Source organism: Cervus canadensis, chromosome 1, assembly GCF_019320065.1.
Source record: "Cervus canadensis isolate Bull #8, Minnesota chromosome 1, ASM1932006v1, whole genome shotgun sequence".
Taxonomy (NCBI): domain Eukaryota; kingdom Metazoa; phylum Chordata; class Mammalia; order Artiodactyla; family Cervidae; genus Cervus; species Cervus canadensis.
Window position 1 is genome coordinate 51,369,448 of NC_057386.1, and position 140,162 is coordinate 51,509,609.

At 51.3% G+C, this 140,162-nt stretch overlaps 4 protein-coding genes, 1 long non-coding RNA gene and 2 other non-coding genes across 22 annotated transcripts in view; 4 read left to right on the forward strand and 3 right to left on the reverse strand.

The window, feature by feature from the left end:
- Positions 1-4,829, forward strand: part of VEZF1 (vascular endothelial zinc finger 1) — a 16,220-nt gene extending 11,391 nt beyond the window's left edge. For all 13 annotated transcript variants that reach the window (XM_043483181.1, XM_043483199.1, XM_043483189.1 and 10 more), the window contains one exon: positions 1,475-4,829. In XM_043483181.1, coding sequence (XP_043339116.1) covers positions 1,475-1,902 — 428 coding nt within the window. In that variant the 3' untranslated portion in view covers positions 1,903-4,829. The remainder of the gene's footprint in view (positions 1-1,474) is intronic.
- A 14,451-nt stretch (positions 4,830-19,280) lies between these two features.
- On the forward strand, positions 19,281-102,941 carry CUEDC1 (CUE domain containing 1). 3 transcript variants are annotated; one of them, XM_043483304.1, is made up of 11 exons: positions 19,281-19,422; positions 81,120-81,655; positions 85,838-85,965; positions 91,224-91,350; positions 92,027-92,219; positions 93,433-93,516; positions 95,289-95,360; positions 96,069-96,162; positions 97,118-97,176; positions 99,051-99,121; positions 101,465-102,941. In XM_043483304.1, exons 2-10 carry the CDS (start codon positions 81,326-81,328, stop codon positions 99,116-99,118), a joined length of 1,155 nt encoding a protein of 384 aa, XP_043339239.1. In that variant the 5' UTR covers positions 19,281-19,422; positions 81,120-81,325; the 3' UTR covers positions 99,119-99,121; positions 101,465-102,941. The 3 variants fall into 3 exon arrangements, with proteins under 3 accessions (XP_043339239.1, XP_043339248.1, XP_043339252.1); XM_043483313.1 differs by lacking the exon at positions 19,281-19,422 and adding an exon at positions 20,111-20,279; XM_043483317.1 differs by lacking the exon at positions 19,281-19,422 and adding an exon at positions 52,810-52,870.
- On the reverse strand, positions 60,151-75,964 carry LOC122450929. Its single transcript, XR_006272277.1, has 3 exons — positions 75,953-75,964; positions 65,989-65,994; positions 60,151-60,302 (listed from the first exon to the last, which is right to left on the reverse strand). It is a non-coding gene; the product is annotated as an uncharacterized LOC122450929 (long non-coding RNA).
- Positions 64,891-64,963, reverse strand: TRNAE-UUC. Its single transcript has one exon. It is a non-coding gene; the product is annotated as a tRNA-Glu (tRNA).
- A 9,672-nt stretch (positions 102,942-112,613) lies between the features above and the next one.
- MRPS23 (mitochondrial ribosomal protein S23) lies at positions 112,614-117,774 on the forward strand. 2 transcript variants are annotated; one of them, XM_043483324.1, is made up of 5 exons: positions 112,614-112,782; positions 113,602-113,772; positions 116,625-116,702; positions 116,903-117,029; positions 117,391-117,774. In XM_043483324.1, the coding sequence occupies exons 1-5, from the start codon at positions 112,739-112,741 to the stop codon at positions 117,535-117,537; spliced, it is 567 nt and encodes a 188-aa protein (XP_043339259.1). In that variant the 5' UTR covers positions 112,614-112,738; the 3' UTR covers positions 117,538-117,774. The 2 variants fall into 2 exon arrangements, with proteins under 2 accessions (XP_043339259.1, XP_043339256.1); XM_043483321.1 differs by having other exon boundaries at positions 112,620-112,782; positions 117,385-117,774.
- A 4,575-nt stretch (positions 117,775-122,349) lies between these two features.
- Positions 122,350-122,422, forward strand: TRNAW-CCA. The gene has a single exon. It is a non-coding gene; the product is annotated as a tRNA-Trp (tRNA).
- A 5,393-nt stretch (positions 122,423-127,815) lies between these two features.
- LOC122450895 (oligosaccharyltransferase complex subunit OSTC-like) lies at positions 127,816-128,046 on the reverse strand. The gene has a single exon (XM_043483303.1). It carries the CDS (start codon positions 128,044-128,046, stop codon positions 127,816-127,818), a length of 231 nt encoding a protein of 76 aa, XP_043339238.1.
- Between the last annotated feature and the right edge of the window lie 12,116 nt (positions 128,047-140,162).

Below are 140,162 nucleotides of genomic sequence, written 5' to 3' on the forward strand. Positions count from 1 at the left end.
AATGTCACATTTTGGGGAGAAGAGACTCCTGATCTGAAAACCTGAACTTGAATCAGCACGTCACTTTTAAATATTGGGTTTAAACAAGGTAATTAAGTTGCCAAACGTGGATGACAATCAGATCATCATTTCAGGAGCTTCTTAGATGTACAGATTTCCCAGGTTCCGTCTAAATCTCAAGATTGAACTTCTTGGGGAGCAATTCCCCCCCCCCCCGCAAATAAGTGCTCCCTAGATAAATGATTTTGATCATCAGCCAGTTTTGGGAATCCCTGATAAGGAGTATGGAGCAGTGCCAAGGTTACATCATGCTTATCAAGGGAGTGCTGCTCTTTGACTCAGGGGGCCACCTGAGATGATTTGACCACATGTGGCATGCAGGCAGACCTCTATCTTTAGTCTCAAATGCATTTCTCCATTTTGACAACCGAGTCACAGCACCCCATCCGTCTTCTTACTGCTCTTTTCTGACACACCAGCAGATGATGCTGAATTTTGGTTGAGGGGTGGAATAGGGGGGTGTCACCTCAGAGGAAAGTTTTCCTTAAGAAGTGCTCAGGCTTTGCTGATAACAAGGACCATGATACCCCAACTCACTGCAGGGTGTGCTCGCCTCACTAGTCCCCTTTGGTATGGTTGGTGGTTTTGTCATATGTACAGTTAAATGACACTAGGGGTAAAGTAGATGATTATGTCAGTTTCAGAAAAAATGAGAGGGGAGGAGAACATAAACCTACTGAGGGATGCTTGTTCTTAACATCATTAATAAACATAAGCAGAAACAACAGGATTATTTAAAATGATTTGTCTGAGACTGAAATAAACAGATGATTATTAAAATAGCTTGTTTTTCTATCCCTATTTAATGGATTTTTAAAACCTTAACAGAATGTGGCTTCACCTCTGAGAAAGCTTTAGAGTACATAGCATAGAGCACACACATCTCTCTGCTAGTTACAGTGTGCCTTACAAGAAGATTTTTCTGATTATCTGTTGTGTAACCATCAGCCCAGCTCTGTGTAAGCAAGCTCTTCTAGCCTGGCCTGTGGGTGCTTGGCTCTTCCCTGGAATGTCTGTAGAACTCTGAGGAGCCACATGAAGCGTAGTGATAATACTTAGCCCTACTCGATATCTCTGCCCCGCAGAGTGCCTTGCAGAAATTACCTGATCTTCCAGCATCATTGTGAGGTAGGTAAGTAAATCTAAACTTGAAACCAAAAGCACCAAGGCTAAGCCAGTTTCCTCAGTCCTTGTGGAAGGCCCAGTGTCAGAAAAGAGAACTGCTCTCACACCAGGATTCCTGGCCCCCAATTTTGTGCTCAGAAGGAGCCTCCCTTCCAGTTGACCATGGGATAGAAAACTGTAATTTAACTTATTAAATGTTTGTCCTTTTTAATTAAAAGAAGTTGATTCAGAAACTCAATTGTGTTCACTGTTTTTAGAGTCTAAAGGCCCTTTTGTCTTCTTATTTTAGAAGCTGCTAACCTGTGCCAAACCTCCACGGCTGCTACGACACCTGTGACTCTCACTACTCCATTCAATATAACGTCCTCTGTGTCGTCTGGGACTATGTCAAACCCAGTCACAGTGGCAGCTGCAATGAGCATGAGAAGTCCAGTAAATGTTTCAAGTGCAGTTAACATAACCAGCCCAATGAACATAGGGCATCCTGTGACTATAACCAGTCCATTATCCATGACCTCTCCTTTAACACTCACTACCCCCGTCAACCTGCCCACCCCCGTCACTGCCCCAGTGAATATAGCACACCCTGTCACGATCACGTCTCCAATGAACCTGCCCACACCTATGACGTTAGCTGCCCCTCTCAATATAGCAATGAGACCTGTAGAGAGCATGCCTTTCTTACCCCAAGCTTTGCCTACATCACCACCTTGGTAAACAGTGTTATAAAATCAGAATATGGGATAAAGTAAATATTTACCAGCAACTTACTTTTAGTTTATTAAAGCAAAAAGTAAACCATGAGATTGGGAGATTCTATTAGTTAATAATAGTGTAGTAGCATTTTCCTCCAATTTGGCTGGGATTGTTCACAGTAGGGTATGTACGTCACTTATCATTGGACCACTTTAGTTTAATCAGAAATTCCTTTTAGCTGACAGCATTGCTTAAACAGGATAGTAGTTGGCAAGATGAAACATCAGAATTAAAACCAGTCATAAAAAAGCAAAATCCATTTCAAAATAAAACAGCATTACTGTTTCTAATCCCAAGAAATCATTTTATGCTAAACACTAGCAGAGCTCTTCTCCCCATATGAACAAAGTGGATGGCGGATTTTAACCTGAAGTTCTAAATCCACGGATTGTGAGCTAGTGTATTGTCTGTGTTTGTTTTTATGAGTAAATACATGCATTGTCATAATAAAATGCATTTCAGAGAATATGCATTTTACCTTTGGGAATATGTTAATTTCAGGCAGCATTCCCTATGGGAAAGGTGATACCAGCTCTGATATGCAAAGCATATGATAATTTATCATTCTAACTTCAACACATAATAGGGATTGTGACCTGATATTTGGAGATGTAAATATTGCTCAGCATACTAATCCTGATGAAATAAGCATTGTAGTTGACTTTTTTAAAAAATTTAAAAAACAAAACAAAAACAAAATATATACCTTGTGTTTCGGTAAGAAAAGGCCGCAACTGGCAGAGGAGAAGTCAGGTGTGCGGACAAGCAGACTCCTAACAAACGGAGGCCAGCGGGACTCCTGTTCAGGGGTCACAGAGTACTTCGGAACAGTTAAAATGTATTTGCTTTAAATTGGAAGACGCTGGAGGCACTGGGATGTGATATGCCCCTCTCTCTCCCAATCAGAGCCTGTTGATGTTTCAACAGGGAAAGATGTGTTAGTTGCTCACTAGAGTTTATGTCTTATATTAAATTGTATACAGTTTTTATTCTAACCACTAACTAGGTAGTATGCCCCTTCAGAACAAGCAGAGTCTATCTTTTTTTTTTTTTCTCCTTCCGTTTCTTAATCAAGTATTGTGCAGATTTGTTCAACTTTGTAAATACAGACATCACTTTTTTTTTTCTTTGAGAAAACACTTGTATCAACTTTGTGAGGTTTTCAGGGAGACAGCTGACTGCACTCCCTACAGAAACCCAGCAATGATTGTGCACGTTAAGACATGTGCTTTTTATTTCTTAGCAGGATGTTTTTATCTCTGTACATAAAGTAGAAACCAAAAGCTAGGGAAACAGATACTCTCCACCATCATGCCAGACATTAATGTTTTTAAAGCGTTGTGTTTTTTTTTTAAGTTACTAAAACCAAGACGCTGTGATTTTTTTTTTTTTAAGTTGCAATATGTTTTTGGTTTTTTTCCTTTTTTAATCTTGCAGTTAAGAGAAATGGACATTAGTTGTGTTAATCTTGCAAAATGTTTGCAGGACTGACTATCAAACTGGATGACTTCCATTTATGCCCCACTGTGTCAGTTCAAGCATCAAAATACCTTGCGTCTGAGGCAGACTTCCTACATCAGGGACAGGTATCTGTGTGTCATTATACAAAACAGTTCGAGGGGGTTGAACTACGTAGTAAAAAATAAAATAAATAGTACTTAGTGTAAAATAATTTTATAAATGATCTTTTGTACTTTAGGACATTAAATTGTACAACTTTTGTATATATAAAAGCTTAGGAACTTTCTGTTTAGCAGGAAGGCAACACATTCCTACACTTTTAATGTATATGTTTGTTATAATGTCCATGTAAACATGCCCTATGTTTGTGCCTTTTAATTAGTTTGTCTCAATAAACAAAATGTAGAGAAAAATATGTAGCTATGACTTTGTTACAACTGTCCTATCCACAGTACCGAGGTGGTTTGTTTTTAACATGTAGAGCATTGTGTGTGGACTACTGGGAGGACTCGTGTAGGGAAGGCCCACGCGTGGCCCTGCTGAGGCCTGGATTGGGCAGATAGTGGCCACATTTGGAGGAAGCCCATGTTTTCTGGCTCTGCTTAATGGGCCGTGTCGTCTCTCTCTGACTGAGCAGGCAATCCAGTCCTCCAGCATGGACACAGCCCGGCTTCCTCCACAATGGTCCAAGGAGCAGTCCTCAGTGGGGGCAGATGTGGACCCTACCCCCAGGCTAGAGTGTGGTCGTCAGAACCCTGAAAGTATTAGTTCTTTTAAAAAAAAAAAAAGATATATACTAGAAATGATTGCTTTATCAATTCATTGTATAATAAACAGGAGTGAGACTTCATTGTATGACTTCAGTTAAAATGCTATTTTGTATGCATCCTTTATTCACTTAAGCTTGTCTGCAATAATAAAGCCACGTCGTGTCTTCTTTTGGGAGGGAGAGAGTTGGCAGGATGGAGGTGGCAGTGGGCCACTGGAATGGCGGGGGGGGGGGGGGTGCCAAAGTAGGTTGTGGTGAAATTCTCCTGTCTTGGAACTGGAATTGAGTTTTAATGCTGATGAACTGATTCAACCAAGTGTTGAAGGCACGACGGCCATCGCTCACAAAAAAGCAGAGAGTTTGTTTTTCTCTTCTGGTTGTAACCTGGTTAAGAGCGTCCCCTTTATCAGATTGGCAGCTAAAGAGTTGTATTAGATAATCCTCAAATCTGACATCCAGCCTGTTATGCTCTAGGGCTCGCTTCTTGGGCTGCATTTTGCCTTTTATTGTATCCATTTCCCTCCTAAGGTGTGCTCCTAAACAAAGGTTTCTATGTAAGCAGATGGATGATTTTTCCTGTCAATACCAGCACTGTATTACTAACATGCAAAAACTGCAGATTTATTTTGACAAATTAAAGTTAACCAGTCACAAATGTTATGATGGATTGCTTAATACCTCAGAAGCTTCACCAGTTCACCATGATAGAGAAATTTTTGCAGCGCTGCTTCTCCAGGTGTATACATCTTGATACTGGGTGGCAGAGAGAGGGAAGGACTAGTGACCCCTGGCCGAGAGGGTGGGACTACACCAGGCTGGCTGCAGGAAAACTACTTCCCACCTAAAGTAAACCCAGAGAAGATGGTTTTTAAAACTTTTTTTTCTTATGCTCTAAATCCAGCTGCTTTACCTGAAAGGGGTTTTAGGTTGGGTTGCCTAATCATTTGTGTTGCACGAGGTTCATCAGATGTCTCCTGAGTGCCAACAATGTGCCAGGCACTGTTAGGCAGTAAAGGGCATAAAACAAAGATGAAAAACTGGTGGCTGCCTCCAAGGAGGCTGTTAAGAGAGATACACTACGTTCCCAAGTGATAGTATCACCAGACAGCAAATCAAGATGCATCTGACACCATTTAATAAAAAGCTTTGGATGCCTACATCTGTTTTGTATATAGTTGAGGCTTTCCAAACTTCCTCTGATAATTGACCCAGTGAAAACAGCTGGAGGAAGAATTTCTTCTTGCTTTTGTTTGGAATGGGAAGTGTCATTTCAGTGAGTTGCTAGTTAACAGTGCTTACTGTCCAGGTGTTTCTGCTCTTAGGGAGCCCTGCAGTTTGGTCCTTTCTGAAGAGACTTGGATTCAGGAGGTTTTCCCTATAGTATCAAGTAACAAGGACAGTCCAATGTTTTCATGAATTACCATTGAACTTTCCCCTTCCAGCCCTAATAAAATCTGGCCTTCAGCCCTGCACTCTTCCCATTTCCTCCTTAAAGCATCCTGTAGCCTGAAAGAAGGTGATTTGTCCCCCCATCTGGGCCTATAAATCTCCCCAGAGCTGATCTGACCCTGGCAGATTACTGGGTAATCTCCTTCCCCCCCACCTCCCGTCCTGTAAAAAAGGGAGCCAGACCTCAGTGTGTTAACGGTTCAGGGCTGAATGCTGACTGAGCTTCTGCGCTGATCTGGACTATAGCTTCTCTTGGCTGCTCACTTTCAGGCGATCGAAGGTCCATGTAGTTCCGGAGAAAAGAATGGAGGGAGGGTTAGGGCTCTGCTTTGGGTCTCCGTGTGGTGAGCATTCTGCTTGGACCACCCCACCAAGGGGTGGCTCGTCAGCTCTCACCTTCCCAAGACAGGCACTTGACCCATATCTTGGCCCTGGACCCTGAGGCTCAAGTACTCTTCCCTTTACAAAACCTTGCCTGTCATGGTAAGCGAATGGATTTTCACACTTCAGATTCTGTATCACCTCTGACTTGCAACATGGCTTCAGGAGTTTTTTTCATCCCCGATGATCTTTAACTTGATATCCCACCTCCTTCCCAACCCTTAAATACCTCTTTGAAGAGAACAAAGTAGAACTTGAAGTCACTTCCTGGAGTGAATCCTTTCTGCCCACCATGCAGGAACAATTGTGTGGAGTGTCGAATAAGTTTACATTGTTTATGGAATTTTCTAAGTGAGGTCCACTTGCATTTGGCTGTGTCAGCCCTTCCACCTGAATGTCATTTTTTCCCCTCAGTACATCTGTAAAGAGCCTGGGTAAGAATTAGTAGGCTAGTGATTGACATTTGAGGACACCATCCTCTTCTGCCAGTGAGCAACTTGGCACAGCCGCTGGAGAGGATGAGAAGACCAAGGGGAATGGAAGGAACATGTCCTTCTAGTGACTGCGCAGCAAGTCTGTCTGGCAGTCAGCGCCCAGGTCCCAGGCTGGGAGCAGACGTGTCAGTTCCAGAGACTGCTCATGCAGAGGGGAGCCAGCCTCGGAGGCTGGGACAGGAAGCTAAGTGTTGGTCAACCTTGAGGGCCACCAAAGCCACCACAGTTCTTACAGAGTCAGCTTAGATCCACTCAGAGATCAGGTTCCAACGAGCTTGGATCTTCAAGGCCTTTGCTCACGAGCCAAGAAATTCCTAACTTTGTTAATGGTGGCAGCAGAGCCAGAGGGAAATCAGCTTTGCTTATGAGGTGAGGGAGAGAAGGGAAACTGGGAACCTGGAGGTTAGAATGAGGCCCAGGGAGGGAGGAGAGAGAGATTTTGGCGAAAATGTCCTTGTGCTTCCTGTGGTGTACCCCCCACCCTGCCCTTCCTCCTGTCTCCATGCATCTGCCTTGGGCTGGATGTGATTCCTCAGAGGGCCCCGAGACAGGCTGTGAGGCTAAGCCAGCTGTGCTGACCTCAGCTCCAGTCAAGGGGCAGAAAAGAAGACATGCTCTTCTTAGTCAGAAAAAGGACAAAATCAGTAGCTGAAGAGACAGGCAAGATTCAGATGATTTGTAGGGAATTCCTCCTGTGGTGGGCACCCAGGAGCCACTTCCAGCTGAGGAGGTAGGGAGCCCCCTTCCTGGAATCCCAGAGCTTCATCCCAGAAGCGCAGGCCTTGACTCCAGGGTGGCCTGCCCCATGCAAGGGAAGTCCTGCCACTTTGTCAACACCAGAAACTTTGTGGCCGTCAAGGACGTCTGAGGAAGAAAACTGGGGAGAGGGTGGCGCTGTGGAAAGACGAAGCAGGAGAACCTTTGTGTATTCTGTCCCTCAGGCCTAGAAAGTCCTCCCACAAGCAGCCGGCCAATGCCTGTGCTCTGTCGTGACCCCCTGGATATTCTGCAAATCTAATGTTTCTCCCTGGGAAACCTTCCCTGTAACTTTTATTTAGACACTTGATTCATTCCTCCTTAGTATAACCGGAGGAGTTGGGAGATATCCAAATAAAGTGGAGGTAGTCCAGAGTTCCACAGAAGGGAGGCTAGTTCTAAAGTTGGACTATATATTCTAGAAATTTTGCCACATTCTCTAAACCTCTGGTTCCGAATTTGTGGGACCATGGCACCCTGCTGCTGACTTGACCTTGCGTATCAATAAGTCCCAATGTTCAGCAAGCCTGAAACATGAGGCACCGAACACCAAGGCTGGAAACAGCAGCAACAGGTCAGAGAGGCCCCCAGAAGAGTCAGAGCAGGACAAGGCCTGGCATAAGGGACAGCTTGGGAGGTGCTGTAATTCAGGGTTGCAGTGGAGAGCAGGGGCTTGGGGTCTGGCAGGCCTGGGGTGTAAATCCAGGCTATACCAGCTGGAAATGTGTAACCTTGGGCAAGAGATGTAACCTCTGCGGCCCCAGTTTCCTCAGCTGTGAAGGAAAGAGGATAACAGTTGCAATATAGTAAAGATTTTGAAGATCTAATTCGTGTAAAGTGCTTCGTACAAAGCCTGATAGAGAGGAAAAGAGCCTCAAATTCAATATCCCCCACCTGCACCTGGGCGTCCTATATCCTATGTAGTAACAGCACCATCAATTCACTCAGAGGCACCAACTGCGTTCACCCAAAGAGAAAGGAGCCAACTGCCTTCCTGCATGACTTCCCCATCTCAGACGCTGAGATTTTGAGGGTTGGCATCCAGCATGGGAACTGTAGCCTCTTCTCAGGGAATGAGAAAGTTAGATGGGAGACACATCTAAACTGCTGCTAACTGAAGCCTGCTGAATATGTGGCAGGGAGGGCTCCAGTTACACCGAGGAAATAACCAGGCTGGGAGACCTGGAAAAATGTCAGGATGTGTGCCTCTCTGGGGACGGTGCATCGGGAGAAGTCGTTCCATCTCACTGCATTTACCAGCACTCACTATATCCAGAGAAGCTGGCTGTACAGTTTCCCTAGGCAACCGAACCATCCTAACAAAGAGTTAGTTCTTCTTATAGCTTGCTGCGAGCCTGGCACGGGCCTGACCTCCTTCCTTCCCAAGAGGAAAGGGAGGGCCACCACCTACCCAGGCAGGATGTGGGGGAGAAACCTGACATCCTTCGCAGACCTGCTCGCTCGGCCCTGAACCTGTCCTCATCGGCTCCACCTGCTCTCTTGAAGGCATCCTGGACCTAGCGCTCTGAGAGGCGTCCTGCAGAGCGCGCGGAAAATGTGGGTTTTGCAGGGTTGGGTCTGTCCACTACTGCAGTGCCCAAAGTACGATGCCCTCCACAGTTTGGCCAAATCTATTTTGCCGGCCTCGTCTCCGCGATTTCCTCCCGGGGGTAGACTAGGGTTAGAGCGGGACGGTTGGGGAGCGGAGGCAAACAACTCTGGGGCGTGTCAGCCCCGCCCCGACCAGGGCACTGCCGAGTCGGGATTGGCTGACGTCGCCTGTGTTCTGGTTGGTCGGGGGAGGGTGCTCATTCACAGGGAGCCCTGCTCCACTCCGGCTGGAAGTTTCCAAAACGCTGCTTCGCTTTCTGCACTCTGCACAAAAGTTGTACCCCCTTCTATGTAAACACATAAAATCAAGTTCTATGATGTGCCTCCCAATATAACGTTGGCCCCTTGAAGGATGGCCGAATCTGTCAGCTTGCTGTATCCTATTTCTAAATCACACACGTGAGGGTGAGTGGGGAGAGGCTTGCGGGAAGATGCTGGGGGCTGCGGTTTGCTTCCCCCGGGGGAGGCTATGGCTTATCCTGGGGGCCGTTTTGTTGGGTTAGGTTTTCAGAAGGCCCATTTCCCCTTTCTGTCATCTACACTTATACTTCACACTTCCCTGCCTTCTGTCGTGCTGTTCCACATGGTAGGGGTGCTTTTCCTTCTCATTTATTTTTGTTGTTGGTGGTTTTTTTCAACTTTTTACTTTGTATTTGAATACAGCCGATTAACGGGCTTCCCCAGTGGTTCAGCGGTAAAGAAACCGCCTGCAAGGCAGGATGACATAGGAGATGCTAGTTGGATCCCTGGGTTGGGAAGATCCCCTGGAGGAGGGCATAGCAACCCACTCCAGTATTCTTGCCTGAAGAATCCCATGGTCTTGGGAGACCGTGGACTACTGTCCTTAGAGTCGCCGCACGACTTAAAGACGCAGTCGGGCAGGACTAAAGCGATGGACCGCACATGCACACATAGCCCTTTCACAATGCCCTGATGGTTTCAGGTGAAAAGCGAAGGGACTCAGCCGTACATATTCCCCAAGCATCCCTCCCATCCAGACTGGCACAAAACATTAAGTAGAGTTCCATGTGCTATACAACGGGTCCTGATTGGTTATCCATTTTGAATACATAAGCGTGTACATGACCTTCCCAAACTCCCTAACTATCCCTCCCCTCCCCCAAGCATAAGTTCCTTTTTGAAGTCTGTGTCCTTTTCTCTTTCTGTTTTGTAAGTTCATTTGTATAATTTCTTTTTAGATTCCACATATAAGGGGTGTCATACAATATTTCTTCTTCTCTGATTGACTTACTTTACTCAGTATGACATTCTCTAAGTCCAACTGTGTTGCTGCAAATGGTATTATTTCATTCTTTTAATGGCTGAGTAATATTCCAATGTATATATGTACCACATCTTCTTTATTCATCCCTCTGTTGATGGAAATTTAGGTAGCTTTTATGTCTTGGTGTTGTAAACAGTACTGCAATGAACACTGGAGTGCTTGCATCCTTTCAGATCATGTTTTTCCTCCAGATAAATGCCCAGGAGTGGGACTGAAGAGTCATATTTTTAGTTTTAATTTTTCTTAGTTTTTAGTTTACAGCTCTGTTTTTAGTTTTTTAAGGAACCTCCATAGTAGCTGTACCAATTTACATTCCCACCAACAGTGAAAGAAGGTTCCCTTCTCTCCACATCCTCTCCAGAACTTAATGTTTGTGAATTTTTTGATTATAGCCATTCTGACCAGTGTGAGATGATATCTCATTGTAGTTTTCATTTGCATTTCTCTAATAACTAGCGATGTTGAACATCTTTTCATGTGCGTGTTGGCCATTTGGAGAAATGTCTATTCAGGTCTTCTGCCCATTTTTTGAGTGGGCTGTTTGTTCTGATGCTGTTAAGTGTCATAAACTGTCAGTTTTGAAGGCTAATCCCTTATCAGTCATATCATTTGCAAATATTTTCTCCCGATATATGGGTTACTTTTTTAAAAAATGTGCTTAGATATTCTTGATCCCCAGGCTCTACTGGAGAAAAAGTTGATTGCAGGGCCTGGGCAGCAAAAACACAAACAGTTTTGAAAAACTTTTATTTGGAAATAATTTCAAGCTTACAAAAGTTGCAAAGGTGAAAACAGTACAAGAGACACCTGTATACTCTTTAACCAGATTCACCTATTGCTAACATTTTATCCCTTGCTCAATCACAAGTGTGCTCTCTCTCTCTCAATTTTTTTTTTCTGAACCATTCCATGGTTTTATACATCATGAACCTTACCCCAAAGTGCTTCTTTTTTTTTCCCCCACCCCTCCCCCTGCCCTAGGTACTTCTGTGAAATTGTATACATTTACACTTACATAATACATTTATTTAATCTACAATCCATATTTCAGTTATGATCTGATTATGTCCTTGACAGCATCTTCATTCCTAGGACAAGCTCTAGTTTAGGGTCAGGTGTTGCATTTAGTTGCTCTGTCTTTTTAATTTCCTTAATCCTAGGCCATTTTTATAGCTGGCTTTAAAAAAAAAAATTACAGACCCCCGCTTTCTTTTAAAAAATAGAACAGTCTTCATTTTATGTTTGTCTGATGTTCCCCATGATTACACTGATATTATGCATTCTCAGCTGGAATCCTGCCGAGGCAACGTGTCCTTGGGATATCATATCTACAGGCACATGGAAGTCTCTGTCCCTCCAAGGTGATGATCACTTAGTCAAGGCATTGCCTAGTTTCTCCATTGTATAATTATTCTTTTTCCTTTCGCAACTAATAAGAAGTCTGTGGAGAAACACTTTAAGACCTTTCAAATCTCCTCCTCCTCAACACTTCCCCCTAGATTTAGCACCGATGGATGGTCTGATGCAGTCTTTACAGTGACAGTGAAAACATCTCTGTGCAAGAAAGTCAGGATGCGAATGTATCAAAGAAGATGGGATGGATGCAGGAGGGACTTGCCTGGTGGTCCAGTAGCTAAGACTCCACGTTCCCAATGCAGGAGGCCCAGGTTAGACCCCTGGTTAGGGAACTAGATCCCACATGTCAAAACTAAGATTGAAGGTCCCACCTGCCCCAACTAAAACCAAGTACATCCAAATATATAAATTAATAGATATTTTTTGGGGGGGAGGGGCTTCCCTCATAGCTCAGTTGGTAAAGAATCTGCCTGCAATACAGACCCTGCATTCTGGGTTGGGAAGATCCCCTGGGGAAGGGACAGGCTACTCACTATTCTGGCCTGGAGAATTCCATGGACTATAGTCCTTGGGGTCACAAAGAGTCAGACATGACTGAGCAAATTTCACTTTTAAATATTTTTTTAAAAAGAACACAGAAGTCAGCAAATGGCCAAATTCAGAGCAATCTATGCATCAAAATAAATATTAGTAGCAATAATAATAAATTATAAGCTGTTGGGAATTCCCTGGCAGTCCAGTGGTTAGGACTCAGCATTTTCACTGCCGTGGCTGGGGTTCAATCCCTGGTCAAGGAACTATGATCCCACAAGCCATGCAGTGGGGCCCAAAATACATATACATATAATGTATAAATATATGTATGTATTTATATATGTAGATGTGCCTGCATGCTAAGTCGCTTCAGTTGTGTCCGACTCTTTGTGACCCCATGGACTGTAGCCCGCCAGGCTCCTCTGTCTATGGGATTCTCCAGGCAAGAATACTGCAGTGTGTTGCCATTGCCCTTCTCCAGGGGTTCTTCCCAACCCAGGGATTGAACCCGTGTCTCTTATGTCTCCTGCATTGGCAGGTGGGTTCTTTACCACCAGCGCCCCCTGGGAAGCCCATATGTGTGTATATACATATCTATAGGCTCTTGAAAAAAGGAAGGATCCATGACTACATAAGTAAACAAATGAGTGCATCCTGCTGCTCCTTGAACTCTCGGTTCTGCTTTCTGGTGAAGCAGTCCTGCAGTGGTAACTGTGCCCCTCTCGCCAGCTGCGTTGGTCCTCTGACCAGCCACGACCATGTGGCAGTTCCCTGGGGAATGGAGCTGAACTGAGCCCCAGGCTCTACTCCCCCTGCCCCAAAAGGAGCAGGCCTTACAGCCTCAAGCACAGGACCTGGGCAAAAGGTCTGGACCCTAGGAACCCATCTTGCCATAGCCTCAGGGTCCTCTTGCCCCGAGGGGCTCAGCCCTGCTTTGGGAAGGGGGTTCTGTCTTCCTTTTTAAAGAGACACCTGGTGAGTGAAATCTCCTTTAAAGAGTCACTCAGATCCTTAGTGTCCTCCACCCACCACCCTGGTACTAGCTGTGGTATGTATAGCTCTAGGGAGGCTCTTCCAGTGAAGAATAAGACATTTTTGCCATTTCTTCTAGTGCCCAGAGCCCGGTGCAGGGGCTAAAGTGGTAGTGTCTGCTTCCTCTCCTTCCTTTTCCTGGCCATTTACTGGTGCTCCAAAGGGTCCCTTCCCCGAAGCACAAAGGAGCCCTCCCCAGGACAGCAAAGCCCAAAGGCTCCTCTGCCTGTTGCCCTGCTTCCCAAGCCCCCAGGTATACACATCCTGCCCCATCCCCAACATCCTCCATGGAGCTCCATCCCTGGAGAGAATCAGATCTGAACATCTGGATGAAATTGATCACAGGCAGGCCTCCTTGGAATGAAAGTGAAAGTCACTCTGTTTTGTCCGACTCTGCAACCCCATGGACTACACAGTCCACGGAATTCTCCAGGCCAGAATACTGGAGTGGGTAGCCTTTCCCTTCTCCAGGGGATCTTCCCAACCCCAGGATAGAACCCAGGTCTCCTGCACCTCAGGCAGATTCTTTACCAGCTGAGCTACCAGGGAAGCCCCCTTGGAATGAAAAGCATGACAATAAGTGAAATTGTCATCATTCATGAAGTGTATCTGAGTGACAAGGAACAGACTTTGCAGCCAAACAACCTGAGTTCCTCTCCTGGCTCTGTGAAGAAACTGGGGCAAATTACTTAATCTCTCTGTGTCTCGGTTTCCCAGAGTATAAACAGGGTCTCGTGCATTGGAAGGCAGATTCCTAACCACTGGACCATGAGGAAAGTCCCTAGTTTTTGTAATTATCTCCAGGGGTACAGTGAAGTGCATGGGCTCCAGAGACACAGGCTGGGGCCATGTCTTGGCTAATCGTTGATCTACTTATTGTTGGATCCGGGGAATACTTCTGAGCTCCCTGTGTCTCAGTTTCCACATCTGTAAAATAGATATGGTAATAACACCCGCCCCTTGGGGTTTTTCTGAAGACTAAATGACCTAAAATGTGCAAAAGTACTTAAAACAGGACCGGACATTGTAAATGTTCAAGAAAATTTATTATTATTATTTTTAATCTAGTGAGGAGAAAGGTGATATTTTAGAGATGAGGAACTCAGAGAGGTTAAGTAATTCACCCAAGGTCATCCAGTTTGTAAACAGATACAGCAGGAATTTATTAGTACCCTGCTCTGACTGGCATGAAGGTCTGGGCACTTAGTTGCTACACTGTACTTAAGGGGTTTAGAGGGACATCAGGAGGAAGAAGGAATCTGGTACTTCAGGCTGGGATTGAACCTCTAACCTCTGTGAATGCTTTGTAGCAAATGCTTAACTCCAAGCTGGCTTTTCCCAGCAGCTGGTCTGGTGCAGGACTGGTGGACCTCACCGTCTCAAGTCTTGGAATTGTCAAGAAAATAAAAATGAATGTTAATATTCTATTTTTAGGTTCAAGCTTGTGCCTTCTCTGCAGATTGCTTGGTGTGGTGTTCCAAGCCCTCCACTGCACACTCTCCTCACCTTTCCAGCTTCATCTGGCTACACTACCCACCACCTACCGCACACTCTGGCCATCGTGGACATTCACCCACATCCAAATATGCCTCAATGTCCTCACCTCTGTGCCTCTTCTTATGCTCTGCCCCCCAGATGGGAACACCCTTATCCTCAGTTAAAACCTTTTTTAACTCCCAAGGCACAGCACGAAAGCCAGCTCTTCAAATCTGCCTTCTCTGATGGGTCCTCCTTGAGAATTAACCATTTGCTTCCTGGGTAGCCTCAGAGTCCTCTATTTACACCTTAATTTTAGTGTCACACTCTGCCTTGTATTTTGCTAGCTGCTTCAAATCCATCTTACCCTTTGATTTGAGGGAGTGAAAAGGGGCTACATATTGTCCATCTTTGGGATCTCAGTATGGACATATGGGAAGTCAACAAAAATGGTCATGGAACTGGATTGAAATAGCCTAAGTTAGACAAAATTATGAAGGAAAGCTACTTATATTCACTTTCCTCTTTCCAATCATACCTAATGATTTGCAGGGGAGGGTCTGCACCTCTTGGGTTGTAGGGTTTAAGTTCCCTGGCTAGAGTCTTCCAGGGATCAAACCCATGCCCCAGGAATGGAAGTACAGACTCTTAACCACTGGATGACCAGGGAAATCCCCACACGTAATGATCTGGAAGGCTATATATATATATATATATATATATATATATATGATTATAAAGGAATGTATGTTCAATGTAGAAAGTTTGGAAAATCTGGGAAAATATTCATAATGCAGTAAAAGTTATCTATAAACCCTCATCCAATAATTGTTAACATGTTGTCATATAGTTAGACCTATAACTAACTAAAAAAAAAAAACAAAAACGCCTCACATTGCATATACTGTTTGTTTTTTTTTTTTGGCTGCACCACAAGGCATGTGGAACTTCCCCAACCAGGGATTGAACCTGCACCTCCTGCAGTGGAAGCATGGTGTCTTAACCACTGAACCACCACGGATTCAGAATATACTGTTTTGTAGCCTACCTTTCGCATAAAATATTTTGAATGGTTTCATAGACATGTAATATTCTTTTTTTCTCCTTTAAAAAAATTTTAATCAGAGGATAATCGCTTTACAATATTGTGTTGGTTTATGCCATACATCAACATGAAGCAGCCATAGGTATGCATATGTCCCCTCCCTCTTGAACCTCCCTCCCACCTCCCAACCCCACATCTAATAGTCTTTAAAAATCATTTTAATTGTTGCACAGAGTTCCATTTATCTATACCTAATCTCCACCCTGGGGCTTCCCTGGTGGCTGAGTGGTAAAGAACCTGCCGGCCAGTGAGTTATGACCAACCTAGACAGCATATTAAAAAGTAGAGACATTACTTTGCCAACAAAGGCCTGTCTAGTCAAGGCTATGGTTTTTCCAGTGGTCATGTATGGATGTGAGTTGGACTATGAAGAAAGCTGAGCGTTGAAAAATTGATGCTTTTGAACTGTGGTGTTGGAGAAGACTCTTGAGAGTCCCCTGGACTGCAAGGAGATCCAACCAGTCCATCCTAAAGGAGATCAGTCCTGGGTGTTCATTGGAAGGACTGATGCTGAAGCTGAAACTCCAGTACTTTGGCCACCTCATGCAAAGAGTTGACTTGTTGGAAAAGACCCTGATGCTGGGAGGGACTGGGGGCAGGAGGAGAAGGGGACAACAGAGGATGAGATGGCAGGATGGCATCACCGACTCGATGGACATGAATTTGAGTAAACTCCAGGAGTTGGTGGTGGACAGGGAGGCCTGGTGTGCTGCGATTCATGGGGTCGCAAAGAGTCTGACACAACTGAGCGACTGAACTGAACTGAACTGAATCTCCACCCCTGGGGTTTCCCTGATGGCTGAGTGGTAAAGAACCTGCCTGCCAATGCAGGACACGGGGGTTTGATCCCTGGGGCAGGAAGATCCCCTGGAGAAAGACATGGCAACCCACTCCAGTATCCTTGCCTGGAAAATCCCATGGACAGAGGAGCCTGGCGGGCTGCAGTCTATGGGGTCACAGAAGAGTTGGACATGACTGAGGGACTAAACAAGAATAATCTCCACGCCATCACCTTGTAGAGGAGAAGCTGACAGTCTCTGTATAGGAAGGCAGGGCTCCTGGGGCCTTACAAACAGTTACCAGCCAAGGGAAGACCTGGTTTTATTAAGGGCACACCAGGCAGTCTCATGACCCTTCCCAAGTCAGTCTTTTGGCAAATATTTACACACTCACGGGACCAGCCAGGCCTTGGGCTGAAAGGTGTGGGCACTGAGACAGAAGACGCGAATGACCTCCCAGGAGCTCATTCATTGAGCTCAGCCACAATACCATGCGCTCCATGGACAGGAGTCTGTGGGGGCAGCCTGTTATGCAGAGCAAGAGGGTTCAAGGGAAGTGCCAGAGGCACCTGGGGATGTGAAGGTGGTGGGTGAAGTGGTAACTCGGATGGCACAGGGTTAAAGACTCCGCCTGCAATGCAGGAGACCCAGGTTCAATCCCTGGGTCAGGAAGATCCCCTGGAGGAGGGCATGGCCACCCTCTCCAGGATTCTTGCTTGGAGAATCCCCATGGACAGAGAAGCCTGGTGGGTTACAGTCCATAGTGTCACAAAGAGTCGGACACAGCTGAAGCGACAGCACAGCACAGGAGAGTGAGGAGGAAGGAACAGGACTTGATAACCAATACATCACAGGGCAAGGGACACTGTGGACTGAGGTTTCCAGCTGTGAAGCCAGATGGAATGGGGATGGGAAGGAAATGCTCTGGGCCTCTTGCCTCCTTGCATTTGGGGTGTCCGAGGGTTCCAAAGGTGGGGAGCCTCCATAGGCAGCTGGGTGTGTGGGGCTCGAGCCCAGGAGGGTGGTTTGGCCTGGGATCCTGGGGAACATTCAGCTCACAGGCAATGGTGGGAGTGAGGGAGGTTACCCAGTGGGGTGTGAGAGGCAGGGAAGGAGTCTGAGAAAAAGCCTCCTGGAAGAGAGCCGCGAAAGGAAGCATATGTTACTAATGCCTAAGAAGCATTCTTCAAGAAGGAGCGACCATTACAGTGGTCAGTTTTATCTAATGACTATATGAATAATATATGAAAAGATTCCGTGAGCACTCGCCTAACAGCAAAAACTTCAAGCTTGCAAATGCATTTTCCCAGCTCCAAAATGCCAAGGCGACAGGGAGAGGAACTGCAGCGGGATCTCACAAGTAAGCAGAAAAGTGGCAGATGAACTGCGCCCTGGGCAAGTGTAATATAATCTGGTGGGGAGCATTTGGGAAAGGAGACAGGAGTCATGACAGAGGTGTGGGTCATTCCGTCTAGATTAAGGAATCTTTAACCTGGGGTCTAGGGAACAACTCTAGGAGTTTGAGGGGCCCCCAAAACTGAATAAACCACGGAGTGAAAGGGCCTGGGGAGAGGTGGGTGGAAGAGAGGAGGTCCTCAGAGGAGTCTGGGAACCTGGGCCCCAAGCTCAACTCGACAGGCTAGTCAAACCGGGCCTCCCCAGAAGGTGCGGTTCTGAGGTTTCTCCCTCTCCCAGGTCCCCAACCTGCTGAAGAAACACCCCCGACAAGCAAATGATGGAGACACATGGGTGTCTGGTGCACTCTGGTTTGTGGTTTTTACCTTCGGATGTCTCTGTGGCTAGCACCGATTGTCTCAGCAGGCTAGGGGACTGCAAGCCCTGGTTGCGGGGGTGGGGGGTGGTGCCGTTCTCTAAGATCTGTACCCAGACGGGCAAGTGGGTCTCTAAGGCAGGCTTGTCCAGGAGGAGGGTGCGGGTCCTTGGCAAGCTGCCCGGGGGCGGGGGGCGGGCAGAACTGGAACTGGCCCTTCATGGGTTACAGATCCCTTCCTTAGGAAGCGCCTCTTCACAGCAGGATGCTTGGCACTTTACCCGCCCTCCCCCATCCCCTAATTGGGATCTGAAACTAAAAACACGTGGAAAAAGAAAGCCAAAGCTGATTCCCTATTTATTAAAGTTCTTCCCTAGGAGATCTTTTCAAAGTTCAGACGCCCCTGAGGTGACCTGGTATGCTGGGGAGGAGGTGGGGAGATGGCAAGTGGTATCCGATGGTGTGAATGGGTAATAACTTTGATTTCTGGATCTCCTCTGATCTCCACCTTTTGTTTCCTCTCCTGAACCCTAACTCCCCGGGGGTCGCCCTCCTCTCCACTTCAGCTGTCCCAGGCTCCAGAGGCGCGGCCACACCCTCTGGGGCAGCCCTGCTTTTAGGACCCCCCCCCCCCACCCCCAGCTGAGGGCTTGGGTCTCCCGCCCCACCCTCTCTGGGGTGTGCCCTCCCGGTGCCGCTCCCAGAGCAGGGAGGCGCAAGGAGCCCCGCGCGGCCCGGGGGACCGAGGCTCCCCGATCGCGTCCTCCGGCCCTCCAGCCGGGAGTCCTCGTGGCTGCCGCGGGGGTCGGTCCCCCGGGGATCCGCCTCGTCTTTGCCCGGCCCCCACCCTCCAGCCCCCCACCTCCCCACCCCCTGCGATTGGCGTCCTTGGCGGCCCCCGACCCCGCTTCCTTCCCCTCTCTGAGGGGCCGGCCGCGGAGAGGGTCTGGGGGCCGCGGCCCGGCCGGCGCCCCGCCCGCAGGCCCGCTCCTCCCCGCGCGGCCCCACTTGTGGCCTCGCGGCGGCCGCGCAGGGACAGCTGCATTTCGCGCCGCCTGCCGCTAGGAAGCCGGCCGCGCCTCGCTTTCCCCGCCTCCCGCGCCCCGGCCGCGCCGCCGCGCCGAGCCCGCCGCCGCCGCCGCCGCGGGGCCGCGCCCCGCCCCCAGCCCCCGGCCCCTCCGGCCCCTCCGGCCCGCGGGTAGCGGACGCGCGCGGCTGCTCGGTAAGACCCCCTTCGCCCCGCCGGCGCCGCCCGGCCCGCGCGCGCCTCGGCCCCACCTTCCGGGCCCGCTCGCCGAGACGACGCCGCGAGGGTCGGGCGGGCGCGAGTTTGATTCCCGGGGCGGCCGCCGGGAGCCTGCGCCGCCCCAGCCTCGCGCGGCGGGTCTGGCTCCGCGTCCTTCCCGGGCCGCCGCCGCCGCCTCCCGGGCCGCGGGCGCGCGGGGCGCGCGGGGACCCCGGGGGCCGGGAGGGGAGCGCGCGGGGAGGCGGGTGGTCGCCGGCGGGCGGGCGGGCGGCGCGGGCAAGGCGGGCCAGGCCTCGGCGAGCCGGCGCCGCACGGAGCCCCTTCCCCAGTCGCTGCCCCTTTTGTGTGGGCGCCCCTCCCCGCTCGGCCCGGGCTGGGGGGAGCCGGCTGCTTGGCGACGGCTGGCAGGGGGCGGCGGGGCGGTGGCGGGGGGCGCCTGCCGGGGCCTGAGCGCCTTTTAGGAAAAGGGGAGGTGCGCTTCCTGCCCCCGCCGAGGTCGGCTTCGCTTTCTCTGGTCCCACCCGGTCCCCCGGGAGCTGCATCTCCCGCGGCTCGGCCAGGGAAAGTTCACCGGGCGCCGTCCCCGCCCCTCGGCCCCCGCCCCTCCGGCTCCCGGTGCCCCGGGCTCTTAGCTCTAGGGGGGTGGTGTTGGCGCTAATTTATCCTTTCCTCTCCGTTTGCGGCTTGCATTGTTCGTTTTACACCTAGCGCGGGCTTGCCCGTTTCTTTTCCCCTTGAAAGAAGTTTTCGTTCCAAGAAATTTACACTGAAAGGAAATTCCTGGAGAGGAATCTGATGTCAGCGGAGGAAGCTTTTAGATTTTCTTCCTTTCGGTGAGATTGGAGGGTGAGGGGGAACGACTGGGAATTTTTCAGTTGTCCTAGGGGTGACCTAGCAGACAGGACCACCTCCCTCCTCTCCTACCGCTCAGGCAGGAGCTTGCTGAGCACCGGGAGTAAGCCCTCCGGTTGGCTGGGCATCCTGAGCGCCCTGAGCGCTCAGGTCCAGGAGAAAGGACTCGGAGTGGTGCCTGAGCCTCTGGTTCCTTTTCCTTGCCACGCATGCTCGTCTTGCCAGCCTGGGTGGAGCTGGCCAGGTGTGCCTGAAGGAGGTGAGGGCCGCCAGGAGTTCTCAGAGAGGGAGTCCTCTCACCATGAGATTTGGCGGCAAGGAATCAAGTGTGAAATGGGGCCCTCTCTGCTGTTGGCAGATGAGGTCTTTGGGACCTCTGTTTGCATGGAGGATGGTATCGCTGGGATGGAGAGAGAAACCTGGCTCAGGGAAGCTGCAGGGTATGTGGGGGAGGGTTGGCTTTGAACTCACCCCACCCCTGCCCCAGTCCACCTTCTGCAGCTGGAAGGAGCAGGAGGCCAGGGACCAGGAGTGGGGCCTCAGGCCTGGACACATCCTTAGATAGGAGAAAGACCTTGGGCAACTAGCATGACCCAGGGATGATAGTATGGCAGGCAGCAGGGGTGGGGTGGGTGAGTTCTAGGGGGGTGACCCCTAGCCAGAGGTAGGGGTCATGGCCCCTTTGAGGATCTGGTGAAAGCTCTAACTCCCCCCTCCCTCCCTCTGACACAGGCAAGTGTTCAGGGTCACATTTTGTATGCAGGATCAGAGGATCACTGTGCCCCTTGGAACTGGGACCCCTGTTAAGATCGCCAATCTGTGGTTCAGCCTAGGTGGTTCAGAACAGTTCCCTCTTTTGTGTTGAGTCAGTGAATAGTCCCAGGGTGTGAAGAGCAGATAGATCTCTCAAGAGGGCTTTTCTCATGACCTTCCGATGCAACTTTGGGCTTGTGGCCATGGAGACCTGGAAACTCTGAACCGGATCCCAGCTCCGGACAGTGAGCCAGAGAATGGGGGCCAATGGGGTGGCCATTCTCCTGGGGCTGATTTTGTTGCCTTTGTGGTGAGAAGGCTCTGGGCACTAACTAGTCCAATGCCACAGAGCTGTTGAATTAGAGGTAAATATAGGGATTAGGAGCTTCCCTGGTGGCTCAACTGGTAAAGAATCTGCCTGCAATGCGGGAGACCTGCCTTTGATCCCTGGGTTAGGAAGATCCCCTGGAGGAGGAAATGGCAACCCACTCCAGTATTCTGGCTTGGAGAATTCCATGGACTATATCGTCCATGGGGTCGCAGAGTCGGACACGACTGGGCAATTTTCACTTTGACTTCCCTGATGGCTCAGATGGTAAGGAGTCTGCCTGCAATGCAGGAGATCTGGGTTTGATCCCTGGGGTTGGGAAGATCCCCTGGAGGAGGAAATGGCAACCCACGCCAGTACTCTTGCCTGGAGAATCGTTTGGACAGTGAAGCCTGGCAGGCTACAGTCCCTGGGGTCACAAGGAGTCAGACACGACTGGCCGACTAAGCACAGCACCAGGGGGTTAGGATGAGGGATGGTGTCACAAGAAAACAGGAGTCAGGTGCTCTTAAGAGTCCCAGCTCATTCTTGGGGCAGCGGTGTTGAGGTGGTGGAATGTGCTTCAGTGGAGAGGGTGAGTGTGAAATACGCTTCTCCTCCCCCGCCCCCCAACTTTTTGGTTGAGCCGCTCAGCATGTGGGATCCTAGTTCCCTGACCAGGGATCCACCCCATGCCCCATGGTGTCTTAACCACTGGACCTCCAGGGAAGTCCCAGGACATTTCTCCTTTTGAGGAGGTCTTTGCGCAGAGTTGTTTAAGGCTAGAATTGAGGTATTTTAGGTTCCTTGTTGTTCAGTCACCAAGTCAGGTCCAACTCTGTGACCCCATGTACAAAATGTACGCCAGGCTTCCCTGTCCTTCACTATATCCCAGAGTTTGCTCAAACTCATGCCGGGTTCCTTAGATCCTTATGGACTAAAGAAGAGGGAGCAAGCCAGAAGGAATGGCTGTCACCATCGCCAGTGTGTCCACAAGGGGACCAGACTTGCCTTTTCTTTCTTAACCAAAGCTCACTGGGCCCTGGGCTGCTGCCCAAGTGTTGGTGGCATCACCCTTGTTGGGGATCTGGAAGAGCCTTTAGCAGGGTCTGCCATCTGTGACTTCTCTGCTTGGTATTGAGAAGCCCTTCTCAGGTCCCAGTGGCCCCAGACAATGATAGTTCATGGAGATTTTTCTTTGACTAACAGACACAGTGTTGAGCAGATAGTAGCGCTCAGATTTGTTTCTTCCTTCAGGGTTTCCTGTCTATACTTTGCCTTGATAGATTTCCCCCGGTCCTGGCAATAAGCCGGATAGGCTGGAGTGTTTTAGAGCCTTGGGAGCAAGGTGCTATGCTTTGACTATGCAAGGTGCCCTGGAAGGAGGTGAAGTCTCTGTTCTGCTTTCAGGAAGTGAGAACCGCAAAGGACCTGGGTTGCTCTGGTCCAGCGGGCGGTCCCTAATTTGGGACTTGACAGTTGTCTTGTAGGCGGGGTGTAAGGGTCCCGAGGTGGTGACTAGAGGTGCCTGTTCCTCAGGGGCCAGGACTTGTCTGCCTTCTCCATCACGGCATCCATGGATTGGTGAGGATGCTGGTTATGTTGGCTCACTCCGTTCTCTGATGTCCTCTGCTTTCAGCCTCCCAGTAGGCCTCTCTGATGTGTCTGAACAATATAATAGATTCCGAATAATCCAGCTATCGCTCTTATCTTTAAAACAGGTCATAAATGACAAATACGGTAACAATGCCTGTCAACATAAACTCCCTTTTCATAAATTGTGAAATGCACTGAGGAATGATTGGTGGGATTAAAAGGCTCCAAATCTCTCTAACTTCCACTCCCAAAGACAATCTGGCCACTCTGTGTCCATTTCTAGCATGGCTTCATGGTTTAGCGTGTAGGATCTGAAGTTAAGTACATTTTTCCCGTTGCACTCCCAGCTCTCCATCTTACTCTATGACTTTGTAGGTGCTTCAGTTTCTCAGCTTTAGAAAAAAATGAAAGGAGATACTCTGCCAGACAAAGAGCAAGTTCTCTTTTAGAGTGGAAACTATTATTATCATTCTTCTTATTTCTGCACTTGCTAACATTCCGAGGCTTCTTATTATTAAGGAAGATCTTTGGTAAAAACTGTAGAGGCTGAGGCTGGCTTTTGGAGATGTGGGATGGAGTGGGGTGAGGTTTAAATTTTGAGCAGAGGGGAACACACGGTGGGGAGATGAGCCTGAAGCGTCAAGGATGATGACAGAGAAGTATCATTGGGGGCAGAATGACTCAGCATTCGTAGCCCTGCTGTGGAACTAACTCTCCTCCCTTTTCTTTGGAAAATTTGCCTTCTAAACTGGTGAAGGTGGGGTGGGGGGGAGGACCATAATCAGTAAAGAGGGTTGACTGGCTTTTTAGATTACTGTTAACATTGCTTCTGGAGGAAGGGGGTCTAGTGGGGGGTGGGTAGGCTCGATGACAGTCAAGAGTAGAAGCAGGTCGGGATTTCTATGAAGCCATAGGCTTGGGACATAATAATTCCAGCTTCACTGAACACTCACTGTGGGTCAGACCCTTTTCCAAGTGCTTCTCATGCAACATTTAATCCTCACAAGATCCTGTGAAAGGTTAAATCTGTATTTCAGTAAAGAAATGGAGACATAAGGAGGTTAAATACCATGTCCAAGATTGCATGGTTGGAGAGTGGCAGAGCCAGGATTTGAACCTAAGAGGCTTGGTTACAGAGCTTACATCTTTAGAGAAAGTCTGAGAGAGACACCTACTGAGCTGAGGGCTGAGAGGTGGGGATGGTGGGGTGGTGGGATTGGAGGGGTGACGTGCTCCGAGTGAAGGGCTGACGGTGCAACATTCAAGCATCGCTGGGATGTGCTGAGGGTTCAGCCTAGCACCGGCTACTGAGAACCACTGGCTGAGTGCCAGACACCCTCCTGGAACCGGAGCCCGAATACAAAGTTCACTGAGACATGCCCCTGCCTGAGAGATGCCTATAGTCTAGCTGGGAGAACAAATATGTCAGCCTAGAACTTCAGTTGCCATGGCGAACGCTGCACTGAAGTGAGTGCTGAAGAGGCAGATGCTTTGGCAGCCAGAGGAGGAACTGGGCAGGGAGGGCTTCCTGCGGGAGGGGGCACTTGAGCTGAGTGAGGGTTAAAGGGGCTGCTGCCCCTAGCCTTTTGATCTGGCCAGGGTATATATCGCTCTCCCATTCTGTGAACTCCTCAGTAGAATCGAATTTTCTGGATCCTGCAGCACCCTTGCTTTAGTTGGCTCCCTTGGTACCTTTGTGGTTTTTAATAGTCACCTCCTCTATTGCCTGAGCGAACATGCTGAAGAAAAAATAAAAATCTTGTCAGCGCTATTGCTCAGAACACAGTGATTCACTCTTGTCTCTCCATACTTAGAAGCAGGACCAGCGGCGAATGAATGTAAACTGCAGAGGAAGGACTTAAGTAAGATCTGAGGACAGCACTCCAGATAGGATATGAGGACAAGTGACTCACAGGAGCGGAGGGGAATGGCCATCCCCGAAGGTCTTTAGAAATGGGAGCAAGTTCCATTTGTCTTTGTGGTTTAAGAGGTTTCATCTGGAGACAGGAAGATGAAGTAGAGGCCCCTCGAGATCTGTGTCAGCTCAGCAAAGGGAGGGGAAAACGAGCTGGAATTTTTGAGCTAGAATGTTGCTCAGATCTGGCCTAACCCCTCATTTTCCTGTTAAAGTGACTGAAGAATGTCTGTCTCCTTAAGTGGGTCATTCATTCATTAATGAGCCAAGACACAAACCACATCTGCCCACAGCTGGGTGCTGCCCTGTGTTGATCCCTGTCGGGGGGGGGGGTGTGCACTCTGGGGGCACCCCACAGCCCTGCCGGATGGAGTCCATGCCTTGTGAAGAGGGCTGCAGGAAACCCGCAAGTAGTTGACTGTCTGGCTGTTGGCACTAGAGAAAAGCTTCAGCTCCTACTCAAAAAATGTTCTGAAAATGGCCCAGTGGGAGCTAGTGGTCATCTTATTCACTTCAGTATTCTTGCCTGGAGAATCCCATGGATAGAGGAGCCTGGTGGGCTGCAGACTATGGATTCGCACAGAGTCAGACACGACTGAGTGACTGTCACTCTAACTATTCACCCTCCTGGCCCAGCACCTAGAAGAGACCTGGGCATACCTATAGGGCCTTCAGTAAACTTCGTTGAATGAAGAGTAAACAGCAGACAATCCAAAAGTTATTCCTCTTTTACCAAACACTTGTTGGCCAGTGCATTTACCTTTTCAGTTCTGTTTTGCTTAAGCCAGCAACTGAATCATTACACGATGTCCCCAGCAACAGAGAGAGGCGCCCAAAAGTGTGCTGGGGGCAAGCGTGACAAACAAAACAGTTTGGGATTTTTCTCAATGTGCATAATTCTTTTGAAAGGGCGGACATTATGTTCATTGATGTTGACTTGCCTTTTTTGTGTGTTGTAGTTTGTTGTTGTTCCCAGGCTGAAAGTAAAGGCTGCATATTTCAAATTTAGGAAAAGCATGTGGTCTAGTTCTCTAAGCTGCATTCAGCAAGATGGCTACAGAGATCGCCAAAGGAACAAGGCTTGCTCTCAGAAGAGAATCTGATTGAGGAGGAGCCAAACAGGAGCCAGTGCTGGGCAATGAGTTTAGAATACTGAGTGGTGAAGTTTACTTCATGGGGTGAATTTCAATGGACTTGTGCAAATTAAAGAAAAGCAGCAGAAGAAAACACTATGGCGGGTCTCTTGCTTCTTCTTATCTGTTCATTAAGGAAGCATTGAGTTCTAGGAGGCACCTGCCCAGCTCTTTATTTTCCCGCAACCAGCGCGCTAAATCTGGAGCTCTGATGAGGAGAAGATCCTCTGCGGTCATGTAGGGTGATCAGGCTTAGGAAATGATTTCACTTTGTTCAGGTCTGAGATTAGTTTCGGTTTCAGGCTGTACCAGGAGCTGAGAGAGAGAGCGTGAGCTAGAGCCAGCGAGAGGAGGAGGAGGCTGCTGGGAGAGCCTCACCATTGGCTGTCCCGAGTGGCAAGGTGGGCGGGCAGGGAACTCCTGCGCAGAGCAGGGAGCGGAGGAAGATGAATCAGAGATACAGTCAGGGGAGGCAGCCATTGAGCATCTCTGTGTCTATGGACTGGGCAGCAGCCTAGGACGGTATCAGCAGGTGTGTGTAGGGCAAAACCCCGCAGTTACAGGACTTCTGAGCCAGGGCTGCGAGGTCGTAGGGAAGCTGTAAAACACAGATTACCAGGATGAAGTGGGTTTTGCATGAGCAGGTGCCAAGCTAGGAGGAAAGCCAGGAGTCAGGATGCCACAACCCCCGCCACCCCCCACCCACCACATCTTATACCGTATCCTTACAACTTGCGTCCTCTTGCATTTGAGTTTCCTTTAAAAAAAAAAAAAAGACAAATGAAGGTTTGAGAGTATGATAGTTGAGAAACTTGCAGGACTTTTGCGAATTGTTCGCGATCCTCTAAGATTCTGTCTTTCACAGCATGTCGTTTCTCCTTTGAGACGGTATTGCGGCCAGGTCTGGCGGCTTTCACAGGGCCATCATTATCTTCAGAAAATCAGGCTTCCCTCCGCTTGACTGGCTTCTGGGTGGGCAGACACAGATGTTTTCATTCTCACTCCGAAGCAGTGTATACAGCCCATTGCATTTTATTTCCCTCCAAGTTCATTACAATTCCATCTTATTATCTAAAAAGAGAGAAGCATTGAATTTTACAAGGCCAGGAAGGAAGGATTTTGAAGATCATCCAGACTGCTCCTAGAGGAATTTGTAGTCCTGGGTCATTAACCACCTTAAAAAAGAACTATAGTATGTGGTTAAAAACTCTTGAGTCAGACTGCCTGTGTTTGAATCCACCTTTGCTAGTTGCTGCTCTGTTCTTGGGGCAAGTTAACTCAATCTCTCTGAGTCTTAGTTTCCTGAACCATATGATGGGAGTAATAATACCCCCTAATTGTTGCTAGTGAGGATCAAATACTCATTAAGCCTTAGCACAGTGCTTGGCAAATCGTAAGTTCTCAATAAATGTTAGCTACTGCTAACATTTGTTATTATCCTCATTTCATGAAATCATATCATCATCAGTGGCTGGTTGGTTAGAGCCCGGGCTACAGTGCTAAACTCTTTACAATACTAGTTTTCTCCAGCATGGCCATACAATGATTTCATCACAGTCTTGAAACACACAAACAGCATTAGTGAAAGTACTTGTGTAGAAATCTAATGCACAAACATTCATAAAAGAGCTGGAAGAAATGGGCTCAATCCATGTGTTAGATATATTAGACTGTGGGCATGAGGGCATGTGTTTACCAAATAATCTGTGTCCATAAACACCCTTTATAGTGTTTAGAGGTTTCCTAAATGCCAGAATGGTTACCTCTGCTGGAAAGGTCAGGGTGGGTTCTTCGATGTTTTTGTTGAACTCTCCTCAAATTGGAAACATCCATTTCAATGAGTTGTGATGGCAAGCAGGCTTCTGGGTGTAATGGAAATATTTCTGTAGCCTGGCTGCTGTTTATCAAGGGTGAAGACAGTGCGTGTTTTTAAAAACTATGGGCTTGGCAGAAGTCCACATGTCTTAGGCCAGGCCAGCACAATGCCTTCCCAAATGATTTGCACTGACCTTTTTTTTGCAAATTGTTGACAGCCTGGGAGCCTCCCAAGGGAGCCTGAAATATTGTTGAGGAGGGTGTCATCCTTGGCCTTGAGGGGTCTTTTGACACTTTTGATGGGGTGGTATAAGGCCGCTTTGGTATATTTTATTGGAATATGAAAACAAATGGAAATTAATTTTGTTTGGCAAATCCTGCAACATTCCCTTGAGATATTGCCACTCTCTGGGGCTTACAGAATTGAAATCTGTTTTTGATGCTGATCCATGGGACTTCTCAAATTTCCATGCCTGAGGGAGAGAGCCTTGTTAGAGCGTGAAGTCTATGAGTGTCATTCAGGGTCCAAGATGAGAAATCCAGTCTGAGCTCTGCTGTGTATGGACTGTCATTCTGAGCAGATCACTTAATTTCTTAGTTTGTACTTTTCTTCAGTTTAATCTGTTATTGTACTCACAACAACAAGTGGCTTTTGAACACATCTGTTAACTAGAGCTGGTAATAATAGTACCTGTTGCACTAGATTGCACTGGATGGGGCTTCCCAGGTGGCACTAGTGGTAAAGAACCTGCTTGCCAATGACAGGAGACATAAGAGACACAGGTTCGATCCCTGGGTTGGGAAGATCCCCTGGAGAAGGGCATGGCAACCCACACCAGTATTCTTGCCTGGCGAATCCCCAAGGACAGAGGGGCCTGGTGGGCTACAGTCCATAGGGTCGCATAGAGTTGGAATGACTAAAGCAACTGAGCATGCATGCATGCATTGCATTAGTTGGCTGTGATGGTCTAACAATAATTACATTTTGGTTACCTACTTATAGCATGCCAGTCACCTCTCTGTACATTTTAAGAGGATACATTTATTTACTCAGCCCGCTATGTGTATAGTAGTATTTACCACTTTCCAGATGAGGGGCTGGAGACTCAGAGGGCCAAGTCAACATGCCCAAGGGCACACAGTCAGGAAACTGAGGAACTGGGATCTCAACCCTGAAAGCCAGGCTGCTGACTCTGTAGACAGTGTTTCTAAAATGACTTTGTTGTCGTGTAGTACTTCTTACTCTTCCACTGTTCCTCTTGTTATTTGACGAGCCGAGGGAGGGATAAGCTGAGCCTGGAGGTAGATTAAGTGTACAGATCACAGTGTTGGAAAGAATGAGGAGACAGAGCATATGAGAGCTTTTTTTGGAGTTATAGGGAAACAGCTGTTTCTAAGTTTGGGACAGAGCCGGAGAGCGCCGGCAGAGATAGAGAAGGACATTTCTCAGTGGCTTTTTGCTCTCTGCCGTGAAGGGCTGTGCTGTGGATTTAAGGGCCATGTGTGTCTTTGCTCTCCTATCACATTTTATTTGGAAGCCTGTCTCTCCCTTCCAGCCCTCAGCTGTGACAGCTTCAGAAACTTAGAAAACTGCTGTGGATACAGATAGCAAACTCTTTGAGTCATGAAAGGCAAGGTGAAGGATGGACTTGTTAGTGGAAATTCTTCTTTGTTATTGTATTTCTGTGAAACGTCTATGGGGGTGACCCATGGAGTGGCTTGTGCTCAAAGGAGAGAGAATTGAGAGCTTGGGTGACTTTCTTCTCATGAGTTTTCTTAATAAGAATCATCCTATTAGCTTTCATCTTGGAAAAGAGAGAGGGTGCGAGTGAGTGCGATGTTACCTGACGGAAACCAGAGGCCTTCTGTGTGGGTCTCCCAGGGCAGAGCTGGGCCGACACAAGGGTCTTGGTGGCTCGAGCCAAGGGTGGGGGCCCCCAGGGGCTTTGGGAAGGGCTGCCGGCTTTGTGCCACTGCCACCTCCAGCCCTCTCCAGCCCTGAGAGGCTCTGGGGAAGGACTAGGCCTTAAGAGAGAAGTGGACTGGGGGCTGGGTGTGCGTCAGTTTTCAGTGGGGCTTCCCAGGTGGCTTAGTAATAAAGAATCCACCTGCCAATGCGGGAGACTTGGTTTCGATCCCTGGGTCAGGAAAATCCCCGGAGGAGGAAACGGCAACCCACGCCAATATTTTTGCCTGGAGAATTCCCGTGGACAGAGGAGCCTGGCGGGCTACAGTCCATGGGGTTGCAAAGAGTCAGTGACTGAGTGTACACTCACGCATTTTTAAATGGCAAACCACTGGTGAAATTCATACATAGCAGTGATAATTTTGAGGATGTTAATGTAAAAATTCATCCCATACAACTGGACAATGCAAACGTAAGTTTAGATCTGTAGGGATATGAATGGCTACTCCGACTCCACCTGATGAAGGGGGTGGGGCGGGGCCCTCCCCGTGTTAGTACCTGGTTCCCTGGTACATTTTGGGGGACCTCTTGTTTTCTTCTAGAACTAAGAAAGGAACCTTCCAGGTCCTGGAGTCACCCTGTTTGTCTCTGAGTTTGTGAAGGAGCTGGGGGGCACAGCCTTCTCAGACCTCCTCTCCGTGACCTTTCTGTGGACTCTCCTTTGGATTGTGAGCTGAGTCTGGGGTCCCCAGAGGAAGGCGAAGTCCCCTTGGGAGGGAGGGATTGCTGGAAGACTCCCTCAGACCAGCCACCCAGTTTAGGGATGATCCGTGACAGGGTGGTTGTGTTTTCAGACTTCCTTTGACCTCATGGCACACTTTACCCAGAGTGGTTGTGTTTCTCCACAAGACCTCACTGCCCCGGTTTTGCCTCATTTTCCTTCCTGCCCCAGCCATCAGCAGAAGATACTTTAAAAAAAAAAGAAAAGAAAACAGGTATTTGGCTGTGTTGGGTCCTAGCTGTGGCTTGCAGGATCTTTTCTTGCAGTGCACTGACTCTCTAGTTATGGGGCATGGCCTTAGTTCCTCCAAGACATGTGGAATCTTCTTGGACCAGGGATCCAACCCACGTCCCCTGCATTGCAAGGCAGAAGTCCCAGTACCTACTGTTCTTACACTGCTCCCATGTGTAAGAGGATTTACTCATGTCAAGCAATTCACTTCAGTTATTTAATTTAGTCCTGTAGCAAACCTATACGCCAGGGGTTATTGTCTTTTTAGATGGGGGAACTGAAGCTGAGGGCTAACTAACCTGTCCAAGTAATAGCCACTTACTGTGTGGGATGTGTTTTTTTGTTTGTTTTACAGTTTATTATAAAAATTTTCAAATATACCCAAACTTAGAGAAGCTAGTACAATACATTCCCATGGACCCATCACCAAACTTCTTCACTCCTTGTGGAGAAGCCCCTGCTGCAGTGCTTCTGGGGTCGCAGCATACAGCAGATACCTTTGTGTGAATTAGAAGAAAGGACTCTTTCTCTAGGGTTCACAACGTAGTAAGCCAAGCACAGGCTGGATCCAGCCCCATCTGCCCCTACGGGTGGCCCCTCTGTGTAGTGAACAGCCCACAAAACTGTATGTGATGGCTCTCTCTGCCTCACTGCTCTTCTCATCTAGCTTTTGACACAAAGAGTCAGAGTCATTTCTCTGGTTGGCCCTCAATTACAAGGGACGGGGGGAAGAAAGCTCAGGTGTTGGGGACTTCTGGGGCTAGAATAAATTACGCAGGGGGGTAATTCCAGAGGAGATATTCCGGCTGCAGAGGAGGGTGAGGGCAAATGAGCTGTGTCTTTTATTGCTCCTGTTTTTCTACCAGCCACCTGCTCCGTTGATGGCTCCTCCCCGATGCCTTCTCCTGTCTCTTCTGTGCCCAGGGCAAGGGAGGCAGTTGTATGTGTCCATGTGGCTGGCAGGGGGGCAGCTGGTAGAGCCCAGGGTGTGAAAACCTGGTGTGGAATCAGTCTTGGCTGCCACCCTCATGGAGTCGCTGGGACAAACTGTCTTTGCCTTCTGGCTGTTCACCTTTTCTTGGGGCGCAGTTTAGCCAGTGGCCCAGGGGGAGGTCCTGCCTTCATGCCTGCAGAACTGCTCCTTTTAGTCACAAAGTCTGGTCTGTGGGTCACCAGGTAGGGGCCATCTCGAAGAGAGAAATTGGGTCTTTTTTTTTACTGCTGTGCTTTTGGCTGTACAGCGTCTAGTCTTGGGGCTCTAGGAACATTTGTTGAACAAATGAATGTTAGACAATTATAGCATCCTGCAGACCAGAGAAAGGTGCTGAAGAGTCCCAGTTGAATGTTCTGTGTGTTTCATTTGGGAGAGTAGCTGGACTATGCTGCAGTACTAGTCAGACTCTGACATTGTGGTGGCTTGACACAAACTGTGTTTCATTTGCACTCATGGGAAGTCTGACGTCGGTTAGACAGTCCTCCCCTCATCTGGTAGTCACATCATCTGAAATATGGGACCATCACAGTTCCCCAGCCCGACTTTTAACTGCCTTACCAACAAAGGTCCGTCTAGTCAAGGCTATGGTTTTCCCAGTGGTCATGTATGGATGTGAGAGTTGAACTGTGAAGAAGGCTGAGCGCCAAAGAATGGATGCTTTTGAACTGTGGTGTTGGAGAAGACTCTTGAGAGTCCCCTGGACTGCAAGGAGATCCAACCAGTCCATCCTAAAGGAGATCAGTCTTGGGTGTTCATTGGAAGGACTGATGCTGAAGCTGAAACTCCAGTACTTTGGCCACTTCATGCAAAGAGCTGACTCATTGGAAAAGACCCTGATGCTGGGAGTGATTGGGGGCAGAAGGGGATGACAGAGGATGAGATGGCAGGATGGCATCACTGACTCGATGGACATGAGTTTGAGTAAACTCTGGGAGTTGGTGATGGACAGGGAGGCCTGGTGAGCTGCGATTCATGGGGTCACAAAGAGTCGGACACGACTGAGCGGCTGAACTGACTCACTGACCAAGGAACTGACACCTATTACTTCTATGCACATTTAATTGGTCAGAACTTCTCACATGGCTCCAACCTAACTGTAAAGGAGGGTGGGAAGTGTAGAGGGGTAAAGGGTTGTCTTCATGGTTTCAAAGGAGAGGATTTTGTTTTTGATTTTTGTTTTGATAGGTAAGAAGGGAATTTGGAGAAGGCAATGGCATCCCACTCCAGTACTCTTGCCTGGAAAATCCCATGGACGGAGGAGCCTGGTGGGCTGCAGTCCATGGGGTCACTAAGAGTCGGACAGGACTGAGCGACTTCACTTTCACTTTTCACTTTCACTCATTGGAGAAGGAAATGGCAACCCACTCCAGTGGTCTTGCCTGGAGAATCCCAGGGACGGGGGAGCCTGGTGGGCTGACGTCTATGGGGTCACACAGAATCGGACACGATTGAAGTGACGCAGCAGCGGCAGCAGCAGCAAGAAGGGAATTTGTTCAGAGAGACGAGCACTCCACAGACAGAGTGTGGGCCATCACAGAGAGCGAGTGCTGCCTGTATTTCTTATCTCTGGTTTTAATCCATTAGAGTGCCTACAGCCTCATCACTTATCATCAGTTGTCATATTTTTTAAAAAACACTAACAAGAAGGGAACACCTGCCACTTTCTTTAATCCAGGGAAGGAGGCAAGAGATGGCCGAAGGGAGTCACATGGCAGGAATTTTAACCTCTCCTTTATTACATTTAATCTTGTGATAATCATTTAGTCACTCCACCTTTGTGAGCCTCTTTCCTCATCTGCAAAAGGAGGATAATTATCCAACCCATCTGTTAGTTCAGACTCTACTGATTCCAAGTAACAGAAACCAACTTGAGCTATTTGAAGCCAAGGAGAATGTAAGAATCAAGGGCAGGAAATACTGCTGGCCTCCGAAGTGCCTGGAACTGCAGGATGCCGCTGCTTCTGTGGATGTATGCTAGATATCACGGGTTCTCAGCCCCCTGATATATCCATTTTCCTTCTAGAAACATCAGACTGGATTGTATTTTAGACCTTTGATTCAGATTCCTGAGAGAAGAATCTGATTGGTCCCTTACTGTCAGTTGTCTCCTGCTGGTCCAATCAGTGATGGCCAGGAGCACATGGTCATATAGTACCACCTGGCTTGGGCCCTTTCCCCTGTGAATGTGGGTGGAGGCAGTCCTCAAAAAAGGTGCTGATGCTTACCTGGTTCAAGGGTTGTTGAGCTGACTGGATGTCTGTAAGAGAGCTTTGAGAACTATTAATATAAAGTGCTGCATAAATATGAGCTGGCAGGGTGATGGGTTAGAAATCTTGGAGATTGCACTGCCCTGAAGAGGGGTGGGAGAGATTATATTGCTGTGAGAGAGAATTTAAGTTTTGTTGGAGGCAGGGGAGCTGTTTGTTGGAAAGTCATGGAGCAGAGACTGAAGGAAATGGACAGGACTAGCATGGTACATTGCCTGGGTCAAGCTACATTTATAGGCCATTAGACCATAACATTGTAAAAGAAGGAGTACTTTGAGTGTGTTTTCACCTCTGTAGTTGAAACTGCGATTGTGGAAATGATGTTAGTCCAGATTATGGCTTAGTCCTTGTCTGACACGATCCCAGTGGGCTGACTGTGAGCAAGTCATGTCACCTTCCCTGGGCTGAGTTAGTTCTGCTCTTTGAAGATGCTGTATCCATGAAACATGGGGATTAAGGCACGAAGTTTGGAATGAGACGGTTGGGTCTGGATCCTCACCATTCACTTGCTAGCTGTATGAGCCGGGGACATTTCCTAACCTCCTCCAGTCTGTGTCCTTACTTGTGACAGGTACCTACCTCATAGTACCTACCTCATAAGGTTATTGTGCCAGTTATATGAAATGAAAGCTCGGTAAAATATCAGCTAGTATGGTTAAGGGAAGTCAAAGCTGCCGGATGCCAGGGACCCGTGGCCAGTGTGGTAACACTGTGTGCTCAATACTCTTAGAGTGAGCACGAGGCTTTCAGGGGGTGGGTGGGGCGCGGGGAGGGAGGGTGGCACGCTGGAGGGGCCTGGGGACCCACCACTAGAGGCAGTCTACGGGGCTGGCGCTCGGGGCTTTCGGATAATCCAGTTCCTCCCTGGAGACCTGTGCCGGCTCCCGCCCCTCGGAGCCGCTTCTGGACAGGCGGTCGGCTGGGTTCCGAAAGTTCAGCGGCCTCTTCCCTGCAGTCTTGGGAGGTCTTGGGTCTCAAACCAGAGCCAGGTTGAGGATTAAACTGCTTCCCGTGGTGAAACGGCAGTTTCACCTCTTAAAAAAATTTTGAAGGTCTCTTCAAAAAAATAAATGAAGAAACCCCCCCAGACCACAGGACAGTTTGAGGGCTGAATTATTCAGACGCCCGGCTGGCTCCTCGGGACGCGGGGGCCGGGAAACGAGGGCCCAGCCTGCGCCCTCAGGCTGCGTCCCTACGCCGCCCGGCCGCGGCCGCGGGTCCCGGCGCGGCGACTGTGAGGGGCACGCAGCGCGGCCCGCGGCCCGAGAGCGCACGGCTGAGCGAGGAGGCAGGGCCGCAGGGAGGCAGGGGAGGTGTCGCCGCTTTCGCCCCCTCAGGACCGCGTCTTCTGACTGGAGGAGCGTCGCGCTTCCGGCGGCTGAGGGGCGCAGGAGACGGGCGGGGCCGCGGGGAGGGTCGGGGCGGGTGTCCGGGCGCCGTGCCGCCTCCGCCGCCGGGAGGGCCGTGGCCATGGCAACCCGGCAGGCCGCGGCAGCGCGGGCTTTCAAAGGCCGCCTTGTTCTCGGTGGGGGCCCTTCAGCGCCCGCGGCGGGCTCTCCAGGCCCGGGCAGGGAGGGGCCGCGCGGAGGGGCGGCCTGCGGCGGAGGAAGTGCCGTTCTGCGGCCCCCTCCCTCCCCCGCTGGTTTCCTGGAGGCCCCGGTTTCCACAGCTCCTTCTGGAGAATGAAGAGAAACCTCAGCAGGAGGATGTGTTCGGTCTCCAGGCGACAGTGTGTGTGTCTGTGTGTTTGTGTCTGTGTTTCTGTGTGTAACTGAGAGGAGGTAAGGAAGCTTGGCGGGGGGATGGGAATCACTATCTTGCTGGCCTCCTACAATGGAAGAGTCTGGTGCCCTAGACAGATTTTAGCAAGCTAGCCAGTGCCACCTGAAGCAGCTCTTTAAGACTCTCTCATCCTTTTGGCAGTGAATATCAAAGGAGAAAATATCAGAGAAAATACTAAGTCACTCATTAGATGTAACCTAACCACATGGCAATTTACATGCTTATGTATTAGCTAGTGAATTTTAGTGACAAATCTGATCTTGAGAGCTTGAATAGCCTTTGCTGTTTTGGGGGGAAGCTTGGCCCCTGGGATTTCCCACCCTTTGTTTAGTCTTTAGTGTTGAAAGTGAAAGTGTTAGTCCCTTAGCTGTATAGGACTCTTTGTGACCCCCTGGACTGTAGCCCGAAAGGCTCCTCTGTCCATGGAATTCCGCAGGCAAGAATACTGGATGGCTTGCTATTCCCTTCTCCAGGGGATCTTCCCCACCCAGGGATCTAATCCCAGTTGCCTGCATTGCCGGCAGATTCTTTACCAACTGAGCTACCAGGGAAACCCAAGTATAAAAATTGGGAAGGATGGCATGTCTGCTCTCTAAGCACCTTGTGAGTGACGAATGCATTTCCACTTCGGGCTGCTAGGGGTTAAGAACCAGATCTTCCTTGACACCTTATCCCTCTTCGGCTTTCTCTGAAGAGGTGGCCTGCAGGGGTAGCCTCGGGTGTGGGGAGTTTGGGAGGCAGGACATGAACTTGACTGCATCCCGTCAACACTGGTCAGGCCACTGTCAATCAGTTCTCCAGATCCTCCTGGGAAACCCTTGAAGCAAGGTGTGGGGAAAGATTCTTGCCTTTGGGTCTCAGAAAAAAGCTAATTCTGGGCCTGAGTTTAATTCCAAGTCATGATCAGCCCGAGGGAAACAGCGTTGTCAGGTAGACTGGATCTTCTACTGTTGCGGCTGTGCCTTGGCCTCATGCCTTCCATTCTGGCCAAGAAAGGTGGAGAGGGGCCAATAAACTTGAGTACACATAGGCGGGCATCCTGGCTGTTTAGCAAAGGGTCCTCATACCCGAGCGACAGCATGCAGGGGGGCTCCTTCAGAGGTTGGGCACCGAGACCAAAGTCAGGTGGCTGGACTCTCATGGGCCCCTGCCTCCGTCCCCTTCTCCTTGTGAAACCTGGAAGATTGTGTTAATAGATTATTCTTGTCATATACAATTGAATCTGGGGGAGATGGTGTTACCTGCAGTGGCTTCTTCATCTAGTGGGGGTGGAGAGGGCTCAAGAACTTTCCAAACTCTTCTGATTAGCATGAAATAGGTGCTGCACGGAGCATTGTCTGAAGCTTGGTGGAGAGAGGGAAAAAAAAATGTAGTTCATGTTTCTGGAGAAATTCAAGTCTATGGATGAACCAACCAGCACATTAAAGGAGGGCCTGTAAAGTGACAGACATTCTTGTTTACTTGTAGAATCTTAGACCAGAATTAGAATGTGTGTGAGGTGGGCCCAGGCACTGGTGAGTCAGAAGCTCCCTAGGTGTTATGCACAGCCAGGGTTTCAGGCCATTCCCCCAGTGCAGTGTTCACAATCGGGGATGGTTTTGTCCCCCTGGGAGACATTGGCAGTGTCTAGAGATGTTTTTGGCTGTCCCAAGTACTGACAGGAGTGAGAGCACCTTGTAGGGAAGTAGCACACAGCAGGGTTTGGAGGTAGGAGAGTGTGGTTTGGGTTTGCAAAGAAGAAAGCGGTTCGTGGTTTCAGAGAGTCAGCTGAGATCCGGAGTTGGTTTTTCAGCCTGATTCTCCCCAGTGTGGGTTGTGTCTTGTCCAGACACTTTTGGTTCAGACATCGAGCCCCTCTAGCTGTGTTTACTGTGTGTGTCAGTAACCCTCAGGCCCTGTTGTGAGGGAGGTGAAGGAGCTGTTGTCAGGTACATTCAGCCTCAAGGACCCAGCCCCACCCTGGGACTGCATGAGGGAAAGCTACTGCGCAGGAGCTCACCTTCCTTCTGGCTCCAGGAACAGGCAGTGCCCTTTGCCTGAGTTAATGGCTTCGTGGCCTCGTTGGTCATTTATTCCATACCTCTTAGAAAAGGGTGAGGAAGTGGCCCTTGTCGGTCGAGCCCATCATGGGACAAGGCTCGTGGCAGTTGGTCCAAATGTATTTTTGAATGAAAGAGTGAATCCCTAAAGAGTGGGAGCTCTGAACCTTTTATTGTGAATTGCCTCCTTAATAAGTACGCCTTGGGCCATAGTTGAATTAGGAGAGACAGAGTGGTAATAAGGAGGACAGTCTCTACAGTCAGGAATTTCCAGGGAATAGGACAGGTAACCTGAAGCAAGTGGGAACCATTTCCCTTTGGAGTGGCCACTAAAGCATTTCTGCCCTCTGAGGGTGACCCAAAAGTGCATGTGTGGTGATCCTCCCAGGGCCTCACTGTCTGAGATCCAGCCACAGGGTGGAACGAGCAGAGCCAAAGCAGGAAGCACAGTTGTCTCTGTCTCTGTGTGTGTGTGTGAGCTTCTTTTGCTTAACGTGATATCCTTGAAATTCACCCACATTGCTATATGTATAAAGTGTGTGTGTGTTCTCTTGTATTGCTGACCTGTTGTCTTTCATTGAATTGATAATCCACAATTTCTTTTTTTTTTAAAGACAGGAAGAGCACCTCAAAGAGAGATAGACTTCTCTGAAAAAGCCTGAAATGTTCTTTTCCAGAATCTGTGAATTTGTGTGTTTATTTCCGGGCTGTGCTAGGTCTCAGTTGCTGTGTGGGCTCTGCTCTGGTTGCCATACATTGCTGTTCCCGTACATTCCTGTACAGGGAAGCTTCTCACTGTGGTGGCTCCACTTGCTGTGGAGCACCAGCCCTGGCAGAATACAGACTTCAGTACTTGCACGCAGGCTCAGTAGTTGCCGTCTCCAGGCCCTAGAGCACAGGCTCAGTAGGTGTGGCCTTCGTTGCTCCTTGGAATGTGGGATCATCCTGGTCTAGGGATCTAATGCATGCCTCCTACGTCGGCATGAGGATTCTTTACCACTGAGTCACCAGGGAAGCCCCAGGAAGCACAGTTTAATCAGAATACCTCCTCTTCTCTGCTCTGGTTATAGGTAGCAAATGCTTCAGAGCTGCTTTTCTCTGCCTTTGAGGCCTTGTTTCTGCAACTCAGGAGAAAAGGGTCCCTGGTGTCCAGGCTCAGGCTAGGGTGGGGAAAGTGTTGCCTGTGATAGAAGCCCAGTCCCATGCAGGGTGTCCTGCCCTCTCACAGCCAGCCCCAGGAAGTGGGCCTGTTCTTGGGCCCGTTGCTGGGTTCCGGCTGGCTTTGTCCAGCGGAGCTCCCAGTACCGTCTTATCTGCTCCTGAGTGATGTGCGGTTAGAATCTTGTTCCTTGATGTCAGGTCCCCAGACCAGCAGTACCCATGCTGCCTGGTTAGAAATGGAGAGTCTTGGGCCCCACTTGAACTGCCCACGTCAGTCTGCATTTTAACAAGATGCCCGGGTGATTTGTGGGAATGTAAAAGCCTGAGGAGTGCCCTGCGAGAAGACTGTTCTGCTGAGGGGGCATCTGGGGAAGTGGCCTCTTTTGAGCAGCATAGGTGCTGTGTTTGCAGAGGGCTTTAGGACAGTGTTTCTCAAACTCTGAGGTGAAGGACCGGTGGTTTATTTTGTTCATCTGGGGACGGATATGTGGCCCAATGAGCACGGCCATCACAAGTCAGGGCTGGTCTGTATTCAGAGAGACAAGTCTGCCGTCACATGCTTGAGTGTGTAACAATATCAAATTGCTGGAACTTCTCTAAAGCCTTCTTTACTCTCCCTGTACTTACCTCCCCAAGGACCTACAACTAACAGTTTGGTCTGCAGATCTGCTTTCAGTGATCTTGGTCTAGGGTCCCATCTTCAGGGTCAGACAGACTTGAATCCTGGTTCTGTCACTTCCTCGCTGTGTGTTCTTGGGCAGCTGTTTAACCTCTCTGAGTCTTAATTTTGTCATCTGTAAGTGAGAGATAATAATGCCCGTGCCTCATAGGGTTGGAGTTAGGATTAAATAAGAAAGCGTGGGTGAAGCATGGAAGGCATACTTGATAATGTGCTGTGCTGTGCTTAGTCGCTCAGTCGTGTCTGACTCTTTGATCCCATGGACTGTAGCCCGCCAGGCTCCTCTGTTCATGGGGATTCTCCAGGCAAGAATACTGGAGTGGGTTGCCATGCCCTCCTCCAGGGAATCTTCTCAACCCAGGGATCAAACCCAGGTCTCCCGCCCTGCAGGTGGATTCTTTCCGTCTGAGCCACTAGGGAAGTAAAGAATACTGGAGTGGGTTGCCATCTCTTCCTCAAGGGAGTGTTCCCAAACCAGAGATTGAACCCAGGACTCCTGCATTGCAGGCAGATTCTTTACCGACTGAGCCACCAGGGAAGCCCGAGAATACTGGAGTGGGTAGCCTATCCTTTCTCCAGGGAATCTTTCCACCCAGGAATTGAACCGGGGTCTCCTGCATTGCAGGTGGTTTCTTTACCAGCTGAGCTATCAGGGGAGCTTATGCTTGATAATATTGGCTATCAAATGTGGGCAACAGCACCATTGTTAGTGATTGCTGTCTTGGAGCATCTGAAAATGAAGACAGTGGCCCCAGTTAAGGGGTAACATTGGTTTTTAAAATATTTATTTTATTTGGCTGTGCTGGGCCATTAGTTGTGGTATGCAGAATCTTTTTTAGTTGTGGCATGTGGGATCTAGTTCCCAGACCAAGAATGGAACCTGGGGCCTCTGCATTGGGAGTGTGGAGTCTTAGCCACAGGACCACCAGGAAAGCCCTTGGGTACCATTGTTTTTATGACTAGACAGACAATGGTCTTTACATGTGTAGCAAGTTCGTTTGGAACAGAAACTTTCTTCCCCCTGTGAATTTCTGATAGTCTGGGACTGCTGGTAATGTATTTTCTGCTATGTGAATTCAAGCAAGAATTGGGACAATGCTGAAACTTGTTTTTCAGTGACTGAAAGAAGTAAAAAAAATGCTAGGTAGGAAATCCCTTTCATCCGCAGGGCCATCTGCTCACCTTTCCCTCTCCTCCCCACAGTGTGTCTCTTGGATACTGTCTCCCAAGCAGGCCAAGGGGATTTTCAGTGCTAAGTTGCCTAATTCTAAACTGCCAGTGCATCCTCTGTTTCTGGAGAAATGCAGCTTCCCTCTTGGCTGTTTCATTAGCATGTAAGGAAGTGAAGTGAAAAAGCAGAGGACTCACCTTAAAAGATCTGTGTCTTGGAGTCAACTTAGCAAATCATTGATTGGGGTATCACCTCATTGGCCCACATTTGTTAGCCTCTTTTTGGGTTCCAGACCCCTTTTATAATCTAAAGAGAAGTTTGACACCCACCTTTACCCTGAAAAGTGCACTCACACCCAAACACATTTAATTGTGCATTTGATGTCCTTGGAGGGAGGTTCATGGACCTCGTGGAAACCTCAAGGACCCTTGGCTAAGAAGCCCCACAAGGCTCGTTTCTCATGTACTAGAATATTCAAGAGGCAGGTTTTGGAGTCAGAGTGCCGGAGTCTGAAACATGCCTCTGCTGCTTGCTGCCTTGCTGAGCTTGGGTAAGTTCATTATCTCCTCTAAGCCTCAGTTTCCCCATCTGTGAAGTCAGGACAAGAATAGCACTTACCTCACTGGGTAGTTGTGAAACTAGATGAGGGAGTGTTTGGCAGATGTCTCTGTTGTGTAATTAGTGTTTGGCCTACAGAGTGGCCCACTGCTCCCTGGAGGAATCCCCCCTTGGTGGCAAGAACTTGTGCCATCCTTGTTTGAGAGCAAACAGTATTTGGACTGAGACCATGAGGTTTTCCTTGGGATGGGTGGGGAGTGGCTCCTCAACACACCTCTGGGAAATTTGGAGAGCTGGACAGCTTTGGAGTGAGGCTCCTAGAAGCCCTGTTGGCCCAGCTGCTCCCATTCAATAATTTCCATGTGCCGTTGTTGGTTTTGGCTCCGGGCTCAAGGGCCCTGCCTCACGAGCTTCCTTGAAACTAGATGCCAGACCCAGAGGAGCAGGGAGGAGGGAAGGGAGAATGAAGACGCAGACTTTTTCTCCTTCCTTAATTAACTCTGACTCTCTTGCTCCCTGGGCTTTCAGGCTGTCTGCAGCCCCAGCAATTATTGGGAGTGTTAACTGGGGTCAGGGCTGCGGCTGGGCTTCAGGGAACTCCCGGGACAGTGCTGAGGGAGGAGGGACGTGCCCGTCTCCTGGAAGGAGGGCTTCACTCCTGGCTGCCCGGGCCGCTGCCCCCTTTGAGCCGAGCCGCCTCTAGCTCCAGCCCCACACTCAGGCTGCCCCCGAGATCGAGATCGGCTGGAGCTAAGGGATTCCAAACCACGGGCCCCCGCCCACTGGGCCTTAATTGCATTAACGCACAAAGCAGGGATGGCTGCCCTGCCTGTCCCCCGAGAACAATCGCGTCCTGTTCTCATGGCCTGTTTTTCCCCAGCTGCTCCTCCCTTTCATCTCGGCCTCTTTCCCAGGGACGCGGGGCTCATTCCCAGGAGACCGGCATGTGCTTTCTAACCTTCTTCCTTCTTCCCTGGTCTCACTGGTTTTGTGTATCCCTCTCTCTCCCCTCTGGTTCAGAAGCCCCATCCTATGTTCCTATCCAGTCCTGATTTTAGACTGTGTGGGTGAAGGGTTTGAAAAAAAAAAGATTAATCTGTCTGTTTTTGCTTCTCATTTGCTTGTTGTCATGAGAGGGGAGCAAAATGCCCCCACTTTATTGATTTATTTTTTATAATATTTGTTTGTTTAGCTATGCTGGGTCTTAGTTGCAACACACGAGATCCTGTAGTTGTGGTGTATGGGATGCAGTTCCCTGACCAGGGGTTGAATTCGTGCCCCCTGCATTGGGAGCACAGAGTCTTAGCCACTGGACCACCAGGGAAGTCCCCATAATGCCCCCACTTTATTGATTTATTTTTTATAATATTTTATTTATTTATTTATTTAGCTATGCTGGGTCTTAGTTGCAACACACGAGATCCTGTAGTTGTGGTGTATGGGATCCAGTTCCCTGACCAGGGGTTGAATTCGTGCCCCCTGCGTTGGGAGCACATAGTCTGAGCCCCTGGACCACCAGGGAAGTCTCCATAATGTCCCCACTTTATAATGATGCTCCACTAGTCATAAGATACCTTCCGTTGGTTTAGAATATGATAGTTTTAGGAATATCATCACAGAAACGTTTTTCATGAATCAACACACATGTTGATGCAGCAGCAAGGCTGGGTACCGCTTACACCTAATTTAGGGGAAGGAAGGGGCTTGTTACCAGCCCGACAGCTAGGAAGTCACAGAACAGGGACAAAACCCTGGTCTGACACTCAGGCCCTTCCTACCTCCTTGGCTTCCTGAGGGTGGGCCTTTCTCACTCCAGCCCAGGGTCTCCAGTCTCAAATGCCGGCAGCAGAGGACATCCAGGGGGCCCCGTCAGTGATGGTGAACTTGAGCTCCATGCCATGAGCTGTGAGTAAGGGGCCCCAGAGAAGCAGCATTTCTGATCTCTCCTCTTCCTCTGTCTCCTCCTCAGCTTCAAGGGACAAGGACGTCACTTTTCTCCTATTTCACTGTCGCAATTATTCCAGGTGCTTAATTCTTTAAACTCTCCAGAGAAGGCGCTTCCCTAGTCCTGTCCCCTTTCTGGTGTCTCCCAGTCCTGGCCCCCAGCACAAGCACCCGACCCTGTGACCCTGGAGACTTCTCGGTCAGCAGGACCTGTGTGGGCTGCTTTCTCGACCCGGGCCTCCCTGCCCAGCTGGTGACCGGCCTGCAGCCCCAGCCTCAGGCCGGGCCTGGAGCCTGGGCAGCTGGGTGACCGCCTGGCCCCCTGGGGAGGAACCTTGCTCGCAGAGCCCAGCCTGCTGCAGGCGGCGCAGCCCCTGTAATTAGTGTTGTTTTGACGACAGCTGGTGCCTTCCTTCGCTTTAAACCCCTTTCCTCCTTCACATTTTCGCAGGGCTCAAGGACCTGCTGTTCTGCCTCCCGCCAGCCTTCCCAGGAGGCTTCTGAGCCTCATGGTAAAGCTCGTCCCTCTTACACACTTAGGCTGACGGGCTTTGTGGCACAGTCAGGAATCCTCATCTGCCAGCAGTCTCCAAGGGACCCTGGAGGCCTCGGTGGCAACCGTCTTCTGCCCCCTCGCCTGGGGCAGGGCACCTGCCTGGATGGTTTCAGTAGGCATCTTTCACCAGAATCCTTTAGAGCACTTTGAGGGCGAATGGGCTTTTTGTTACATTCTCTGGCTTTCCTGATGGCTCAGATGGTAAAGAATCTGCCCGCAATGCAGGAGACCCAGGTTCAGTCCCTGTCTGGGGAAGATCCCCTGGAGAAGGAAATGGCAACCCACTCCAGTATTCTTGCCTGGAGAATCCCATGGACAGAGGAGCCTGGTGGGCTGCTGTCTATGGGGTCATGAGCAGTCGGGCACGACTGAGTGACTAACACACACATATACACACTGGAGAATTAAGCGCCCTGGGAAGGGTGCCCCACTGGCCTGGGGGCCACACATGAGCACCGATGCCCCGGGGCCTCGGGCTGCAGCCACACCCGTGCTGTCTCATTGCTGTGGGCTGCTCACCTGGGGCTGTGCCATCCCAGAACGGCTTCATCCTGACCCCTCAGACACACGGACTTCAGTCAGAATCTGCTCCTCTCATAAATCAACTGTGCTTCAACTTAAAAAAAAAAAGTGTTCTGCTTACCCCTGTGTAGTTTGTATTCTCATTCAAAAATAAAAGGGGGGGGGATGCTTAATTTCCAACAGAGATCGTTCTGATAATTTAAATATTGCCACCAATTTGGGCTTCCCAGTGGCGCCAGTGGCAGAGAACGTGCCTGCCAATGCAGGAGACATAAGAGATGCATGTTCAATCCCTGGGTGGGGAAGAGGAGGTCATGGCAACCTACTCCAGTATTTTTGCCTAGAGAATCCCCATGGACAGAGGAGCCTGGCGGGCGACAGCCCATTGGGTCACAAAGAGTCAGCCACGACTGAAGCGACTTGGCATGCACACACCGATAACATTTGATTATATTTCCCTCTGCTCTTTTTTTTTTTTAAACATGTATGGCTTCTTGAAATTAATTGTAATCTTACTGATTACATACTTGAAAAGCTTTGTATGTAGCTTTTTCATGTGATACTGTAGAATGAGCATTTTTAATGACATGGTGTGGTTTTAAATTATTTTCAGTGACTATACCGTTGCTTCCTTGTGTATTCCCTATTGTTGACCACCCCGACTCCTAGCTCCTCTTGAAGCCTCAGAACTTTGTGGAGCATGACGATCAGGAGCCATTGTTGGGGTTGTATGGGCGTAACATTAATCCAGAGTTGCCAGGGTGCTGGCGGGAGGGGCCTGGGGCCCCGTGGGATGGAGGCTCCCAGCATGGCCCCTTTAGCCCGCGGTGCCAGAGCCCTTGAAATGGGGCACTCGTTCGAACAGGCTGTGTCTGTCTCAGGAACCTTCTGTGGTTTATGCAGAGGTGAGGCTGGGGTACAGGTTCAGGCTGGCTCTCAAGGCCCATCAGTTGAGTTTCATTTCCAGCCTTGGGCCTGGCGTGGTGGCCCAGGAGCTAGGAGCAGGCAGCTGGGGCCCAGCTCAGGCTCCTTCCTTGAGCCGTTGGCTTTTTGGACACTTGCTCTGTGCCGTAGCCAGGGCCTTCTGAAGGTCTGTGCTCACCCTGGTGTCATCAGGTGCTGTGCACCCTGCCCCGGAGGGCCTGGAGACTGCAGGGGCCCAGTCTTAGCCACCTGAACGTCGGACAGTCACCAGCCTTTTCTCCCAGTATCTCTTAACTAGACTTCTGATGAGGATAATGACGAATAATAATTATAATGCTAATAAACATCAGCCTTTCAGTTCTGTTGATTTATACCCTTTCCCCTTTCTTGTGAAGAGGTTAAGTTGAGGCATCAAGAGATTTAAGAGTTTTGAGCTTGGCTTCCAGTCCTGGCTCTGGCCTCTGTAAGTTCCATTGTCACGTATCCACTGAGCCTCAGTTTCCTCATCTGTACAATGACAGCAGTGATGCCTGACTTGCCAAGTTGATGGGAGGATCAAATTGGAGTATTTCTGTAAAATTCTCTGGCATGTAGTTGGCGACTAGTCAGTGTCATTTTGACGATGTTGTTCAGGGTCACAAACTATGCCAACCTCAAAGCCAGAGGGACTTGTCTGCCCAGTCCCTACCCTGTTCATGTTTCCCTGGAGTCCCTTCAACTGTGCACTTACCTCGCCAGCTCCAGGCAGGAAGCTTTCCTGTTTGGCTGATCAGAGGAGGCTGGCCCAGCAGAGCTGCGATTGTTTTCAGCTGCTTCTGGATGGGACGTCCTGCCAAGTCAGGCCCTGCTCTCCTTCACCCCACTAATCTGAGTGAAGGTAACTAGGACCCTTTCCTTTTGCTTTTCCCCTGGAACGGTGTTGAGAAGGCAACTCCAAGTGAATGCAGGGTGTGGTGTCACAATTGAGTGTCTTTGCGGCCACACTTGTCTGCAGGCTCTTGCTCGATCATCCCCCCTCCTTGCCCCACCTCCCACCGCCAAGAAAAACAACAGCATGAGGCCAAAGAGAGAGTCATCTGGGGACAGCCTCTGGTTCTGAGTCCTTGTGCCCCAGTCTGAGGCCATTTAGGTGGCTGTCTGCTTTCAGGAGGCCGTGAGCTCTAGCCTGGCTAGACAGAGCTTGCCTTTGAGACTTCCCGAGAAGAATCTTATCAACTTTCCAGCCATCTGCCCAAGACCTTGAGTTTTGAGCGCCATTCCTCCTGAGGCCATGACCCAGTAGCACCCGCATCACCAGGGGGGCTAGATGGGAATGCAGAATCTTCAGGCCTCAGACCAAACCTCTACTGAGTTGGAACTTGCATTTTAGCAAGATCCTTAGGAGATTCGTGTGCACGTTAAAGGTTGAGAAGCACAGGTGCATACTGGAATCACCTGGACATCTGTAAAAAAGGAACTGATTCCCTAGGTTCTAGTCCAGACCACTGAGTCAGAATCACTGAGGATAAGATCTAGGCATTGGCATTTTTAAAAAAGAAAAAAAACAGACAAACCTCAAAACTTCCTAGGTGATTCTGATATGCAGCTAGAGTGGAGAACTAATGTAGACAGAACCTTGTCTTTGGGATGGGTGGTTCTGAATGAGAGGATCATGACAGTAATACTAAGAGTTGCTATGTATTGAGCTCCTACTCCACATGAAAGGCTTTATTCTTATCTGGAATCTTCTTCCCAAACCTGAGGCTTTGAGAAAACTGAGGGTCAGAGAGGTAAAGTTAGGTGCCTTAGGTCATGTAAGTATTGTGGCTGGAACTGTCTGCCTGGAGGCTTCTTTTGCTGTGACTTCACGGTAACTGAAGCTCATAATGGTTTTGAAGGGCCTGGTTCTTGGAAAATCTGGCCGAGGATTCTTTTCTTTCTCAGTTTCAATGGGACCTTCAGACTGTGTGGTTTTAGGATTGTTCAGTTTGAGGAAAAGCACACCAGCTTTTAGTCTTCATATTTGTGAACCTCTTAGAGTGAGGGATTGGGGGTGAGGTCAGTGACAGACATGTTGCAAAGGAATGATGGGAAAATCTTAAGGAAAAGGACATATTGCCAAAGGTCATAGAGAACCTGACCCCCCTTATTTATTTTAAGCTAGCTGTGCGGGTCGGAGCAAGTCTCTTCATCCCTGTGGACCCAAACTCCACCCCTCCTCCCCCAGGGGGGACTCGCTGCTCTTTCCAGTTCTGCAAAGCTGAGTTCTAAGACAAAAGTGGGGAAACCAAGGCATCGACCAGAGAGAGCCAAACTCTGGGCTCTCGAGCGGCTGGGGGGCCTTGCTGGGGCCATGCTGGAAAGGCATGGATTGCCTGGCAGAGTGGAGCGTCCGTGACCCAGGAGGAACCCTGACACCGCCTCCCCAGTCCCGAGTCTGCAGAGAAACCTGGCGCGGAGCAGAGAGAATGAGAAACAGCCCTTTCTTTTTGTGTTTTGAACCTCATCCAAACCTAACTTTTAAGTTCGAATAAGGATTTGAAAATCAGCCTGGGGCTCCCATGGACTCTAAATCCAGGTTACTGTGTATGTCTTCCTTATAAAGTCATGGACTGTCTGTGTTTGGGGAATGGAATGAGTGAGGGGGACGGTTTCACTGCTTTCTTTCCTGGCTTTTCCTTTCAAGAAACACAGCACCCTGCCCTTCACATGGGCCTCTGGTGCATTTTGATGCATGATTGGTCCCTGCAGCCACTCTGTGAGCCTAGAAGGGTGTGAGCGGGACCCCCATTTATGCAGGGAAATCACGGGCCCAGAGATGCCAAGTGAGGCCCCTGAGGTTCTAAGGTAAATTCAGGGCACAGCCTGGCCTTGAATCCAGGTCTTTTGATTCCAAGTCTAGCACTCCTTTTCCTCCATCACACTTCCCTCGGGTCCCCCTTCCTGGCCTTCCAGAGGACCATCAGTTGCCTCCTGTAGACATAGCTCATGAAACACTATCAATTTCCAGTGATCTGGAGTGTGTTTTTTGTTATATTTCTTTATTTTTTTGGCTATGAGGCATGTGGGAGCCCAGCTCCCCAACCAGAGTTTGAACCTATTGGAAGGTGAAGGCTTAACCACTGGGCTGCCAGGGAAGTCCCCTGGAGGGTGTTTTAAAACATGCTTTTAAAAAAATTATGTAACCAATATACAACTCCATTCCTTTCATTAAAAATTTCAAATAATTCAAATGGTCCCGCTTTGACCACCTCTTCTCCCCATCTCACACCACTTCTCAGAGGTAACTGCTGATGATACTTTGATATGAGTCCTCCTAACCCTTTTTAAAACATGCATTTTGCATATGTTCAGTCCAGTTCAGTCACTCAGTTGTGTCCGACTCTTTGTGACCCCATGGACTGCAGCATGCCGGGCCTCCCTGTCTATCACCAAGTCCTGGAGCTTGCTTAAATTCATGTCTGTTGAGTCGGTGATGCCATCCAACCATCTCATCCTCTGTTGTCTCCTTCTCCTCCTGCCTTCAATCTTTCCCAGCATCAGTGTCTTTTCCAGTGAGTCAGCCCTTCGCATCAGGTGGCCACAGTATTGGAGTTTCAGCTTCAGCATCAGTCCTTCCAATGAATATTCAGGACTGATTTCCTTTAGGATGGACTGGTTGGATCTCCTTGCTGTCCAAGTGACTCTCAAGAGTCTTCTTCAACACCACAGTTCAAAAGCATCAATTCTTTGGCATGTGATACTGATGGATTATTGTAATCCCTAACTATCTTGCCGGCTTTAATTGCCAGCTGTGTGTGTGTGCATGTGGAGAAAGCAAATATTCTAACATTACCTTCAGCAAGATAAAACCAGGATGTAAATCAGCTGGGCTGGTGGTTTAGAGCAGTGTGTCTCTAGCTTGGATGTGCATGGGGTAGGAATCATGCATAGATTTTGCTAGAACGCAGATTCTGATTTAGTAGGTTGTGGAGTAGGGGCTGGGATCCTGCGTTTCTCGGAAGGTCTCGGTTGGTGCAGACACTGCCAGTTGGAGACCACCCTTTGAGAACGGTGAGTTTACAGCACATGCTGTAGAATTGAACAGACCCACTGATCCTTGTGGGCTTCCCTGGTAGCTCAGATGATCGAGTCTGCCTGCAGTGCAGGAGATTCAGGTTTGATCTCTGGGTTGGGAATATCCCCTGGAGAAGGGAGTGTGTACCCACTCCAATATTGCCTAAAGAATTCTCTGGACAGACAAGCCTGGCAGGCTATAGTCTATGGAGTCGCAAAGGGTCAGACACAACTGAGTGACTAACACTTTCGCTTCTTCTTTCACTATCGTTGGACCTTAAGGGCTTTCCTGGTGGTTCAGGGGTAAAGAATCCACTTGCAATGCAGGAGTCACAGGAGAGAGACGTGGCAACCCCCTGCAGTATTCTTGCCTTAAGAATCCAATGGACAGAGGAGCCTGGCAGGCTACAGTCCACAGGTTCACAAGGAGTCAGACACAACTGAAGCGACTGAGCATGCACACACATTGGACCCTAAATGGTAGCTGAGCTTGGCAAGTATGTAAGCTTTCTGTGCTTGTAAACGGGGGGGATGAGAAGGACGCTCTACCCATAAGACTGGTATGAAAACGAAATGAACCAGGACCTGTGAAACACCTAGTCCAGTGCCTGGCACACAGTGAATGCTCAGTAAATATCAGTTATTAGTATCATCTGGAGACAAAGACCCTAAAATTGTCCAAGCCAAACAGAGAACACTTGCTGGTTGGCTACTATTTAGGGCTATTTGTGTAGTGCATGTCTGGTTATTCATTTAATATTATCATTATCACCATATCAGGATTTTTAATATGTCTCTTATGGTATTATTCCCATGAGCTTATGGGTGACTTTATCTCAGGGAGTGTGTGTTAACTTAACCAGATCCACAGAGCTAAGAAGTAGCAGAAATAAACTTACACCCAGGTTTTAGGTCTAATGCTTGCCATGTCCCTTGCAGCTACCTTCTCTTGAGAATCTATTACACTCATGGCCCAGTGGGTGGTGTGGAAGTTATAGCCTCTGAGTATGGCTCCAGGGAAGGAAAGACACAGGCTTAAAACTGTTTTTGCTCTCACAGCTGTCAAAAAAATAAAAACAAAAAAACTCTATCCCCTTGTGTGTGTGTGTTCAGTAGCTCAGTCGTGTCCGACTCTTTGTGACTCCATGGGCTGTAGCCCGCCACGCCCCTCTGCCCTTGGAATTTTCCAGGTAGGAGTCCTGGAGTGGGTTGCCATTTCCTACTTTAGGGGATCTTCCAGACCCAGGGATTGAACCCGAGTCTCTTACGTTTCCTTCATTGGGAGGCGGATTCTTTTACCTCTGTACCCCCTGGGAAGCCCTGTACACTTAAAAATTCACATAAGCATTTTTTTCTCATAACTTTTTAAATAGAGTGTATTTCCAGGCTTATTGTATGTCATATTCTTCAAATATAAGTTCATGAAAGCCTAGAATGGCAAATTCAGTTCACAAGGTTGTAGAAAATGTCTGCTGTAGCTCTTAATTCGCAAGGCCAGATCTTGCTGTTAGACGATGTGCCAAATCGTGCTTTGTGTTAGAAAACGTCTGACTCCATTGTTTGATTCAAATAAATGTGTTAAGCAGGCATCCCTGTGTCGGCTTCCTTGCTTCCTAATTCTAATCCTGGAATAACCGGATGGGTAGGCATGGTAGAGTCGATCTTGGTAAGATAAGGCCAGCACCCTTCTCAGTGTCCATCCTCAGGAGACTCCTTCCAGGATTGCCGCATTCTTGAGTTGTCCCTTTGTTTGATGGCTCCTGTCAGGTCAAAGTGCCAGGGCAAAGCTGGCATGGCTGTGGGGATGGGCCTTTCTTTGGGGAAGTCTTGAGGAGGACCACCTCGAGAGAACTTGTGGGCTCAGATGGTTCCCAGCACATTGATACGGACAGACACCACGGGGACGTGGAGGTTCTGGAAATTGATTCCCTGAAGGCCTTACCACATCAGGAAGTTAAACTTCCCAGATGTACCTTGGTGGGCAGACCGTTGACCAGATGCCTCTCCTGGAGAGGCTGCCCTGGGTCGTGGCTCTGTGAACATTACATTGCTCACTTCAAAGCCTGTGGCTCTTTGGGAATCTTTGGTGGAGCGGGGACTGAGCCCGAACCTCCCAGGGTCTCCCTGGTGACAACCCTGGCCCTTGGCCCGTGTTTCTTCCCAGTTCCTTGCAGTTAGCTAGCGGGGGCACTGACGCTACAGTGATGAGTGGCAGAGAGGTACACTGAAGCCTGGTCCTGCTGAGTGATTTCATGGCCCCAGAGCAGTCCACATACCCCACCAGAAAAGCTGGCTGCCATCCCAGGGGAGCCATCACAAAGCAAACCAGCCTTGGGTGCGTCAGGAGAGCTGGTCCTCTGAGCTCGTCCCCTGCCTTAGGGCAACTCACTTGCCTTCTCGCCTCCTCGGCATCTTTGTCTGTGAGATGGGCTGATGCGGCAGGCATTTAGCCTTCAGAGACCTTGAAGATGGGCAGACCTCTGTTTAAATCTTGGCTTAGTCACTTACTAGCTGTGTGACCAAGTTACATACCTCTCTGTGCCTGTCTCCACATGGCTGAATGGGCAACGACAGTGTCTCTCTCGTGGGCTGGTTGAGGGGATACAGGAGACAATGGCTAGTGAGCACGCTCAGGAGATAGTCTTGCCGTGGTTACACTTGTTCCTCGGAGGAATTGAGCAAAAGACAGGGTGGCGTGAAGGCCTGGTTGAGACTCTCCGAGGGCAGGGCGCCCCTCCCTGGGATGGCACCACACGCACGGAGGTGCTTGGCAGGTGTCAGCCGATAAAGGGCAGAGCGGGCCCTGCCACCTGCTGAACTCCCTGCTGGCCTCCTGCCTTCTTGCTCCCCCAGGGGAAAAGGCCGCCCCAGATTGCTCCCCGCTTTCCCTGCAGCCTGAGGGCCCTGGCGTCCACCCTGTGGGCACCCGTTGGAAACCTTGCTGCCCGGCCGCCTCCGCTGGGCCCTCTCTGGGGGACGGGCCGCAGGCTCTCAAGCCTTCTGTTTGAAAGCTGCCCTGGTTGGATTTCCCTAGGGCCTCTCCCGGCAAATGTTTTAGAAGCAGAGTCGACTCCACCCCTCTGTGCCTTCCCCGCAGGAATTTTGTCATCTTGTCTAAACTGACTTTCAGCTGGAAGTTAGCCTCTCCTCCGCCCCAGAGGAGTAAATACTGAAACAAAGCAAAGCTCCTGGGCACCTTGGGATCTGGCCCTTTCAAGGAGTCTCTTTGTCAAGCAAAGAATCCTTTTGTAAAGTGAATAATGACTCACTTTGGACTTTGGTTGGGATTTTTTTTTTTGTTGAGGGTCTTTCTCAAGAGTGTGGGCCAGGCTAATTTGTAGGCTCGGGGGCGGGCGGGGTGGGGTGCTGCGCGTCCCTCGCAGCAGCTGAAAGGGCTCTGGGTTTGGCTGCTGATCTTCTGATTACCCTTCTTTCTTCCAGTGTCTTCCTGTCAGGGCTCTGGCCCACCGACATCGATCACGCGGGCGCGGAAGGTGGTGACGGTTTGTGTTTCTTGCTGTTTTGTTCCTTTGCTTCACTGATCGCGTCTCCATGGAAACAGGCACAGCCTTTGTGTTCCCCTTGCTTTGGGCAAATCGATGCCAACTGGGGATTTTTCTTTGCTCTCCACCTTCTTTGGGATCAAAGGGAAAGGTGGGGGCGAGGCAAGAGGACTTCCAGCAGCCTGGAGCTCCTGGAGTTGGGGCTCCTCCCCCAGGGACGATGGGGTCAGACCCCTACCTGGTCTGACCTGTGTGGTGGCGCCATGAGAGTCACGAGGTCCCGGGTGGAGCATGTGCGCTGTGGTTTATGGACACTCAGCACCCCCATCTCGGCTCCCCCCGACTCACAGAGATGGCTGCTGGCCACTGGGAACAGGAGGCTGGTGGGAGAGCCGCTCCTGCTGGCAGGAACTTGGGGTGAGGCCTTCAACCTTTCCAGGCCGTGGTTTCTCTCGAGAGGGTGGAGAGGTTTTGAGCCCCTTTGGTCCTGGGACCCCTTAAGGAAGCCCCACATCTGGGTAAACTGCAAAATCACTGTCATATGATTGTTCGATGGTGAATAGTAAATTCTGTGTTTGAGTCGAACCAGTAAGTTGTGTAGTTTGACATGAAACTTCAGAATCAGGAACCTCTCTCTAGACTAGACGGAACATCCTGTGTGTGATCCAGCACCCCCAGCCCCGCCCAGGGTGTCCTGCATTCCAGACTAATCATGACCTACCAGGGGAGACTTCTGTTCCAGGCCGAGGCAAAAGCGTTGGCCTGAGCAACCTGGGAACAAGAGATCAGCTCTGTGTCCTCGGAGACCTCCCAGTGGGCGTGCCCACACAGGATGGGGCTTCCTGAGCCGGTTGCCTACCACACTCCCATGGTCATCTCGGTCACTGCTGGCTTGATGAACTGTGTTATCCAGCAGGCGAAACAGGAGGCTTCTATCAATCAGTACCACGCTCACGCCAACTTTATACTCACTGACTAAAACTGCCAGCTCCACACTGCATTTCAGTATCAGAACTCTCTACCCAATCTGTTTGTTAAATTTGGCAAAGGGTTTTTTGAAAAAAATATTTATTTATTTGACTGTGCCGAGTCTTAGTTGTGGCATGTGGGGTCTAGTTCTCTGACCAGGGATCGAACCCTGGGCCCCCTGCATTGGGAGTTCGGAGTCTTAGCCACTGGGCCACCAGGGAAGTCCCACAAAGGATGAGTTTATTCTCAGATTTACGTTGTCCAAGAGCCTCCCTTGAGACTGGAGCTAGAGCCAAGTTGTCTGAGGAGACCTCCGAGTACGCCAGTGGCCTCGTGGTGACGGAGGCCAGCCGGTCCGGTCTCCTGCCGGCAGAAAGGCGCTTGCTGGAGCGAAGCACCATTCAGGGGCCTCTCCCAGGAAGTGGTCTTTCTAACCCCTCTTTACAGTCAAAAAAGTTTCTTCTGGAGTCTAAGTCCCATTTTATTTGTTCTGTCTTGAAGAAAGAGAACAAAGAGCAAGTATCCTTGCCGCTTTACCCAGAGACCCTTACGTTCCCACTCAGCCTCAGCCAAACACCCCCAATCTGGCAGGGTTACCGCCTCACTCACGTGCATTCCGGCAGAACAAGGGCCAGGTGTCCTGTTGGTAAGACAAGGAGACTAGCAGCCGCCTCACTGGGTGGGTGTGAAAATTAAATCCTGCGGGCACGCACCTCCGCAATGCCTGGCGAACGGTTTGTTTTCAGTCACTCTAGTTGATTCTAATACATTTTCTTTCCTGCCTACCTTTTTTTTTTTTTTTTTTGGCTGTGCCTGAAGCATGTGGGTGGATCTTAGTTTCTTGACCAGGGATTGAACCTGAGCCCCCGGCAGTTTCTCGACCAGGGATTGAACCTGAGCCCCCGGCAGTTGAAGCACAGAGTCCTAACTACTGGACCGCCAGGGAAGTCCGTTCCTGCCCACTTGGAAGCCACCCAGAGTTCTTGCTTTTCTCCACAGCTTCCCCTGAGTGAAGCCCCCTGGGCCGCTGAGCCATATTCTGGACTAGCCTGTCTCTGGGCCCAGAGGGGCCACGGGGGCAGGTACATAGAGGCCCTGGGTGGCACTGGCCTTGTTGCCGATACTAAACCTCCTAGAGTTCCCAGCTGGGACCGCTGACTCCCAGGCTCTCCCAGAGGCTGCACAAGGGTCCCTGGCACCTCACTGAGAGACCTTCAGCATAAACTGCCCCTGCTTCTGTGGACAGCAGCCTCGAACTGTGCTTTGTCCAAAGGGTGACGTGTGGGGTTGCTGTGAACCCCTACACCCAGGAGCAAGGACTGCAGAGGGAGCTCTTTTTCCCCCCAGATTTTACTCTGTCTTTGCTTTGAAGCATCGGTATCGTAGCAGAGGGTTGAGAGGAGGAGCCGTGCTGCCTGGGTTCTGACCCAACTCTGCCCCTGTGGACACCCCTTCCTCCTTGGGCCTTAGGTTTCTCTGTGGCACACAGGCAGTGCTTAAGAAAATATTTGCTCTAATTTCCCGAGCGTTTTGAAAAAATTTCCATTGTTTGACTTTAAATTTCCTCCCCTCCCTTTCTCCCGACCTGCATAAATATACAGGCAGACCTCAGAGATGTTGTAGGTTCACTTCCAGACCGCCATGGTAAAGCGAATATTGCGGCAAAGTGACTCACACGTGTTTTGGTTTCCCAGTACATATAAAAATTATGTTTACATTATACTGTGGTCTATTAAGTGCATGATAGCATTATGTCTTTAAAAAAAAAACAATGTACATGCCTTAATTAAAAAGTATTTTAGTGCAGAAAAAAATGCTGACCATCATCTGAGCATTCAGCCAGAGTAGTAACATCAAAGATCACTAATCACTGTCACGAACATAATAATAATGGAAAAGCTTGAAATATGGTGAGAATTACCAAAATGTGACAGAGACACAAATGAACAAATGCTGTTGGAGAAATGGTGCCAATAGACCTGCTCATTGTAGGGTTGACACAACCTTCAATTTGTAAAAAAGAAACAAACCTCAGTATCTGTGAAGTGAAATAAAGTGAAGGGCAGTGAAATGAGGTTTGCCTGTACGTATTGCTGCCTGCGTTATGCTGGGCACTGAACTAGGTATTGGGGGCAGAGAGCTGAGTGAAACCAAGAGAAGCCTGCTCTGTTAGGGCCACCAGTGGGCACAGTGAAAGTGAAAGCTTAGTCACTCAGTCGTGTCCGACTCTTTGTGACCCTATGGACTGTACCCCACCCCCCCCCCCCCAGGTTCCTCTGTCCATGGGATTCTCCAGGCAAGAAGGCTGGGTTGGGTTGCCATTCCCTTCTCCAGAGGATCTTCCTGATCCAGGGATTGAACCTGGGTCTCCTGCCTTGCAGGCAGATTCTTTACTGTTTGAGCTACAGGGAAGACGCAAAAGGAAAAAAAAATTCTTAAGGTTATTTAATTAAATTAGTTAATTAAAATTAGTTAAGTAAAATTTACTAATTTACTTAGTTACTTGGCTGTGCTTTCTCTTAGTTGTGGCAGCATGTAAGATCTAGTTCCCTGACTAGGGGTCACATCCGGCCCCTCTGCATTGGGAGCGTGGAGTCTTAGCTTTACCACTGTTTAAAAAGGTGTTATTAGATAGTGAAACTGGGACACAAAGAAGGAAACGTTGTCCAAGGTTATAGAGAAGCCAGAACCTGCCCTACAGTCCACAGTGTCTTCAGCCTGCAGCGTGTCCCCCTGGGCAGAGGGCCTAAGGGCCCAGAGCCCCAAGTGTTTGGAGAAACAGGCTGGGCGCCTGCTCCTCAGGCACGTAGTGCCTCAGACACCGCAGGGTCTTCTTGCCTCCCTCCAGCGGGGTTCAGGCTGGCACAGTCACGACCATTGTTCCCAGTTGCTCTGCCCGCCTGCCTGGACATCTGTTCTCCTAACAATATCTGCCATAAATCCTCGCCCTGACTCCAGGGCGGCTTAGCTGGGGGACAGTGGAGCCTGTGACAGGCAGCCAAGCCTTCCCCACGGCTGCACAAGGGCGCATCCACACCTGCGTGTTTCCCGGCAGCACCGACGCCTGCCTCTCAGGCTGAGGTGGTCTGCGCCGCCGTCTCCGGGGCTGCAGTTGGAAGCGCTCCTCACAGAGCTCTTTCTGTTATGACTCACACTGTTGTCATTCTTAGCCTTTTTGACGAAAAGCGATTTTTTTTTTTAATCGTGTGTATCCTGGCGTACAGTAGGTCCTCACTCAGTGTGTTTTGCCTGACAGTGAATGAATGAGGGAATAATTAGCTGCCTGTGCATGAAGGTCACTGGGGTGCCTGTGAATGAAGCAGACCTAGTTCTCCTGGCACATGCAGAACACCCCCTGGGTGGCACCGGATCCTGGGAAGTCCCTCCCCAAGTCTGCCCTGAGGAGCTGGGCTGATGGAGGGAGACAGCAAATGATGAAGGGCCACCTTGCCCATCATTACAGCCACTCAGGGCTCTCTCCCCTCTTCCAGACGACTTTGAGTGCTAGGGCTGACCTGGAAGAGCCCAGAGGGATCAATCAACATTGGCTGAAGTTTCCAGAGACCACCTCCTGGCAAAGAGGACCCTGAGCCGGGTCTTGAAAGCTGGACAGGCCTTGTTTGTGAGGACAGAGGAGAGGCGCAGACGGCTGCTCTGCGGTCCCTGAGGCTGTTGCATGGCGGGTAGAACCCAGTGTGTGCTGACAAGCCCTGGAGGTGACCCCGATGCTCACCGACTGTGGTGACAGCTGATGCAGGAACAAAGAAAGAGAGAGAGAGACTGAGGAGCTGGGAAGTGACCTGGCGTGTTTTAGATGAGTTCTTCTGTTAGTGGCGCAGAGAGAAGACAGGAAGGAGATGGGCAGAGAAGGCAGGAGGCATCAAGGGAGGCAGGCTTGGGATGCTCAGGGTCCCAGCTGGGTTGGTGGTGGCTCTGGGAGCAGAGAGCAGAGCCAGGTGGTCCCATGAAGGGAAAGTGGGCAAGCCCGGTGACACATCTGATCTCATGCCACACTTTCAAAGCACTCTTTTCTTTAAAATGTTTCAAAGTGATCTGTCTCCTATCACCCTTGTTATATGCTAATTATGGAAATGTAAGAAAGAAACAGAGACATTACTTTGCCAACAGTGGTCCATCTAGTCAAAGCTATGGTTTTTCCATTGGTCATGTATGGATGTGAGAGTTGGACCATATAGAAGGTTGAGTGCCGAAGAATTGATGCTTTTGAACTGTGGTGCTGGAGAAGACTCTTGAGAGTCCCTTGGAAAGCAAAGAGATCTAACCAGTCCATCCCAAAGGAGATTAGTCCTGAATATCCATTTATAGGACTGATGCTGAAGCTGAAACTCCAATACTTTGGCTACCTGATGTGAAGAGCTGACTCATTGGAAAAGACCCTGATGCTGGGAAAGATTGAGGGCAGGAGGAGAAGGAGACGACAGAGGATGACATGGTTGGATGGCATCACCGACTCAATGGACATGAGTTTGAGTAAACTCCGGGAGTTGGTGATGGACAGGGAGGGCTGGCATGCTGCAGTCCACAGGGTCACAGAGTCAGACACGACTGAGTGACTGAACTGAATTGAACTGAAGAAAGAAACGGGGGGCACAGAATTTCACTACCAACCAGGATGACTATTGATATATGGGCATATTTCCCTCTGCTCCTTTTTCCTACACATCTTGCCTTTACGTAGCTGAAGACATACCCTATGTATCAGTTTGCATCCTGCATCCTTTAACAAAATATCATCAGCATTTCCTGATGTTCTCTGAGGCCGTCTCTCTCTATTGTGAGAGGAGGGCCAGAAGATGAGCAGGGCGGTGCTGGTAAGGAAGCAGTAACTGTGGCTCAGGGAGGAAAGGAAGCTTGCTCCGTGAACTTCAGATAGTGGGGACGTCTGCAGTTACGCAGCCTGGGTTCGTCAACTCATAAATTACAGGGAAAGAAGGGATGAAGGGGAAACCTGTAGATTAAAATAGACTTTAAAGACAATGTGCAGGACTTAAGTATAGTGTCCAGGCATGTACTTTTGAGGGTCAAGAAATGCAAGAAGGTGATTACCACACAGGCCGCTTGTAGGCCGCAGAGAGGGCGTTGGAGCGGCTGGCAGAGTTTCGTTTCTTGACATGAATGGTTGTAAGGTGTTTGCCATGTGACTTCATCAGACTCATATGCATTCTGTGCAGTTCTCTGTATCTGTTTGATTCTTTGTTTATTTTTGGCTGTGCTGGGTCTCCAGCGCTGCACGGGCTTTCTCTAGCTGCGGTGAGCAGGGGCTGCTGTTGGCCGTAGTGTGCGACTTTTCATCACGGTGGCTTGGCTTGTTGCAGAGCAGGGGCTTGAGGCCACGCAAGCTTCAGTAGTTGTGGCGCAGGCCTTAAGCTGCCCTGCATCGTGTGGGATCCTGCCAGACCAGGGGTTGAGCCCGTGTCCCCCTGCATGGGCGGACAGACTCCTAACCACCGGACCACCAGGAAAGTCCTCTGTTTTATTTTTTTAAAGGTTGAAAGGAAAAAGGAACTCGCTCAAGAATCTGCGTGGCAGAGCTTGTTCCAGAACCCTGTTCACAGGTCCTCCCTTGGGCTTCCTGTCTGCCTGTTCCCACTCTGCAGGGGTTGCCTTCTTACCCGCCTCCCAGCCCCAGCCCCCAGTCTGCAGCTTGCAGGAAAACCTGCAGATCGACAGCTCATTTTGTTTTACTTTCGGGGCCAAAGCTGAAATAGCCTGGGGAGATAACGGTGATGCCCCTTTGACTCAAATGGGGACATTTTTGAGGAGATTGGTTAGTCAGAAGTGAAGATATCTCAACCATTTTCCATCATCATGTGCAGTGGTGGGGGGTGCCTGGACCCCTTTCTCTCTGTCTGGTTAGTGCAGAGAGACAGGCTCTAGCCCCCAGGCTCTGTTTTCAGAATCCCTTTCTGTTCATTTCCTTGGCCTCGCCTTTTGGGTTCCTGGAAAGGATGTTTTTTCCTTTTAATAAGCACCATCCCTCCCTCTCCCCTTACCACATACATACCCCCTGCCTCAGTTCAGTTCAGTCACTTAGTCCTGTCTGACTCTTTGCGACCCCATGGACTGCAGCATGCTAGACCTCCCTGTCCATCACGAACTCCCTGAGCTTGCTCAAACTCAGCTCCGTTGATTCGGTAATGCCATCCAACCATTTCATCCTCTGTCACCCCCTTCTTCTCCTGCCTTCAATCTTTCCCAGCATCAGGGTCTTTTTCAGTGAGTCAGTTCTTCACGTCAGGTGGTTCAAAGTATTGGAGTTTCAGCTTCAGCATCAGTCCTTCCAATGAACACCCAGGACCCATCTCCTTTGGGATGGACTGGTTGGATCTCCTTGCAGTCCAAGGGACTCTCAAGAGTCTTCTCCAACACGACAGTTCAAAAGCATCAATTCTTCGGCACTCAGCTTTTTTTATAGTCCCACTCGCACATCCATACCCCCTGCCTCTGATTCCTTCTCATTGCTCTGAAGAAGCCCAAAGAGGCAGTGCCAGGGCCTCCACGGGGCACACACAGAAGAGGGGCCAGTGGATAAGCCCTGCCAATGCTAAGTGCCCCCCTCTGTCCTGGAGAGCCCAGGATCGTGAAGGTGCTGACTCCAGACTTGGTCTCCTTGCTGGACTCCTGCTTCTCCCTGCCTTGGCGTCAGATCTTACCATGGGAACCGGGCCAAAGCTTTGATCTTGGATGAGGCCATGGCCACCAGTGGGGAGAGGGACTAGTGCTCACCCTAGCTCTGCCTGCCCAGGAAAAGGGGGTCTTTGCACTTACCTGCCCTTCCCAGAAGGAGGTGGAAGGGCTTTTCCATTGGGAAATCAATTGTTCACAGTCCTTGTTCTCCCTAGATGATTGTTAACGAAGTCCCCCAGTTACAGGACACCAGGGCTTCATGCTCCTCTTAGGCTTTGGAACAGCACTGTCTGATAGAACTTCTGTGATGTTGGAAATGTTCTAATGTGTGTGCTGTTCCACATGATGGCCGTTCAACACTTGAAACGTGGTAGTGTGATTGAGGAACTGAATTTTAAGTAATTAACTTACTTCTTATTTACTTATTTATGTGCCCGCATTGGGTCTTAGTTGTAGCACGTGGGATCTTTTCACTTGCGCCATGCAAATCCTGAGTTAGTTGCATCACATGAACTCTTACTTGCAGCATTGTGGGCTCCAGTTCCCTGATCAGGGATCAAACTGGGGCCTCCTGCATTGGGAATGTGGAGTCTTAGTCACTGGACCACCAGGGAAGTCCCTTATTTATTTAATATTAAATAATGTAAATTTATCTTGCCACACGGTGACTAGTGGCTCCCTTCTTAGGCAGTACAGTTCTGGAAGGAGGGGGTGTCTGAGAAGACTCTAAGTGGCCAGGCCAAGGTGTCTCAGAACCTCTGGCTCCCCTTTCGTCTCTGCGCATGTATGCACACGTGACACATTTCAGGAAGGCCCTGGAGGCAGTATCTTTTTATAGCAAAGTCTGCGGGTTAAATAGTCTTATCTGAAGTGAGGCAGAGCTGCCATTGACCATAAATGTCCCCACATGCCACTTCTCTATGTCCTCGTACACCTGGAAGTAAGTGGGGTGAGACCTCAGGAACCATGCACCTGAGTCTGGATTCAGTGGTCAGAGGCTGCGGACCCTGGTCTCCCACCCCGGCTGCCCGTGCTCCCCTCTGCCCCTCCCTTTTGGGAAGAAAGAACTCGGTGTGGGTGGACGCCTGGCAGCTGGCAGACGCTCTCCTGTGAGCCACCGGTGGCAGGGGGCAGGGTGGAGGTGGCAGCCCACGCGGGCAGTTTTGATCTTATTTCCTGTTCCGAACAGCTCAAGTAAGAGGGATCTTTTGTCTTTGTTCAGAAGGTAGGGATGAGGAACAGCTTTTAATTTCTTGTTTAGTTGCTGTTCAGTTGCTAAGTTGTGGCCGACTCTGCGACCCCCTGCGTGCCAGGCTTCCCTGTCTTTTACTGTCTCTCTGGAGTTTTATATATGGGTATATTTTCTGAGCAAGGAGTGAAGCTGCATCGGGGTCTTAACCAGCTGAGCTGGTCCCCTTATCCCCGCTTTGCCCCCAGTTTCCCACCTCCTAGCGTGCCCTGTGATGTCTGTGGAGTGAATGAATGGAGTGGTTTCTGCCTGCCAGAGCGCCCTCAGGACAGACTTCTGCTCGTCCTCTCACCCTCTGCCCTGCAGTGCAGGTCAGTCAGCTCTCTCCACCCTCCCCAGCCCCCTACCCCGCTCCTTCTACCCAAGGCATATGCTGGCACACTGGCCTTTGCTAATAGCTGTTTCCTAGTGTCATAACTCGACTGTCCCAAATGTCCCCCGGAGCATCCCTGCGTGGCCACCTCTCCGCCACCCCCAGCCCTGTGGCATGTGTGACTCTGGAGACCAGTGAACAGTCCCCATCAACAGGGCTGTCATTGTTCCCTGACCCACGCCATGCAGATGGGGACAGAGCCCCTCTGTGCAGGCAGGATTTCCTGGGCTGGCGGCCCTCTCTGCACAGCCTGAAGAGTGCCCCCTTCTGCCTGGTGACTCACAGTCTCTTCTGCAACCCGGTGCCTCGTCCTGCCTGATTTGCATCTTTACTTATTGTCATTGCAGTAAAATGCACATGACATAAAATTAACCATTTTAACTATCTTCAAGTGGCAGTTCGGTAGCACTCAGTATCTGGACAGTATTGTGTAGTCCTCACCATTGTCCATTTCTAGAACTTGATCATCATCCCAAACAGAAACTCTGTGCCCATTAAATGGTATCTCTCCATTCCCCTGCTTCCTCAGCTCCTGGGAAACTCTTCTGGTTTCTGTCTCCAGGAATTTGCCTATTCTAGGTACCTCATAAAGTGGAATCATACAGCGTTTGTCCTTTTGTGTCTGGCTTATATTAGCATGTTTTCAGGGTTCACCCATGTTATAGCATCTATCAGAATTTCATGCCTTTTTGTGGCTGAGTTCCATGGTTCTGTAAGTATAGTCTATATTTCGTTCATCCATTCATCTGGTGATGGACACCTGGGTTGTTTCTGCCTTTGGGGTGTTGTGAATAATGTTGCTATCAACACTGGTGTTCAGATACCTGAATCTCTGCTTTCAGTTCTTTGGGGAGTATACCTGGGAATAGAACTGCTAGATCGTATGATAATTCTGGGTTTAACTTCTCGAGGAGCTACCAAACTGTTTTCTGCAGCAGCTGTACATTCTATGTTGCAACGTATCTTTAAAAAAAATTCTTAATTTGGGGGACTTCCCTGGTGGTCCAGTGCTTGAGAGTCTACGTGCCAGTGCAGGGGACATGGGTTCGATCCCTGGCCCAGGAAGATCCCACATGCCCATGAGCCACAGCCACTGAGGCCATGCCCCTAGAGTCCGTTCTCTGTGGTAAGAGATGCCACTGCTGTGAGAAACACAGGCGCTGCATCTAGAGCGTGGCCCCTGTTCGCTGCAGCTGGAGAAGGCCCGTGTGCAGCAGTGAAGACCCAGCACCGCCGAAAATAAATGAAGTGTTTTTAAAAAATGAAACAAAAAAAATTCTTAATTTTTAACTATAAAAACAATGCATGTTTGTTAAAAAAAAAAAAACTTCAAAGGATGCAGAGATGCATGAAGTAATCAGCAAACCCCTCGTGCAACCCTACCTCTTAGACAACTGCTCCTTAGTGCTGGGCATGTATTCACTCGGTGGCCTCCCTGTGCATTTCAAATATACAAGCATACACTCTGACATTTCGACAAAATTACTACAGGGGACACCTGGCCCTGCCGCTTGGTTTTTTCGTGTCATCTGGCCCTGAAGGTCTCTGCTGCCTGCCTCTCCGTTCTTCAGAGGCACCTGTGTCGTGTTCGGTTCCTGGGTATCCCACAAACCCTCTGCACTCACAGCTTTGCACACATGGGCAACTGCCTTACCAGATGGGAGATGCACGCTGACCTTGGCACTGGGAAGGCCGTGCCACCCCAAATCACCTTCCCCATCAGTCTTGGCTTTCCCTCAGTTGCTCTACACTGGAGGCAGCTAAAAGAGCTGAGCTGCAAGCTGCTTGGTGAAGGAGGGCCACCCACCTGCCCTTCTCGAGCTGCAGCTTGGCCAGGCACGTCCTCCCCTCTGGGAATTCCGGGAGTCAGCCTCCTCTGAAGTGAGGAAGTAACTTAGAACTGGGCAGAGAAGTGAGCTGCGTGAAAGTGACTTGTGCATGTTTGTCCGGGCTCTAGTAACATGGGGTGGGCGGGGTTTCTCTTTGGGGCCCCGAGGAGGAGCCTGCGGGGCCATCAAGGCATGCAGTCCCCTCCCACACTTGGCAGGGCCCAGCCGAGGCCCGACAAGAGGCCACCATTCAAGCCAACGACCAGCTTGCCTTTTGCCAGCACCTTTTCCTGCAGAGCCCCAGGCAGCTGGTGGGAGAGTACAAAGAGGCCTGGAAAATCCATAAACTGCATCATCAGCCCCTGCATCTTGGCCGCTTGACTCTGTTTATTGCTTCCTGTCCCCGAAAGCCCTTTCCAAATAGGCGGGCTTTGAGGGGGGTGAGCTGGACCTGGTGGGTGGCCTGCCCCTGCCAGACTTCAGGGAGCAGGCGGCTTCCCTAAACAAGCCGGCTCCTTTCCAATTCTCTCTGCCACCCCCAAGGGAACAGGGGTTGTCTAAGAGCACGAGAGGGCCCCCCAGAGGAGGGCCATCTCCCCAGAGGGCTGTTTTCTTTCTAATTGACAAAGGACAAGGGTCTCATTTCTACCAATTTCCTTGAGGGCCTGGAGGTTAAGTTCTAATGAGGTGCAGGAGGGGAGCAGGGTAAATCCTTAGCCTCTGACTGACCCCTGCAAGGTAGGGAGGGGAGCAGGGGTCTGTTCCTCAGGATCTAGGGATGAATGGTTCTTTTCCAAGGACCCCAGGGCTCACTGAAAGCCGTTTTCCTTTTCCAAGGACGCTGAGGCTCACTGAAAGCCGTTTTATTCTTACTTGTATTACATTTTTGCGGGGGGGGGGGGTGGGGGGTGGGGTGGGGTGGGGCGCGCGCGCTCAGCTTGAAGGATCTTAGTTCCCCAGCCAGGGATTGAACCTGCGCCCCCAGCAGTGAAAGCACAGCATCCTAACCACTGGACCACTGGGGAGTTCCCTGTGTTGTGTTAACTTTTTTAAAGACAGATTTCTCCCTGTCGACGGACTTTCCTCTCTTCCTCTCTCCTCCCCAGCCTTCATCCTCCCTGTCCCAGAGTTAACTAATTCGCTTCTCTGCCTTTCCCACTCTGCTGGTGGCGGAGATGTGACTCTTGCAGGGAAGAGCTGCCACCTCGAAACATTTACCTGGATATTCATGGTGGGGGGCGCCCTGGAGGGCTGTTTGCTGTGCTTTCCTGGATTCTGGGAGATGCTCACGTGGTTGGAGGAGGGATGCTGTGTTTTGGAAGAGGGATGTATAGGTTGGTGGTCTCCCCGAGCTGGGGCTGCCCCTCCAAGCCGGATGTGGGGAGAGTTGTCCCCTTCTGACCTGGGGTTCCTGCTGTGCTGGGGTCAGAGGCCCGAGATCCGCACCTTCCCCTCTGCTGCCTGTCTGCGTCCTCCCGGCCTTAGAAGCCCCGATGTACCCCTGCTGGATGGACGGCTTCCCTGGTGGCTCAGATGGTAAAGAACCTGCGGGCAGTGCAGGAGACCAGGATTCGATCCCTGGGTCGGGAAGATCCCCTGGAGGAGGGCATGGCAACCCACTCCAGTATTCTTGCCTGGAGAATCCCATGGACAGAGGAGCCTGGCGGGCTGCAGTCCATGGGGCCACAAAGAGTCAGACACGACTGGGCAGCTAGCACTTTCACCCCTGCTGGAAGTCCTCTCTGATTGAAAAAGCCGAGGGAATGAGTGAGCCTGTGCTCTCTGTGTGGACCCACCGTGTCTGAGGGCCGTGGGTCGACTTGTACTTTTCCACAGGGGCCGGGCCATCTCAGCCAACTTTCCACGTGGGACCTCTGTGCGTCTGAGCCTGTGCTTCTGGTTGTGCAATTCTGAGCCTGCCCCACCCTCCCCGCTCCTTCCTGAAAGTGAAATGCTACAGTCCTTGCTCAAGAACAAAGGCCCAGAGCTCAGCCCTGCATGTTAATGATTTTCAAGCGTGGCCACTTCCTCCTGCCGGGGCCTGACTCACTCACTGCTGCCCAGGGTGGTTGGGATGGAAACCCAATTTGAAGAGCCCAGAGCCACACAGGGGGGCCCTGCTGGGTGTGGGAGCCGGCCCTCAACCCCTGCGGGAGGGGACGCCTGTGGCAGGCAGGCCATGCCCGCTCCGCTCCGAGCTGCGGGCCACCCCCTTGTTTCCTGTCTTCCCGCTCGCGGCCAGTGCACGTAGCGATTCTCTCTTGCTGCAGGGTGACGCCACATTCCTTCTGGAGCCCCAGTTTCCCCCTTTGCCCCGTGCAGAGATCAGAGGCTCCCCGTTACAAGTGGGGTGACAGTGTAGTGAGTGCTTGGGGATCTGGGCTCTGGGGTAGCATCCGGAGCCCGCCACTTCCCGGCTGTGGGGCTCGGGCAGGTTATCCGCAGGATAGCCTACCTCGTCAGGCTGCGGCGAGGATGTGGTGGAGGTGGAGTGCCCAGCACAGTGCCAGGTAAACCCCTGCTCTCGAGCACAGGTCCAGCCTAGAGCCTGGCCGAGTGGAGAGGGCTCTCCCAGCCCTGGAAACCGTCAAGTGCCATGCACACGGAAAACACCATCGTTTGGGGGCAGTCAGCACATTCAGAGTGAGAGAATTATCTATTTTTAAGGGCTGGGATCAGCAGTCGTGGGCTACAGTTCACAGATGTTTCCCACTGGGCAAGCCGGCTTTTCACTCTTGCCTTTCCTGTCAATCTTTCCTCTCTGGTTTACACACGCACACGGGCTCCCCCTCCACAGAGGTTGCTTGAATCTGAAATCATCCCGTGTCTGTGGGCTGCTGGTCTGATAACCCCTGTAGCGCCTCTGTCAAGGATTGATAAACCTCGAAGGATGAGTCAGTTATGTTTGCCAGCAGCCAGCAGTGCTTGAGCACTGGCTGAATACTGCGTGGTGTTTCCACAGTGCGCATTGAGGCGCCACAGGACTAGGGGATGTCCAGCTGCTTTTGAAAGGTCCCAGCGACGGCTGGACTTGCTGCCCCACTGTTGCCTCGCACCCGTTAAAGTCTGGCTGACATGCAACCCACTTGTAGGCTGGGGCCATTCTGGCTACGGCCTCTCTCCCACCCAGCCCTCATGCCCATCCTCTGCTGGGAGAAGGGGTCCACACATCCCTGGCTGTCAGCTCCTCGGGAGGGACAGAGCGGCTGCGAGTTTGGGCTTGTGGGGCAATTTGGCAGAGCCGTTGTTTGACGACTGTTGATCAAGCCCAGGTGTGCGGACCTAATGTTTACAGAATCCTGCTTGACTCAGGCTGGAATGAAGAAAATAGATATTCAGGAGAGTAGGGAGGTGGCACTGGATAATCCAAAAGCCATTTGTTTAGGGCTTGGAGCCAGAGATAAGTAAGGTGCTTTTGCAGATCTCCCTAAATCAGCCAGACAGGAATTCTTTTTAATGTGTGCTTGCAGTGTACATTGGTGGCTCCAGGGACTGAACAGTCCATGAAACTCAGCTCAAACAGCTGTGGACCATCTGGAGACTCAGGGCAGACACGGAGGATGCCAAGAATGAAAGGGATCTTGGAGATCCATGCCCATTTTTCAGACGGGAATCTGAAAGCAAGGTCACTTGGTTGGTTTGTGATGGAACTGAGATCAGACTCCAGGGCTCCAAACTGTAAGGGAGTGGTCCTCACACTCTCCTGGTCATTAGAATGATCTGGGGATCCTATGAATATGCAGATTCCCAGGCTGTCCCCCCAGAAATTCTGATTTAATAGTGAGGTGGAGAATATGTGTTCTTCGCAAACCGCTCAGAAGGCTCTGGTGAAGGTGGTCTCCGCCATCCTCTGAGATACGTTGCTCTAAAGCAAAGAGCATTTGCTTCTTAGACTGATAGAGAAGTACCTTTGCGTTTCCCAGAGCCGTGTGAGCAGGTCAGCAGCAGTGCAGGGAACAGGTGGAGATGCACACAGCTCTGGGTAAACCCAGGCTTGAAAGCTGGTAGCAAGTAACTGGTGTGCCAAAAGACGTGACAGGCTCACGCTCTCTCTCCTGTAAGGGCATGCCATCTGGATGTGGTGCGGTCCTGGGCAGCCTTTCGGTCACACGCACCTCCTTGTCCCTGTCTGCACACTGGCTCTGATCGTGGTAGAAGGTAATGATCTGCAGGACTGGATTACTGTGAGGATTAGCGTGAGGCACGGAAGCCCAGCCCAGCACCCGGCCAATGTCAGGCTCCCTCTTTACTAACTGCTGGGGGAGGGAGGCAGGGCAGGCCTCTGCCTAATGTCTTCATAGAATGGGCTTCTGCTGGGGATTTCCTCTGAGGACAGGCATTCTAATTCTGCAGCTTCAGAAAGGGGACAGGTCCTTCCAGCCCCAGGGTCCCCAGGATGCAGCCACCCCCTTCTGCAGAGCAGCCATCATAGTGGTACCTAGCATGGGGGTGCCTTTCTCTGGCACCCCTCTCCCGCCCCCCACTCCCACTCATGTCCTTGCATCTCTGGGAGGTTTCAGTGATGGGTGAGGTCAGAATGAATAGGGTCTTGCTTCTCTCCATTTTCTGAAAATGGAGACTGAGGCCCTCTGAGGCAAAGAAGGCTGGTTCTGTGACCCCTGCCCCTGCTTGTGCGAGGGCCAGAGCTCCCAGCCCCAGCGGGCTGAGGTCCACGCCTGGACTCCCTTCCAGGAGCTGGTCCTGCAGGGAACCAGGAAGCCGCTGCCTCGGCCGGGGCGTGCCACTTCCCTGTCTTGTTCTGGGCAGATTTGCTGCCGAGCAGGTCAGCCCGACCTCCCCCTCACCATCGGTGCACCTGATGCCGTGCAAGCCGTGCTGGGCATTGTTGGGGAAGAGAGGAGGGCCTCATCTGGCCCCGCTGTCAGCCTGGGGGAGGGAGGGGCTTGCAGGGTGGGGCTGTGGGAAGGCTGAGGGTGCGTGCGCTCAGGGCACCTTACCGTGTACGTGTGTCTAGGACAGCGTAGCTGGAAAAACACAGCTTCCGAGTTGGGCGAAGAGAGGAGCGGATGGTGTGCTGGGCTGCGGGGAGAGTTTGGGGAAACCTAAAGGAGTGTGGCCCCACGGTTGTGGCACCCTCCCACCAGTGAATGCTTTGCGGGAGCTGGTGTGTGCAGCACACTCAGGCGTGTGAGCTGTGTGTTGGTGTGCTGGGTGCACACACACACAGGGGGAGAGTGCTGACCCAGGAGGCCACGATCTGGGTTCAGATCCCAGCTCTGTGGCCACTGAGCTTGGACCTTGGGCAGCACACACACATGCCATCTGGCAGGGAGAACATGGCCTTTCCTCCTGCCTTCCTAACCCTGGCGTCTCCGGAGGGCATGTGTGGGCCTGCGGGTACGTGGCATGGAGCAGCGTGGGTCAGGGACGGCCGGCAGCTGGCCTCTGGGTGCCCCGCCGAGGCGGGTGGGAGCGAGGGGAGGGGGTCGCCTGCGGCTGGGAGAGGAGCTGGTCCGGTAATGGCTCTAAACAATCCCATCTGCCGCCTGGGCCGCTGGAATTTCTGATGGTGTCCGCCGCCCGCCGAGGGGGCCATGGCCCTCCCCCTGCAGCTGCCGCCTGCTCTTTTGAAGCCGGGCCCTCCCCAGGCCTCTGCTCCCCTGCCCTGGGCCTGCATTCCTTGGCTGCCGGAGGCGCACTTCTGAGAAGGGCCTGGTTTGGGGGGCCTGCGCTCCCGCTGTCCAGCCCAGGCCCTCTGCAGGGGGCATAGGACCCGCCCGCCCCAGCAGCAGTGGGAGGCCCCACACAGGGCTCCCGGAGCACCCCAGACCTGAGCAGCGCCTTCTGCTGCACGCTCCCCTGCCCCCACAATCAGGACCGGGTTCAGGATCGCGACCCGGGGTCTGACTCTGAGGCCAGGCTCTGGAAACAGACCCTCTTATGTGCCCCGAGAATGAGCGCACGTGATGTCCCACAGGGTCAGGGGGTACACACGCGAGGACATGCGCTCAGAGCAGTCCCGCCCACCCAGGCAGTGGGGACCGGGGTGGAAGCTGGGCTCGGCCCGAGGTGAGGCTCACCCTGAACCGCTGCACTCTTACCCCAGACTCAACGCCGGTAAAAGCCAGCGTGTGGTTTTCCCTCCACCAGGAGCTTCCTGGCTAGACCCTGCCCTGTGCTGCCCCCGGGGAAGGGGGCCCACACTGCGGTCTGACCTCTGAAACAACTGCGGCATCAGCCATGACCTTGCCCCGGAGGGAACCGTTGGGCTCCCCGCAGCTCCACCAGGAGGTGGGCGGCACCCTTACCTGGAAGCGGGGTTCAGGGGAGCATGTGGGAGCAGCCTGGTTCCCACTGAGGCAGGACTGGGGGGGCTTGCCCAGAAAGTCCGGGCAGGAAGGACTGGGTTGGGATGTGAAGGATTACAAAAGTTTTAAATCCCTGGAGGCTCTGCGGTTTGCTTTTTTCTTAAGACTTTTTCCTATCATCATTCACTGTTTGTTTGGTTTAGTTTTTTAAAATCAGAGAACAGTGTAAGGCAGGGGTTCAGAAGAGCATGGACTCTGGGGATGGATTGTTTGGATTCACATTTTGGCTCTGTCACTGACTCTGACCCCACATAAGTTATTTAAACTCGCCTAGTCTTCAACAGTCTTCATTTGGGCTTCCCAGGTAGCGCTAGTGGTAAAGACCTTGCCTGCCAGTACAGGAGATGTAGAAGATGGCAATTCGATCCCTGGGTTGGGAAGATCCCCTGGAGGAGGGCATGGCAACCCACTCCAGGATTCTTGCCTGGAGAATCCCATGGACAGAGGAGCCTGGTGGGCCACAGTCCATGGGGTTGCAAAGAGTCGGACACAGCACACACAGTCTCAGCTTATCTGTAAGATGAGTATAATAATTGCTTTACTGTGGGACTTTGATAAGATCGTGCATGCCACGTGCTTAGAAAATGGCAATAGTAAGCATGCACAGATATTTACTATAACTGTTATTAAAAAGTAAGTCATATCCATTGTAGACAACATGTATGTGAAAAAGGAACAGAGAAAATCACTGCAGTGCCATCACTTTGATATTCTTTATTTGCTTGTTTTACTTATCTATTATTTATGGCTGTGCTGGGTCTTCATTTCTGCGTGCAGGCCTTCTCTAGTTGCGGCTAGTGGGGGCGACTCTGGTTGCAGTGCGTTGGCTTCTCCTTGCAGTGGCTTCTCTTGTTGCAGAGCGTGGGCTCTGGGCGCACGGGCCTTAGTAATTGTGGTGCCTGCGCTCAGCAGTTGCGGCTCTGGGGCTCTAGAGTGCTGGCTCAGCAGTTACGAAGCATGCGCCTAGTTGTCCCACGGATGTGGGATCCTCCTGGACAGACCAGGGATCAAACTCGTGTCCCCCGTGTCGGCAGGCGGACTCTTCAACACGGAGCCACCAGGGAAACCCTCTGCCTATTTTATTTTTAAATCAATGAGCATGAATAAAAATTTAAAACATACCAAAGGGTTTACAGCAAAAGTTTCCTTGATCTGTCTCTTGTGACCTAATTCTCCCCAGTGAAAACCCATGTTAGCGATTTCTTAAGAATTTCTTTTGGAGCCCACTCCCTCACCCTCTCCATATGTACAGACATGCTTGTGTGCTAAGTCACTTGAGTCGTGTCGGACTCTTTGCGACACTGTAGCCCGCCAGGCTCCTCTGTCCATGGGATTCTCTGGGCAAGAATACTGAAGTGGGTAGCCATGCCCTCCTCCAGGGGATCTTCCTGACCCCGGGATGAAACCTGGGTCTCCTGCATTGCAGGCAGGGTGGCTTAGATGGTTAAGGGTCTGCCTGCAATGCAGGAGACCCAAGTTCTATCCCTAAGTTAGGAAGATCCCCTGGAGAAGGAAATGGGAACCCACTGCAGTATTCTTGCCCGGAGAATCCCATGGACAGAGGAGCCTGGTGGGCTACAGTCCTTGGGGTCACAAAGAGTCAGATGTGACTGAGCGACTAACACTTTCTTTACCACTAGTGCCGCCTGGGAAGCCCGTGTATAGACGTACACATACCATAAGGCAGTAGAGGACAGAGGATACACTTCCTGTTCTGAGCCTTGCATTGTTCCCCTAAGCAGTAGGTCTTGGGCACAGAGATACCTCACTTTTGTTTACCATTGTATGGTGGTGGTGGTGGTTTAGTCAATAAACTGTGTCCGACTCTTGTGACTCCATGGACTGTAGCCTGCTGGGCTCCTCTGTCCAGGGGAATTCTCCAGGCAAGAATACTGGAGTGGGTTGCCATTTCCTTCTTCAGGGGATCTTCCTGACCCAGGAATCAAACCCGGGTCTCCTGCATTGCAGGCAGGTTCTTTACCGACTGAGCTACGAGGGAAGCCATTAAATATGTTACGCGGATCCCATAGAAATGGAATTCATGGATCAGTGGGGGAGGGGTGTGAAGTGTGTGGGAGTGTGGGGAGGAGGGCCCTCCGCTGCTCTGAACACCTCTCCCTACTCTTGGCTCCTTGGCATGTGCAGATCCTGAATTGTGTGGCATCACTGACCGATCACCTATCCCAGGGGCCCAGAGGCATCTCTCGTTCCTGCCCAGACCTCGGGGCTCAGCCCCAGCCCTTGCAGGCCCAGCCTGTAGAGGGGCCTCCTCCTGCCTGAAGGGGAGGCCCGGGGAGGGGCAGCTGGCCCCTCTTTCCCGAAGAGCTGGCCCCGGGCCAGCATGAGCTCACGCCTGGAGCCAGCCCAGCCTCACTGCCTTGCACCTGAGCTGGCTGCCAGCTCCCCTTACTCCGAGCTTGGGCCGCTGCACTTGGTCCCAGGCACAGACACGTTCCTGCCAGCCCAGAGGGGCTCCCCAAGGCTGCAACCCCTGGGTGGGGCCCCGGGGAGCAGCCTCCCCTCTGTCCACTGAGGGCGGATCTCCTCTCCTCCTCGGCACCTGGGTTGAGTGTCTTGGCTGAGCTGATGGTGTTTGTTGATGGAGAGAGGGACTGTTATGGAAATAGTCCCAACCAGTTCAGGTGGAGATGGAAAGCATTTGGTTGCCCAGGCAACGGACAACCTTGGCAGAGTGGAAAAAAGGTTTATGTAAGGAAATTGCTGTGGTTCCCTCTCCTCTGGTAAGCTTTGCCTGCAGAGTCCTTCCTCCCTTCTTCCCTGGACACTGGGACAGTGCCAGGGGCAGCTCTACCCCGTGAGGACTCCACTCCGCTCACAGTTGCTGAGTTCTTGCCGGGGGGCCTGGCCTTGTGCGCGGCTCTGCAGATACAGAGGGCGGTCAGGCCTGACTGTGTGAGACTGTCAGATCTGGAGTCAGATCTCCTGGGTTCACAGGCCATTTTGGCCACTCGGCTGTGTGACCTTAAGCAAGTTCCTCAACTCCTCTGTGCCTCACTTTTCTCTCTATAAAGTAGAAGTAGCATTGGTAGCATGTACCTTTCAGGGCTATAGCGGGGATGAAAAGGCATTAGCTTGCATAAGGCACTTGGAATAGTGGTTGGTGCATAAAGAAGCAGGGGGTAAGTGCTGTGTTATCATCGTTGCTATTACCACCATCATTCTACCAAGATGAGCCATGCAAACGACAGGTCACTCATGCCCAGGGTGGGTGGGCTTCGTCTTGAATCTTTTCATCTGGAAGGCAGAGTTGACTTCTTGGCCCTTTGACAGTGGCCAAGCCCAATGTTTGGGCCTCAGAAACAAACATGAACAACGGTGTCCTTAGAACTGAGGCTCTGGGGCCAATCCTTTCATAGGGGAGGGACTTTATTAAAGTCTTCGAAACGTCTCACCCTCATTTTTTTTTCTTCCATAGATTTTTTAAAATTTTATTTATTTGGTTAGTTATTTTTGGCTGTTTCGGGTCTTCGCTGCCGTGCACGGGCTTTCTCTACTTGCAGCCGCCTGGCCGCTGCTCACGGTGGTACCCAGGCTTCTCCTGAATTCCCTTGGTTTCGGAGCACAGGCTCTGGGTGCGCACGTTTAAGTAGTTGTGGCCCACCGGCTTAGTGGCCCCTTGGCATGTAGGATCTTCCCAGACCAGGAATGGAACTGGTGTCCCCTGCATTTCAAGGCAGACTCTTAACCACTGGACCACCAGGGAAGCCCCTCCTATAGATTTTTAAAAGATATTTTGGGGGGAGGCAGATTATTTTTTTCCTGCCCCAGCCTTAGATTGGACTGAATGGTGGGGATGGCCCAGACAGGTGAGTGGCTAACCCGAGGCCACACAGCCAGGCGTGGCAGAACTGTCTCTCCCTGTCTTCCCGCACCTCTTCCGCTCAGGTCCAGCCAGGCCGCTGTTTCCCGATGACTGTGCCCGAGGGTCCCCCCTGCCCCTTCCTGACACCCCCTCCCCCGGGAGCGGGCACAGGTGTGGCTCCCCAGCAACTCCGCGCGGCTCGGCTCGGGAAAGAGGCTGGCTTTGTTGCGGGCCCAGCAGCTGGGGCCGTTTGAGTTTCCATTAAGCTGTTTCCGCGCCTTGGGCGGGAGCAGGAGGCTCGGCATTTAAAGGTCACCCGGCTTTTGAAGCTGCAGTGACATTAATAGCTTGGGAAGAAAACAAGACTGTACGGGGCGGAGGACAAGGCGCCTCTGTCGGGGCCGCCACCCCCCGCCCTGCGCCGGGCACTCACACGCACACACACACACACACACTCTCGGACACTCACACATACTCGGATACTCACACACACAGCCCCTGACAGCCTCTCTCTGTCTCTTGTTCCCCCCCTTCCTTTCTCCCCCTTTGGGGCCTCTCCAGCTCAGAAGCCAAGAAGCTCGGGCAGACTTCCCTGCACCCTGCCCCCGCCACGTCCGAGGTGACAATTGCACAGGGAGACAGATACCCCAGGCCCGGCGGTCTCTCCCTGAACGCAGCCGTCACCCACTTGAGGTTCCCCCAGGACCAGCATCCCAGGGGTCATATGACCTCATTCTGGCCCTGCTGGCCTTTGCAGCCTGGATTCCTAATGAGACAAAATAAGCCTGGGCCTGGTCTTCTCATACGGGAAATGGAACAGCTGGCAAGCAGGGTGTACCTTGCGTGCCAGTTCTAATCACTCGGTGGTGGCTTGTCCAGAGCGCCGGGTTGAACAGGCTTCTGAGGCCATGCGGGTTGCAGAGGACAATGCCTCAATGGATTAGTGATGTCTGCCATGGATGCCGGGTAGGAGTGAGTGGCATGTGTGCCTTCTGTTTCCCACCTTGAGAATAAATTAGCCTGAAACCCTCCCTGTCTTGTATTCTGAGACCCCTGGGGCGGCGGGGGGCTCCCATCCCCTTTAATCATGAGGGAGTGGGCGGGTGGCCTGGTCCCTGGGGAGAAGCCACTCTGCATTCCCTTTCTTGCGAGCAGCTCTGGCCTGAGCCCTCGGACCCCACCTAGTGGCCTGGCACGGCTGTGCCGCTGGGCTGGGCCCAGAGCTTGTTAGGCAAGAAGGGACAGCGCGTCCCTCTGACGGCTGCGATCACAGCAGCTCAGACAGATCACAAGATCTGGCCTGTCCCTCGGCCCTGGGGGTTTTCAGAGAGGAGAGCTGGGGGCGTGCAGGGACACTGCCGGCCTCGGGTAGTCGCTCCAGAACGACAGAAGAATCAGTGGGGGGCGTGGGAGTGGGGGGTGATGCAGAACAGCACTGGCCCCGGGGCCTCCGGCCTCCCAGCTCTGCACCTCCTCCCGAGGCCTCCTGTGCTAAGCGCCACCTTTTGGGGTTGAGTCCTGGCCCTCCCAGAAGGCAGTAGAATTTCGATTCAGGTCTTGGAGGGGGGTCGACCTCCTGCCCTCTGGAGCTGTCGTTGGCTTGGAAAGACCAGCCTGCCATCAGCCTGGTGTGCCAGGGAGGAGGCCCTCAGGCCAAGTGGTGGGGGCGCAGGTACCTGAACTGCATCTTGGGGATGTCCTGGCCTCGGTCGCTTCGTCTGTGAGGTGGGGCAGTACTGCACACCCTGTGTAAGTGACAGGTTTGCTGTGAGCGCTAAATGAAAACGTGGAGAACGGGCTTTGGAAATGAAGAAAGCACCCCGTCCCCACCATTGCGATGAGCTGGGGGAGGAAGGCGGGACGAAAACCCACAGGTGCTGCACTCCCAACCTCTTTCCGTCCCGTCTTTACTGGCCGCCTGATAAGTTATGTTGGAGCTGCTGTTGGACATCCGTGTGGAGGCAGCAGGTCGGCCATGCAGGTGTGGGGGTGAAGGGTGTGTTCCTGGGAGACGTCACGGCAAGAGAAATCTGGGAGGCAGCATTCAGCGTGTTGTCGATGTTTAATCGCTCAGCCGTGTCCGACTCTTTGCGACCCTGTGCACCGCAGCAGGCCAGGCCTCCCTGTCCCCCACCGTCTCTCGGAGTTTGCCCAAGTTCACGTCCATTGCATTGGTGATGCCATCTCATCCTCTGACGCCCTCTTCTCCTTCTGCCCTCAATCTTTCCCAGCATCAGGGACTTTCCAATTTGGCATGTAGATGGTATTTAATGATGTGGGACTAGATAAGATCACTCAAGGTGTAATTGTAGCTCTGGAAAAGGGCCATGACCTGGGCCGGAGGTCACATCATCCTGTCTTGTCAGGTGCTCCCTATGTTCAGTTACCTGTGTAAGCTCTATCACAAGCACCCCTTCCACATAGGTGTTATCTCAACTTTGACAGGAGGAAGCCGAGGTTTAGAGAAGTGAAGTGATTTCTCAAACTCACACAGCTTTTCCAGGACCAGGCAGAACTGGGACTGGGATTCTGGCTCCTGGACTCTCCCCTTCCCCACGTGGGCCCTACCTGGCCCTGCAGGAGACTCGCTGGGATGACCTTGGGCGAAGTCGGGAGAATGACTCTCGGGCGGCTGGCCCACCTCCCTGGGCCAGGCCTGGAGTGACTCAGGCCTTGGCTGTCTGCACACGCTTGGAGGGAAGCTTGGCTGCCTGCCGCCCCTGCCAGGCCTGGGTTCCTCTCTGGGGAGGTTGGACGGCCTGGCTCCCCAGGGCCTGGGGGAGGACAGGTGTGGGGTTCTGCCTCCGAGTCCCCAGGTTGCTCACAAGCTGTGAGTTCAGGTGATCTTTTGAGCATGCCTCCAAGGTGTCTAACGGGCTCGGCAGGTTTGATTCACTTCCTTTTTCAGCAGTCAGGAGTTATCGCCCTCTGTTTCCCTGTAGCCAAGATTCAGAGAGGTGGAGGAGTGATTTCCTCAAGGTCACGGAGCTGGTTCTGGGGTGGAGCCAGCAGACCCCCTCCCTGCACCCACCCCCAGAGCTGTCTGGGTCCCCTTTCCTGTGTGGAACGGTAGTCTGGCTGGGCCTAGTCTCCTGAGCCTTTCTGAGGCTCTGGGGCTCTTAGACTTGCAAGCCTGACTTGGCGTTTTGGGCTCTTGGGACATGAGTGCCTAATTTTGGCCTCTTTACATGCTGGCTGTGTGGTTTTGTGCAATATACCTGACTTCTCTGAATTGGTTTCCATAGCTGTGAAACGGGGATGATAACATCTGTCTCTGGAGTTGTAAAAGATTACACCTGAAAGCACTGGCCTGAGCTTGTGACCCTGTCTCCTGCCTTAATTTTTCCATGTGTTTTAAGTGGCTTTTCATTTCAGCTGTGTTGGTTGCGGACGGCAGCCTGGCATGGATGACTCTGACCCAAGGACAGCCCTTCTCCTTGCTCCCAGCCATGCTGGCCAAGCCCCAGTCCTGACCTCAGCTTCTGCATTTGAGCTCAGTGAGGGGCGGGGGGCGGGTGGTGGTGCCCTGAGAAGCGGGAGCTCTCACATCCTCGCCTGTGTTAATTAAAGGCATCCTGGTTTGGGAAGTCCATGGATCCTTGCAGAATCCTGTGAAAATGGCATTTCTGCACATCTCATCCTGTTTCCCTGTGTTTTCCATTACTGTTTCGGAGCCACCTTCTCCTCATCCACAGAAACACCCCTTGATGGAAAAGCTGAGGCTTTGCCACTTCTCGCACTATGTCTTGGGCATCTCCTCTGGTCTTGGGTCTCCTCTCTTCATCTGTAATGTGGAGCAGCCTATGGGGCTGGCTTAGAGTTGTCGGCTTGTTTACATGTCAGGGCAGACACACAAAAATGCTCTTTTTCAAGGCTTTACACCGGGGGTAAATGGAAGTGGCTGCTGGGACTGTGGGGTCTACAGCTGCTCAGGGAAGCCCAGCCTCCCCCAGGGCTGTGAGGATCGGGATCGCCTTCCTGAGGGCTGACAGAATTCTGGGGGTTGATACCCAGATGCAGGGGAAGGCTCCCCTCGAAGCCCCTAGCCCATCCGCTCCGGGATCACTTGGCTGGGATGCCAACCACTCCTGGCTCTGTGCCAGCCTTCTGGGGCAGTAGCAACGAGTCACGCAGCTAACCACTTTCCAGGCAGCGTGCTCGGGATCATCCTGTTAATTCTCACTGAAGCCCCACTCGTATAGGTGAGGTCCTGGGCATAGAGAGGACAGGGTGCATGGACGAGGTCCCGCCGCTGGAGTGGCAGAGAGGAGGGGTGCAGCCTGGGGCTGAATCGGGGCACTTAAATAGTAGGAGGGTGAGAATGCCTCATGGGGGCTTCCCAACACTGCGGCCCAGAGGCTGAGCAACCTGTCAGGAGGGCTGCTGATGGGGAAAACGTGGTCCCCGTCATCTCCCTTCTTCCTCTGTCGGGGTGGATCAGGTCCTGGCCTCTTTCTCCAAGGTACTGCCTTTTGGCAGCGTGAGAACTGGGTCCCTCAATCTCTCTTGCAAATTACTTGAGGGGGAGGCTGAAGGTGGCTTTGCTCCAGAGGCATTAGCACCAGGCACTGACCCTATGTGTGATGACACCAGACAGCAGACTGGCAGTCCTGGTCTGCCACCCTGGCCCCCGGGGCACTGGCTTCTGGGGCCTCCTGGCCCTCGGGCCCTCGTTGAAAGCCTCAGGGCACGTTTCCAGAACCCAGGACAGACAGCCACCAGGGTGGAGCCCCACTTTGGAGGACGTTTTGGCAGCGTCCCCTGACCTTCCAGTGTGTCGGGGTGATGGGAGGCGTGGCTGTGGGGCACCGGAGTGTCCGAAGCTGGCCGTGGGAGGCCACGTCATACTTGGCTGCCTTCCTGTGTTCGTTCTCATAACAGATTTCTTGGACTGGCCATTTGAGGTCATGCCTCTGCACTTCCTCGTGAGATGGCTTTGGCCTCTCTGATCTGTGACTCGCTCATCTAGGCAAGAAGTGGGGTGGAGGAGGCTGGATAATAAATCATACTTAACTCAGTCATCAGACTCCTACTCAGGCATTAAAAATCATGAAGTAGATCTCTGTGTTCTGACATAAGGAGATGGCTACAATCAATTATTAAGTGGAAAAAAACATAAGTTGCATAGTAGAATTTACGGTTTGATCACATTTGAGTAAAGTGAGTTCATGCATATGGTAGGACACACGTGGAGAAAAGGATCTAGATGTAGGTGTGTGCTGTGCTGTTCTCAGTGGCCTCAGTCGTGTCTGACTCTTTGCGGTCCGTGGACTGTAGCCCACCAGGATCCTCTGTCCATGGAATTTTCCAGGCAAAAACACTGGAGTGGGTTGCCATGCCCTCCTCCAGGGGATCTTCCCAACCCAGGGATTGAACCCACATTCTTTACCGCTGAGCCACCGGGGAAGCCCAGATATAGAGTGTTAACTGGTTTTCTCTGTGGGTGGGAGGCGATGATAGTTCTGTAACATCAGTGTCCGGAGGCTGCCTGGGGCCCATGTGCTTCTAGATTTGAACACAGCCCGCTTCCCTGGGACTAGGCAGACACCCACCCAGCAAGTCCCAGAACAGGAGACCCAGACAATTTCCACATCCCTCGGAGGAGGTGGAGATCTGAAGGACATAAAAATCTCAGCACGGGGGCACTGGAAGGGCTAAGGGGACCGTATGATCTCATTTTACCTGTGAGAGGACTGACCTAAAGAAGGTGCCAGTGGCAGGGATGGGTCTTCTGACCTTGGGGTGAGGGAGGGCACTTCCACTGCCCCTTTCACACCCTCTGTTCTAATTTTCTTTCCATCATCAATTAACTGTCGAGATCATGGCAAGGAAGAGCCTCGCACTGTTTTGCTCACACTGGCATTTATCTATCAGCTGTTAGGATGATGACCTAACATTAGAGAAGTCTTAGGAATATCCTTTGATGTAACAGTCCCTTAAAATAAAGCTGGCACTTTTCTACAATTAGCAAAATTACCGTACATCCTGGGATAAGCCTAAGAAAAGTCAGAACTTGATGGTTTTAGACACATTCAACACTTAGTTGACGGCACTAACAGAAATGTGACCTTGGTAGTGATTGACACCCTGGTTCTGAGTGGGCTGCACAGTGTTCTGCCGCAAGTTTCAAGGAGGTCTGTGCAAAACGGGAGGTGCGATGGTCGGGCCCTGAGGGTGGGAGGTGAGGCAAGTAGAGACTGGATAGGGCTGGAGACCAGAGCGGGGCACCGCCACGTGCCCCAGTCACATCCCCGCAAGGGCTGGGGAGTGTGCGTAACAGTTGAGACCAGTGGCTGAGGGGCCGCAGGAAGAAGTAAAAGTGTGAGTCACTCAGTCACGTCCGACCCTTTGCGACCCCACGGACTGTAGCTCTGTCCATGGGATTCTCCAGGCAAGAATTCTGGAGTGGGTTGCCATTCCCTTCTCTAGGGGATCTTTCCAACCCAGGGATTGAACCCCCGTCTCTGGCATTGCAGGCAGATTCTTTACCACCAGGGAAGCCCCTCAGGGGCCACAGTCCTGGGTTCAAATCCCCACCGTCTCCACTTTCTCAGGTCTGTGCCTCAGTTTTCCCATCTGCATAAGGGGGATCTAAGCACCCACCTCATAGTGGTGTCATGAGTTAACCGGCAGGAAAATATGTAGGATGTGAGTGAAGTGAAGTCGCTCAGTTGTGTCCGACTCTTTGTGACCCCATGGAATGTAGCCTACCAGGTTCCTCCATCCATGGGATTTTCCAGGCAAGAGTACTGGAGTGGGTTACCATTTCCTTCTCCAGGAGGTCTTCCCGACTCAGGGATTGAACCCAGGTCTCCCACATTGTGGACAGACGCTTTACCGTCTGAGCCACCTAAGCCCTTGTTAATTGGGAAAGAGCTACAGCTGTGTAACTACCATAGGTAGAAAGCAGAAAGAAGCAGTTCTCCCGAGGGCGTGGCCCTGGGGTGGGGAATCGCCCTAACCCCCTTGTTTACCACCCCGAGCTGGAGTGGGTCACGTTCCCCCTGACTCTGTCTCTCTCGGTTTCAGGTGGGATGGTCCGTGGAGCCGGCCCCAGGATGCTCCCCGGGTGTGGATGACCGAGCCGCCAGCCCCCTACGGATGCCGCGCCCCAGTCTTCTGACCCGGGGACCCCGCCCGGCGCGGGCCTGAGCTTCCGAGCAGCCACGGCGCAGGGACCCGGGGGAAGGGGGTCGGCGCCGGCGGGAAACATTCTCCCCCAGCGACTCGGCAAGATGACCAGCCTGTTCCGCCGGAGCAGCGGCGGCGGGGGCGGCGGGAGCGCGGCGGGCGCTCGCGGGGCCGGGGCTGGCGCGGCCGCCTCGCAGGAGCTCAACAACAGCCGGCCGGCCCGCCAGGTGCGCCGCCTCGAGTTTAACCAGGCCATGGACGACTTCACCACCATGTTCCCCAACATGGACTACGACATCATCGAGTGCGTGCTGCGCGCCAACAGCGGCGCCGTGGACGCCACCATCGACCAGCTGCTGCAGATGAACCTGGAGGCGGGCGGGGGCGGCGTCTACGAGGACAGCTCCGACTCGGAGGACAGCATACCCCCCGAGGTAGGGGCACGGCCCCCATCGATCCTTCAGCAGGAGCTCCAGCAACTAGTTTGAACCTCTTAGAGGACTTGAGTTATACTCCTGTCTGGGTTCCACCTCTGGAAACTGGTACCCAAGCCAGCCCAGTGGCCTTGGTTTCCGGGCAAAAATCAGGCAGCACCTTCTCAGAGCTGTGCCAGGCACTTGCTAGCCCCTGGGTCAGGGGTCATCAGAGTCAAGGAGATTGTTCAAAATGTAGACACGTGGGTCCCACCCCAAAATACCAAATCCCCTCTCCAGGCTGGTGCTGTCTGGTCTGTATGTTTGGAGTCTTGCTGCTGCTAAGTCGCGTCAGTCATGTCCGACTCTGTGTGACCCGATAGACGGCAGCCCCCAGGCTCTTTGGTCCCTGGGATTCTCCAGGCAAGAACACTGAAGTGGGTTGCCATTTCCTCCTCCAGTGCACGCGTGCACACTAAGTCGCTTCAGTTATGTCCGACTCCGTTCGACCCTATGGACAGCAACCCTCCAGGCTCCTCTGTCCACAGGATTCTCCAGGCAAGAACACTGGAGTGGGTTGCCATTGGAGTCTTGGGGTATCCACTTAGGCCAGCGCAGAGTCTCCGCCCTCATCAGAGTTCACGGTCCCGGGAGGACTAGAGGCAGGTGTCCAGCAGGGGCAGTCCACAGGAGTGAGTGCTAAGATGGGGAGAATGGAGGAAGCAGAGAGGAAGAGATGGCTGCCCAGAGGAGGGGTGAAGAAGAGGCAACGGTGTGCAGACAGAGCGAACAGCTTGTGCAGAGGCGGAACAGAGCAGGAACCCTTAGGAGCTGGCGGCAGGGCCTCTGTCAGTTTCCTCGAGTGAGCAGAGAGCAGGAGGCCTTGCAGCTGACAAAGAAGGGAGGATGTTCTAGAGCAGCAGGAACCACGGGAGATGGGTGACACATCAGACTTGCGAGCTCAGTTCCTTTGCCGGAGGCATGAGGGATACTCAAGCAGTTGTTTCCTTTCTCCAGGGAGGTGGCTGGGGGAGAAGGGACCCACCCACCGCCTCGGCCCACCTGCTGGGTGTGGCCAGGCCTCCGTGACCCCTCCAAGAGTTCACATCTGGCCTCCCATCCTTGGTAGGACCTGCAGTCCTGGGCCCAGAAGGGGCACCCGGAGTCTTTGAGAAGAGGGTCACTGCCTGCAGGGGAACCTGGCATGTGTAGCCATGGATAAGACAGGACGACCCAGCAGAATAGATTCAGCTCTGCTCTTCACTGAGTCCCAGCCTGGGCCAGGCATCATCCTATATGCTTTAGATGTATCATCACTTCAAACCTTCACACACTTCATGAGGTGGCATTATTATTATCCCGTTTACAGTGAGAAACCTAGACCCTGATGTGGCCTCAGAGTTCTTCTGAACACAGACCTGCATGTGGCCGTTCTCCATTAATCAGAGTCATCCTGCTGGGCAAAGCCCCCTCGCTCTTCCTCCTATCGGGGTGCTGCCTGGGTGTTCTCTCTCTGGGTGGAGGAGCAGCTCTGGGGGCAGTGACATCTGGCTCATCCCTGTGTCACCTGCAGCACCCAGGACAGTCATTGTACAAAGCAGGCGCTGGGGAGTGTTTGTCGAATGAGTAAATGTGGCTGCTGTCTTTGCACAGCTTTCTTTAGTCTCTTTTCCTGGGAGACCACACCTTGGCTCTGCCTGGATCAGCCAGTGGATCCTCTTTGCGAAGAGGAGGGGTATGTGTGTGTGTGTGTGTGTGTTTGCAGATACCGCCTTTTAATTCTGAGCTGGAAGGAAAGTTCTCTGCAAACACTGACCCCTTCCACAGTCTCATTTGTCCTGACAGTCTGGCAGGTAGGATAGTGTTTCCCCCCTTGTTCACAGCACCCACAGCCCCGTGACCCTCTGTAAAAGTCCCCTGATGCCCTCGATAGGCCTGCGCTATGTGTGCTTCTGTTTTTCTAAGTATCTGGCTTTCCAGATGGAGCCCCTTCTCAGCAGCCCCCTTGGCTGTTTCCCCAGCCCTCATCTTTGGAGCTCTGCGTGGGCCCGTCGGCAGGCGGTTCCTGAGCCAGCGGAAAGTGCTGCAGAAAATTTATGAGCAGCAGCTGGGCTGACAATAACTGCTGACTGGAAAAAGCCCCCTCTCTGGGGGCTGATGAATGGTGGGCTGGCCTGAGGGGTATCCTCGCCACAGAGAAATGTCTCCCGTCAGATAAATGGCCTGGACCTTGGCCCCCAGAGCACCTGGCAGGCATCCATCACCCACACGGGGCTAAGCCGGGAGGCCAGGGAACCAGAAACTTCAGCACCTTTAGAGCCAGAAGGACAACCTCACTGTGGCTCTCATGGCATTGCAGGGGAAGGGGGAGGCCAGAAGCACGACTGGGGTTACTTCTCCCCGAAGACTGGGGGTCAGCCTTTCCGGAGTGTGCCTGGCCTGCTTTCTGCCTTCTGGCTTCATCCTGCTCCGGGAGCCTCTAATGGGCATCTGGTTCTTGGAGCCCCCGGAGGCCGCGCTCAGGGGCAGGAGCGGCTGAGGAGAGAGACCTCACCGCCCCCTCCTGTGCGGCGGCCCAAGGGGCAACTGCGGCAGGCCTCAGTCAGAGGGACCCCCAGCAGCTTCCCTCTGGGAACAGTCTTACGGAACTCGCCCCTCCTCACCCGTCTGACTCAGACCGGCTTCAGTGGGGCCAGGCCAGGCTGGCCACCGAGGGGCGGCGGTGGGGTTGGCTGGCGGCCCCAGCTTGAAGCCCCGTCCCTTAGAGCCGTGGTCTGCCAGGGACCAGGACTGGATCTTACGGTGCTCTCGCTCGCTCTCCTTTTCTTGTGGAAATTCGGGGTAAGGAGAGCAGTGGCCTGAAAGGCAGCTACCGTCTTTTTTTTTTCCTGCAAAAGCATCTGTTTAAATACTTTCCGCCTCAAAGGAAAGAACGTTAGTGCATTCCAGAGTAGGAGGCCTCCTTGGGTCAGGCTGGCTGGGTGTGTACGAAGCGTGGCAGTGTGTGTGCGATGGTGGTATGGTGGTGAGCACAGACGCCGCCCAAAACATGAGGCAGTGTGTGTATGTGTGCATGCATGCTCGCTCACCCAGCCTCCCGCCCGCCGTGGTATCCCTGTTGAGACCGGGTGCCCGAGAGTGGCTGGGAGAGGCCAGGGGCGTGCAGAGGCGTCTTAGTGGTGACTTCTGCAGACTCACTTGGGATTCCGATTTGGGGCCAGTTGACAGGCTCCGAGCCCTTCGTGTGTCCTTTGGTCTTGGAGGTGAGATAGGCGCAGAGCTGGGGAGGGGTTGGGGCGGGGACATCTAGGCCTTCCTCTGGCTCCAGGCTCCTCTGGAGAAGGGTTCAGATCAGCCCGTACAGCAGGAGCCTGGCCTTTGCCCAGCCTTTGGCCTCTCTTGCCCCCTTTCTCTGGTTCCTGGATGAGGAGAGGAATCCGTGATGAAGGGCCTGGGCCCTCACTTTGCAGCTCTCTGCCCTGAGAATCCAACCTGGGTGTGCCGGCATTGTGTCCAAAGGAGAGACTCCTGCTGTAGACACCACATCCAAGTTAGAGACTCAGTTCTAGAAACAGTGTGTGGCTTTTGCCGTGTTCATCAGTCAGCCTGTGCCTCAGTTTCCTCATCTGTAAAACGGGGGTGATGATCCATATCCTACTCTGCCAAGTTGTTTGGGCTCAAGGTGAGTTAATCGCTGGGGAAATTCTTTGAGAGAGGATAGGAATAATGTTAAAGCTATTTACCAAAAGTAACACATGAACAGAAGAGTTCACAAGGCCCAAGCAGGCAGCTCAGTGAAGTTTCATCAGCACCAGGATCAGGAAGCATCAGCAGAGCCTGGAATGCCCCTTCTCAGCCTCCCCATCCCCAGAGGTCACACTGCTCCAGCTGCAATCCCTGTGAAGTTGTTTTGCCTGGTTTTGAACCTTACTTGGATGGCTCTGAGCATTCCTCTGGGGACATGTGCGTTCACGTCTGCTGTGTGTGTTGGAATCATGGGCTCAGAGGTAGCCTATGTGCTGAGTGCCAGTGCAGGAAGCCAGACAGTTCTGCAGAGCGGTGGTTGTATCACTTTCCACTCCCACCAGCAGTAGCGGAATTCCCTGACTACACATCCTTGCCCACGCTTGATGTTTTGTCTACATGTTATTTCAGTTCAAGGAAGGGTTGTTAATATTTCTTTCTTTCTTGTCTCTGATGCAGATTTTGGAGAGGACCTTGGAACCCGATAGCTCTGACGAGGAGCCCCCGCCTGTGTATTCCCCACCTGCCTACCACATGCACGTGTTGGACAGGCCTTACCCACTGGCTCCCCCCACTCCACCTCCCCGGTAAGAATCTCCTCCCAGAGTGCAAGGCAAGGGGCAGGAGGACCGGGGTTGGGATTGAGTACTACAAGCCCAGAGGGCAGCTTGGCCGGGTCCCTCCGTATTCCACCCGGAACAGGCTTCTACTGCAGCAAAACACATTTTAGCTAGAACTCAAGGAGAATTTTCAAGCTCTAAGGATTCCAAGAACAGACATCCACTGAATTCGTACTCTGGGCTAGGTGCTATGCTGAACACCGGGCAGGACACAGAGTTAAACAAGGCTCAGCCTTCACTTTCTGGGAGTTTATAGTTGAGGGAGATGCAGAGTGGGGATGACAGACACCTAGAAGGTGTACTGACGCTTCCCCTCCTGTGCCCATGGCAGACATCACTAATTGATCACCATGCTCTTGCTGGCTCAGGTAACACGGAACCTCAGAATCCTCTGCAACACAGTGCTCACTCCCAGTCATCAGTAATCAATGAAGTGGATATTTGAGGTTCTAGGGAGATTGTGGGGATTTTTAAGCAGTAGGAACAAGTAAGTCTCTTTTTCTAGGGTAATTTGATAATTGGAAGCAGACAGTAGACTGCTAGGTGCCTGGAGACTTTTTCCAAGTCAGGGACTCTGTAATTTAGAAGTTTAAAATGAAGCTGGTCTCTGAAGTGCTTGTATTTCTGGACTCTGCGCTTGAGGTGGGGCTTCTGGTATCCTTGCCTGGGAAATCCCATGGACAGAGGAGCCTGGCAGCCTGCAGACCACGGGGTCACAAAGAGTCGGACATGACTGACCGACTAACACACTTTCCCTGGTGGCTCAGATGGTAAAGAATTCGCCTGCCAATGCAGAAGACTCGGGTTCGATCCCTGGGTCGGGAAGATCCCCTGAAGAAGGAAATGGCAACACACTCCAGTATTCTTGCCTGGGAATCCCATGGACAGAGGAGCCTGGCGGGCTGCAGCCCATGGGGTTGTAGAGTTGGATATGACTTAGCGACTACACAACAATAGCAGGCGTTTGAGGTGGCTATTGGAGCCCAGGCCTCTCTTTGTCCTGGAGCTGCTCATCCTGAGAATGACTGAGGCCTGGGATGGGGAGGGGAGGGGGGACATGATAGGACAGGAGACTTGCTCCGATGGATCTTGCCTTCTGGGGATCCTGGGAGTCCCAGGCAGTAGTAGTGGAAAACTCTGTGGTCATACAGGCATAGCTAACAATAACAACTCCCATTATTAAGCCCCCTTCAAATGCCAGAAAATGGCAAGGTTCTTTACCTATACCACAGCTTTCAAACCATCTAACAACTTGTGAGGTAGGCACTGGTGTCATCCCCATTTTATAGATGAGGAAACTGAGCCCCAGAGAGGTTTCAGAACTTCCCTAAGACCACAGAGCTGGAACCTGAACCCAGGTCATTCTGACTCCAGAGCCAATAAACGCCATCCCCTGCTGTGTCCTGTCATCCCCTAATGAGAAAAACCTCTGTGATTGTAGCTCAGGGAGCGGATAGTGGCCTGTGAAGTTGTTGGGAGTGGGGAGCATTGTTTGAAGTCAGGGACAGAAGCAGAGCTGAGGCTGTAATGAGGGAGGCATAAGTGGATAGTCTGGGTAAAATCTTGGTAGGACTTGCAGCCCAGGATGGGTCACGATGCCCAGGGCTAAATGATTTTCCTTTGACATTTTTTTTAATATTCCAAGATGCTTTTGCAAAAAAAAAAAAAAATAGTTCAGTTTCTATTAGGCAGAATAGTTCTACCTGTTTTTCAGAAGGGAAAACTTAGCCCATCAGAGACAGCATCCCACTGTAAACTGGCATGGATATCCTAGCAGCATCCTTCTCTCCCTCCCCGGGTATCATCGGTGGAGGAGGGCAGAGGTCATGCAGCCTGGTGATAGGAGCCCCAGTGGGGGACAAAGTGACCTCCGCACTAGACCAAGGCTCTGGAAGCCTCACTCACACCCTGTGACTTTGGATGAGCTACTGCCCTTGCCTGAAGTTCAGGGGCCTGACCTGGACAGGAAGGCTTTGCTGGGCTGGGGGTGGATCCAGGGAAGAGAGCCTGTGAGCTGTGGAGTCAGACGAGACCATGTTCTCCCCACCTCCCCCTCCCTCAGCCGTCTAACTCCTGATTCTTGAGGTGCCTTTGGCTCGCTGCTTACCCTCTCTGGGCTCCATTTGCCTCATCTGTGAAATGGGAACACTCATCCCTGTCTCAGCACTCTGGTGAGGGTTGAACGAGATGCTGTGTGTGAGACACTTAGCACGGGCCCAGGTATGAACCAGACGTGTCAGCCGACGCCCCACCTGGCTGCACAGTGGCCCTCTGAGGTCAGCTCTGCCGGTGAACACTGAGACCAGGGTTAAGGCTGCCCCCAGAGGCTGGTGTTCAGAAGAGGCAGGCCCCACCTCTGAACACCTGCCGCGTTGCTCTGCTGGCCCTGCTAGGCCCAGATGGCCCAGATTCCCACCCCCACCCCCGCCCCCAGGGCCTCATGCAGTCTCTCCACCCAGGACATGCATTTCTAGCTTTTAGGAGCCATCTGAAGTGGACAGGTGCTGAGCTGTGTGTGATATAGAGGCGAGGACCCTGCTACCCTGACCTCCCAGGGAGATCGCAGTCTGGGGGCGGGAGCAGACAGGGCAGCCCAGGGAAGGCAGCAGAGGAGCTGAGGTCCAAGCTGCAATCTGCCAAAGCGGAACAGGAGGGCATTCCAGGCAAAGGCAACAGCACACACAAAGAAAGGCCTGGAGGCAGGAGACGGGGCACCATCCGAGAGAACTCCAGGAAGTGTGAAAAGGCCTGGTGAGACTGAGGCCGGCAGACAGTGGAAGCCCGCCTGGGTCCTCCAAGGAGCTCTGACCTTATCCTGCACCCAGGGGTTCAAGAAGGAGGGTGGCGGGATCATGTTAGTGTTTTAAGCATCTCCTTCTGGCTGCTGGGGACCATCAGAGTTGAGTTGAGGGGGCGGGGCAGGAATGGCCTGGCTCCTTTCTGCTACCTGGACTGTCTTTGAGACCAAAGGTGGAGCAGGGTTTGGGAGCTGCTGGGGTGCAGAGAGGCAGGGAGCATGCCTGGAGTGCTGGGACCCCGGGGCCCAGGTTTCACCAGGAGGATCTGTGTGCCCGGGGACAGGCCTGGCCCCACCTGGGCCTCCTTGCCTTTACCAAAAGTCTTGCTTGGAAGGCTTGTCACTGAAATCCTGGGCTCTGATATTCTTTGGGTAAGCCTGGGGGTCTGAGTCTGTTGGCACTTGGAGTTCTAGTTCTGGGTGCAGAGGCAGAAACTCTGGGCCAGAAGAGCCTTCCCAGCCTTCCCTCTCCTTTTCTTCCCCCAGCCTGTCCTTGCCTCTTTCTCCTGAATGAAAGACTGGCTCTGAAGCCCCAACACCCCTCCTCACAGGCCACCTGCTGTTCTTCTGTTGAAATTACAGCCTTGGAAGTTTTCATTTGCCTCTCAGCTCATTTCTGACATTCCTTTCCGACCACAATGGAGGTGCCTGGGCCGCCTGTGCTCCGGCCCCCCGCCCCCCTCCCCCGGCCCGGGCTCTTGCAGCTGTGAGCTGACCTCATCTCAGCCTGAGCCAGGGCAGGGGGCTCAGCCAGCCCCCTCCTCCAGGGCTGTGGGCCCAGCATCGAGGGACCCTCAGCCTCCAGCTCCTTGTCCCCCTCCCCACTTGGGTGCTCAGTAACAAATGGCTACAGGGGGCCAGCTGCAACTCTGGGGTGCTCTCCAGGGCTTACCTGGGTGACTGTGGGTGTGGTTGAGTTGGGGTGGGCACCCATGTCCCAGTGAAGACTCTGAGACCACAGGAAGGGTGGTGAGGCTGGAGGCGATTTCTCTAGGGTGCCGAGGAGTAGGGGGGTGGGGTGGGGTGGGCTGAGGGGTGGTCTGGCCCTTGGAGCAAAATGAAGTTGCCAACTCTGTCGGGAGGCGCAGAAGTGATGAAGCAGGAAACGCGCCCAGATTCGGAGTCTCCGGCTGTGATGCAGCCCCCCCGCCCCGCCCCTCTGGAACATTCCTGTGTCTGTACAGCAGAGGGGCCCGGGGTTCCCTGGCTGCCGTCTGGAGCTGCGCTCCCACCACGCACTTAGCAGCTTGTTATCCTGTCTGCTGCCACCCCCGCCCTTCCCCCTGGGCCGCCAGGCCACCCGCCCAAAATAGAAAAGGAAAGGAAGTTATTTCCATCGTCAGTGGCAGCCCGGAAAAGCTCCCCTCCAGTGAGTGGGCGGGCGGGATTCCTGGAGCTGGAGACCAAATCAAAGCCGGCCCCGCGAGAGCGGCCCCCACCGCCCCCGGCGCTCGCCTGCCTTCCCCGTGTGTCATTTCCCTGATTCAGCAGAACACGTGTTTTGCGGTTGCCACGCTGCAGGCCGCCGGGGAGCTGTGGGGAGCTCCTGGCCCGGCCCCAGGCTGCCCTCAGGCCCGGAGGGCGGACGGCGGGGCGGGAGGCCGGGGGTCAGGGCGCGCACGTGCCCACGGCCCCCTTCCTATCCCCCCTCCCGCTGTGGACTCTGCCCGCGGCCAGGAGAGCAGCCCCTGCTGGTCCCACCCTCTGCGCGCCTTTCCAGCTTGCTGTTCAAGGCAGCCTCACGAGGGGCTCCCATGCACCTGGGCAGGGGGGCAGCGGTTTGCAGATGAGGGGACAGCCCCACAGGGGACACGGATTCCCCCGGGACCACCCACCAGGTCTGGAGCCTGGGTCTGCTTGCCCTCTAGGGACCCTGGTGTCCCTGTGTCCCCTGATCTCAGCAAACCGACGCTGGGGAGGGCCGGGCTGTTGGCCGCGCTGGGTGTCTGTTCACCGGGAGCACACCTATCACTCAGCACCCAGGAGCTCGTGTCATGCTGGATGCTAGAGACAGAATGCTGAAGGGCTGTGACCCCTGCATCCGTGTCTACATCCACAACACCCAACATGAGCTCCGCAAACGCAGACCTCTCTAGGCCCTTTCGTTTGTTAGGCCAAGACACATGTGGCATCTTACCTCCCTGACGAGGGATCGAACCTGCACCCCTTGCATTGGAAGGTGAAGGCTTAGCCCCTGGACCGCTGGGGAAGCCCCTAGGCCCAGAGACCTTGCAGACATTGGGTGGCTGGAAGCAGTGACTGGCACAGTAGGCGTCCAGGCCCAGAGGCGAGGGGTCAGCCAGTGCTGGAGGCGGTGGGAAGCTTGGGCACACGGGTGCCATTCTGAGCAGGATCCTGGTGTGATGGGCCTGGACCCCCATGTGTGGGCCTGACTGTTCCCTCCTCATCCTCACCTGTCGCCCTGCAGCATCGACGTGCTGGGCTCCGTGTCCCCTTCCAGCCAAAGCCGCTACCGGAACTGGAACCCCCCACTGTTGGGCAACCTCCCTGAAGACTTTCTCCGAATCCTGCCCCAGCAGCTGGACAGCATACAGGTAACGGGGCCCCCTGCCCCCAGCCTGTGCAGTGTCTGTGTGCGCACCAGTCCCTGACACCCCCTGACGTTTCAGCCCAGGTGGAGCTGCCCTGGGGTGGTAGGGAAGGAAGACTGAACCAAAAGCCTGCTTCCCTGTCGGGGCCTGTATGGTGTTCCCTTCCACTCAGGATGCTCTGGCAGCCCGCATCACCCTTGGCTGGCAGGAGGGAGGCGGGGGCGGGGGGGAGGTCATTCAGTGGCAGAAAGGCAGAGCACCTTCCTTCGTTCCTTCCCCTGGGAAAGGGCCAGGGTGCTTCTCCCCAGAGGCTGGCCCTTGCAAGCGATCTCCTCTGAGACAGGACAAGGAAAGTATGAGTATGGGGACCCTGAGCCATTTGAAGATCACTCTTTAGGACTATTCAGGTTTTGACAAAGGGAACATTGGTGGGAAGGTCCAAGGTGCCAAGCTGGGGAGGGGGGAGTAGTTCTTAAGCCCCTGATGCTTCCTCAGCACAGAGGGCTCTGGTCTAAGCTGGGTCTTGGCTGACAACTCGCTCTGGGTAGAGGAGGTCCTGGCCTCAGGGTGTGGCCGCAGCATCCTGGAAGAGAAGGACATGTACCCCCGGTGCGCATGGGTGTTGGCGCAGTGCACGCCCTTATGAGTAGGTGATCCACATGCTTGCTCCCCTCCTCAGGCCACCTCCAGGGGCTCCAAGCTCGCGAGCACAGAAGGCAGCCTGCCCCCCGCGGTGGGGCCTGAGCCCAGGGACCAGGAGAGCCGCTGGAAGCAGTACCTGGAGGACGAGAGGATTGCGCTCTTCTTGCAGAACGAGGAGTTCATGAAGGAGCTGCAGCGCAACCGTGACTTCCTGCTCGCCCTGGAGAGAGGTGGTGCCCTGGGGCGGGTGCTCTGGGCCAAGGCGGGGTGATGTCGGCTTTAGCCTGGGGCTCTGAGCTGGAGGTCTGAGTTGTCCTGGTGAAAGTGTGAAAGTGTTAGTCACTCAGTCATGTCTGACCCTTTGCGACCTCAGAGACTGTAGCCCACCAGGCTCCTCTGTCCATGGGATTCTCCAGGCAAGAATTCTGGAGTGGGTTGCCATTGCCCGTCTCCAGGGCATCTTCCCGACCCAGTGATGGAACCTGCGTCTCTTATGTCTCCTGCACTGGCGGGCAGGTTCTTTACCTCTAGCGCCACCTGGGAAGCAGAGGTCTGCTCACAGGGACCTGAGTCACCAGCCAGCCCTCCCCCACTCTGGGGCTTAGTGGGAGAGAGGGGCGCCCTCTGAGCTCTGCCCCTGCTTGCCCCCCCTGACTTCTGCCCTGTGCCAGGCGCTGGTGTCTGCCCTGTGTGACTGGAGCTTCAGAAGTAGAGGGTCTGGGTATGTGGGTGCCAGGGTGCATGCCTCCCTGAGCAGAGGACATTAGAGCAGGGCCTCTGGAGGGTTTTGGAGAAGGAAATGGCAACCCACTCCAGTACTCTTGCCTGGAGAATCCCATGGACAGGGGAGCCTGGCGGGCTACAGTCCACAGGGTCGTAAAGAGTTAAACAGGACTGAGCGACTTCACTTTCACTTTTTCACTTTTCTGGAGGGTTTATCTCTGGGCCAAGGATCCTACTCCCCCGAGCCTGGCTGCCTTCCCCCTTTAGAGTGGGAAGGTTTGGGGTGGGGTACAGTGAGGGGCCTGTGAGAGAGGGGTTCGTGTGTACATGTGTGTGTGACTGGCAGTGTGTTTCGGTCAGGAGCATGGCGTGCAGGGAAAGTCTGGCCTGAGACAGAGGAGCCCAAGGCTGGTCCCAGCTCTGCAGTAAAGATGCTGGGAGTCTCCAGGCCTTTCCTTTTAGATGAAGGGCTGGACGATCCAATTTCTCAGGGGCCTTTTAATTTTGACATTCTGACATTCCAGGCAGTTGTCAGGGCAGTGCTTTCTGTGTCTTTGAGAGTTCTGGGTCTTTGAGAGCCCATAGGTGTCGCGTGTGCACGTGTGTGTGTGTGTGTGTGTGTGTGTGAGATTCTCAGGGTTTGGCCTCCAACCACCTCTCAGCTCATGTGGCCCCCGGGTGGGAGCTAGCTCCCCTGACCAGACTGTGGGCCTTTTCCAGATCGACTGAAATACGAGTCCCAGAAGTCTACATCCAGCAGCGTGGCCGTGGGAAATGACTTTGACTTTCCCTCTCCTGTCCCAGGTAACCTTGCCTTCCCGAGAGAGAGGCCTGGAGGGTGTAGGGGGCTCACGCCGCCAGGTGTCTGCATATTTGGAGTTTGGAGAGAGGGTGGGGAACAGGCTGCAGAGGATGGTTCTGCCCCATCATCATACACCCCGAGCGGTGAGACGGGCCCTCCGCTTGGCAGCCCTGGTTCCCGCCAACCCAGCGGCTGCTGGAGCCCTCACCTGGGGCCGGCCCGCAGACTGGCTCTGCTCCTTAGAGGCGCTTGGAGCCTGGGCAAGAAGGGGACACAGCATACCACATAATGTCCCATGGGGTGCTGGGGGTGGCAGGGGACTCAGAGACCAGGGCACTGCCCCGGGGGAGCTTATGGTCTTATGGGGAGTGCAGGAGATGCCTCCAAGAAACAGGGAGCCCGAACCAGCAAAGCTGAGGACACACTTGTTAATTATAGCAAACACACGCTGGGGGACAGGGAGGATCCATCTGGGGAAGGTTCATTCATTCATTCAGTAGCTGGGGAATATCAACCCTCCCAGGCCAGGCCCTGCCTTAGTATTGCAGAAAGAGAATTTTGAAAGTTTCATATACAAGATGGTGAGAAGCAAGAATTGCCCAAGCAGCTGAAGGAGGGCCCGGGGTAGACGGCAGGCTACTGGGCTGCACAGATGGGGGTGGAGCTGGAACTGGGGACCCCTCGAGGGCCCTGGTTCCACTCTCAACATCTGGATTCTGTGTGTGTGTGTACACTGGCCCCTGGTCAGCTGGTGCCCGCCACACACACACAAGCCTCCCGCCTCAGAGGAAGAATGTATAACTTTTGCTCCAAACAGATCTTTCATTGAGTAGGGGAGGAGAGGAGGGGGGCAGAAGGAGGGGGAACTCAGTTGATCCCAGCCTGGAGAGAGAAAATCCCATGGAACTGATTCATAAGCAACAGGCTGGGAGCTTAGACCCCACCAGATGTGCAGCGGGGAGTTTAACGGCAGCCACGTGTCCTTGATCCTGAATTAACCATAGACACCAGGATGGCTGAGATGGATCAGAATGACTCACAGGGACTTAGTGGACAAGGTGACTCGGGATTAGCGTGGGGGCCTTAGGAGGGCAGTGAGGGGCCCAGGTGGGTGCTGAGTGATTTGGGAGTCTCCGACTGGCAGGCTGGGTTCTGACTTAGGGACTCGCCCTATTCTCGTTCCTGCTTATGGTCTAATGAGTCAGAAACTCTGTGTCTGGGGGAGTTATGGAGAGTGGACCCTGGCTGGGGGAGAAGGGCATACCCATGCGGGTGCCTGCTGTGTGCCCCGAGCCTGCTTCTGTTGCTGTGTTAATTCTCACACCGCGTCAGGACACAGGCCAGCCAGCCGTATGCGGGTGAACTTTCAACAGCCTATAGGGGTGCGGGGGAAGCCCCAGTGCCTGGCATCTGGTAGCTTCCATGGTGTGAACACTCCAGTCACAGCTGATTTCAAGCTCCCAAAGAGCCTTCACGGGACACAAAGTGGTCAGAGGAGCAGATGGTTGAGAGCCAGCCCTCCGCACATAGTTTTTACAGGAAAGGGGAAAGTGAGACTTGGATGAGGAAGGAAGCAAGTGCTCGTTGAAGCCTAGTGGGACTCCCTGCCTGCAGCTCCCTCCGGGTTAGGGAGGAAGCCTGTGCGCCCCTCCTCACCTGGAAGGGTGGGGCCGAGCCCCTGTGCTGGGGAGACAGTCCTGACCCACTGCCTCGGGCCTCGACCAGGGCACTGTCCCTCTCCAGCTGGCCCTCAGAGATGTCTTCCCCCTTCCAGGAAACAGTGACGCCAACCCTGCTGTGTCTGAAGATGCCTTATTCAGGGACAAGTTGAAACACATGGGAAAATGTGAGTCTGGCCCACGCCCCAGCTGTTCCCAAACAGGCCTGTGGCTTCCTGGGAGGGGGGGGAGCCACCTGGCATTTTTAATGCCCACTGATTCTTGGTGAACCAAAGTGACATTTTAATCACTGACTGGCTCCCTCCGCTTCCCTGCCTCACTTCCCTGTGCAGCTGAGTCTGGATACAAATTAAGTTTTAAATCCTCTTGAGCCAGCTGTCTGCAGAAAAATAAGATTTTACTGGGACCACCCCCCCACCCACCCCACCCCACTTTAGAGTTCACATTCTCTGTGCTTTGAGGTGACTGCTTGGCCAGGGCCAACCGAGTGGGGAGGCCAAGCTCAGTCCACTTTCCGTGGGTGGGAGGCCCGCTGGGCCGGTGGCCTCGTCCCACGGAGTTCTGCCAGCCCGGGCACACCTTCCTGTCCCCCTCTGTCCGACAGACACACAGCCATGCGTGAATGAGGCTGCCAGGCCCTCAGGCCCCATTTCAGAGAGGGTCTCGGATTAGTCATGGAAATCCCAGAGCCAGCTCTGGAGGTGGAGGCGGGAGACGGGGAGGTGGCCGGAGAGAAAGCCCAGATGCGTGGCTGGCTGTCCCAGCGGGGCCAGGAGGCACACCCGGATCTCCGCTGTGGGCGGCGGGCCCTGACCTGCAGTAACTCCCCCACCAGCCTGCCGGGGCTGCCGGCTCACAGGTCTCTTTGTCCCCAGCCACCCGGAGGAAGCTGTTTGAGCTGGCCAGGGCCTTCTCGGAGAAGACAAAGATGAGGAAGTCAAAGAGGAAACACTTGCTGAAGCATCAGTCGTATCCTTTTGCAGCCTGGTGCTGGGTGGCGGCGGCGGTGGACGCGAAGGGCACTGAAGCCCCGAGCTGTGCTCCCTCGGGCTGCGCCCTCCCCGGGAGTGGGGCTGGGCCCTCCCTCGCCCCCCTGCCGTCTCCATGGGCAGCCTCATCTCTGGGCGCCATTTCTTGACACCCCCACCCCCTGGCATGGGGAGCAGGCCAGTATCAACCCACTGTGGGTTCAGAAGTTGTCCTACCACTTTTTAACTTTTTTTCTGGGGTCATTTTGGGAGAAAACTTGGTTCTTCCATCGAAATCAGCAAACCTTTCCCTGATTTCTTAAGTTGAATTGCTCCATGGACCTTCCCACCTCCTCATTTCACAGGTGTTGGCCCTGCCTTCTCAGTCTTGGTTCCTCCAGTAAAAATATGGCCTTCCACAATTTTACCCAGGTTCCCACCCATGCTTATCAGACAGGGTCCAGGATGTTAGATGCTGAGCAACCAATGAAGCGAAGCAGTGAAGTCACTCAGTCGTGTCTGACTCTTTCCGACCCCATGGACTGTAGCCCACCAGGCTCCTCCGTCCATGGGATTTCCCAGGCCAGAATACTGGAGTGGGCGGTCATTCCCTTCTCCAGGGATCTTCCCAACCCAGGGATCAAACCCAGGTCTCCCGCATTGCAGGCAGACTCCTTACCCTCTGAGCCACCAGAGCAGCCAAAGGAGAACAGAAAGAAAGTTGTCCCCAGAATTGGGAGCCGGGTGAGAGAGTCAGAGCCTGGCTACTCAGCTGACCCCCAGAAAAGGAGCCTGTGGAGGTACTGGGGCCTTGGCAGGGGATAAGGCTGGTGTGAGGGAGGCCTCCTGAGCTCTGGCTGGGAGGTAGAAGGCCAGGGCCAGGGAGTGGGGAGGCCTGGGAGCCCCGAGGCAGTGCCCACCGATCCCTGGGACAGTTTTCCTGAACGGCCCGGCAGGCTGGGGGCTGCGGCATCAACAGCCAATCTCCTGGATGACATGGAGGGCCATGCTTGTGGTAAGGTGGAGAGGGCAGGGAGGCTGGAGCTTTGAGTTGCCATGATGGGTAGTCCTCCAAGAGTAGGGCCTGGCTGTTTCACAGGTGAACCCAGCCTGTTAGAGCAGGCACTCCCAACTATGGGACACGTATCAGGGTTGGTGGGCAGGTGACCCAAAGAAATCGGTCCCCCCAACTTGGTCCCACTTTATTGACTATACCAAAGCCTTTGACTGTGTGGATCACAACAAACTGGAAAATTCTGAAAGAGATGGGAATACCAGACCATCTGGCCTGCCTCCTGAGAAACTTGTATGCAGGTCAAGAAGCAACAGTTAGAACTGGACATGGAACAACAGACTGGTTCCAAATCGGGAACTGTGTATTGTCACCCTGCGTATTTAACTTATATGCAGAGTACATCATGAGAAACGCTGGGGTGGAGGAAGCATAAGCTGGAATCAAGATTGCCGGGAGAAATATCAATAACCTCAGATATGCAGATGACACCACCCTATGGCAGAAAGTAAAGAAGAACTAAAGACCCTCTTGGTGAAAGTGAAAGAGGAGAGTGAAAAAATTGGCTTAAAGCTCAACATTCAGAAAACTAATATCATGGCATCTGGTCCCATCACTTCATGGGAAATAGATGGGGAAACAGTGGAAACAGTGTCAGACTTTATTTTTTTGGGCTCCAAAATCACTGCAGATGATGACTGCAGCCATGAAATTAAAAGACGCTTACTCCTTGGAAGGAAAGTTATGACCAACCTAGATAGCATATTAAAAAGCAGAGACATTACTTTGCCAACAAAGGTCCGTCTGGTCAAGGCTATGGTTTTTCCAGTGGTCATGTATGGATGTGAGAGTTGGACTGTGAAGAAAGCTGAGCGCCAAAGAATTGATGCTTTTGAACTGTGGTGTTGGAGAAGACTCTTGAGAGTCCCTTGTACTGTAAGGCGATCCAATCAGTCCATCCTAAAGGAAATTAGTCCTGGGTGTTCATTGGAAGGACTGATACTGAAGCTGAAACTCCAACACTTTGGCCACCTGATGTGAAGAACTGACTTATTGGAAAAGACCCTGATGCTGGGAAAGATTGAAGGCGGGAGAAGTGGACGACAGAGGATGAGATGGTTGGATGGCATCACTGACTCGATGGGCATGAGTTTGAGTAAACTCCGGCAATTGGTGATGGACAGGGAGGCCTGGCGTGCTGCAGTCCATGGGGTCGCAAAGAGTCGGACATGACTGAGCGACTGCACTGAACTTGGTCCCCATTGCCTCTCCTTTCCTTTCACTTCTGAAAGGGGGCCCAGCCACATCACCTAGATCTTTACCTGGAGCACAAAAAGCTGGGTGATGCTTCTGGGGAATATTCTCTGGGGTGTGAGGGGACAGACAAGCCCAACTACATGGAGGGACCTCGCCTTGAGAACCGTGCTCTGGGCAGTTTCGGTGTTGGGGCCCAGAGGCCTTTCAACCTCCGCTCAGTCCCTCCCAATGGCATGTGGGCCAGAAGATGCTGCCTCAGACCTCCCTGGACCCACAGCTGAGCCCTGGTTCTGGTGAACCAGAGCAGAAGGGCCCTTCGGTGGTCAGGAGACATCCAGAAACAAGGGCCAGAAGGGCCTTGCAGGTCATCTGGACATTTTCTAGATGAAGAAACTGAGGGAAAAACTCGCCCAAGTTCTCAGAGCTCAGAGATGGAGGCAGAGCAGCAGCCAGGGGTCCTGACCCCACACCCGTGGCCTCTGCCCAGGCCCCGAGGGGGCAGCGTGTGCTTCAGCCACCGCGGTGGAGAGAGCAGGGTCAGCCGTCTTCCCCAGCCTGGGGGCTGCGCCTGAGCGAGGCTGTGCAGTGGGGAGGCTGAGGTCCTTTCCTCTGCGTTTCAGATGAAGACTTCCGGGGGAGGCGACAGGAGGTGCCCACGGTGGAGGAAGCCCTTAAGGAAGGGCAGTAGGAGGTAAGGCCCGGGGCCGCCCTGCCCGGGACTGCCTGCCATCTCCCCGGGGTGGGGGTGGCGGGCTCAGGCAACTAGATGCTGCAGGCCCAGTTCTTCCCCGTGGTGTTGTGACTGGGGAGCTCGTGGTTTGCGTTTTCTCCATTATTTATTCATTTGACAAAAGATAAGCACACCTGCCTGTGCCAGATGCTAGGAACAGGAAAAGAAAAACCAGCTTTGACCTTGAATAGTTGAGAAGAAAGTCCAGGACACACAGAGCATGCTAAGAACAGTGTGGGAAAAGCGGAGACGGCTTCACCCCGGCCGGGTCCACACCGCCTCTCCTCTGCCGGCTTGGGCTTCAGTGGTGGAGGCGATGAGGACATGGCCCCTCTCAAGGCAGCCCTGTCTCTGGCTGGAGCCCTGGGCCTGCAGTCTGGTTTTCCTCCTCTTTTCCTGTGCATCCCAGGACCAGGGGATGCTGACACCTCCCCCAGGAGGGGAAGGACCAGGGGATGCCTCCCCCAGGGCCATCCCTGGGGCGGGACCAGGGGATGCCGGCACCTCCCCCAGCTCCATCCCTGGGAAGGACCAGGGGATGCCAACGCCTCCCGCAGGACCAGTCCCAGGGGAGGACCAGGGAATGCCGACACCTCCCCCAGGATGGGGAAGGACCAGGGGATGTGGACGCCTCCCCCAGGGCCATCCCTGGGGGAGGACCAGGGGATGCCAACGCCTCCCCCAGGACCGTCCAACGCCTCCCCCAGGACCGTCCCCGGGGAGGGACCAGGAGATGCCGACACCTCCCCTAGGGTTCGTGGACCCGGTGCCTCCTCCAGCACCTCCCCCACCATGAGGCTGCCTGTCCACCCTGCCCCGGTTGCTGTGCTGGTCCCAGAGTGTGGGGGATGCAGCCAGGGACAGTACGGAGCCCTCTGTCCTCGGCCTGGGCCTCTGGCCTTCACGTCCAGTTGACTTGCCACTACACCCTCCCATCAGGCACCTTCACACCCCTGCTGTGCTCTGAGGCTTTCCTCACCCATGTTACTGCAGCCGCATGTCCCTGTCATCTGGAATGCTGGAAAAATAAACAAACCCAGCCAGGGGAAGGACCCCCCTCCCACACAATGTTACTGCCACGTCCATCCTTCCCGTTGGCCCAAAGCCACCCCCTGACAGGAGCTTGCTCATCACTTATTTCTCTCCTGAATGGTCCACCTTTTCCCTTTCTAGCTCCATGCTCAAGCCTACATCCCCCTGCTTCCCATCTTAAAAGCCAGGAGTCCTCAATATGCTGTGAGCCACCCAACCTGAGAGAAACCGCACTCTCCTTTGCCCATGCTGGGTTGGCTGCCCCCCCCAGATTGGCTCGCCGTCACCTGCCTGCTCGAGGGCCTCTGACGGTCCGGCCCTGGCGCTGTCTTCTGCACGCTGCGCCCATTGTCTCCCCGCGGCTTCCTGCGGCCCCAGCAATCCTGGGCCCCCGTTCTCTCTGCTGTTGCTTCTCTGTGCGCCTTTGGGCCCCCGGCTTTCCTGGCAGCTCTGCCCTTGACCCTCCTCAAAGTCGCCCTACCCCCCACTCCCCCCAGCTGCGCCACCAGCCTCTTTGACGACCACACTTGTGTGCGGTTGGCTCCAAAGCCTGGCTCTCCATGTTGGTTCTCCAGATCTGTCCCTCAGCCCCCGCTGTGCCCACCACGGTCTTCCTGGCCCTGGGTGTCTGCTCACTGAAGCCAGACAGTCCCCTCCTCCTGACGCCCCCCTTCACTTCTCTTCTCTATCCTTCTCATCACTGCCCTGCAGACTCTCATCACCTGGCTCAGGGCTGTGGGCTCTTCCCTGCCCCTGCTCTCTCAGCCATCACCAGGATGCCTCTTGAGTCCCCCGTCTCTTGCTCGCCCTCTGAAAGGGTCTTCTGCGTGAAGGCTCCTCGGCTTGGTGTGGGGTTCTACCAAGTTCCGGCCCCATTTTGCTTTTCTGCCCCTCCAAGCGCCCTGGGTGTAGTTCCGTGTAGTTCTACTGAGTGAGTTCCGCTGCGTCTGGTCACAAAAGAGGTCAGGTACCGGCTCGGTCCTCAGCCCTCCACAGACAGAAGCTTCACATCCACCAAGCGTTCCAGACCCCCACTCCACCTCTAGCAGCAGGAGGCCCCCCTGGTTTGCACGTTGGGATGCTTCTAGGACCTTGGATTGGCGCCTGTGACCCCAGGCCGAGTTCCAAGGCTGATACAGAGTCCCTTGGGGGAAGGAGAGGGCCCCTGTGTTTAGAAGCTTCTGCCCCAGACTCTCTCTCCAGGAACTAGTGATGAGGGAAGACCACGGGCCTCCACTGAAAAAGACCTCTCCCATCCCTCTTTCCCACCAGATACCAGCAGTTCCTCCTTGCTGGGGACGATCGGACCGGCGGAGGCATCCCAGCTGCCGTCGGACAGATGGTGCTTGAGTTCTGAGGCCCGGTGATCCTCTGGCCACAGTCCAGCCCAGCCACTGCCACTTTCCAAGGGACTCAGAACTTCCAAGTTGCCCGCTGTGATTGCAGGAAGGGAGGAGGGTGGAGGCAAGAGCCAACCACAGCGCCTCGTGTGAGCGGGCTGTTCTAAGGGGAATGGATGGAAATGCAGGCTCTAACCCCTCTTCTGTTAAAAAAAAAGGAAAAAAAAAAAAAAAAACACCGAACAGAAAGCAGGCAAGGTGGGGATACCCAAAAGGGGAGGATGATCCTACCAGAGTCTTCTTGGCCTGAGGTGGAGCTCCTGCCTCCCTCCTGTCCTGCAGGAGAGACCACAGACATGGCCTGACCCCCGCCCTCATTCCAGCTCCCTCTGGGCACCTTGGGCCCTTCCTTCCCGTGGCCTCCTGCCTTTCAGCTTCCCCCAGGGGCGCTGGCCCGCACCCCTCCACTCCACCCCTCCAGAGAGCCCTGGGCGGTCTCTGGAGCCCCGTCTGAGGGGTGATGGGCCCTGCAGAGCCGTGTCTGCTGCCCGCTCTGCATGGGCTCCTTGCTGCCTCCGTTGGGGGCTGGCAAGGGTCCTCAGAGGGGTGGGGAAACAGGCCACCCTGGAGCTGGAGGATTCTAGCGGGGGAGGGGGGCGGGCGGTCTTCAGTCTGGCAGAAGACAAAAAGCCGGTTCTGGATGGGATCCTGCAGCCCCTCTCCAGCGGCACTGACCTCTCATCTGGACTAGAAGTTCTGCTGCCGCCAGGTGGGCAGCGGTCAGTTCCTCGGTAACCCCGGGAAGGTGTGGGGCTGGGGGGCGTGAAGAAGAGGCTGCCAGCCGGCCTGCAGCCCCGGGCCAGAAGGGCGTGCTGGGTGCCCCTTGCCAAGAGCGAGAAGGTGAATGGCCAGGAGGAGAACAAGGGACCTACGGACCTGAGCCAGCACCAACCACTGCCAGCGGGAGGGCTGGGGGGCAGTCAGCCCCGCCTCTGCGGCCACCCCCCGCCTGGAGATGGGGGTGCGCTGACCTGGGGGAAGCCTGGGTGGGTCAGAGGCTCCAGCTGGAGCGGGGAGCCTGCCGGCCGCACAGTGTTGAGATGTTGAGAAGAGATGCCAGGCCCGCTGGGGCTGGATGGCCACGAGTCACCCTGACATAAAGAGGGCCTGGCGTGCCCCCCACAGTGCCCGGGGGGGACCCTGGCCACCTCCCCATCCCGCGGAAGTGCGGTTGCCCTTTGGCCCCCTGCCGATCCCCCACAGACCCCCGTGCAGTAGAGGGGAGCCCCAGTCCATGTGTGTGACTTTGTTAGTTCTGTTTCTTCTCCTCCGTGTGGGTTTTTTCCTGGAGCTGTTTCGTAGGAATTGGTGTAATAAAGACTTGGTGTTCTCTTGGTGCTCTGACTTGACAGCGCCTGGGCTGACCCTCCTCTTCTCCTCCCCGCACCCCGCACCCCTGGGCACCCCGCGCCCCAGGGCCACCGGCCTGGCACACCCGCAGCTCACACGGGCCCGGGGCTCAGCCTCTCAGGGGCCCTGGTGACACCTGTGGTGATAGCACAGCCTCGCCCGCCTGCTAGGCCGCCCGCTTTTCTGTCTGCCCGGGAAGGTAAACCGCTTGCTGACAGTCTGTTGCAGCTTCTGCAGCCGATCACCTCCCTAAATAAACAGAAAGCTGCCAGAGTATCGGCCGCCTGGGGCTGCGGGAATGTGCAATCTCAGACTTCAAAGGGCCCGCAGAGATCTTCCAGTTCAGATCTCTCTGGCTTTCTCCCCACTGCCTCCCGGGCCAGGGGGCTCACTGCCCAAGGAGGGAGCTGGTGCCCTTTTCAGACAGAGTGGTTCTCAAGGTTAAAAAGTTCTTCCTGATATTGAGCCGTGGGCCTCCTTGTGGCTTCAACCGCACACATCTCGATTCTGGGCTCGAGTCACCCGGGCCAAGTCTCCCTCAATGCTGTGTTGGAGTTCAGTGGCCTTTCTCCTTCTGGATAAACAATGCAGCTCCCTCCTGCCTCCCCTAAGAACAGATTCTGCTCAGACCCCTGCCCTGCTCCCAGCCCAGGCGGATGAAGGTGGGCTCGTAAATGGACTTAGCCGTTGATGCCTCAGACAGACCTGGAGTTTGTGTTTGTGTGCTCCTGTGTGTTCAGCTGTGTCCTGCCCTGTGATTCCGTGGACTGTAGCGTGCCAGGCTCCTCTGTCCATGGAATTTTCCAGGCAAGAGTACTGGAGTGGGTTTCCATGTCCTACTCCAGGGGATCTTCCTGACCCAGGGGTCAAACCCTCGTCTCTTGCATCTCCTGCATTGGCAGAGGGATTCTTGACCACTGTGCCCCCTGGGAAGCCGAACCTGGACCTCAGCAAACCAAGAGGAGACTAAAAGACACTTGCTCTTTGGAAGGAAAGTTATGACAAATCTAGACAGCATATTAAAAAGCAGAGACATCACTTTGCTGACAAAGGCAAAGAAAGCTTACCAGGCCCTGCAGGAGTTCAGAAGAGGAGGCCCCTGCTCCATGAGGCGTTCCTCCTGGCTGAACAGTACAGAAAGGACCCAGGAAGGAGTCGGGCTGGGCCAGGTGACTGCCCCAGCCATCTGCCTTTCCGTTATGCTCATCTGTGGGTTCTGGGTTCTTGCTATCCACAAGGTGATACCTATAGATTCACCTTCTGCAAAAATGAGCCTGACTTTCTGGACTTTGGTCCAACCAGAGCCCCTCCCACTTTTTATGCTTTGCTGTCCTCGGGGCTCAGTCCCGGCTTGAGAGGAGCTCACGGGCCTAGGGAATGCTGTGCCCAGAAGAACTAGGCTGTTATTACCATAGCAGGGGTCTCAGCCCTCCCTCTGGGCTCATGTCCTGATTTCTGGCTGCCCTGGGTCTCCGCTTCTGTGCAGGGTTTTCTCTAGTTTCCATGAGCGGGAGCTACTCTCTAGTCGTGCTGCATGGGCTTCTCACTGCAGTGGCTTCTCTGATTGCAGAGCATGAGCTCCAGGGTGCACGGGCCTCAGTAGCTGCAGCTTCCAGGCTCTAGAGCGCAGGCCCAGTAGAGTGGCACCCGGACTTAGTTGCTCCAAGGCAAGCAGGATCTTCTCAGACCAGGGATTGAATCCATGTCTCCTGCATTGGCAGGTGGATTCTTTACCGCTGAGCTGCCAGGGAAGCCCCTCTCTAGTGTCCTGAGGCACCTGCTAGAGGGTTGAGGTTGCAGGAAACACAGGAGAACTTGGTTTGAAGAAGACAGGCATGATGTGAAATGATGATACTGGGAGCTGCTGATCAGTGCTTCCTGCATGTCAGTCACTTTCCTGGGCTGCTTTGTTCACGTTATTTTATCACGCAACTATACTGTGAAGTCAGTATTAATCCTCCCATTTCCCAGATCAGGAAACTGAAGCACAGAGATAATCAGGTCCTTACTCTGTAAGTGGTACTACCTGAATTTGAACCCAGCCAGATTCCCTGGTGGCCCAGCTGGTAAAGAATCCACCCGCAATGCGGGAGACCTGGGTTCGATCCCTGGGTTGGGAAGATCCCCTGGAGGAGGGAACAGCTACCTACTCCAGTATTCTGGCCTGGAGAATTCCATGGACTGTATAGTCTATGGGGTCGCAAGGAGCCAGGCACAACGGAGTGAATTTCACTTTCACTTTCAGCTGAACTCCGAGCTGGTGCCTGAACACTGAGCGATACAGTCGGGTGGGGGAACAGGTGGTACGACTTACAACCCCGGCACAAATGCAGTCTGTAGAGCACAGAAGGGTCCGCCTGCTTCAGAGCATTTCCAACAGCATGCCCGAAAGTCAGCTGTTAGCATCCTTTGTCTGGTTTTAGTAACAAAAACAGTCTCTTAGCATTTCCATTAAGTGGCAGATGTGCTACTGAGGGAGAAGCATCGCACCCCTTTCGCCCATTATCACAGCCTTAGATTGATATTTGGTGAACTGGCTGGCTGGGCCCGCTGGAGGAAGGTTTGGAAGTTTCTGGAGTTGATGGTGGGGGCGGGTAGTGGTGTTGAAGGGGGCGGTGCAGGTCTACTGCCACCTGGTGGTTGTCTTAGAAGTGACAGGTGGGGGCCACTGAAAGGCCAGACCACCACCTTCCCAGAAGGAAGACCTGAGCACCTGTGTTTTCCTCAAGCCAAACAGACAGACGACGTTTACTCTGTTCACATGGTCTTACGTTTGGTAAAATTTGCAAAGATATTTTTGTACTTTTTTTTTCTTAAAAGGGCCACTAAGACTATATAAGCTTCAGGTCCACAAAACCAGCATCTACCCTGCCTGTCATTTCTATAGATTTCACAGTTTTGTTTTGTTTTGTTTTTAAATCAGGCCAGGAGGATTATTCCAGGGACTCTGCAGGAGGGACTGGTGGAGCTCAGTACAAACTCAGCATGAGCTGCCTTGCTCTGACCTTGCCATTCAAAGTGTGGTCTGTGGATATGGTGATCAACTGTTTTGGTTTTCCAGGACTGAGTGGTTTCCTCCAATGTAAAACTTTCAGTGCTAAACCAGGAAAGTCTGGGGCAAACTTGCACAAGTTTCTGACTCTATCTTCAGACCAGCAGCCTTGGTGTCAGCCTGGAGGTCTGTTAGAAATGCAGAGATTCAAGCCTCACTCCAGACCTACTGAGTCAGAATCTGCATTTTCCAAGAATACTAGGAGCTTCAGGGGCACATTAAAGATGCAGGGCTCTGCCTTCCCCAAGAAAAGAAGGGCCCACACCAGCCCCGAAATGTGTGCTTTTAAGGGTCTCATCTTCCGCTGAGAAAACCCCATAGTGTGATTCCAACTGTCCTTTAATTTTGATAACCAGAGGTCGGGACTAACTGGCTCCTATTTCCTTGGCGACAACAGGAGCCACGGTGATACCACGAGACCTCCCAGGGCAGGTAGGCATAAAGTGCTTCTCTCTCCTTTGCCTAAACTGGATTCTTCTTGCGGATAAGTCTGCTGTTTGCTGAAGCACTGAATGGGCAGCCGTGTGAAAATGCCTTGAAAATTGTTAGGTGTGCTCCGTGGTGGCTCAGATGGTAAAGAATCTGCCTGCATTGCAGGAGACCCAGGGTTGGGGAGATCCCCTGGAGAAGGGATGGCAACCCACTCTAGTATTCTTGCCTGGAGAACCCATGGACAGAGGAACCTGGGGGGCTACAGTCCATGCAGTTGCAGAGTCAGACGCAACTTAGCAACTAACACACACACAATTGAATAAGTTGTAATTTATTGCTCTTAGGCATGGAATGGTCAGAAATCATTATCATCATTACTCCTATTTGTTGAGCAATTACTATATACCAGGCACGGTTTTAAGCACTTTGCAGGTATTAACCCTCTGACTCCTTACAACAAGGCTATGTGGTGGGTGGGTGCTATGATGTTGCCCATTTCACAGAAGACAAAGCCGAGGTCCAGAGGTTTGTAAAAGAGATCTGTCAGTGAGGCAAAGAGGACAGCCAGGACTGGAAGTGACCCGGGGTGTGATGGGGTGGAGGACTGCTTCCATTGAACCACAGCTTTCTCCCCATGGGTGTACCCAGGGAAGGCCTCCAGCAACGAGCGCTGAGATCACCACATCCTCATTTGCCCTAACTTGGTTTTATTTCTCGGTGCTGTTCAACTAGAAAAGTCTTTCTAAGAGTCAGCTCTAGGCTCAGCACCAGGCTGGGTGTCAGGAGGCAGAGATAAGTGTCCTGGTTGCTGCTTCAAAGAGGCCCAGACTCAGACAAGCAGACAGCGTTACAACACCAGGCCGGCCGTATGGGAGCGATAAGCTGAGGGAGTGAACAGGCCCCGGGGACATATCTGTCCTGTCTGGTGGAGTGTGTGCTGGGGCTGACACACCTTCCTGGCTGACTGTGAGAGGAAGTGGAGGTGTGGGCCTCGAGTCGGGGAGGGGAGGGTCTGGGCCAGGAGGTGAGAGGGGGTCCTCCTGCCGCCTCCTTGAAGACCCCCCGCCTCCGAGCGCTTCATCTTCCTGGGCCTTGTCCTGTGGGCTGAATGTATGTTCTTGCTTGCCTCGTCTTTCAAAGCAACAGCTAACTGCTCCCTGCCAAAGGTGAGCAGCAGTATTCAGGATTGCATCCACTTGCCAAAGCTGTTCTGTCATTGGAGATGCTCTTGTTCTTTCTCTCAGAGAAGTTCCTGGGCACTAATTACAAAGATGTGGGCAGAGTGTAGGGAAGTCACCAGGGTGGCCTGGCCCCTATAGCGGGTACAGACGGGCACAGTTGGCCGTGTCTAGGCCTAAAAGGAGGGCGGAGACAAAGCCTGGAATCGGGAGAGAGCTGGGCGTGGAGGCTGCCCTGCAGACTTTATGGTCCTGGACTGTATGGCAGGCGGAGTTGGGGGGCGGTGACGGCGGGAGTGGGGAGCAACTTCTGTCTCCTCCTTCTTCTCTGTCCCAGGCCAATGCCACCCGTTGGTGATACCAGCTGGAATCCGACTGGGAACAGGGCAAGGGGCTGGAGGATGCAGTCCTAGAAGTCAGCCTCCGGGGCTACAGAGCAGGGTGAAGAAGGGCACAGAGAGGGTGTGACCCTGGGCGGGAAAATGGAAATATTCAGTACAAGTACTTACTGCTCAGTGTTGTGGGCTGAATGGTGTTCCTCCAAAATTCATACGTGGAGGTCCCAGTACCTCAGGATGTGACTGTGTTTGGAGGTAGTATCTTTAAAGAGACCTTTAAGTTAAAGTGACGTCATTAGTTTGGGCTGGAATCCAGTATGCTGGGGTCATAGCAGAGGACACAGACTCACACAAAGGGAAGACCGTGAAGCACGGGAGATGATAGCTGTCTACAAACCCGGGAGAGAGACCTCTGCAGAAACTAACCCTGCCAACACCTTGATTTCTGACTTCCAGCCTCCAGAACCATGAGACAATAGATTTCTATTGTTCAAGCCATTTGTCCTGTCGTCTTTTGTTATTGCAGGCCGAGCCAGTCAACAGTGTCAATAAATTATTCAGCGTATGACATCAATTATGGATTTGCCTCTCTGTCTCCCTCTCTGGACAGCCAGTTTCTCTAAGGACTCAGCACTGGGTCAGGTAGGTGCCGAAATGTTTCTGGGACGAATGAATCATTTAACAAGAAAAGAAAACATTAAGGTGATCTATGAAATAGCATCAAAAGGCTGAAGTCTTGAGTGGCAATCAGTGGGTTACAGTACACAGCAGCAAGAGGGATGCCGTAACAGCCACTAGGCTTGTTTGTGACTCGCCAGCCCCACTCTGTGCCGGTGCTGTGATTCCTGCTTTACATGAATGACCGCTTTTAATCTGACAACAGGCCACTTAGATAGCTGGCAGATGTCAGCTGGGGAAACAGAGTCTTGAAAAGTTACCTAAGTCCCCAAGATGCCAGGATTAGTGGGCACATCTCCAGTGTGATGCGGTGGGACAAAATGGGCCTGAGTGGTATCATGGAAAGAATATGGACCTTTGGCTGGAGGAGGGCACGGTGACCCACTCCAGTACTCTTGACTGGGGAACCCCATGGGCAGAGGAGCCTGGCAGGCTATGGTCCATGGGGGTACAAAGAGTCAGACACAACCTCAGTGACTGAGCACGCACGCAAGCATGGCCTTTCGGGGAGTTTACAAGCTCTGTCCTCTTATCTGTAGGACTGTCAGGACATGATCTATGGCCTCAGGGAGCTGAACAATGGGAGGAGATAATCCAGGTCTCTGGAGTGGTGCCTGGCACGGGTGCATCAGCTTTTTGCAGCCTTGAAAGACCTGGGTAAGGAGACAGAAAACCCTGACTGTCCATTCTGCTTGCCCCTAGCTTCTTCCTGCGTGAAGAACGAATGCTCCCTGGAGTGCACACTTCCCCCTTGCAGGCTCAGAGGGTTCCCCGTTCATCTTGCTCCCACGTCTCCATGGTTCCTTCCTCTGTGTGCGTGCGTGCTAAGTCACTTCAGTCGTTTCCAACTCTTTGTGATGCCAAGGACCATAGCCCACCAGGCTCCTCTGTCCATGGGACTCTCCAGGCAAGAATACTGGAGTGAGTTGCCATTTTCTCCTCCAGGGGATCTTCTCAACCCAGAGATCAGCTTGGACCTGAATCTCTTATGTCTCCTGCACTGGCAGGTGGCTTCTTTACCAGTAGCACCACCTGGGAAGCCCACCTGTACTCGACCCATTAATATTCTGTTTGCAGTCACAGAAACATCAGTTAGGATGCTGGAGGGGAAACTTTAAAGGCTCAGAAGAGGAAGGGACGTCCCTAAGAAGATCTCGAGAGAAAACCGCCCCCTTGCAACCACCCCACCATGGACGGCTTGGGCCTTCGGCTCCCCCTCCCTGAACCTAGAATGAGTCCTTCTCATTCTTCAGCAGCGGTGGCTGGGTAATGGCGGAGGCCCGCGGGGCAGGCCTGAGTGGGAGAAGGGAAGTGTGTCTGTGGTTGGGGCTGGCAGCTGGCTCTGACTTGGACAGAATTAGAAACTTGTTTTGAAGCCTGGAAAGACTATATTTAGCTGGGAGCGTGTTTGCTCTTCCTAGAGCAAGGTCTTACAGACCTGCCTAGGACTTCACGCTCAGCCCAGTGGCCAGACCTGTGCTCTCTCTTCCCTGCTCCAGAGGGTCCCGAGGCAGCCGTGGAACCCACCTCTCAGCCCCTGGCCTCAGATCAGCCTGTCCCCGGCCCCCGGCCCCTGTTTTGCCTATCTTCCTCAGCCCACCAGCCTCCAGCTGGAGGCACCGGTAAGGGGCATTTGTGGAGTCCCAGAAAGTGCCCAGGCGGGGCTGGAGGCCTAGCTCTGTCTGTTACTTATCAGACAAGTTACTTAACCCCCTGTGGCCTCACATTCTCATCTCTAAGGAGGATAACAACAGCCGCTTGTGGATAGGTGTGTGGATTCAGTGAGATAACGCAAAGACACAGTAACAGCTTATGAGACAATCCCCTCCTCCACCTCACCAGCCTCCCAGAAGAGGACTCTGGGATGGCTTGACACTCTTTCTTGCTGATAAAGATAATGGACTCCTGGGAGATATCTTGTGTTTACGTGATTCAAAACATTTCCTTGGATTTGTTGTTCAGTGGCTAAGTCATGTCTGACTCTGTGACCCCATGGACTGCAGCACGCCAGGCCTCCCTGTCCCTCACTATCTCCCGGAGTTTGCCTAAGTTCATGTTTATTGAATCAGTGATGCTATCCAACCATCTCATCCTCTGCCGCCCTCTTCTCCTTTTGCCTTCAATCTTTCCCCACATCAGAGTCTTTCCCAAGAGATTTTCCCCTTAGATTCAAAAGCTCAGAAATGAATACCAGGGCTTCCCTGGTGGCTCAGTGGTAAAAAATCCATTGCCAATGCAGGAGAAATGGGTTTGATCCCTGGCCTGGGAAGATCCCACATGTGTGGGAGCAACTAAGCCCCTGTACCACAACTGCTGAGCCTGTGCCCTGGAGCCAGGGAGCTGCAGCGACTGAAGCCCGAACGCCCTAGAGCATGTGTTCCACAACAAGAGAAGCCGCAGAATGAGAAGCCCACACAGCACAGCTAGAGTAGCCCCTACTCAGTTGCAACCAGAGAAAAGACCACACACCAATGAAGACCCAGCCCCCACGCCCCCAGAAGACCTCTGACTTAAAAAAACAATGAATATAGACTCTTCACAGGTCAAACTCTGAAGGATACATAAAAAACAAAATCTCCCTTCTCCTCCTGCAATCTCAGTGGAGATCAACTTTCACAGCCCACAGGTGCCTTTCCACATAGTTTCTATTAAATACAAACAGTAACACTGTAAAAGGTTTTCCTTTTAACAGGTTAAAGACGCTTCTCTGCAAGTTCCTTTTTCATTTTACAGTAAGTCATGGGCACTCATCTACGGCAATACATGTGGATCTAGCTCATTGGTTTTAATAGCTGCGAAAGAATCCATAGATTATATGAAGCATAGTTTTCCAGCCATTTCCCATTCGATGGATGGGAGGGTGCATTACAAACAATGCTGCAGTGACGGTCCTTGCACAAATATCCTTGTGAAATTGTGACTCAATTTCTACAGGATACCTTACGCAAAGTATGGTTATTGGGCTAAAAGGTTATCCTGAAAGGATATTTCCCCCAGATTTTTGAGTTTCCTTCTCGGAATTTGTTTGTTCCGGACACTTTCACTTTTCAAGCTCCAAGGAGCAGCTAGCTAGCGACGCCTCCCGGGGAGAAAACACTAGCCGTCTGCAGCGAGCGGATGCAGGTGGCGCTTCGGGGCCAAAGGGTTTAGTGGGGAGTGCTTAAGGGCAGGAGACGCAGGAAGGAGGCTTGGGCTTCGGAGTGATCTTGGTCAGGTGACGGCCCTCTTCGGGGCTCGGTTTCCTTCTACGTAGACTGCGATGTCGTGGTCCCGGCGCGGGTTGGAAAAGAATTTCCAGACATGAGACAGAATGAAAGATGAATAAGGCATATTATTAGAGTGGGAGACGCTGTTAGAACAGCGGGCCAGTTCAAGGGAGAACCGACCTTGAATGGGGGGTCCTTAGTCCACTTATATAGTCAGGGTACAAGGAGTGGGATGGGGTCTTGCAGGTCATTAGCTGATTGGATGAGGCTCCTATACTGGGTTGGGGCAAGAGCAGGGCAAATGCCTCCTCCCTACGGGGTAGGAGGGGAGACAGGTTATACTGTTCCATTAATAGTTACACCATGGGGGAGGGAAGGACGGTAAAGGTCTGGTTCCGTTCCTGCGTTCCAAGACCCTCCTTGATTATCTGCTCTTCCGTCCTTGGGTCACATGTGACTCCAACCAAAATGAGGCGCAGACTGAGCCTAGAGCTGGTGACCTCTGATCTCTGCCTTATGAATTCCTGGCCTTGTTGGCTCCCCCAGGACCTAGGCTGCGTCTCCCTACTCCCTCCCCATCATCTTCCCGGGTTCCTTCCAGAGCAGTGGTGGCCAGAAAGGGTAAAGCGACAATTAACCCCTCCCCTGGATCGGTCATGTATTGCTTTTGCCCGGCTTTGGCTCTCTCCCGCCCTGGCGGCTCGGCTATCGAGTGCTCCTGTCTAAGCCTGGCGAGTAGCCGAGGGTGCGGCGATTCGGCCATCCTTTGCTTCTGCCTGGCCACGCCCTCCCGTTGGAGCCGCTAAGCGGGCACTGCGATCGGCGGCTCGGCCCGCGACTTTCGCCCACTTTGCCTGCCGCGGGCGCTTCCGGTTCCGGTACAGGCACAGCGCGGGATCCAAGGCCCCGGGCATGGCGGGCAGTCGGCTGGAAACCGTGGGGAGCGTTTTCACGCGGTGCGTGCTCGGAGCCGGGGGTGTGTCGAGGGCGCCAGGGCGTCTCTGCCTTTTACCCCCTTTCTTGGGTGGGTCTAATCCTGGCCAGGCCTCTCTCGTGCTTTGTCCTGCTTCTGAAAAATTGTGCTTGGCTGCGTCACCCCTCGAATTTCTTAGCTCGCACGTTCAAGATTGCACCTTTCCGCCAAGTGGAAAGTGAAGTGAAAGTCGCTCAGTCGTGTCCGGCTCTGCGACCCCTTGGACTACACAGTCCGTCGAATTCTCCAGGCCAGAATACTGGAGTGCGTTGCGTAGCCTTTCCCTTCTCCAGAGGATCTTCCCAACCCAGGGATCAAACCTGGGTTTCCCGCATTGCAGGCGGATTCTTTACCATCTGAACCACCAGGGGAGCCCAAGAATACTGGAGTGGGTAGCCTATCCCTTCTCCAGGGGATGTTTCCGACCCAGGAATCGAACCGGGGTCTCCTGCATTGCAGGCGGATTCTTTACCAGCCGAGCTCCAAGTGGAGGTCTCTAGGAAAAGTAAGGGAGGATGGGGCTGTTGGGCCTGGCCAGAACAGTCATTGCGTTTTCCTTGATGGGACGTGGATGAGGCGAGGGGAGTGGGACGCACATGAGAAGGTGGATTAACCCTGAGCACTATTTAGTTGGTTTGGAGTTTGGAAACATTTTACCCTTTAGCAGGTAGGGGACCCCCTGCTCTGCTCTCCTTCCGGTTGTCTTCTGGACTCCGCGACCCTGCCAGTGTCTCAGGCTGCATCAGGGGCTCGGACAGGCTGTTGTCACTTACTCACTTTTTTTTTTTAACCCTTCCTTCAGGACGCGAGACCTGATTCGGGCTGGGGTGTTGAAGGAGAAACCCCTTTGGTTTGACATTTATAACGCCTTCCCTCCGCTGCGGGACCCGGTCTTCCGAAGGCCTCGCTTGCGATATGGCAAAGCTAAATCTCCCACCCAGGACATCTTTTACCACGAGGATCAGATTAGAGCGTGAGTGTGGAGCCCATACTGTGGACCAGAGGCAGCACAACTTAAGAAGGAAAGGTTTAGCCAGCAGTCTGGCCACTTACATAGAAATTGAGTAAGGGCTTGCCCTGAGTAGGTGGTCTTGTCCATCTCACCAGATTAGGGAATAAGTGCTCCAACCCCAGGACAGAGAAGCAGAAATTGGGAGTAGAACCTGGTGCCCAGCAACTGACCAGCCATTGCAATTATAGCTACCTGTTTCTGGGCATCTGTTTGGTGGCTGGCACTGTGTTAAGCCCCCAACAAATGTTACTTCATTTAGGTCTTACTCTAACCCTGCAAGATAAGTATCCTCCTCTCTGTTTTAGTCATGAGAACTATGAGGCTCAAGGTGGTTGACTTGACTGGTAATTCACAGGACAGATCTCTTTCCCTTAATACTGATGTCAGTTTTTAACATCTAGAATGTTAGGATCAGAGACTGTGTCTAATTGAAATGACTACATATCCCATATTCTTTATTGAGGTCCAGGCACCCACCTTTCACTTGAGGAACACCACACTGTCCCCCTTGCCCAACACACCTTTGAGGTAGGAGAACAAGTATGTTCTCGCTCTGTTTGGAAATTTTCAGAGATCTTTAGGGCATTAAATATTTTTCCAGTACTTTTCTGCTCAGTTCCATTACATTCACTTGGTCACGATGCTTTCAAGGTTATTTATATGTTAAAATCATTTGTGCTTCTACTGTGTACATAGCAGTGGAACTGGGTGATGGTCATGGGAGAATGGAATATTTTACTGCATCCTCTTTTGTTATTCTTAATGCCCAAGTTATAACACTGTGGACTTAGTTTTTTGAACCTTTATCTTTTTTGGCTTTTTTGTTTGTTTTGGTGTTTTGGTATTTTAACAACAAAATAACAACAAAACAAATTATAACAACAAAATAAATTTCAGGTGTATCAAAGTGCCTGTGTGCTTGCTCAGTTGCATCTGACTCTTTGGGACCCCACGGACAGTAGCCCACCAGGCTCCTCTGTCCATGGGATTCTCCAGGCAAGAATATAGAAGTGGGTTGCCATGTCCTCCTACAGGGGATTTTCCTGACCCAGGAATAGAACCTGAGTCTTCTGTGTCTCCTGCATTGGCAGGTGGATTCTTTACCACTGAGCCATCTAAGAAGTGAAAACCTTAATGGGAAAAGTGAAATCATGAAAGTAATAGAAGAAAACATGGGATAATTGAAAAAATAATCTCAATGATATTAATAAAAGCCTACCTAAGTGTGACATAAAAACCCAGAAGCCAGGGCTTTCCTGATGGTCCAGTGGCTAAGACTCCTTGCTCTCGATGCAGGGGACCAGGTTCAATCCCTGGTCAGGGAACTAGATCTCACATGTCGCAACTGAGAGTTCACGTGCAGTAACTAAAGATCCCTTGTGCCATAACTAATTCCTGGCATAGCCAAATAAGTAAATATTTAAATAAAGTTATTTAAGTTGGGAAAAAAACCCACAAAATCTAGAAGCCATAAATGAAAGCATTAAAGTTTTCTGCACGTAAAAACTACCATAAGCAAAATAAAAAATCAACTGACATACTGGGAAGAACTTTGGCAACATGTAAGACAAAGGGCTAGTTTCCTGTTTACATTGCTATAAAGTTTGCTTGTAAGTCTATAAAAGACTAAAAGGAAAAAATGGGCAAAGAACATGGATAGGTCACAGAAAAGGGAATTCCTTTGCTTTTAAACATGAAAAGATTGAGTCTGTTTGATAAGAAAAGCAAGACTACAGTGAAGTACAAAATGTGACCTGTCAGACTGATGAAGATCAAAAAGTTGGGAAATATAATTTGGTCAGGGTTTGGGGAATAGGCAGTCTCCTATCTGCCTATTGATACCCTTGTCTGGGTGTGAATGGATACAGCCCCTCCCTTTGGAAAGCATTTTGGCAGTTTGGAAGGTCAAATTACAAATTAAGGTATCTTGACCCAACAGTACTATTTTTAAAAAATAGTTTTTTAATTTATTTATTTTTGGCTGTGCTGGGTCTTCATTGCTCCAAAGGCTTTTCTCTAGTTGCAGAGAGTGGGGGCTACTCTCTCGTGGTGCACAGACTTCTCAATGCAGTGGCTTCTCTTGTTGGGAAGTATGGGCTCTAAGATGTGCGGGCTTCAGTAGATGTGGCAAATGGGCTTAGTAATTGCAGCTCCTAGGTTCTAGAGCACAGGCTCAATAGTTGTGCACGGGCTTAGTTGCTCCATGGCATGGGGGATTTTCCCTGACCAGGGATTGAACCCATGTCTCTTGCATTGGCAGGGGGGTTCTTCACCACTGAGCCACCAGGAAAGCCTCCCAAATCCATTTTTATGAAATTATTCCACAGTACACCACAAATGTAGATAAAGGTAATCATTACAGCGCTGAAATAGCGAAGGACTAAAAGCAGTCTACATGCAGTGAATTGAAATGATCTCTGAGAGATACTAAGTAAAAAGGCAAGATGTGTTTACTGTCCTGGGGGTTAAACAATGTGGCTGAGGACAGGGAATGATAAATATGTATATGCTTATATTGATAGAACATTCCTGGATGGATACACGGAAACTGGTTAGTGTTAACTTATGGGGAGAAGAACTGGGAGATTGGGTTACAGGGGTGAGGGGGAGTGCTACTTTTGTCTGGATATCTTTCTGTAACATTTCATGTATTTACCATATGCACACATTGCTTATTGAAGACAAGCTGTTTGGCTCAGGGCCTGTAAGTCATGTTATACTCAATTTCTCAGGGTCCAGCAGTTATTCTTTACTCCATTCTTGGCCATGATCTATAATTGGAAATTTATATTGTGTTGTTTTGTATTTTCAAGGAAATTTTATTCAGCCTATGGATCTGGTCCAAAAGCTTTTGATTTGTTCAACCCAAACTTCAAGTCTACCTGTCAACGGTAAGTCAGTCTACAAGTCTTGGGTTACCTTTCCTTTTTTGAGAGTTTGGTTGTCAGTTTGAGGAGTCTTATTGAATTCCACTTGAGGAAAAAGATGTTCCTGTGGGAAGATCTCTTAAGGGAATACTTGGTACTGTGTAACAGCAGGATTTGACAACTCTCAGTATACAGACCAAAGATGTGACTGCTTGGAATTCTAGGTTCGTGGAGAAGTACATTGAGCTACAGAAACTTGGAGAAACAGATGAAGAGAAGTTATTTGTGGAAGCAGGGAAGGCTTTGTTGGCAGAAGGTGTCATTTTAAGACGAGTAGAAAAAGCAAGGACTGTGAGTATTTTATTATCACAGCTATTACTAGGATTGGTTGTCTGTCGGAGGTTAAAGGAAAGCTTGGTTTTCTTTCTCCATCCATGGTTCCAGGTCAAATCCTGTTAGAGTGAGTAAACTAGAATTTTGTGGTAAGGATTGCTGCATGGAACAAGTGAATTGTCATGAGGGCTTTTAAAATTGTGGTTCTGTAGAGATTTTTCGTGTTTATTGTGTGTAATTGAATTTGACCTGAGATAGTAATGCTGAATTTTTGACTCGGTCATAGAATGTGCCTAGGCATATATTAATACTTTCAACCAATTGAGTGAAGGTCATAACATTTGAGTGATGTACTTATATCTGCTGTTTTAAGCAACAGGAAGGTAGTCAAGTTTCCTGGAAATCTGAACCCATGGGTGTCGAATCCCAAACTGTGTTGGAGGAGAACCCACCTCTGAAAGAAGTTCCACAGGCCCAGCATTTGGAGGCACCTGCAGAAGAATTGAAAGGCCTCTCACCTCCCTGAAGAACGTGTATACTGTGTATACTAACATCCAAACTGGATTCACTGCTGGAATGAACTGTTTTTAACAGTTGAACTTTGTAAATGTTTCCTGATCTCTGAGGCATCGTGTTTGCCTTCTTTGGGTTCCCACTTCCAGGTTGTCATAAAGCTCTGTATCATGGTTTGAAGAAGCAGTTATGTGAACTTTTATGTTATGGTGGTATTAAATAAAGAATTCCTCAGTGCTTATCAAGTAAATTTACTTTAAAATTGTAAATAACATGAGAAAACCTTTATATGTATTGTTTGAATGGGATTCACTCTGAGTTGGTTTGCTTGGAGTCTTGTGTTCACATTTGATTCTCTGGGTACATTTCTTTTCTTGGATCCATTCGACTTTCACTTGCATATCACATGTGGTTCCCTGGCCAGCTGTTTCTGTCTGTGAATATTCTTTGTACTTTTTGCTTGAGAGGCCAGGCTGACTTGTGCTTTGCAGTAAGAGCAAGCATCTATCACTGATGATGAAGTAAGGTCAAAACTATAATCTCATGAATTGAGTGCTGGAGACAGCATAGACCTGTGCATAGTAGGCTGCTCAGGAAAGATTTCTTGAATGAATGAATGATCACATCTAGCTGAAGAATGAATTCAGATGATGTCTCTGTAGGTAACTGAGCTGCCAAGAGGGATGACACTCCCCACCCCCATCCACCTGCCTCCCTGGTATCCAGCTGTGCTTACGAGTTTTTGCCAACTCCTGCTTTTTCATTTCCTTATCTTTTACTGAATAAATACTCCTCAGCTATTAATGAGCTTCTTCAGAAACTTCTTACTTTCAAACCCATGGAGCTTTCTCCCCCTGTTCTTTGTGCACGGTGTCTTCTGTCTCCTGGTAGGTTAGGGGCAGGGCCCACATCCCACAACCAGACACCTTGCACGTGGTGCTCAGGTCATGGAAGGTCAATGAGTACATGGGGCAAAAGCCAGTCTCAGCTGTATTACTTCCCCTTCCCCCCAACCTTGTCTTTGTTCTACAATTCCTCTTGTTTAGGGAATGCTTTGCATTTAGATGGGGAAGTAAATTAGGTCCATTCATCATTGGACAGCCATTGGGTGCCAAATACCAGGCCAGGCCCTGGGAGAAGGATTTCAACAGGTAGAAGAGACTGTTCTGTTCTCAGAGGAACGTTCGGGGCTGACTTGTTACCTTTCTAAACCTTTCTAGGATTGATTTATTTATTTTTTAAGTTCATTAGTACATCATTTATTTGCAACTCTAGAATTTGTAACATAAACCTTGTAATCTCATAGGCTTAACAGATAGATTTATTTATTTATTTATTTTTTGGTTTTTAACAACTTTTTAAAATTTATTTTTATTAGTTGGAGGCTAATTACAATATTGTAGTGGTTTTTGCCATACATTGACATGAATCAGCCATGGATTTACATGTGTTCCCCATCCCGATCCCCCCTCCCACCTTTCTAGGAATTAAAAGGCAGTTTCTTTGTCCTAATAGTGAAAATGTTTTAAAAATTTATTGGTTGCATAATTAAAATTATGCCAATGGTGCAAAATGCCCATGGTGAAAAGCCCCACTGTATCCCCTGGCCCTCCCATTTTTCCTTCCGTAAGGCCACCACTATCACCTGTTTGTAGAGATAATTTTGAATGTGTACAGGGGGACATAATGCATAGTGTTCTGTACCTCGTTTTCCACTTAAAGTCTCAGATGCTTTGGCTGCATAGCAAACCTTTAGGTTGAAGCTCAGTGATCAAAACCAAGGGGATGTCATTGTGAGCAACTGGGGGTGGTGCCAAGTATCAGTTCACACAGAGCCAGGTTGGGTCCCACAATTTGAGGGGAGGTCCGTGAGCTGCTGGGCTAAGTTGAAAGTGTGCTCAGCACCCCCACCCGCCCACCTGGAGCTGGAGAGAGAACCTAGGAGCCCCACTGCCCTGAACGACCTCCCAAAAGGATCCTGGAACAGCTGCTCCCTTCCCACTGGCAGTCCCTGGAGGAGGGGGTGGGTGACCAAAATTTAGGCTTCCGAGGAAGCCAGGGTGGGAAATCTTTAAAAAGAAAAAACAAGGAAATCCCCTGGTGATTCAGTGGTTAGGGTTCTGCAGTCACTGCCAAGGGCCTGGATTCAATCTGGTCGGGGGATTCCCACAAGCCACGTGGCACGCCAATAAATAAAAGGGAAAAAAACAAGGCCAAAGGTGTGAGGCTTCCTTGGGGCATTCAGAACTCCTCCCATGGTCATTGTGAACAAAAGTCATCACCAGGCCCCTATAGTGTTTGGAGAGAATGGAAGTGTGATCTCATTTTTTAATGTACTCATTTATGTGGCCAGGGCTAAGCTGCGGCCGGGGGTGGGGTGGGGGTGGGGGATCTGCGTTGCGTCCTGCAGGCTCTTTCATGTGGTGCACTGGCCCTAGTTGCAGCCGGCAGGCTTAGTTGGTCCACAGCATGTGATATCTTAGTTCCCTGACCATGTCCCCTGCGTGCAAGGTGGATTCTTAATCACTGGACTAGGAGGGAAGTCCTGTGACCTCTTTCTTAAGTTACAGAAACTTACCGCTGTTGGGAAGATGAGGTGACTTTCAAAGCAAGATGAACAGGAATCCTTTTAAATTAGTAAGGTGTAGAGAGACAGGAAGAGGGATCAGCCCTAGACTAGTCTAGGACCGCTGCCTGGGGAGCCTTGAAGTGTGGGTGGGAGGGATGCGAAAGTGTCCCTGCTGCTTTTTCTGCCAGGTACACCTACCTGCCACCATGATCTTTAAAAACCATTCATTGACCTTTTCACAAGGTATCTGCACTGGAAAGCTTTACTGACGTTCACATCAGGTCTCAAGTCCCTGTTGAGCCCCTTCCAGGCTGTGCTCACTGCAGTCAGTATCCCAGGTCCATGGTCTGTGCTCTGGTTGACCCCGGTCTTCCATGCCAGGGTAGCTCTCCTCTTCCCATTTGGAGCCGTGAGCAAGGGCACAAATCCTTATGTGTACACACCGAAGCATTAAATCAGGAGTGGGGCCTCCATGGGGGTTTGCTGAGCTAAAGCCAAGGAAGGCATATGTCCAGGTTACAGTGAAATCTGCACAAGATGGGTCTGTGGGTCTGAGTTCTAGTTCTTGTTCCGGTTTTTACCGGTGTGACCTTGTGCCCGTCATGGTCTCTCTGACTACAAAACAGGGATGATGTTTGCCTCTTTGGCTTCCAGTTAGTGTTAATACTATACTTGAGATACTGAACACAAAACTCACTTGTAATATGTGTGATGGGTACCTTCATCACTCTCTCGAGGAGCAGTGGAAAACAGGTTTGAACAGATTGGATGGGATCAGATCACAGTGGCCTCCGTAACTACACAGAGGAGTTGAGTGGGTGTAAGAAGGTTGGAGCAGAGAAGTAACATAGTGAAGACAGCGTCAGGTCAAAGGAAGATTCGGCCAGATGTGACATAAAGAATGGGATGGGGGTGGGCAATGAGGGAGGGAGGAGGAGGCATGTCAGAAAGACTTTGGTCTCTGCAGTCATCCCACTTGGAGGCTGAGACTCCAAGCTTGCCAATCCGAGTACTGAAAGAATAGTGACGTCACTAACAGAGGTCAAGGTGGGGAAGAGAGCTGCATTTCTCAGTATACTGAGTTAGAGGACAGCATTTAAGTAGCACACAGAGATATGGGTTGGAGGTCTGGGAGATGGGGAGGAAACCTTAGCACAGGGAAGGGCTGGAGCCAGGAGAACGAATGAGCTCTCAAGGTAAGAGGAAGGAAACGCAGGATGTTGGGGCTGAACCCGGTGAGTGCCCAGGACTGGGGAGTAAGAATGTTAGCAAAGGAAACAGGTCCAGCATATTCTTGCATCTAAATAGTGAGGCTTGTTGCAGTGGTCCTGGGTTCACCGGGTTTTAGACAGTTCTTCGTTTGCTTTTGTTGGGTAGACCTGATACTTTTCTTTTAAAGATTTTTTTTTTTTTAATGTGGACCATTTTTGAAGCCTTTATTGAACTTGTTACAATATTACTTTTATTTTATTTATTATTTATTTTTGAGGCATGGGGGATCTCAGCGCCTTAGCTCCCTGACCAGGGATTAAGCCCACACCCATTGCATTGGAAGGGGAAGTCTCAATCACTGGACCACCAGAGAAGTCCTGTGGGTGGAACTGATCCTTGACTGTGTGTCCTTAAAAGGTAAGCACAACTCTTTTCGTAATTTTGTGTAGTCTTCCTTGACTTATGATGGGGTTAAGTCCCCACAAACACATCATAAGTTGAAAATATCGTAAGTTTAAAATGCATTTAATACACCTACCTCCCCTTTACATCAGAACTTAGGCCAGCCTACCTTAAACATGTTCAGAACACTTCCATTATCCTACAGTTGGGCAAAATCCTCTAACACAAAGCTTATTTTATAATAAAGTGCTGAATATCTCATGCGATTTGTTGAATACTGTACTGAAAGTGAAAAACAGGATGGTTGTCAGAGTATCGGCTGTTTACCCTCGTGATTGCATGGCTGACCGGGAGCTGCTCTGCCCAGCATCACAAGACAGTATCATGTACATATCGCTAGGTTAGGAGAAGATCAAGATTCCAAAATCAAAGTACAGTTTCTACCAAATGCAGATTTTTCACACCATTGTAAAGTTGAAAAATTGTAAGCAAACTGTTGTAAGATTGGGGACCATTTGTTTAATACTTAATATCCTGTTCTCTGATAGTGAAACTGGTATTACAGGAAAAACTGTGCCTCCAAAGAATTCTTGGTTTTCTTAGAATGATACCCTTTCCCCAAATGAATAATGGCTGGGGACTTCCCTGGTGGTCCAGTGGCTAGGACACCATGCTCCCAATGCAGGGGGCCTGGGTTCGATCCCCGGTCAGGGAACTGGATCCCACAGGCTGCAACTAAAGATCTTGCATGCCAGCAAGCGAAGACCTCCAGTACTGCAACGAAGATCGCCGCAACAAAGATTGAAGATCCCACATGCCACCGGCCACTAAGACTGACACAGCCAAATAAAAATAAATGACGACTTGCCACTGGAAGACACTCACCAGCTTCTTTCTTTTTAAACAAAGTGGGAAGAGAATCTTATCATCCGATTCAAGTAGGATGATGAGGCTTTCTCTGAGGCCAGCACTGATGCCTGCCTCTGTTCTCGGGCACCCAGACAAGGCTCACTCACGTTGTGCAGCCTCGTTCATCCTTCTAGGCTCCGACCAAGCCTGGCTCAGAACCGGGCCGTCTGTTTCCCTGACTACCTGGGAGCTGCGGCATGTGACAGGGTGGCTCTGAGAGTGAAAGCAAGCTGGCACTGTGGAGCTGGGAACGAGGAAATGTGAGTTGAGTGTGTGTGCGTGTGTGTCCGTGTATGTGGGGTTGGGTGTTGTTCCTGAGCCCTATCCCAGAACAGCCAAAAGCTGGGAGACTGGCTGGCCGGGTTAATCATGCATTCTGAGCTTTTGATGGGGCTCGACGAGACAGATGCCTGAGCAGGTTCAGTGAGCAACTTGGTAGAGGTCACCTTGGCTGATGGAGGAAGGGCACTTGCCCTCCTGTGGAAAAGACAGGAAATGGCTTTCCTGTCACTCCCGGGGTAGCGCTCAGTGAGGCAGGCGGGTCTGATTGGATGAGCCCAGCACTGGAGCAGTTTCTGTGGAGAGGTTGAACCAGACAAGTGTTTATTGCTGCAGCACAAAAATTAAAAGGTTGCCAGGGGAAGGCAAGGGAGGCAGGAAGTTAAGTGCTGAGTCCCCTACAAATGCCGCTGCCGTGGTCACCCCCGCCCATCGGTGCAGATTACAGAGAAGGGATTTTCCTTAAATGCTAGCTAACAATGAAATTACATTTGGGGTATAGTTTTACCCTCCATTGATGCTTTTCCTGAACTGGAACTGAAATGTCAGTCACCTGACCTTCTAGTCGCTCCGTTCTTTTAATTAAAAGATGGTTCTAAGCAAAATCCAGTAGTGGTCTATTTATTATTTATCAAGCATTTTCCTTCCAGCAGTTAGTGAAAGGTCAGTGGCTTCAGCGGATGCTTTGTTTTGGGTGAGCAGCTTAGATGAAAAAGATACACAATCAATCTCCACTCCCTCCTGTTTGCTCACAGGCAGGACACTGTTTAATAGTCACTGTGGCATTTAGGATCTCAGACCTCTTGAAACATGCAGAAAAGTGCATGTGCATCCCTTGCTGCTGAACATTTCTCCAAAAGCAAACATCAGGTTGTGATTATGGTTAATAATGAGATATTGATTGTTTGAAAATGTCACCGCCTGGGACCTTGGCCCCAGCACCGCTAGATGGCGCTGCCCTCTCACGCTGATGGGGCACGATCGGTTCGTTTTCTTGCCTCGGGATACCTTGCCTTTCAAGGTTGGCGAGTGTCCTTGGAAAATGATGTTCTGGCTGAGATTCAGGAAGCTGAGGCCCTGGGGGTGCCTGGGGGTACAGTAGAGATGGGAGTGGAAGGGCCACAGGACACATGTCAAGACCTGCCGAGCTGGGGGTGGGTGGGCCCAGCGCGGTCTGCACCCTAACAGGAGCAGGAGGGGAAGGACCGGACCAGTGCTGAGACCCTGGCGTCTCTGCCCCCAGCAGAATTCTCCAACCGTCTCCAGCCAGTGACACGTCTGCGAATCTGCTTCGGAGGATGGAGGGGGAGAACGGTGCAGGCAGAGGGGGCAGTGCGGAGCCGTGAAAACACCCAGGCCTGTGTCCAGACAGACCTGAGTTTGAAACCCTGATCGATTGCTTTGTCTTGTGACATGAGGGGAGTGAGCGAATGAATAGCTTGTGCCTCGGTTTCCTTATCTGCAGGATGGGAAAACCCACAGCTACCTCTTGAAGTTGTGATAGGCAGCAAACCAGAGTCAACAAATGGGATCTGTCTTCGCTCTCACTGCTTGGAAAGCTTCAGCAACTGTTGATTCCCACTGGATGGAAATGAACATGCTTTAGACCAAAATGCAGAAGAAACAAAACGTGGTGTCATATACCTTTTCACCAGATGCTTGTTTAATCATTTGTCTTTTCTCAACCCTCTCCCCCAGTAGTTACCATCTCTTTTATCTTCTTCCAGCCTCCTAGTAGCCAATCAATCAACCAAAAAACACAAGGGAGGAAACCAAAGACCATCCTGGGAACTTGTCCATTATTGGAACTTACCCAGTGCTGGTAGGTTTCACTGGAAAATTTGCTTTTCTTTAGTGATTTCTTAAGCAGTGTGTGTGTGTGTGTGTGTGTGTGTGTGTGTGTGTGTAGAAACTGGTGTCTTAATGGTATTCCTTCTGTCCCTTTTTCCCTTTGTCGTTGTTGCTCCCCTGCCTTCCTTGTGGTAACCTTTTCTCCTTTCTTTCTCTCCTCTGCACCCCAGACTGTAGGGGGAAGCCCGAGGGTTATGACCTAGAGGCCTGGAGGAAGAGCTCTGGCCTCTTTCCTATGGAGGGCTCAGTCAAAAGAATTGTGTTCGAGTCCTGGCACTTGCTTCCCTTTGTGACCATGGCTTTGGGCAGGTCAGTTAATCTTTCTAAATATTCAGTGCCAGTGAAGTGAAGTGAAGTGAAAGTGCTCAGTCATGTCCTACTCTTTGTGACCCCATGGACTGAACAGTCCATGGCATTCTCCGGGCCAGAATACTGGAGTGGGTTGCCTTTCCCTTCTCTAGGGGATCTTCCCAACTCAGGGATCAAAACCAGGCCTCCCGTATTGCAGGCGGATTCTTTACCAGCTGAGGCACAAGGGAAGTCCAAGAATTCTGGAGTGGGTAGCCTCTCCCTTCTCCAGGGGATCTTCCTGACCCAGGAATCGAACCGGAGAGCCTACTAGGTCCTTGAAAGTGTGTTTGTTGAGTGAACGAATGGACAAAGAAACCAGACCGTGGGGAGACTCGTACCAGCACCGTGTATGCTTTGGAGGTAGAATGCACACAAGATACAGATGTGACTGAACTGTGTAAATGCTCAAGCCTTCTACAGGGACAGGAAATAGCGGTGTGGGGAGGTGGAAATGGCCCTGGAGCCGCAGACCCAGGCTTCCCCCAGGAGAGCAGAGCCAGGGACTGTGGAGGCCGGCGGTCTGTCCTGCTGAGGAAGCCCGCTCTTCTGCAACCCCCTGCAGACACGCTAAGGGTCATCTACAGCACATTAAACGTGGGGAGGGGGGTCCTGAGCTCTCTCACCAGCTTCCCTGGCCTCTGCCAAGTGCAGTGAGATGGGCCTGCTCCAGCTCACGGCAGGGTCCCTGCCTTCGCACCCTCCTGCAGCTCATCCCCTTCTACCCCCCTGCCCTGGCGCATGTGTCGCTTCGGCCCCTTGAGGCTTCCAGTCCCCTGAGGGTAAAACTCACTGGACCATGGGCTGGTGTTGTCACTGGTGCCTCAGCCTTGGGCTGACTGTTGCCTCTCATGGTGAGGCAGGGTCTCCAGTCCAGACCAGGCAGAGGGAGGGTCCAGGCGCGGTGCCTGGCTGATCTCACCGCACCCGGCTCCTGCCACGCTCGTGGGGGCCCCTGAAGTGAGAACAAGAGGCTTAACCTCAGAAAAACTCCAAATTAAATCCTAAGAAGGCAACTTCGCCCCCTCTCTCACTTTCCCACGTTTGGATGTGAGAGGAGAGGAAGGGGCTGTGGGAGACAGACCAGATGAGGAGGAACGTCTGGTAACCTGAGTTCCAGGCAGATAAAAGCCACCAGAATTTTCCACAGTCCTACAGCTTTCCAGTGGTGTCTCCTAGCCTGAGCAACTTGAGTGCCAGTCCAACATGTTCTCAGGATTGGACCTGTTTATTCCTTCTCTTTTGATTACTGAAGTCATCAAAATCAAATTCAGACCAACCTCTGAAAAGAACCACTTTGAATACCTATGAAGTCAAGAAGGTCGAATTTAGGAAAGTCTCATCTACAGGACTTTGTTCCCCTGAGCTGTAGGCCACTTATAATTAATATTAATGAAAGACAGATGACAGATGCTTACTGCTCAACTGACATACGCGCTGCCAAAGCCCACAGGGGTTACTTTAAGATCTAAAGGACTTGAATGTACTTTACTGTCATGTTGAAGAGAATAAAACTTTCAGGGTATAATCAAAGTTTTGTATGTATGAGGACTCAGTGACCCATAGGCAATGTCTGCCTTAACAACACAACACAACACGGAAGAACTGAGTGTGCCGCCATTGCTTACTGACATTTAAAAATAGCTCCTTTAAGCCCTAAACCGAGGCGGGAGGTGACAGGAGACAGGTGGAGCACAGGCTGAGGCTCCTGCAGATCCAGCCCAGACTCAGCTCTTCCCCTAACTGGCCGTGACTTTGGAAAGCCATTAACCTTTTCAGCCATTTGTAAAATAAAGGCTTGAGCTGCAAGACCTCAGAAGGCATAGTCTTTGGGTCTGTAGGTCCGAGAAGAACCACAAAGCTGGGGCAAGAAAGCATGCTCCAAGACTTACTAAATACATACTTAAGATCTTTTCAGTTTTTAAATGTTGATTATGGAAACACTCACAAAGGTAGAGAAAATAGTGCAATGATCCTCCATATATTCATCATGTAGACTTAACTCATTAATATTTTGCCATATCTGCTCATCTGTATTTTTTCTGAAAATTTTTTTAATTAGAAAAATTATTTATTTCTGCTCTTTTCATATATCTTATTGTTCCAGAAACAGTCTTCCGTATATATCTGAAATGATGTACTGTCACACACTCTGTTTAAAGCCAAAGCGCCATTGATAAAACTGATCAGCTGTCCAGAGGTCTCAGCTTATGGGGTCTCACTTCCTGGTTTTACATTAATTTCTGAAGGTCAGAAAAGTCACCTCCAAAAAATGTCAAGGGCTTTGTAAAAAATAATCACTTTATTCAATATTATAGCTGTAGAAATGAAGTACATTTTCTTTAAGAAGTAAAAAGAAAACACCAAAGAAAATGCCACTTAACATCATTGATACGTCAGTAAAGGCCAGCAGAAAAAGATACTGATAAGGTTGTTTCTGACACCAAAAAGACATTCTAGTCCAAGCTTTAAAATGGTTCCTATATTTTCTCTAGATGTTTCTTTTCTGCTACTTTTCATCCTTTTCCGTATTTCATATCCGAGGACTGGTACAGTCTTTAAAATTTCATTAACAGGAGCAAATTCAGTACCTGCTGATTTCTTCTCAAAAGACACTCTAACCCATCAGATACCCCAGCAGCTTCATTCTCATGAAGACTCTAGCCATGAAAAAACTAAACAGGAAGCTGGATGCAAGTCCTTCCCTAGTATACTGTCCATTTAGGCCAAGAAAGTGACGGGTCTCTGACACCCGTGTTCATCAGTCACTGAACCAACACTTGGAGGTTCAACAGTAACATCATAAATGATTCCTCCAGTGATGAGGAAGTAAGACACCACCACCAGAGCGTACACCATCACGGCCAATGGCATGTGCACCAAGGGCGGCTTCTTCAGCGTCAGGTTCAGGCTTTCGAGCACTAAGAATGGGACTCGGTACAAACTCTCCATGTTGGTGGCGGCAGGGGAAGCTCTCAGCCTCCAACCCCACGCGCCGCCCAGAAACAGCTGACATATTCTTTTTTTTTTTTTTCTTTTTTTTTTTTATTAGTTGGAGGCTAATTACTTTACAATATTGTAGTGGGTTTTGTCATACATTGACATGAATCAGCCATGGATTTACATGTGTTCCCCATCCCGATCCCCCCTCCCGCCTCCCTCTCTACCCGATCCCTCTGGGTCTTCCCAGTGCACCAGCCCCGAGCACTTGTCTCATGCATCCAGCCTGGGCTGGTGATCTGTTTCACCCTAGATAATATACATGTTTCAATGCTATTCTCTTGAAACATCCGACCCTCGCCTTCTCCCACAGAGTCCAAAAGTCTGTTCTGTACATCTGTGTCTCTTTTCCTGTTTTGCATATAGGATTAACATTACCATCTTTCTAAATTCCATATATATGTGTTAGTATACTGTGATGGTCTTTATCTTTCTGGCTTACTTCACTCTGTATAATGGGCTCCAGTTTCATCCATCTCATTAGAACTGATTCAAATGAATTCTTTTTAATGGCTGAGTAATATTCCATGGTGTATATGTACCACAGCTTCCTTATCCATTCATCTGCTGATGGGCGTCTAGGTTGCTTCCATGTCCTGGCTATTATAAACAGTGCTGCGATGAACATTGGGGTACACGTGTCTCTTTCAGATCTGGTTTCCTCGGTGTGTATGCCCAGAAGTGGGATTGCTGGGTCATATGGCAGTTCTATTTCCAGTTTTTTTTTTTTTATTTTTTTTTATTTTTTTATTTTTTTTAATTTTTTTATTAGTTGGAGGTATTTCCAGTTTTTTAAGAAATCTCCACACTGTTCTCCATAGTGGCTGTACTAGTTTGACATATTCTTAAAGTAAGTCCAGACATGGCCTCTGTCACCCAAGGCTACAGTCTTTCCTTGTGGCTCAGCTGGTAAAGAGTCTGCCTGTAAAGCAGGAGACCTGGGTTCACTCTCTGGGTCGGGAAGATTCCTTGGAGAAGGAAATGGCAGCCCACTCCAGTATTCTTGCCTGGAGAACCCCATGGACAGAGGAGCCTGGAGGGTTATAGTCTATGGGGTCACAAAGAGTCAGAGCAACTTTCACTTTTACCCAAGGCTACAGTCTGCTTCTGCGTGGTGCTAGAGTGACTGTGAGGAGATTCCCCACGTCCAAGGGCAGAGCAAGAGACTTCCAGAAAAACATCTATTTCTGCTTTATGGACTATGCCAAAGCCTTTGACTGTGTGGATCACAATAAACTGTGGAAAATTCTTCCAGAGATGGGAATACCAGACCACATTGACCTGCCTCCTGAGAAATCTGTATGCAGGTCAGGAAGCAACAGTTAGAACTGGACATGAAACAACAGACTGGTTTCAAATCAGGAAAGGAGTATGTCAAGGATATATATTGTCACCCTTCTTGTTTAACTTATATGCAGAGTACATCATGAGATTGTCACCCTTCTCGTTTAACTTATATGCAGAGTACATCATGAGAAATGCTGGGCTGGAGGAAGCACAAGCTGGAATCAAGATTGCCAGGAGAAATATCAATAACCTCAGATATGCAGATGACACCATCCTTATGGCAGAAAGTGAAGAAGAACTAAAGAGCCTCTTGATGAAAGTGAAAGAAGAGAGTGAAAAAGTTGGCTTAATGCTCAACATTCAGAAAACTAAGATCATGGCATCTGCTCCCATCACTTCATGGCAAATAGATGGGGAAACAATGGAAACAGTGACATACTTTATTTTTTTGGGCTCCAAAATCACTGCAGATGGTAACTGCAGCCATGAAATTAAAAGATGCTTGCTCTTTGGAAGAAAAGTTATGACCAACCTAGACAGCATATTAAAAAGCAGAGACATTGCTTTGCCAACAAAGGTCCATCTAGTCAAAGCTATGGTTTTTCCAGTAGTCATGTATGGATGTGAGAGTTGGACCATAAAGAAGGCTGAGCACTGAAGAATTGATGCTTTTGAACTGTGGTGTCAGAGAAGACTCTGGAGAGTTTCTTGGACAGCAAGGAGATCCAACCAGTCAATCCTAAAGGAACTCAGTCCTGACTATTCATTGGAAGGACTGATGTTGAAGCTCAAACTCCAATACTTTGGCCACGTGATGTGAAGAACTGACTCACTGGAAAAGACCCTGATGCTGGGAAAGACTGAAGGCGGGAAGAGAAGGGGACGACAGAGGATGAGATGGTTGGACGGCATCACTGACTCAATGCACATGAGTTTGAGTAAACTCCAGGAGTTGGTGATGGACAGGGAGGCCTGGTGTGCTGCAATCCACGGGGTTGCAAAGAGTTGGACACGACTGAGCGACTGAACGGAACTGAACTGACAGTCTGCTTCTTTGAAAAACAAGACCTTAACAATACCATCATTAGGCCTGAGAAGATGGTAATTAAAAGTAATTTAGGAACTTCTTTGGCAGTCCAATGGCTAAGACTTGGAGAGGGCGTGGGTTTGATCCCTGGTCAGGGAACTGAGATCCCACATTGCCTTGCATGCATGCAACCCCCAGTCCACATTCACATTTCCCCACAGTTCTCTGAACGGGCTCCCAGCCTCCTCCTACCCCATGTCAGTCCCTGGGGGCAACCACTATTAACTACATCTAGTTTTAGTGCCCCTGGTGATTCCCTTTCCAGAAATCATAGTTTATACCACCAATTCTTGTTTACCATCTGCGGTCAGTGTCTGAGCTTCCTGCTACGATGGATGAGGGTTCAGCTAACTTAGAGTCTCTCTTGCTTCCGCTGTGGTGTATTTCCACCTAGTTCCTCTGAATAGTAATGTTGAAGGAAGGGGGACCCCTTCCAGGGCCCGAGAGTGGGCCTTTGTCTAACTCTCGGAAATGAATTGTACAAGGAGACGGATGCTGACAAAGCAACAAGTTTTATGGCGCCCAGGCGGAGAGCAGCAGAGTAAGAGAACCCAGGAGGACCGCTCTGCCCCATGGCTGGCAGTCTCAGGGTTTATGGCGATGGGATTAGTTTCTGGGTTTTCTTTGGCCCATTGCTCTGACTCGGGGTCTTTCCTATGGCACACACATCGCTCAGTGAGGATGGATTCCAGTGAGAAGGATTCTGGGAAGTTGGTAGGACATATGGACGGGCGTCTCCTCTCTCCTTTTGACCTTTCCTGAATTCTTCAAGTTGGTGATGACTTAGTTCTGCGTGCCTCACCAGGACCTCCTGTTGTAAAATAGCACATGCAGGTGGCTATTATCTTGCCTGGCCAAGGCAGGCAATTCCAGTCAGTGGTCCCCCTAACGGTAACACTGACTAAGGTTCTACTTCGGGTTGAATTGTGTCGTCCCCCAAAGATATGCTGAAGTCCTAATTTCCGGTGCCTGTGAATGTCACCTTATTTGACAATCAGGTCTTTGCAGATGTAAACAAATGAATGCATGGTCATATTGCATTAGAGAGAGCTCCAAATCTAATGGCTGGCATCCTTACAAACAAGATACTAGGAACAGACACACACAAAGAGGGAAGATGGCTGCGTGAAGACAGAGGCCGAGACTGGAGAGATGTGAGCAAAAACCAGAGTGCTGAGGGGTGCCTGCAACCAGCAGAAGCTGGGAGAGGCAAGGAGGGGTCCCCCCTTAGACCCCTCAGGGAGAGCGTGGCCGCACAGGCCCCCAGAACTGTGAAAGAATACATTCTTCTTGTTTCAGGCTACTCCATTTGTGGTGGTTTGTCGCGGCAGCTCTAGGAAACCAGCATAGGGCCTTCCCAGGGGGCACTAGTGGTAAAGAACCCGCCTGCCATTGCAGGAGACATAAGAGATGCAAGTGTGATCCCTGCGTCAGGAAGATCCCCTGGAGGAGGGCACGGCAACCCACTCCAGTGTTCTTGCCTGGAGAATCCCATGGACAGAATATCCTGGCGGGCTGCAGTCCACGGGGTCACAAAGAGTTGGACACAACTTATGACTAAGCAGCAACAACAATGTGGGGAGAAACCCAGTTCTTCCCTCTTGGGTATTCTTCCTGTGAGTTGCCTTTACTACTCCCACATAACACGTCTGGTCAGCAAGTGTGTGGAGGCTTCCCCCTACAACAAACGATTCTCTGAGACATCAGCTGAGTGCCCTACCATTTAATTCAGCTCTGACCCTGTCTGCCCAGAGATAGTATTAGGTCCCCAGGTTGAGAGCCCAGTCTTTTGAGACTGCCCACCCTCATCTCCCCCCACATACCTCAGATGCCAGTCACAAATCCAGGTTATCATCTGTACTTCACACCAACCAGCTATAGATCAGAGCTTCCAACCACCCGCTCCTTGGGTATGATTAATTTGCTACAGCAACTCACAGACCTCAGAGAAACACTTACTTACATTTACCAGTTTGCATGTGATAAAGGATACAGATTAACGGCTGGATGGAAGAGATGCGTAGGACAAGCCCTCTATATGGTGTCTCCCTCCCAGGACCTCCACGTGTTTACAAACCTGGACGCAGTTTGAACCCACACTTTTGAGATTTTATGGAAGCTTCATCATGTAGGTACGATCAATCAATAACTCCATTTTCAACCCTTCTCCCTCCTTAAGAGAATGGGGGGTCAAGGCTAAAAATTCCAAGCTTCTGATTATGGCCTGGTCTTTCTGGTGACCAGCACCTCAACCAGGAACCATCCAAGAGCCCACTGCTTTAGAACAAAAGCCCCTCCTATCCCGCTGGAAATTACAAAGGTTTCGGGAGCGCTGTCAGGAGCTGGAGACAGAAACCAATGTATTTATCTAATTACAAATCACAATATTACAATTACATAAAATGCATACAGCTCTATTTCTTGTTCCATCAACTACCTTGACTGTATATTTTGTAAGATGAGGATAAGAACCAAAGATTTCAACAGGCAGCTGAATGGACCCAGAGTCTGAGAAGTCAGTGGGATCGTGAGCTGCCCCAGGCAAAGGGCACATTCTTCCGAGCTAGGGTCATAGCTGCTCCAGCTTGAAGGCTGTAGGGGGTCCCAGTGGTGGAGCAGGAGCTGAAGGAGAGCCCTGCCGAAATGAGGTTATCTCACGTGCTTCTAGGAACCAGCCCCCAAAATCTGCCTGCTTCCCTGTTGCTTCTCAGAGACCTGCTCTTCTGGAAAGGTTCCAGATGCCAGCTGTAGAGATGGGTCCTCACAGAGCAGCTTCCTCTGAGTCTGGTTTTGACATGAAAACACCAGCGCACACTGGGAGATGCTCGAAGATGGTTGAATGATGCTCCCCTTTTATTCTGTAGGAATGTTATTCACCATCTTTTCCACTCTGGAGATCCATGAGAGAAGTTTCTTTTGCATCTTGATTCAAAGAAAACCTGTGCTTTTTCTGGACAATTGGGATGGCTTACTATTGTGGTCTTGGAAAATCTAGTATCTTAGTTCTGCTTAGCTCTGACTGTGAGGAAATTCAGAGTTAAAGTGTCAGTCATGTGCAGCTCTGATGTAGGGGCTTATGATGGCACTTGCTTGATAGTTAGGGAATACTTCATGCATACTAAAATTACAAAGATTATACAACAAATATTCACATACCCACCACCCAGTTTCAGAAGCAAAATGAGCACACAAATGAAGCCCCCTGTGTACTCAGGCCTGATTCCTTACCCCGCGACAAGTAGCTTCCTGGACTAGGTATTTATGCTTCCCACTTGAAAAATAATAAATTAAAAAAATTTTTTCCCCAATGTATGCATCTGCAACAAACATACAATATTATTTTGCATGTCTTAAAACATTATATTAGTGGTTTCATACTACATATAGACCATATATGTGTGTGTATGTGTGCTAAGTCACGTCACTTGTGTCTGACTCTTTTCGACTCTGTGGACTGCAGCTGGACAAGTTCCTCTGTCCATGGGATTCTCCAAGCAAGAATACTGGAGTGGGTTGCCATGCCCTCCTCTAGGGGATCTTCCCGACCCAGGGATTGAACCCGAGTCTCTTACATCTCTTGCATTGACAGGCAAGTTAGTTCTTTACCACTAGCACCACCTGAGAAGCCCACACTGTAGATGTATTCTTCTGTAATTTGTTCTTTTTACTCAAGAATCTTATTTTGAGACTTGTGTTGACACATGTAACTAATTCCATTTTCACTGCTGTATAGTATTCCATTATGGTTGTTGTTCAGTTGCCAAGTCATGTCTGACTCTTTGTGACCACATGGACTGCAGCACACCAGGCTTCCCTGTCCCTCACCATCTCCTGGAGTTTGCCCAAATTCATGTCCATTGAATCAGTGATGTCCTTCAACCATCTCTGTCATCCTCTTCTCATTCTGCCTTCAATTTTTCCCAGCAGCAGGGTCTTTTCCAATGAGTCAGTTCTTTGTATCAGGTGGCTAAATATTGGAGCTTCAGCTTAGCATCAATCCTTCCAATGAGTGTTCAGGGTAGATTTCTTTTGAGACTGACTGGTTTGATCTCTCAGATCCTCATAGCAAAATTCAAGCTTAAACTAAACAGAGCGGGGAAAACCACTAGGTCAGTCAGCTATGACTCAAATCAGAATTCTATTCTAAGACTAGACAAATTATGTGGTAGTGTTTAAGAGCATGGCTCTGGAGCCAAAATGCCAGGGTTCAAATCCCAACCCTGTCTCTTTCTAGTTCTGTGACCTTGGGCAAATTAAATTTTCTGTGCCTCAGTTTCTTCAGCTATAAAATGGGGCCAAGGATAGCATGTACCTCATAGAGCTGATGTAAAGATTTTTTTTTTCTTTTTTTTTTTTTTTTGATGTAAAGATTTTAAATAAGGTTGTAGATGGGAAGCAACTAAAATATGCCTGCTTTATAGGGTGCACTCTTTAAGAGCTGGCAGTTATACATTTATTTACCTGTTGGTGGACTTTTAAGTCGTTTCTGGTGTTTTGTTCTGTCTCCAGGATGTGGCAGGGAATGTTATTTTTTTTAATTGGGGTGTAGTTGCTTTACAATATTGTGTTAGCTTGTTCTGTACAACGAAGTGAATCAGCCCTATGTACAGTGAATTCTCTCCCGCTTGGACCTGCCTGCCATCCCCTACCCCATTCCACCCTTCTCAGTCACCACAGAGCACCCAGCTGAGTGTCCTGCGCCATATCGCAGCTTCCCACTAGCTATTTTACACATGGTAGTGATATATATGGAATCAAAGGTGGCTCAGACAGTAAAGAGTCTTTCTGCAATGCGGGATACCTGGGTTTGATCCCTGGGTTGGGAAGATCCCCTGGAGAAGGAAATGGCAATGCACTCCAGTACTCTTGCCTGGAAAATCCCATGGACGGAGGAGCCTGGTAGGTAGTGTATATATGTCAGTGCAAATCTCCAAATCCACCCCACCCCTGCATCCCCTGTCTCCGTGTCTGCATGCCTGTTCACTATGTCTGCATCTCTCTTCTTGTCCTGAAATAGGTTCATCAGTACCATTTTTCTAGATTCCACGCATATGCCTTAATACATGATATTTGTTTTTCTCCAGTCTCTAGGTCCATCCACATCTCTACAAATGACCCAATTTCATTTAACGGCTGAGTAATATTCCATCATGTATATATGTAACACATTTTCTTTATCCACTCATCTGTCAATGGACATAGGGAACAGTATTGTAAATGTTTCTTTGTGCAAGAAAGAGTTCCTCTGAGCTGAGTATACACCTGGGAGTGGGATTGCTGGGCTGCGGGGCGTGCCCATCGATCACTCTCTGGGTGATGTCACATTGTTCTCCTAGAGCTGTTGTGCTGAGCGGCTGAGTGTGCCCATTGCTCTCACCCTGGGCCTCTCCTGATGGTGTTTTGTGTGCGACTTTTGCTTACACTTTGCTTGATCTTTCTTCCCCTTTGTCCAAATGTCCCCCTCTACTCACTTTTATCCTCATGCCCATTTCTATAAGTGTTCTTTTGTCCCTTCACCCTCCTATTTTCTTTTGAATGAAGCAGGATCTAAATGCATAAGAAGTAGACAGGGCCTCACAGAATGGAGGTCACGATACAGGGCTGCCAGCTACCCCGCCCTGGACCTGCAGGTGTCCTGGCTCTCGGCATTTGGAAAGGCTGCTGTCAGCACCGAGTGCTCACTGTCATAGGTGCTCTGGCTGCGTTATCTTGTTCAGTCTCACAGCAACCCCATGATATAGGACCATTAGAATCAAAGAACCTTGATTCGAAGGAGCCAGTGATGCCGGAGTCTCTGCTCTTAACCAAGGCCCCTGAGGGGGCTGCCCACGTGGGGTGATTCAGACACAATTTGCATAGACTGCCGTATGAACAGCGCCTCCTGGAGGTGTCCAGTGCCATAGTCCTGGCCGTCTACTAAGTAAGAGCTTAAGGAAAACGCTTCCGACCTATCTGATAGGCTTAGGAGGGTAGGCACCACTACCCACTGAGGGGCTTTTCTGGTCTGGATTTATGGGAATTTCTTAGGGTCTCGGTGATTCACGTTTTAAAAGCCTATTGACGTGGAATCCCTCCCACATGTATACACATTTGTCTAGGAAGGGAGAGCCCAGCGTGGGCCCTGTGTGCTGACACCGACCATGTAAGGGCACGGACCCAGCCGCGGTTGGCGGCTCCCCGCCTTGGTCAATGCAGACTTATTGAGCAGTATATTACGAGTGTGTCTCACTCCGATGATGTGTTATGGATAAGTCATTAAGGAGGCAGCTCACCGCGGTGATGTATTGGTATAATAGATCATCAGAGTGAAGTCTTCTGCCGACATACGGGCTGGCTCAAAGGGTGGTGGCATTCAGGGAAGAATTAGCCCAGCAGCAGGTCTGGCTTAATTACAGGATAAAAGGTTTGTGAATGATGGGCTGAAGTCTGCAGCACCAGCATTTTGATTCTTGATGTAAAAGTATAATTGGGCTTCCTGAGAGAATTTTTGATTATTTCCAAACAGCCCTCAGCTTTATCACAACAGCACAACTTGCCACATAGTTACAGGGGGGTACTTTTTTCTTGGGGGGAGATCCCCAGGTCCTTTCCCCATCTGAGTTACGGTCATACTTTTGATTTGTGGGCCGTGGAATGAGTTAAGGGGAGATAAAATCCAAGCAGCCTGCCTTTAAGGCCTTCAGAATGATGTCCTTAGCAACCAGACCATTGGAATTGACTGATTTATTCAGATCATCATTAACCAAGATAGTGGTTCTCGACTCAATCTGTGGGCATGTGTGGGGAAAAGCGGGCAGTCTGGCGCACATGTGTGTGCATGAGTCTGAGGACATTAGCATCTCAGGGATAATAATAATAATCATGTTTATCGGACACTTAACATTGTGCCAAAGGCTTTGCATGTATTATTTAATCTCATTTAATCCCTCCGACAACATTGTGAGACAGGCATTCTTCTTCTTCTTCTCATTTTCCAGATGAGGAAACCAGCCAAGGGCCGGCATTACCGGCCAAGGTTGCACAGCTGCTCATGGCAGGGCCTGATGCTGCAGGTGACTCGAATAGTCTCCCCTCCCACCTCTAGACTGCCCACCCTCCTTCCTTGGAGGACCCTACACCAGCGCTCTGTGGGCAGCAGACCTCAGTGAGCACAATTCAAGATGTGTTTGCTGAAAAAGTAAGTTTTATTTTAGGACACATAAATCAAACGTCTGGTATTAGTAGGGTCTCATATTTGGTTCAAGTTTGTTATTTCTTGAAAAGCTTGTAGGTTGAGAGACTTCGTAGCAATGGTGGGTGAAACTATATGGCCCAATTCTCCCACTGGAGACAACCATAAAAGCTGCATAGGGACTTCCCTCACGGTCCAGTGGTTAAGAATGTGCCTTCCAATGCGGGGGATCTGGGTTCGATCCCTGGTGTGGGAACTAAGATCCCACATGCCTGGGGCAATGGAGCCCATGTGCCATGGCTACTGAGCCCGTGCCTTCCAGAGCCCATGCAACACAATGAGATAGCCCTTGCACTGCAACGAAGACTCTGTGCAGCCAAAAAAAATCTGCATAATATATTTTTTGAAATTTTCTTAGAAAGAATTAAATTCCTGGCAGGAGAGTAAGAACAACTAGATCGACAGAGACGGGAGAATAGGAACCAGAGAGGTCAATGGTCGACCAGCAACAAGAGAGGCGAGTAAGCAGAGACAGCTTGGCCCTGAGGGTTACTGCTGCTTACAGTCCTGTAGCTCCGGGAAGAGAGAGCGATGGAAGCCGGAAGGCAGCCCTCTCTGCAGCACGTGGGGACACCCAGGGCTGCCCGCTCGGGAGAGGTGATCTCAGGGTGGAGCAGCCTTCAAGCAGAATTACAACCCAGGTTCCAATTACACAGATTGTCCAGGTCCAGGAAATCGCAGCCTCAAGCATGCTTTAAGGTGGGTCCAGACTGCAATCGCTCCACATTACAGAAGCAGATCTCTGGACACTGGGCCACATATTATTCCTATAGATCATTTTTAAAATACTGGACTGTGGTTGATGAGAACCAGGCACACATGGAAACCTGACTCCGTGAGTGAGAACCAGCAAAAACAGGCAGCGGAAACAGATCTATAAAGATTTTGGATCTTGAAACCATCAGACTACTGAAAATAAATGTATTTTCTTCCTTATTACATTGAAGTAAATAAAAGATAAGCTTTAAGGTACCTTCAGAGAACAGACAACAATAAAAGAGAAGTTGTTCTATAAACCTACGGCGTTGGAAACACCTCACAGAGTAACTATGTGAGCTCTTTTACTCATAGAACTACTGGTTAGAGCCACGGGAAAGAACAAGACAGAGCTGCCAAGTAAACTGTGAAAAACCTAACAGTGAAACTTTCTTTATCATAGGTATTGGTATAACCCAATGATCGGTGCTGTTCTAGGGCGTGATGGCTTAGGAGTGAATATGATTTGAACATAATACATTTTTAGGGGCTCCCCAAGTGGCACAGTGGCAAAGAATCTGCCTGTCAAAGCAGGAGACACAAGAGACGTGGGGCTTGATTCCTGGGTCAGGAAGATCCCCTGGAGTAGGAAATGGCAACCCACTGTAGTATTCTTGCCTGGAAAATCCCATGGACAGAGGAGCCTAGCAGGGTACAGTCCAGGGGTCACAAAGAGTGGAACATGACTGGGCGACTGAGTGCACACACACATGTTTAGAGGGCGTCAGATTCAGAACCAGGCAGATCTTTCTCCTGACCCCAAACATGGTCCTAAAGTAAACTGCTTTAGGAGATTGGATCCTGAAGATTACAGGTGGGGGTTTTGAAGTGTGTTGTATCCCACTGGAAATAAAGAAGCCCAACTAAAAGAACTGTGAACGGACTGAGATGACAGCTGTGGATTGAGCAAAACTTCTTTTTGAAAGGGCTATCTTTTCTGGATGATTATGACTTTGGAGGAACTAAGGTGATTGGCAGTTCAAACCATCAGAAAATATGAAATTCTTAAAAATATATTGACTTAAATAAATCTGCCTGTATTACACATAATTAAAAAACCCTTTGTGCAGAAAACAGAGAAGTTGCTATAGGACAAATATGCCAGCTGTCTATCTACCGTTCTCTTATCCCATTCCACCCTCAACTCATGTTGCCCCCAAAAAAGAAGAAATTCTTGGCAGCAGAATTCAGTATGGAAGTCTCACTTAGCTTGGTATCAGAAAACCTAGAAAAGACATTGTTCAATTCTCGGTATGTTTGTCTTCAAAAAAGAATGTCAAACGTAGAACTTCCCTTTGGCTCTTCAGTTCAGTTCAGTTCAGTTCACTCGTTCAGTCGTGTCCGACTCTTTGCGACCCCATGAACCACAGCATGCCAGGCCTCCCTGTCCATCACCAACTCCCAGAGTCTACCCAAACCCATGTCCATTGAGTCAGTGATGCCATCCAACCATCTCATCCTCTGTCGTCTCCTTCTCCTCCTGCCCTCAATCTTTCCCAGCATCAGGGTCTTTTCCAATGAGTCAGCTCTTCGCATCACGTGGCCAAAGTATTGGAGTTTCAACTTCAACATCAATCCTTCCAATGAACACCCAGGACTGATTTCTTTTACGATGGACTGGTTGGATCTCCTCACAGTCCAAGGGACTCTCAAGAGTCTTCTCCAGTACCACAGTTCAAAAGCATCAATTCTTTGGTGCTCGGCTTT

Excerpts from the sequence above, each read along its gene's own strand:
- CUEDC1 (XM_043483304.1), top strand. The coding sequence starts at position 81,326 with ATGACCAGCCTGTTCCGCCGGAGCAGCGGCGGCGGGGGCGGCGGGAGC. Across the intron at positions 85,966-91,223 it reads CCCCCCACTCCACCTCCCCG|CATCGACGTGCTGGGCTCCG; the intron begins GTAAGAATCTCC and ends GTCGCCCTGCAG. Across the intron at positions 92,220-93,432 it reads CCTGCTCGCCCTGGAGAGAG|ATCGACTGAAATACGAGTCC; the intron begins GTGGTGCCCTGG and ends GGCCTTTTCCAG.
- MRPS23 (XM_043483321.1), top strand. The coding sequence starts at position 112,739 with ATGGCGGGCAGTCGGCTGGAAACCGTGGGGAGCGTTTTCACGCG. Across the intron at positions 113,773-116,624 it reads CACGAGGATCAGATTAGAGC|GAAATTTTATTCAGCCTATG; the intron begins GTGAGTGTGGAG and ends TGTATTTTCAAG. Across the intron at positions 117,030-117,384 it reads GAGTAGAAAAAGCAAGGACT|CAACAGGAAGGTAGTCAAGT; the intron begins GTGAGTATTTTA and ends TGCTGTTTTAAG.
- LOC122450895 (XM_043483303.1), bottom strand. The coding sequence starts at position 128,046 with ATGGAGAGTTTGTACCGAGTCCCATTCTTAGTGCTCGAAAGCCTGAAC.